Here is a 122,197-nt window from a genome sequence, read left to right as displayed (position 1 = left end):
GAAAAATATGGAGCGAACGATGCGAAGGCTAAATGCATCATAGTTCAATGCCTTACGGACAAGCATTTAAACATAATAAAAGAGTGCAACACGGCACAAGAAATGGTAAAAGTACTAGAAGACACATTTCAAAGAAAGAGTATAATGACTAAGATTCATTTACGAAGAAAATTGCTAAACGTGAAACATGAAAAATCCGAGAAACTAGAAGAGTATTTCGCAAGGTTTGATACCATCGTACGGGAACTAGAATGCACCGGAGAGAAGGTGGAAGAGAAAGACAAAGTCTGTTATATTCTGACAGTACTAGAAGAAAGGTATGACAGCTTAATAACAGCAATAGAAACAATAAATACAGATATTAAGTTAGAATATGTAAAAGCGAGACTATTAGATGAAGAACTAAAGATGAAGAACAAAAATCCGGAACATACAAGTGAAGAAACAGCTTTCCCCAACATAGTGACATGCTACAGATGCAACAAACCCGGACACATAGCAACAGAGTGCCGAGGAAGAGGACAGAGAAGAGGAACACAATTTCAAGGACGAGGAAACAGAGGTCATGGTCGAGGAAGAGGACATATAGCAAGAGGACAAGGATATCCTCGATGACGGTCGAATGGCGTAGTGGTTAGTGGCCCTGACTGCTATGCCGAAGGTCCCGGGTTCGATTCCCGGCTGGGGCAGATATTTGTTTAAAGACAGATATTTGTACTCGGGTCTTGGGTGTTGATATTTATATTTAGTATCTATCTATCTATGTATTTGTGTAGATATATCAGCTGTCCGACACCCATAACACAGGTTCTGCCTAGCTTGGGGTCGGATGGCCGTGTGTGAGATGTCCCCACATATTATTATTATTATATTATTATATTATATTATTATATCAATATGGACACTATAGTCAAGAAGGTCAAAGACATGCGAGCCAACAGGGGTCATCGTGGCAGCACACGGCTGCAACTGCATCAGTAGAAAATAAAGAATTTTCATTCATAGCAGGTACACAAAATGATAATTTTAAGAACAACAGAGTAGAGAATTGTAAATTAGAGTTCATTGTAGATTCAGGTTGCACAGAACATCTAATTCAAAGTAAATACGAGAGATATATGTCAGAAATTCAATACTTAGATAAAGAAGTAAAAATATTCATAGCAAACGGAGATTACGTAACAGCAAACAAGAGAGGAAATATTTATGTCACAAGTGATAGCGCAAGTATAAAAATAGACGCACTAATAGTAGAAGACTTGTCGTTTAACTTACTTTCTGTAAGAAAAATAGTCCAGAATGATTGTGAAGTAAGGTTTAACTCTGAAACTGTAGAAATTCAGAAGAATAATAATAGCGGTAATAAAATAGTAGGATACTGTTCAGGGAAACTATATAAGTTACATACAGAGATAGCTGTAGATAGATGTAACTATGCTAATTTCAGCACTGGAGAAGTATGGCACAGAAGACTGGGACACCTCAACCGTAGGAGTTTACAAACTATGAACCTACCGGTAAGCAAAAATGTATGCGGTCCATGTATGGAAGGAAAAGGAAAGAGGAAACCATTCCAAAGGATATTGAAACCAAGGTCGCATAGTATAGGCGAATTGATACATACAGATATAGCAGGGCCAGCAAATATCGAAGGTTTAAACGAAGAGCGATATTATCAAACTATAATCGACGACTACTCACACTTTTGCGAAGTAAGACTACTAAAAATTAAAAGTGAAGCAACAGATAATATTATACACTACATAAATAGATTTGAAAATGAAAAAGGAATAAGAGTTAAGAAAATAAGATGTGACAATGGAGGAGAGTTTAAAAATAGAAAAATGGAATCATTTTGTCAGGAGCGTGGCATTATTATACAGTATACTACCCCATACTCACCACAAAGCAATGGAGTTGCCGAACGCATGAATCAGACGTTATACAATAAAGCCAGAACACAACTGAATGAGGCTAATCTGCCAAAACATCTATGGGGAGAAGCAATATTATGCTCAGCATATCAGCTAAATCGATGTCCATCATCTGCCATTAATTTTGAGACACCAGAATTCATTATGAGAGGAAAAACAGACCTGTCAAGGCTCAAAACTTTCGGAAGCAAAGCATGGGCTGTGATTTTACCAAGACAGAGCAAATTCGAGGGCAGAGCGAAAGAAGGAAGAATGGTAGGATACGCACCAACTGGATACAGGCTGTGGGATCCAGAGGCTAACAAAATAATCATCAGTCGAGATGTAAGATTTGATGAATCAGACATCATATATCAAGAAAAGAAACAGGACAATAATGTAAGATACTACCAAGAAGAAGAACATGGACAAGAAAATGAACAAGATGAGAATGTACAAAGAGAAGCTGAAGTGCAAGTTCATGAAGAGAGACATCAAGAACTAAGTAGAGAACAAAGAACTAGAAAGCTACCTACATATTTAAAGGATTACGAATTGGAAGAAGACGTTATAGAACAAGAAGCAAACATAGCATTCTGTCTACACATAGAACCTCAAACATATGATGAAGCTATAAAAGAAGGAGAAGGATGGAAAGAAGCAATAGATAATGAGTTAAAATCACACGAACAACTAAATACTTGGACAGAGACAGAACTACCAAATAAGAAAAGAGCTATAGACACCAAATGGGTTTTTAGAACAAAGCAAGATGGAAAAAAGAAAGCACAAGCAGTTTACTCACCAGTGGCAAGAATGTCAACTATAAGAATGATGCTAAGCTATGCACTACAGGAAGATCATCAGCTAAGACAATTCGATGTACCAACTGCATTTCTTAATGGCGAATTAAAAGAAGAAGTATATATAAAACCACCAGATGGAGTACAAGTCGGCCAAGGAAAGGTACTGAAGCTAAACAAAGCTTTATATGGTTTGCGAGAAGCACCAAAATGCTGGAATGACAGATTTCACGACTTTATTATTAAGCAAGGTTTTGAACAATCAAAGCATGATTTTTGCTTATACACGAAAAAAGATGAATGGTTACTGATCTGGGTGGATGACATCATAACTATGGGAAACTGTATGGATACTATAAAGAAATTAAAAGAAGAATTCAATGTAAGAGACCTGGGAGAAGTTAAAGAGTATATAGGCATGGAAATACATAGAGAGCAGAATATATTGAAAATAAAACAAGAAAAGATGATTAATAAAATAATAGAAAAATTTGGAATGGAATCGTGCAAAGGTGTAAATACGCCGATAGAGGCTACAAAATCTAAGAACAATGAAGAAGAAGAGATAATCACAAATGTACCATATAGAGAACTTATCGGATGTTTAACATACATCTCTACAACATCTAGACCAGATATAACTTATGCAACTTCATATCTTAGCAGGTACTTAGATAAACCAACGAAAGAAAGATGGATTGCAGCTAAGAGAATACTAAGATATTTGAAACAAACTGCAAGTAAATGTTTAACCTATATTAAGAATAAAGATTCGCAGAAGAGATTATTAGCCTACAGTGACGCGGATTGGGCAAGCGACAGTCAAGACAGGAAAAGCGTAAGTGGCTGCGCTATATTTTACTGCGAAAATTTAATTTCATGGTTTTCAAAGAAACAATGCACCGTCTCATTATCATCTGCAGAGGCAGAATATGTTGCGGCTGCAATGGTAACGTCGGAGCTAATATATTTAAAAGGTATATCAGCTAACTTCAATATGGATATTGATGCATACTTACTTGTTGATAATCAAAGTGCGATTAGAATGATTGAATGCAACGAAAATAGTAAGCGCACCAAACATATCGATATTAAGTTTCATTTTGTTAAAGATGCGGTATGTAATAAGAATATTGTTGTATCGTATGTGTCTACGCAACAAAATGTACCTGATATATTTACTAAACCGCTGAATACTGTAAAACACAATTACTTTGTAATGAGACTCTTTATTATATAAAATACGAAGTAAGTTAAGAATAATATATATAGTATAAGTAGTTTTAATGTTTGAACGCATAGGAAGAAAAGAAGTGTTATAAGTTTATTTCATTGCAATATTTAATTAGAAATTTAATATTGAGAGGGGGTGTCAGGAATTTGTCTATGTCACTTCCTTGTCTACTGGTAACAAACAACATGGCTGTACATATTATTTTCTCCAAATTACAATAAAAGTTAATTATACCCAATATGTGAGTATTTCTCCTAATTCTCTACAAATAACCACTGCGCAACGATATATAAATAACAGCCAGCATATCAGAGTAGTGGGCCGGAATGCTTTGGGCGTTGAGATGGACAACATTGAAATTTTTTGGAACATCAGAGAAGTTAGTGATGAGGGTGTCTGAGAGGGATGGGATACTAAGAAAACTACTGTCAGTGCTGTTCAGCTCATCCTCAGACGTACAGGAGAGGTAATTTTCACCATCTATGCTTCCATCTAATACAGACATTATAGTTAAGTACCTAACAATATTAAAATAATAATAATATGATATAAATATAAATAATAAATAACTATAATAATAAATAAACTAATACCTATTGGGGTACAATAACTGTACAACAAACTATTCGTAAGTCATACATACACCCGCCAGCTGCCCGTTACTAATCACAGATTAACAAAATAATTATTATTCGAAGTTTTAAAACACAGAATCAAAACATTTTACTTAATCTGTGAAAGCAAATGTCAAAGGTACGCACATGACACATGACAGCTAAAATTTGACGTTGGAACTAAAATCAAAACAATAAAATTTTTAAGTTCAGGTAGAAAAAGAAAATAATTAATATAAAATAAAAGCAGCAATAAGAATTTTAACTACCTATCATGATACTATGACCGAAGATCACGCAGACTTTTGGATCGTGGCTCGTTTCGGACGGGCTTTGGTTGATGGGGCTTTCTCGCTACCTTTTTTAGCAGCCCCCGGCAACGTACTGGCGACCGACGATGATCCCGCGAGCAGTGTCGGCGGACACACAGCATCCAGCTCGGCGACAGTGACTGCTCGGTGCCGCTTACCATCCGGGCTGAGCACGAACACGCACCCATCCCTCGTCCAGCATCGCGACACACCGACCCGTTGTCTAGCCGCCATAAAAGTGTCGTGACGCGGCTTGGTCAGAAACTCAGACAGAGTCACTCCAGAGCCCTTCAGTTTGGTTTTTGAAAACCAAATCCTGTCCCGTAGTGAGGCCTCCTTCAGCTTCAGTATGACAGGTCTTGGCTTCTCACCCACACTGCGCCCTAGCCTGTGACAATGCCTCACATCTACCTCTCTGCAAAGCTCAGGGTCTGCGAAGTGGCCGGCAAGCTCTTTGATGGTAGCTGCTGTGGTGTTCTCATCCTTGCTCTCTGGAACTCCATGCACCAGCAACATTTTGCGACGGCTCCTCATCTCAATAGCATCCATGCCTCGTGCCAGAAATTCTACCTGTTGCTGCAGAGTTCCCAGGGCAGACATAATGAAAGCCCGGAATGAGCTAAATTCTGCAGCAAGTCCAGTGGTGGTCGGGGGGCTTGGGGACTTTGAGTTGAGCTGCTCCTGAAAGCTGGCCATGCTACTGCTGAACATCTCCTTCATGTCCTCAAGTGATTTGGTTATGGATTCCATTTTGAGGTTAGTTATGTGTAATCCAAACAATAATCTTGTGCAAGTTCTTGAAGTGAATATTATTAGCTGGCAGGTATAATGGTGTCACTGACTCTAATAAACCATGAAGTACAGTTTTATTTATGTGAGTTTTATTTATTTATATTGGGAGCTAAATATGTATAGTGTTTACTTGTTGACACCTAACCTCCATGTATCTTGCTCTAGCTCAATTATAGATTGAGCTAGAGCAAGATACATGGTCCTGATTACATTTGGAGGGGCAGATTGTCGGATAGATTTAAATACATACATTAATTTCCTAAGTCTAGATGTAAGCAGATCAATGTGAGTTTAAAAGTTAAGATATTTATCTATAGTGATTCCTAGGTATTTAATTGTGTCAGTACGGTCTATGGAGGGGCATTGGCACAATAGAGGATCGTGACAGGAGTGAGCTTGGATAACGATAGGTGATTTTGGTTGATTTGCGGATGTGGGAGAGAAGGGTATAAATTTGGTTTTAGAGGTGTTCAAGGTAAGGAAGTGTGTGGACAGCCAGTTTGCGACCATATTGAAACCTGATTGAGCTGTCTTTTGGAGATTAGCCCAACTAACATCATTAAAAAGAAGGACTGTATCGTCGGCGTATGTAATAATAGTGCCATTTTTTAGTGGAATATTACACATATCATTAATAAAAACGAGGAATAGTGTGGGCCCTAATATACTTCCTTGCGGTACCCCGTAAGAGATTTGCAATTCGTCACTAGTGTGGTGGCCTATTTTAACCATTTGTGATCGTCCCGTAAGGTACGATTCGAAAAGGTTATGCTGAGTGCCTCTGACACCGATTATGTATAGTTTGGTTAGAAGAATAGGAATCGGTACGGTGTCAAAGGCTTTTGCTAAATCAAGGAACACCGCGACAGTTTTCTTGTTGCTGTTTATCTTTTTTACTGTATTATTTGTTAGCTTTAGAACTGCATCAACGGTGGAGATATTTTTACGAAAGCCAAAATGTTGGGGTGATATTATATTATTAGTTTCTAGGTAATTGATCAATCTATTATTAATGATGCGTTCCAAGAGCTTCGAGAATGTACTGAGCATAGCGATTGGACGATAGTTAGTAGCGCATGACCTATCTCCACTTTTAAATATAGGATGGATTATGGCCTTTTTGAATGCAGAGGGGAAGAAACCGTTTTGAAAGCAAATATTGAAAATGTGAGTAAGAATAGGGGCGAGAATCAAGGAGTATTTTTTAATAATTGTCGGGGAAATGCCATCCCAACCAGTAGCAGCAAGGGGTCTTAAAGAGTTGATGGCGCCAAGAACTTCGTTTTCGTCTGTGTTCAGCAGGACGAAAGAACCAGGAGTATTAGATAATTGAGGAGGGGGGTTACTGCAGCCCGTAGGGTGGGGTGAGCATCTAATATTATCGGCCAAAGATTTTCCGATATTAACAAAATTGTGTTTACACTGTTGCATGACTGTAGGAGAGTTAGTAGGGGAAAGAAGTTGGTTAGCTATGGATTTAGTTTTATTAGTGTTTGTAATTCTTTTTATTGTATCCCATAAGCATTTGCTATTAGTACCAGCCTTTTTTAATTAATTTGTATCATACTGTCTTTTTATTTTTTTCAAAAGTTTATTGCAAAGTTTCTATAGCGTATGTAAGTTAATCTTAAAATCTCATTATCCTTGTCCGCTTTCTGCTGTTTATGGAGATGATCGCGGTTACGCATGCATCGAAGGAGTCCGGGAGTGATCCATGGCTTAAGAATTTTATGTTTTTTGGAGATAATTTTAACTGTTGTATTTTTGTTAATTATAGTAGAGAGACTGGTTATTAAATTATTAGTAGCGGACTCAGGATCAGTCGAGGAGAAGACATGAAAAAATTAAGTAGGTACTTATTTATCATTGCTTTCTATACATAATGTTGCAATAGTGGTAGATGTACATTGTACATAGACGAAATAGAGTGACTCAGGTGATCACTCTAAACAACTTTTGTTTTACGTGTTTTTGAAACGCGCGTTTTTTTCTCATATAACTTCACCTGTCTAGCAAAGTTTGTGTGGAAAATATTTTTTTTTTTTAGAATTTCATGTTGTTCAAAATGATCTGCCCGAGTCACTCTTGTCTCTTTCGGCTTAATATTTTACTTCACTAAAAACTTTCAAATCAAACTTTTTTTTATTTTGATCTCTGGTCAGGGAAAATTTCTGAAATGGTCAGGGAAAAGTCAGGGAATTTTTTGGAGGATTCTGAGTGGACACCCTGATTTAGTAAAAGTTGTAACTTAATTTGTAAAACGAATGCTGGAATTTGTAAAGAATTTATTCAAAACTTACTTACTTACTTATTCCCAATCTCCGCTGGGGAGCAAAGGGCCGAAGTGAAGCGCCGCCATTCTTTACGATCTTGGGCCAGCTCAGAGACATCCTCCCAAGACATCCCCGCCTGGCCCATTTCTTTTTTCACAGAGCGCTGCCATGTCTCTCGCGGTCTGCCGAGTCTTCGTTTACCGCCCTCGGGGTGCCATGTCAGTGCTTCCTTTGGGACGTCTTCAGTACGCCTGAGAACGTGTCCTATCCATCTCCATTTGCGTTCTTTTACGGTTTCTGCTACAGGTTTTTGATGTGTTCTGCGCCAAAGTTCCTCGTTGGAGACAAAGTCAAACCAACGAATCCCTAGGATATTGCGTAAGCATCTGTTTACGAAAACCTGTAGCTTGTTCGTGGTTTGAACCGTTTTCTTCCAAGTTTCGCAACCGTAGAGGAGAACGGTCTTTACGCACGCGTTGAACAGGCGGATCTTGGTTTGGAGACGGAATGCGGAAGACCTCCACACTGGGCTTAACATGGCAAAAGCTCCACGGGCTTTGTTAATGCGGTTCCCGATATCCTCGTCAGTTCCACCATTTGGTGTGATTTTGCTTCCCAGGTAGGTGAAGGTGTCAACATCTTCAATTGGTTGGCCGTTGATTTTAAATGGAGTACGGTCCGCAGTCATTACTCGCATTGACTTTGTCTTTTCTCTGTTGACATGCATGCCCACTCGGTTACCCAAATGGACGAGGTCATTGAGTTTCCTTTGTATATCAGCGCTATTTTCGGAGAAAAGACAAAGATCGTCCGCAAAAGCGAGATACTCCAGAGATGTTCCATCGGACCAATCCAGACCTCCTTTGCCATTCTGCTCCATCATATCCAAAATTACCTCGGTAATCATGATGAAGAGTAGTGGGGATAACATGCAGCCCTGCTTGACGCCAATATTGGGGCTTATTGGTTCGCTCAGCTTCCCTTCGTGGATTACTTGGCAAGTGTAGCCATTGTAGGCTTCCTTAATAAGGTTTCGCATTTTATTCGGAACGTGAAAATATTTCAGCGTATCCCAAATAGCTGACTGGTGTACCCTATCAAAAGCCTTCTCAAAATCCACAAATGTCAGGAAAAGGGCCTTTTGCCACTCTGTTGATGCTTCCAGAATTATGCGGAGTGTGTTTATTTGGTCCGTGCAATTTCTTCCCCTTCGGAATCCTGCCTGTTCACTCCTAAGATGTGCATCTACCCGGTTTTGGATTCTGTAGAGGATGATGGCATTCAGTATCTTGGACACTATAGGCAGTAAAGTGATCCCTCGCCAGTTTTTGCAGTCACTTAGGTCACCCTTCTTTGGGAGTTTGACGATTGCCCCCTTTTTCCACTCCTCGGGTATCTTCTCTGTCTCCCAAATCTTTTCGAGGACTGGTTTCAGAATGCCTACTGTTGCAAGCGGATTGGCTTTGAGCATTTCCGCTGAAATATTATCGAGTCCTGGTGCCTTGTGACTCTTGAGCTTCTTGACCGCAGCTAATATTTCAGCTATGGAAGGTGGACTAGCGTCGAACTCTATATTCTGAGTGTGCCTCGCGCAGTTCAGCTCGGCTTCTACCCCATCGTGTTGGTCGACTCTGAGTAACTCCTGAAAGTACTCCTTCCATCTTCGCAATACTTCGCCAGGCTCACACAGTAGCTTTCCTGTCTTATCTTTAACAGGGCGAGAGGGTTTTCTTGGTTTCCGCGTGATTTCTTTTATGACTTGGTAGAGTGTACGGGTATCTCCCTTGTACGCTGCATCTTCGGCTTTTCTGGCCAAGTCATCTCCCCACTTTCTTTTATCACGTCGTACTCCCCGTTTCACTTTTCTCTCCATGTCCCTGTACTGCGCCGCAGACGTGTTCCCGTGCAGCAGAGATTTGGCTTCTTTTCGCGCATCTATTAGTTGCCATGTTTCAGCTGTGATCCAAGGTTTGGTAGTTTTCCTTGTAGTGCCAAGAATAGTGTGTCCGGCTTCGAGATATCCCTCCTTGACCTTGCCCCACATAACATCTAGAGAATCCTCTTCATCGAAGTTGAGGTTCCTCAGGTTTTCTCGCACCGCTTCGCCGTATCGTTCCCGGGTCTCATCATCCTGAAGTTTCGCTACGTCATATCTTCTGGGTTGAGTTTCAACTCTTCTATGAACAGCGGCAAGCTTCAGTCTGATTTTGCCCACTACTAGATGGTGGTCACTGCCAACGTCAGCCCCTCTCTTGTTCCGTACATCTAGTAGTGAGCTCCTCCAGGTCTTGCTGATCGTGATGTGGTCGATCTGGTTTTGTGTGCGTCCGTCTGGTGATACCCAAGTTACCTTGTGGCACTCCTTGTGAGGAAACAAGGTTCCACCGATGACTAGGCCATGCATCCCGCAAGTTTCAATGAAACGCTCGCCATTGTCATTCATGGTTCCAACACCGTGTTTCCCCATGATCATTTCTAAGCTGCTATTCTGGCTCCCTACTTTGGCATTTAAGTCTCCCATCAGTACTACAATGTCTTTCCTCTTTATTTCGCGAAGGATTTCGTCGAGTTGCAGGTAGAAGTGGTCTTTCTTTTCGCACTCAGTATCTTCTGTTGGGGCGTAGCATTGTATAATGGAGACATTCCTAGCTCTTGTTTTGAAACGCGCGGTAAGTATACGCTCTTTGATTGGTTTCCAGTTGAGAAGGCACTGCTTTGCAGACTTGTTTAGGAGAAGGGCTACTCCATATTCGTGCTTATCCTCTTCATTTGGTTTTCCAGAGTATAGCAGTGTATAGCCATCGCCCACAGTTTCTTCACCAAAACCATTCCAACGAGCTTCGCTGATGCCGAGAATGTCAAGACTGTACCGTCTGGCCTCCCGAAGAACTTCTTCAAGTTTTCCATCTCTGTGCATTGTCCTAACATTCCAGCATCCAATTCGGGTGTCCGTTTTCATGCCAAAGGTCGTCGTTTTTTTAGCGGTCCGGTTTTTTTCTTCGTCTTCGGTTTCTGTGATAATGGTGTTTCAGGTAGATGAGTTATCAGCCCGTCGTACCCTAGTATATTGGTGGGGCTGCCACCTCAAAGCCTTAAGACCGGCTCGGTTTAGTACGGGTAACCTTCCCTGTGAGTAGATCCTGTTTTAAGGCGCAGGATACTCGCCCTTTGCCCTTCTATCCTCGGCAACTACAGCACTAGGTGGCGGTCGCACCGAAGTGCGGCTGTAGCAGTATCCAGGGTGCACGGCGCGGACGTGGATAGAGCGGACTGGCCGGGTTCTGCTAGTTGGTAATTGTGTCCCGCCACTGACACAGCAGAAGGAATTCTGGTATTTTTTAGACAGTTCTGACCTCACAATCAGAGACTATCACCAGTCCATAACCCAGCTTCGCCATGCTGCGTGATCGGAATAAACACAGCATGTGGAAGAGTATATTGCAAAGAAACAAAAACTCAACCAACCCCATATTCAAAACTTATTCGACATTATTATGGTCCCTCAGATTTTTTTTTTTTTTAAATTCTCGAAAAATATTAAGTTTTGAGGAATCCTTTGTTACTTCATAATTAGTAAAAATCATTTAAAGCTGTTCCCGGCCAGGCCGTGCTTATCAAAATCGCAGTACGTTTTACAGGCCATTAAAGAAAGCCATCTCGTTCCGACCGCTATTGTGGGTGTAATCCACCACATTACAGCATAGGTACACGTCCATTAAGGTTACAGTGCAACAACTCAGCAAGGAACATATACTTCTCTATAGTGCAGTGTAGACGACGCCTTAAGCTGCGTACACACCGGGCCAACGAAGGCCAACGAACGGGTTTCGTTGGCCTTCGTTGGTTCAATCTGGACGGCTTAGCGAATGCCAACGATCGCTCGTTGGCCTGTGCCGGCGATCCGAAGCGTGGCGGCAACATCAAAGAAATCGAGCTATTTGAACAAACTCTGTTTGGACGGTCGCCGAAGGCCAACGAACGAACGCTCAGTTGAAGCACGTGGGCGTAGCGTGTAGACGTCCAATTTGATTATAACTTGGATATTTCCTCCCATTTAGATCATGCAGAAAAACAAAGAATGGAGTAACGGCGATAATAATGATGTTATCGTCGTCCATGATTAAATTGCGAATGAAAGAGAAAAAGAACTGGAATCCAGTGCCAACGAACGTTCGTTCGAGCACTAATTGTATTTGGACGTATTAACGAACTCCAACGAACATGCGGAGCCAACGCTAGCGAACGATAAATATCCTTCGTTGGCCCGGTGTGTACGCAGCTTAAGGCGTCGTCTACACTGCACTATAGAGAAGTATATGTTCCTTGCTGAGTTGTTGCACTGTAACCTTAATGGACGTGTACCTATGCTGTAATGTGGTGGATTACACCCACAATAGCGGTCGGAACGAGATGGCTTTCTTTAATGGCCTGTAAAACGTACTGCGATTTTGATAAGCACGGCCTGGCCGGGAACAGCTTTAAATGATTTTTACTAATTATGAAGTAACAAAGGATTCCTCAAAACTTAATATTTTTCGAGAATTTAAAAAAAAAAAAAATCTGAGGGACCATAATAATGTCGAATAAGTTTTGAATATGGGGTTGGTTGAGTTTTTGTTTCTTTGCAATATACTCTTCCACATGCTGTGTTTATTCCGATCACGCAGCATGGCGAAGCTGGGTTATGGACTGGTGATAGTCTCTGATTGTGAGGTCAGAACTGTCTAAAAAATACCAGAATTCCTTCTGCTGTGTCAGTGGCGGGACACAATTACCAACTAGCAGAACCCGGCCAGTCCGCTCTATCCACGTCCGCGCCGTGCACCCTGGATACTGCTACAGCCGCACTTCGGTGCGACCGCCACCTAGTGCTGTAGTTGCCGAGGATAGAAGGGCAAAGGGCGAGTATCCTGCGCCTTAAAACAGGATCTACTCACAGGGAAGGTTACCCGTACTAAACCGAGCCGGTCTTAAGGCTTTGAGGTGGCAGCCCCACCAATATACTAGGGTACGACGGGCTGATAACTCATCTACCTGAAACACCATTATCACAGAAACCGAAGACGAAGAAAAAAACCGGACCGCTAAAAAAACGACGACCTTTGGCATGAAAACGGACACCCGAATTGGATGCTGGAATGTTAGGACAATGCACAGAGATGGAAAACTTGAAGAAGTTCTTCGGGAGGCCAGACGGTACAGTCTTGACATTCTCGGCATCAGCGAAGCTCGTTGGAATGGTTTTGGTGAAGAAACTGTGGGCGATGGCTATACACTGCTATACTCTGGAAAACCAAATGAAGAGGATAAGCACGAATATGGAGTAGCCCTTCTCCTAAACAAGTCTGCAAAGCAGTGCCTTCTCAACTGGAAACCAATCAAAGAGCGTATACTTACCGCGCGTTTCAAAACAAGAGCTAGGAATGTCTCCATTATACAATGCTACGCCCCAACAGAAGATACTGAGTGCGAAAAGAAAGACCACTTCTACCTGCAACTCGACGAAATCCTTCGCGAAATAAAGAGGAAAGACATTGTAGTACTGATGGGAGACTTAAATGCCAAAGTAGGGAGCCAGAATAGCAGCTTAGAAATGATCATGGGGAAACACGGTGTTGGAACCATGAATGACAATGGCGAGCGTTTCATTGAAACTTGCGGGATGCATGGCCTAGTCATCGGTGGAACCTTGTTTCCTCACAAGGAGTGCCACAAGGTAACTTGGGTATCACCAGACGGACGCACACAAAACCAGATCGACCACATCACGATCAGCAAGACCTGGAGGAGCTCACTACTAGATGTACGGAACAAGAGAGGGGCTGACGTTGGCAGTGACCACCATCTAGTAGTGGGCAAAATCAGACTGAAGCTTGCCGCTGTTCATAGAAGAGTTGAAACTCAACCCAGAAGATATGACGTAGCGAAACTTCAGGATGATGAGACCCGGGAACGATACGGCGAAGCGGTGCGAGAAAACCTGAGGAACCTCAACTTCGATGAAGAGGATTCTCTAGATGTTATGTGGGGCAAGGTCAAGGAGGGATATCTCGAAGCCGGACACACTATTCTTGGCACTACAAGGAAAACTACCAAACCTTGGATCACAGCTGAAACATGGCAACTAATAGATGCGCGAAAAGAAGCCAAATCTCTGCTGCACGGGAACACGTCTGCGGCGCAGTACAGGGACATGGAGAGAAAAGTGAAACGGGGAGTACGACGTGATAAAAGAAAGTGGGGAGATGACTTGGCCAGAAAAGCCGAAGATGCAGCGTACAAGGGAGATACCCGTACACTCTACCAAGTCATAAAAGAAATCACGCGGAAACCAAGAAAACCCTCTCGCCCTGTTAAAGATAAGACAGGAAAGCTACTGTGTGAGCCTGGCGAAGTATTGCGAAGATGGAAGGAGTACTTTCAGGAGTTACTCAGAGTCGACCAACACGATGGGGTAGAAGCCGAGCTGAACTGCGCGAGGCACACTCAGAATATAGAGTTCGACGCTAGTCCACCTTCCATAGCTGAAATATTAGCTGCGGTCAAGAAGCTCAAGAGTCACAAGGCACCAGGACTCGATAATATTTCAGCGGAAATGCTCAAAGCCGATCCGCTTGCAACAGTAGGCATTCTGAAACCAGTCCTCGAAAAGATTTGGGAGACAGAAAAGATACCCGAGGAGTGGAAAAAGGGGGCAATCGTCAAACTCCCAAAGAAGGGTGACCTAAGTGACTGCAAAAACTGGCGAGGGATCACTTTACTGCCTATAGTGTCCAAGATACTGAATGCCATCATCCTCTACAGAATCCAAAACCGGGTAGATGCACATCTTAGGAGTGAACAGGCAGGATTCCGAAGGGGAAGAAATTGCACGGACCAAATAAACACACTCCGCATAATTCTGGAAGCATCAACAGAGTGGCAAAAGGCCCTTTTCCTGACATTTGTGGATTTTGAGAAGGCTTTTGATAGGGTACACCAGTCAGCTATTTGGGATACGCTGAAATATTTTCACGTTCCGAATAAAATGCGAAACCTTATTAAGGAAGCCTACAATGGCTACACTTGCCAAGTAATCCACGAAGGGAAGCTGAGCGAACCAATAAGCCCCAATATTGGCGTCAAGCAGGGCTGCATGTTATCCCCACTACTCTTCATCATGATTACCGAGGTAATTTTGGATATGATGGAGCAGAATGGCAAAGGAGGTCTGGATTGGTCCGATGGAACATCTCTGGAGTATCTCGCTTTTGCGGACGATCTTTGTCTTTTCTCCGAAAATAGCGCTGATATACAAAGGAAACTCAATGACCTCGTCCATTTGGGTAACCGAGTGGGCATGCATGTCAACAGAGAAAAGACAAAGTCAATGCGAGTAATGACTGCGGACCGTACTCCATTTAAAATCAACGGCCAACCAATTGAAGATGTTGACACCTTCACCTACCTGGGAAGCAAAATCACACCAAATGGTGGAACTGACGAGGATATCGGGAACCGCATTAACAAAGCCCGTGGAGCTTTTGCCATGTTAAGCCCAGTGTGGAGGTCTTCCGCATTCCGTCTCCAAACCAAGATCCGCCTGTTCAACGCGTGCGTAAAGACCGTTCTCCTCTACGGTTGCGAAACTTGGAAGAAAACGGTTCAAACCACGAACAAGCTACAGGTTTTCGTAAACAGATGCTTACGCAATATCCTAGGGATTCGTTGGTTTGACTTTGTCTCCAACGAGGAACTTTGGCGCAGAACACATCAAAAACCTGTAGCAGAAACCGTAAAAGAACGCAAATGGAGATGGATAGGACACGTTCTCAGGCGTACTGAAGACGTCCCAAAGGAAGCACTGACATGGCACCCCGAGGGCGGTAAACGAAGACTCGGCAGACCGCGAGAGACATGGCAGCGCTCTGTGAAAAAAGAAATGGGCCAGGCGGGGATGTCTTGGGAGGATGTCTCTGAGCTGGCCCAAGATCGTAAAGAATGGCGGCGCTTCACTTCGGCCCTTTGCTCCCCAGCGGAGATTGGGAATAAGTAAGTAAGTAAGTTTTGAATAAATTCTTTACAAATTCCAGCATTCGTTTTACAAATTAAGTTACAACTTTTACTAAATCAGGGTGTCCACTCAGAATCCTCCAAAAAATTCCCTGACTTTTCCCTGACCATTTCAGAAATTTTCCCTGACCAGAGATCAAAATAAAAAAAAGTTTGATTTGAAAGTTTTTAGTGAAGTAAAATATTAAGCCGAAAGAGACAAGAGTGACTCGGGCAGATCATTTTGAACAACATGAAATTCAGATTTTTTTTTTTTTAAATTCTCGAAAAATATTAAGTTTTGAGGAATCCTTTGTTACTTCATAATTAGTAAAAATCATTTAAAGCTGTTCCCGGCCAGGCCGTGCTTATCAAAATCGCAGTACGTTTTACAGGCCATTAAAGAAAGCCATCTCGTTCCGACCGCTATTGTGGGTGTAATCCACCACATTACAGCATAGGTACACGTCCATTAAGGTTACAGTGCAACAACTCAGCAAGGAACATATACTTCTCTATAGTGCAGTGTAGACGACGCCTTAAGCTGCGTACACACCGGGCCAACGAAGGATATTTATCGTTCGCTAGCGTTGGCTCCGCATGTTCGTTGGAGTTCGTTAATACGTCCAAATACAATTAGTGCTCGAACGAACGTTCGTTGGCACTGGATTCCAGTTCTTTTTCTCTTTCATTCGCAATTTAATCATGGACGACGATAACATCATTATTATCGCCGTTACTCCATTCTTTGTTTTTCTGCATGATCTAAATGGGAGGAAATATCCAAGTTATAATCAAATTGGACGTCTACACGCTACGCCCACGTGCTTCAACTGAGCGTTCGTTCGTTGGCCTTCGGCGACCGTCCAAACAGAGTTTGTTCAAATAGCTCGATTTCTTTGATGTTGCCGCCACGCTTCGGATCGCCGGCACAGGCCAACGAGCGATCGTTGGCATTCGCTAAGCCGTCCAGATTGAACCAACGAAGGCCAACGAAACCCGTTCGTTGGCCTTCGTTGGCCCGGTGTGTACGCAGCTTTATAGATATATATATACGCCTTGTGTCTATGGACCGCACTTTTTAATCTGTTAACTATCACTGTCACTTGACTCGTCAAATTTGTGTAATAAACTGTCAGTCAAATGTCAAGTAATCAAATCAATCGTTTTTCAATTTCATAGTTGCATACACCAATTTTCATTTAAATTTAATTTATGTTTCACTAAAGTTATTATAGTTTATTTACGACGAACGTGTATATAGGTCGCCTCATAGGCTAGGTACTTGTTGGTGGCTTATTATGAAATTACATTGATTTTCGCCCTTACACTGTGCAATAATTACGGGAAAATGGAAGGTACTGTTTTCTTTATTCATAAATTCATATAGTGCATAAGAAGACTTACAAAATGTTTACAATGTCTAATTGCTAACTCCTCAACTTACAGGGGCTACAGCGAAAAAATCGATATCATTAGAAACACTGGTCATACAAAACATAACCAATATGAAAGAGTTGAAAGCCAAGTTGAATGATATCATCAAGACAGGCAAGGACTATGACTACGACGTCTCTTCATGCATCAAATCCCTCGTAAACAGCAGCGACCCAGAGATTGTTCTTCTGTCTGTGCAAGCCATAGCTGAGCTCTCCAAGTGTGAAGAGAAACGGGAAAGCTATGCACACAAAGAAACTATTGTACCTATACTTAATCTTTTAAAGAAGGACATAACGAGTGAGAGACTTGAACTAGTCAAGCAGAGCTGCAGAGCTCTGGGGAACCTGTGTTTTGATTGTGACAACGGCAGACAAACTATCATTGAATGCAATGGGGTGCCAATTCTAGTGGCACTGTTGCAGAAAACTATAGAAAACTCTATGGAAGGTTCTGAAGACATAAAACTGTTAGTCAGTAAAATTCTACTTAATTTTACTATTGGGGGGAAAGAAATGTGTGAGTTGGTTTTGGAGAATGGTGTTGTAGAGCTGATCCACAGAATTCTAGTTTCTGAGTTGAGTAAAGATGACATGAGTGACAGCCTGGTGACCACAGTTGTGATGCTGCTCAGTGTTATCAATGACAATCTCCATGAGCATCAGTTCAGTGATGACATAAACTCGGCAGTGCTGAGTATATTGAAGGAGTCTACTAATATTGAAATCACTGAGCTCTGTTTGGATCACTTGCACATGCAAGCTGAGCATGGTAAGATCAGTAAATATGTTTTAAATAAGACAACATATGAAAATTCTATTAGCATATTAAAAGAGTGATCCTTGAGTGACATATTTACTATACTTTATAGATCTGGTGACAACTAATCTGACTGACTATTCCTTTCTCCATGGTGAGGGGTGACAAACCCAACCCAGCATTTGTCACCTGCAGGGTGATCACGAAAAACAGAGCTAACATATAGAATCAAATGCGAGTGCGACAACTGTCAATTCTATAGGTAAAAAGTGTGCGAAAGTACTTTCAAGTTGACAATAGTCGCACTCGCATTCAATTCTATATTGTTCGTGATCGCCCTGCAGGATGCTAAAAATAAGAAGAGACCATATTCTATGTAGTGTATGATGAAAATTTTCCTGTATTATTCTGTACTGTCAAAATTATGTGTATAAGTATAAGTACTGAAAGTTTCACTATACTAACACATTCCAGATGCAGTAAAGACACTAATAGCGGAGCAAGGCGGGGTGGAGCTGGTGTGTTCACGGCTGGAGGTGCTGGTGGGGCGGCGCGCGGTCGGGGACCTCACCACCGAGGATGCGGAGGTGGAGGCCATCATGAAGCAGGCCTGCGATCTGATCATCATTGTGTTGACTGGAGGTGAGACCTGTAATGTTTGAGAGTATAATGTCATTATTGAGACCAATGTAATGTTTTCACCAATTTGCAATATGGCACAGATTCTACAAGTTTTTTATAGGCATTCACCACAAATCTGAACCAAATGTGTTTGAGTTCAAGTTGATGTGTACTTCTGCATAATAAATACTTTATAGTTCCTTTCGTAACCCATTATTGTTTAACACACATTTTCCTCCTCCCACTACTATTTCACCCCATAACCCCCACAGACGAAGCCATGGACCGCCTCTACGCGTCAGGCCGGGGCCCCGTGTACCGCACCGCCGTGAAATGGCTTTCGTCCACCGACAGCCGGCTGCTCGCCGCCGCAGTGTTGGCCGTCGGGAACTTCGCACGGAAGGACCAGTACTGCATACAGATGATGGAGGAGGGCATCGCGGATAAATTGCTTGGTGAGGGTTCGGTTAAGAGGTTTTGGGTGTTTGATAGATCATACCTATTCTATAGGAATTATGTGCAACAATTCATTTGAAGATGAGATTTGAGTGCTATAGACTATTTTTTATCCCAAAATTCCTACAAGGAAACCTTAGACATTGCAAAGCTCTCTTGGAAAAGCTAGTTCGTAATAACTAGTGCACGAAGTCAATTCTTTTTAGTTACGCAGTAAAGAAGATGTTAAAATACTGTCGTAAAATCCAAAATTAAGTTACACAAATTATTATCATCCCTATACATTTCGCACAATAGGGTTTAAAACTGTAAAATGTTAATTTCCAGACATATTCTCCACACATCACAACTACAGCGTGCAACAAGAGTCGTGCGCCGTGGAGCTCGGCACGGCGGTGAGGATCCAGCACGCGGCCGCCTCCGCCATACGGAACCTGGCCGTGCCGGAGCAGAACAAGAGGGCCGCCGCGCTACATGGTAATATAAATAAATAAATATGTGGGCACATCTCACAAACGGCCATCCGACCCCAAGCTAGGCAGAACCTGGGTTATGGGTGACGGACAGCTGATATATCTACACAAATACATAGATAGATAGATACTAAATATAAATATCAACACCCAAGACCCGAGTACAAATATCTGTCTTTAAACAAATATCTGCCCCAGCCGGGAATCGAACCCGGGACCTTCGGCTCAGTAGTCAGGGTCACTAACCACTGCGCCATTCGGTCGTCAACTACATCACAACTACAGCGTGCAACAAGAGGACCGCCGCGATACATGGTAATATAACTACATCACAACTACAGCGTGCAACAAGAGGACCGCCGCGCTACATGGTAATATAACTACATCACAACTACAGCGTGCAACAAGAGGACCGCCGCGCTACATGGTAATATAACTACATCACAACTACAGCGTGCAACAAGAGGACCGCCGCGCTACATGGTAATATAACTACATCACAACTACAGCGTGCAACAAGAGGACCGCCGCGCTACATGGTAATATAACTACATCACAACTACAGCGTGCAACAAGAGGACCGCCGCGCTACATGGTAATATAACTACATCACAACTACAGCGTGCAACAAGAGGACCGCCGCGCTACATGGTAATATAACTACATCACAACTACAGCGTGCAACAAGAGGACCGCCGCGCTACATGGTAATATAACTACATCACAACTACAGCGTGCAACAAGAGGACCGCCGCGCTACATGGTAATATAACTACATCACAACTACAGCGTGCAACAAGAGGACCGCCGCGCTACATGGTAACTTTAGTCAATAATAGGGTGGCTTTTATGAATGATGTTCCTGTTGTCAGGTACCGATATTCAAAGTAAATTTCACTATCACACCAATTCGGAAACGGTAAAAAAAGAACAGGGGTGTAAGATACATTGCTAATAAACCAAAATTAAAAGTACATTTCCGAAAAAGAAATGTGGTTTATGAGAGTCTGTTTCTTTGGGAAACATGGGATCAACGAGTCGAATCAAAGAGCTCATGTGGTTTTATTTGTCGGGAATATGTAATCTATCCCATTTTAAATCCTTCCTACATTGGAAGGACACCCGTACCCCAGTAGGGACGTGATGGATTGTGCCGATATTCAAAGTAAATTTCACTATCACACCAATTCGGAAACGGTAAAAAAAGAACAGGGGTGTAAGATACATTGCTAATAAACCAAAATTAAAAGTACATTTCCGAAAAAGAAATGTGGTTTATGAGAGTCTGTTTCTTTGGGAAACATGGGATCAACGAGTCGAATCAAAGAGTGTTTTTATTTGTCGGGAATATGTAATCTATCCCATTTTAAATCCTTCCTACATTGGAAGGACACCCGTACCCCAGTAGGAACGTGATGGATTGTGATTGTGATGATGTCATTTCGTTTTCTTCTTAGCGATAAAGATAGGTAGGTCCTTCAGTCTATGCTAATCCTTACAATTTTGGACTATCTCTATCCATTTGCTACCACATGTTATTGACATCCAGTGTAATGTTCTCAGGACGGGCGGCGCCGCTCCTCATATCTGCGTTGCCGAGCATTCGCCCGCAACACGTGGCCTACAAGGTGCTGGCTGCCGTCAGGCTGCTCGTTGCAGGACAAGGTCAGTCATACTGAATGTTTTAATGCTTCACACAGCAGAGGTTTCAAGAGCGAATAGAGGACGTATGATAGCGAAGTGAAGTGAATGTGGTGTATGTGTGTGTTTTCTTCGACTATTAGGTACCACAGACAAAAAATGTAAGCCAAATTAAATAAAGATAAATTGTTATAAAAGTCGTAAACTAAGCAGAAAGGGGGTTGTTTCAGGGAGTCATGCTGAACATCATTGGAAATTCGCGAAATATCCTAACTATATTATATTATAATATTATATTATTATAAATTCGAAAGTAACTGTGTCTGTCTGTCTGTCTAGACCCTGGGAAAGAACATAGGCTACTTTTTATCCCGGAATTCCCACGGGAAAACTTTTTAAGGCGCGGGAACAGCTAGTGCTGTATATTTTTGAAATCGTTACCTTGCGCCATTTAACAAAATTCATTCATAAATTTCCAGACTCAGTGGCCCGCCTCGTAGCTAGCGACCCGGCAGCCCTCTCAGCCATCAGCGGGTGGGGCGCGGCGGAGTACGCGGGCGCGGCGGGCGAGGCGCCCCGCCTGCTCGCCGCCTGCGTCAAGCAACTGCGCGCCGGCCGCCAGCTCGGGAACTTCGTGCAGGTAATGGACCAATGAGAGAGGATGGCAGGCTGCTATAGACGAATATCGAGCGACAGACGTAACGCGCACCAATGGCAGCTCATTTTACTTACGTCAAACAACTGCGCGCTGGAAGTTCGTACAGCGGTGTGTTTGCCATGGTCTTCACTAGATGGCGGTGTCGTTACTGATCAACATCACACCGTTGTACCTATGGTTTGGTTTATCTATTGGTCCTTCGAGCCGGATAATTGGCTTGACTTCTAGATTTAGGGCTGCTAAAAACATAAAGCTAGCTCATAGCAGTATGGCCACGTTCAGATGACAAGCGCTCAACGCGCGTTTTGGTAACGCGCGTTTACAACTACATACATTTTATTCAGGCTGTACACATGCTAACGTGCGTCGCGCGGAATAAAATGTATGTAGTTGTAAACGCGCGTTACCAAAACGCGCGTTGAGCGCTTGTCATCTGAACGTGGCCTATGTATATGAGCATCAGACGGGGCGGCCCTGGCGGCCGTCAGCGGGTGGGGCGCGGCGGAGTGCGCGGGCGCGGCGGGCGAGGCGCCCCGCCTGCTCGCCGCCTGCGTCAAGCAACTGCGCGCCGGCCGCCAGCTCGGGAACATAGTGCAGGTAATGGACCAATGATAGAAGGTGAGGAGTGTCTTTAATGTGGTTGGCGAATAGCGGGCGAGAGACGTAAAGCGCACCAATGGGTGTGGGCGGTTTTGTCTCATTTTACTTACGTCAAGCAACTGCGCGCCGGGCGCCAGCTCGGGAACTTCGAGCAGGTAATGGACCAATGAGAGGGGATTGCAGGCTGCTATAGACGAATAGCGGGCGAGAGACGTAAAGCGCACCAATGGCAGCTCATTTTACTTACGTCAAACAACTGCGCGCTGGAAGTTCGTACAGCGGTGTGTATGCCATGGTCTTCACTAGATGGCGGTGTTGTTACTGATCAACATCACACCACTATACCTATGGTTTGGTTTATCCATTCAGCTTATTCGTAAGCGAACCGGTATTAGGTAGGTATCTATTGGTCCTTCGAGCCGGATAATTCGTTTGACTTCTAGATTTAGGGCTGCTAAAAACATAAAACTAGCTCACAGCAGTATGTATATGAGCGTCAGACGGGGCGGCCCTGGCGGCCATCAGCGGGTGGGGCGCGGCGGAGTGCGCGGGCGCGGCGGGCGAGGCGCCCCGCCTACTCGCCGCCTGCGTCAAGCAACTGCGCGCCGGCCGCCAGCTCGGGAACATGGTGCAGGTAATGGACCAATGAGAGAGAGGGTGAGGAGTGTCTTTAATGTGATTGGCGAATATTTAGAAAGCATTCAGAAGTAGTTGGTTCGACTGGCAGTATTATGTAAGAGCACTCAGATCACGCTGCAGACAGTCAGTAACTTTTTTAACTATCTTGAAGATTTTTGTATCATCTGCATATATAATAGATGATCTGAATGCACCAGAACCCCTCCAATATCATTGATATACAATGTAAACAGTAAAGGTCCTAAATGAAATCCTTGGGGGAAACCAGATGGAATAGTAAGAAAACTAGACTCAAAACCCTTGATCAATACAGCCTGACTACGATTACGGATGTAGGATTCAATCCATCGCAAGAATAGCGGGCGAGAGACGTAACGCGCACCAATGGCAGTGCGCGGTTTTGTCTCATTCTACTTACGCCAAGCAGCTGCGTGCCTGGCCAGACCTCGGGAGCTTCGTGCAGGTAATGGACCAATGAGAGGGGATTGCAGGCTGCTATAGTCAGCAGCCTGGCCAGACCTCGGGAGCTTCGTGCAGGTAATGGACCAATGAGAGGGGATTGCAGGCTGCTATAGTCAGCAGCCTGCAATCCCCTCTCATTGGTCCATTACCTGCACGAAGCTCCCGAGGTCTGGCCAGGCACGCAGCTGCTTGGCGTAAGTAGAATGAGACAAAACCGCGCACTGCCATTGGTGCGCGTTACGTCTCTCGCCCGCTATTCTTGCGATGGATTGAATCCTACATCCGTAATCGTAGTCAGGCTGTATTGATCAAGGGTTTTGAGTCTAGTTTTCTTACTATTCCATCTGGTTTCCCCCAAGGATTTCATTTAGGACCTTTACTGTTTACATTGTATATCAATGATATTGGAGGGGTTCTGGTGCATTCAGATCATCTATTATATATGCAGATGATACAAAAATCTTCAAGATAGTTAGTTAGTAATAGCGGGCGAGAGACGTAAAGCGCACCAATGGCAGGGGGTGGTTTTGTCTCATTTTACTTACGTCAAACAACTGCGCGCTGGAAGTTCGTACAGCGGTGTGTTTGCCATGGTCTTCACTAGATGGCGGTGTTGTTACTGATCAACATCACACCACTATACCTATGGTTTAGTTTATCTATTCAGCTTATTTGTATGCGAACCGGTATTAAGTAGGTATCTATTGCTCCTTCGAGCCGGATAAATGGCTTTAGCTTCTGGATATAAATTTAGTACTGCTAAAACATATGGCTAGCTCATCTTATCAATCCATTTTTACACAATGTATGAAAATGTGGAGATTATCCCAAACAGAAAGGACTGAGTGAGGAAATGAGACGTTTCTATATAATCAACTCACGCAATATTTTTCCTTTTCAGGTGGAAGGCTGCATAGCGTGCATAGTGAACATGCTAGTTGCGTCTCACTCACTCATGCAGAACGAGGCCATCGTCGCTCTCACTCTACTCGCCATCGAATCACTCAAGCCAAAAACACCAACCACGCCAGACTTCGACTACGAAACGAGCTTTATCTCCCAGCTAGTAAAGTCGGAAATCGGTAAGCACGTGTCCGTACTTATGGGTACTAACTGTGCGAAAATGCCAGTGGAAGTTGCAGAAAATTTGCTAGCGTTTCTAGATATAACTTCGAAGAAAGGCGATATAGCTTCGGATTATAAAGAAGCTAAAGTGGATGAGTCGCTAAAGAAGTTTCTGGATACACGAAACGATTTGAGTGATAACTTGAAGACAGTTATTGCGGATGTCATGTCAACGATAGCCAACTATGGTGCAGAATAGGGTTATATACCGTTCTAAATCAAAGCTCATAATCGTATAATCATGATTTGAATAAGATTACAAATCTTAAATTCATCAATGTTATTTTTATAGTATTTTCTGGTACAAAGAAAATGTTATTCCTGACTTCTATTCATGGGTCGAATGCCTAAAATGTATTATTTGATAAAGATATCTAATGGTTATGAAGTATAATGCAAGGGTTTATTTAACAGTGATCTATACTAATATTATAAGCTTCAATTGTATTTCTAGTTTAGGTTTTATTAATATACCTACTTCTAGTCATAGTTTCAGTAAGTAGTTCTTACTATTGGCAAAGTTTTTTCCCAGCTTTTTCTAGTATTTAATTAATACTAAATATAAACTTACATTCCGATCTCTGCTAAGAATATTCCTGTAATCATGCAAGTCACTCGACTTTCACTTATAAAAGCATATTTTTTATATAAGTATACTTATTTTTAACTGTAATTGCTATTTATAATTAATCTAAGCTTAACTAATAAAATTTCTTCTTCAGCAAAATTTATAAGCAGAGTAATCTAGGTGAAGAATGGAATTGCGCCTTGTGAAAGTCATGCTTCTAGACGTCACGTGACGCGAATCCTAATTAATTCGTTTTTTTATCTATCTTGATGATGGGTTGTGTGTGCTATCAATGATTAATAAAAGAGTCACAGCTAAAACTACTGTATCTTCTCTATATATACTTATTGTAGACATTTCAATACAAAAATACACAGCAATACGATAAATACTCAAAAGTACAACGTAAAGATAGCTTTGTTGTTAGTATTAAAGAATATAATCTAAGATCCTACTGCATTATTAAAACTACGAACTAATTCCACGACTAAGCTGATTCCAATAGTGCACTTATAAGAATTTACCATCGCTTTATTTAGCGTAAGTCAATTTTGTTGTAAGGTTATATGAGCTGTAAAAAATATACATAACATGTTTTATTTTTACATGATTTACGTGTCAAAGTTTTGGTGTAATTTAATTTAGTGATAATTTTGGTTGTAAACGGTATGCCAAAATGTTGGTTGACATACTGTGAAGCCATAATTTCCCCTCGTCAATTATTTTGGCATATCGTGGCATATTGTGCTATAATAGTTATCTAATAAGTGAGAACGAATCCCAAGAGTATTGTGGAGTCACATAATGTAAAGTTTATTACTGTTATTGCACTATTTTAATGTAGTTTTTATGGACCAAATTTACTCTAGTTATATTTAGTGCAAAGTTTGCGAGATGTTCAAGCACTAGTGCAATGGTTAGACCTTTAGGTTACTTAGAAGGCCTAAGATGATCACGTGATTTCACTGTTACATTTTACCTTACGTTATTAATACGATGCGTAGATTTATATAGACTTGCCATAATGACGACAAATTTTAGAAATAGATACCCAGGTAAATCAGTTTAAAGGCTGCCTTATTTATTATTCAGGATATCAAGTTGTTGCGGTACCGTTTAGATTGAGGAGGTGGTCAGTATATTAAATGAACTAGATAACTTAAAACACGGCACACGCTAACTCAGTCGGCAGCGAACAATTAGCTTACTAAGAACGCAGCATAAAATATTGCCTATTTGGAGATTGTTGAATATTTTATCTATAGATCGACTATAATACGAATAGAATTCTTTTGAACCATAAACATAAGGTAGCGTCTAATAAAGGAGCGTTGTTTTGGACAGTTGAGATGCTTTAGCGATGATATCGAAAGTTCATATTTTCTTTATACTTACAAGTATCAAATATAAAATTCGGAAAACGTACCTAGTTACAATTTATGGACTCACATCACATTTAGTATATGTACTTAAGTATTGAAATAATTAACATTTTCAACTGAACGTGACAGCCTTAATTCTTTACTTATGCATTGAATTAATAAAAAGCATTGTTAATAGTTTTATTGCTAAAATAAATCAATTTATTCTGAATCTTTGCTGTTTTTTTAACTTATGAAAATGTAAACACAGATTATTTTAAAACAATAGAAATCAACAGTGTATAGCTGAACACAAAAGAGTAGAGATTAATGTTTTTGGAACTAAACAGATTTAAACCTGGCAATAAAATAAAACTTGTGATTTGTGGTCTGTTTCTATGGTTTGAATGTCAAATCTGCCCTGTTCCTGTATAAACAAATCGAATTTGCTTAATTTTGGAGTTTTGTGGATTGTTGAGTTTGTTCATGAGGTGAAAATGAATAAAACCATTCGCAGCGAAGCTAGACACATGATTTACAGCGTTTACCTACGATGTTTGGCGGAGAATGAGGCTGGAGAAGTAGGTATTAGTCAATATATACGATGTTTATTAAAGAGCAGCGTTTTATACTGGTGAGTAGGTACTTAATTTCTAACCATTAACATACATTGCTTATATTTCTAGTAAAAAAAGTACTATTTTGATGTAATAGAATGCCTTTCAATGTGTATTTGTTATTCTTATAGAGGTTAGAAAATACTAGTGTCAAACGTTACATGACATCAGGGTCTGGATGCTAATGTTGTTAAAACATCAGGTCTAGATACTTTTTTACTAACCCCCGACTCAAAAAGGGTATCGATAAGTTTTACAGCTGTAGGTGTCTATGTGTGTCGGTCTCTCCGTGTTAGAGTACCTATTGTAAAAATATATGTAAGAATATGTAATGCCGAGTTGCAGAAAGGGACTTTAAGCTAATGTCGACATTAAATCTATGTCTGTCTCTTTCTGTCCGTATACTGTCAAAGCAAGGCAACAATACATTTAATGCCGACATTAACTTAAAGATCCTTTCTGCAACTCAGTGTAAGAGTCGGTATAAATTCCCCAAATAATTTGCAAGTCACTGCTTTTCTGACCAATTGAATAATTTGTTGCAGGAAAATCGGTAAACACAGTTTTAGAAGAATTGCCGGGGCACATTTGAACTTTTTCCTGAGCAAGAAAAAACTTTAATAAAATATCGATGTGTGATACTATCACTTTTCTCCTATAGTAATTACATAATGGGATAACCAACACGTGTTTCAGTGCAAAAAAAAACATTATGAAATACACAATGAAATAAAAGTTACAGTTGATTTGATTTAATGAAATTCATTCAAGACTGCCCCCCTCTTCTCTACTAATTTCTTCTCTTAACATAAACCTCCCCAAAAAGTGGCATTTTATAATTAGTAAATATTTGAAACATTTCTCGTTTTGATTTTTTCTGCTAAAGTATCGTGATACTTTTGTCCGTTTTCTATACTATAATAGTGTGGCCACTTTCTTAGATTGCCACGCCCTCAATTATTCTCTACTCTTTTATGTTCAGCTATAAATTCTCGCCCGTTATTCAGTTAGAATTAGAAATTTAGAATGTGATCAGACTTAGGTATGTGTAAGTTATCTATAATTGAATAATATTTATTACTCTTATCGATCACACTGCCCATTTTATGCGAAAGCGTAGGTGTAACGGCATTTTTAATGATGCATAGAAAACCGCAATTTAAACCGCACAGTAAAAATTTGAACAAAATCACAATCTTACCTAATTTTAATTTAAAAATGTGTATCAAGGTTGTCTTTAAAATATAAAATGAGATTTCATAAACTGAGGTGTTTAGACTGTTTAGTGGTAGCATTTGCAATTGGTGGTATTTTTTGTGACACTTTCTATTTTGAGAATTTGCGTAGAGGATTAGGAAATAAGATAATGTAAGTAAAATTAGTAGAAGTTGAAATGTGTGAAATATGCAGAAGTGTTTTTACAATATGTACCTAAACTAAATCAATGGTTAGATTGATGCTCCTTCAGTAGCCAACATACCTACTTCTATCTATGTTTCACACTTAGACCACTATTTACTATCTTCAACTTCACCAAGTAAAGCGTCAAACAAGTCCTACCTTCAGATACACACAGTAGCTTACTCGTCCATCATAAATTTACATCTCGATGTCTCATTGGGTGACGACTATGTTAGGTATGGTCAGCTGCATAAGTTGCTATACACTTCTGTACCTTGTCAAATTGACGAACCGTCAATGCTTATTTATTTATTTGAAGACCAACAAATGATACACTTGTTACATACAACAAGGCTACATAAATAAAATACTTAATAAAGTGTTCACTTAATTATAGGTACTTACAGCTATCTTTATAATGAAGAAACATTTTACTAAGTTAAGTGATAACTACTAACTAATTATAATAACATCAGTAAACTTTAAGCATAAACAATGAAATTAACAATTTATGTATTAATAAACAATTTAAGCAACTTAGAAATGGAAATTAAGTGGTGTTAATGTGCTTTTTAAAGTTAACTTTGAAGGACCTTAACGCATCGTGAAATATGTCAAATTCTCTTTTAGGTAATGCATTATAGATTTGTTTCATTCTAAACAGAGGTGAGTTACTGCCCAGGTTCGACTTGCAAGGGCGCTGCCTAAATAACTTGTACACGTTGGATCTGGGCAACCTATTGGGGACAGTTATTTCAACTCTACTTAATAGCTGAGGGCAGTTGATTCTGTTCCTAAGGAGACCATGCAAGAACGTAAGATCTAATAGTTTTCTCCTGTTCGTGAGTGACATGATCCCGTAATGTTTTAATCGGGCCTCATATGAACTCAAATAACGAGCCCGTCCGTCGCCAAACGCAAGGTGATAAAGATTTTTTTTCTGCACTCTTTCGATGCGATCTTTGTGGACCTGATAGAAAGGGTTCCAAACTTGAGAGCAATATTCAAGGTTGCTTCTTACCAGGGCGTTAAAAAGAGCAATTTTGCTATGTGCATGTCTAAAGGGCTTTGAGTTTCTGAGCATGAATCCTAACATTTTAGAGGCTTTAGAAATAATAAAGTCTACGTGTCTAACAAAAGTTAGTTTGCTGTCAATATAAACTCCTAGATCCCGTATCAAATCCACTATCTTTAAATCAGTATCACCGACTCTATACTGCGCTGGAATTATATTTTTATTGCGAGTGAAAGATATCTGATAGCACTTGTCTGCATTCAATTTCATTCTATTATGAACACACCATTCGTTCAGTCTATCAACATCGTCTTGCAATTGCTGGACCTCCTGGGTATTTGAAACTGTTTTGATAATCTTAAGATCGTCCGCGAACATAAAAGGTTCGGAATTAGCAAAACAATCGACAATGTTATTAATGAAAAGCACGAAAAATAGTGGCCCAAGATGGGATCCCTGAGGAACTCCTGATGTGCACTCGAATGTTGCGGATTGATCTCCATTCACCACTACGCGAGAGTATCGACCGTGTAAATATGACGAAGCCCATTTAAGAACAGATCCTGATATGCCAAATAGAGCCATTTTTCCCACGAGTATACCTACTATGGTCGACTTTGTCAAACGCCTTGCTGAAGTACGTGTAGACTACGTCTACCTGAGGTCGCGCATCCACAGACTCAGCCAGGCGGTCAACAAAGGAAACTAGATTTGTATTAGTGGAACGTCCGCGCAGAAAGCCATGCTGTTTTTCAGATAGCTGGTGGTGAACAATATTGTTAAACTCTGGGTACACAAGAACCTCGAACAGCTTAGCAAAGACTGAAAGCAGTGTGATCGGTCTGAATTTTGTGATATCCTTGCTGATACCTTCTTTAGGTATCGGAATGATCTTTCCTATTTTCCAGTATGTTGGAAAAATACCAGATTGTAGTGATTTGTTAAAAATCAAGGTTAGTTAGTGGCTTTGACAGAGGTTCGGCACATAGTTTAATGAAGATAGGGGGAAGATCATCAGCACCCGCACCCTTATGCACATCAAGTCTTTTTAGTCTATGATAAACCATTGGCTCGCTTATATCTAATCTACTAAGAGACCAGGAACAACTTGACCGTGATTCCATTTCGGCCAGTACATCATCAGCTACCCGGCCATCTGATCCAGTTCCAGGCCCATATGTTGATGAAAAATGTTTCGCAAAGAGATCACAGATCTCCTGACTGCCGCATCCGATTTCAGAATGCAAGTGCATCGAGGACGGTAAATGACTTCTGTTCTGGCGCTTTTGCTTTAAGTATGCCCAAAAGTATTTGGGATCCTTACATAAACTAGACTCGACCCTTTCAATGTATTTTGAATAACTCATTAGTAAAATTTTTACACCTTTTACTCAACATATCTAAAACTAATTTGTCCATAGGGTTTTTGTACTTGTTTATACCTTTATTCGTACTTTGTACTTTTCCTTGAGAAGTCTAATTAGACCGCACGAGAACCAATGTGGGTGACTTGATTTACGTTTACTAGTCAGGGGTACGTTCTTTTTAATAGTAATCCTAATCCTAATCCGCTTCAAAGAATGGGCGGGAAAAGGCGGTTTGTTAGATTGACAAGGTACAAAAGTGTATAGCTACTTATGCAGCTGACTGTACCAATAACATAGCGTAGTCCATTGTGTAGAAATAAAAAAGCCCAGTTCATCCACACAATGCAACATCTACCACTCATTAAAACCACCCATTGGCATCCAGACCGGACTTCAAGTACCCATCGGACACGTACGCGCACCCCGCGCCGCTGCCCACCGACGACCCCCGAGGCGCGGCGCTGGCGGCGGTCGACACTCCCTACAAGGCCATCGTACAGGGGACCAAGTGGAAAGGAGACGTCAAAGTGTATGATGAGAAGTTTAATTTTGGGCGGACAAGGACCGGCCATTCCGTTACACTGAGGGCTGAGGTGGAGTGTAAGGTGAGTTAGTACCTTAATAAAGATAATTTGGGTTTGATGCCAGGACGCCGAACTAAAGCGGGAATAGGAAGTTGGAAAAAGACTCTTCAGAGAATGGTGGCATAGAGACGGTTACTGAGTTCTTGTTAGACCAAAGGAGTGAAAAATTGAGGAGACCTATGCCCAGAAGTGGGCGATGGAGAGCTGACGATGATGGTAGTAATGGTAAACGTAACCTTATTGTTAACAGCTCAAGTCAAATGATGTGTGTAAGTTCAACTAATAGCCGTTTGCTGTCGAATTCAATACATTCCTACCAAAGACCACAACAGACATAAAATAAACGCCTGAGGACAACACACACCTCAAACGTACACATAAAACTGCATTTCAGGTGGCATACCTCACAGCGGAGAGTACAGAGGCGATCCCGATCCTCCTGAAGGGCGGCGTGGGCCACGACCACTTCACGGTGGTGGTGAAGGCCAAGCCGGAGCGGAGGCTGAAGGGCAGAGTGCGGGCGTACTGTCGCAAGGGACAGGGGAAGAGGTACCGTGGCGTTATAGTTATAAAGGCTGTTCCAAAAAGGAACAAGAAACTTGATATGATAATGATGATACATGAGAGCTCCGTGTTACATAGCCTGTAAACGTCCTAAGCAGTTATTAGCAGTATATACCTATGTCGCAGGCATCTGGTCGAATCTCCTTTTTGGTTGAATCACTAGCGCGTTCATTGGATGGCGCTACTCAATGCCTGCGACATATATACGGTATATAGTTGGATCCGATATTTTTATTCCGGTTTCCGACGTTGGATCTGAGTAGTGGAGAAAAGCTTACGATGTACAGCTACTGAATCTTTACTGAGAATTAAACCAGCTTTTATTGCACCTAGATACTTTTTTCAGGGTGCCAGAAATATACATCATACCAACGACGCGTCGTACCACGACTGCTTCAGATTATTCAGATACGAGTGGCAGTACCGACTGACATCAGTAGTTACATACGTCTCTAACGGAAGCTGAGTGAGCATAATTAAAAAAAATATGAAGTAGAAAGGAGTTTTATTAAAATGTTTGTATTAGTTACCTACTAGTATTTTGGAAAATTAATGCAAAATACACAGGATTGCATCTCCGTGTAAAGTGGCTTAGGCCCAGTGATTTCTGTGTGGGTTATTTTCGATAGAGTTAAATTTCAGTTTTATCTACCTACTGATACACCACGGTCTAGGTCGGTAGTTGGTAGGATCCTGTTAGTAGGTGATACATATTGACGTTCTAAGCATTTCTAGGGAAAATTCCATAATTCACGTTTTTTTGGGGTTGGCTTTCAAAAACTTGCTGTTTGTTGTGTTACTTTTAGTCAGGGGAGTTCATTTTTAAAAGTTGCTTACATCGATGATTTGTACAGTCAGCTGCATAAGTAGCTGTTCACTTTTGTACCTTGTCAAACTCACAAACTGCCTATTAAAACATTGACAAATTGTTATGTAGCTAGTTTGACAAGGAACAAAAGTGTATAGCTACTTATGCAGCTGACCGTACTTATCACCTTCTAACGGGATTAGGTACATGAACTTATAGGGATATGCATGGAAGTAAAAAAAAAGATTTACTTCCATGGGGATATGTTCTATTAAGCCTGAAGCTTAGCTAAAGTCAAAACCCTCAAAAGATAAGTCACCGTTGATTCATCGATTACATAATAAATTATAATACGACTACGAAACGAGCTTTATCTCCCAGCTAGTAAAGTCGGAAATCGGTAAGCACGCGTCCGTACTTATGGGTACTAACTGTGCCAAAATGCTAGTGGAAGTTGCAGAAAATTTGCTAGCGTTTCTAGATATAACTTCGAAGAAAGGCGATATAGCTTCGGATTATAAAGAAGCTAAAGTGAATGAGTCGCTAAAGAAGTTTCTGGACACACGAAACGATTTGAGTGATAAATTGAAGACAGTTATTGCGGATGTCATGTCAACGATAGCCAACTATGGTGCAGAATAGGGTTATATACCGTTCTTTAAATCAAAGCTCATAATCATAATTATAATCATGATTTGAATAAGATTATAAATCTTAAATTAATCAATGTTATTTTTATAGTGTTTTCTGATACAAAGAAAATGTTATTCCTGACTTCTATTCATGGTCCAATGCCTAAAATGTATTATTTTATAAAGATATCAAATGGTTATGAAGCTGTATAATGCAAGGGTTTATTTAACAGTGATCTATCTATACCAGCTATACTCAAACTGCGGCCCGCGGGCCGCATGTGGCCCGCCGGGCCTTTATCAGTGGCCCGCGTGCCACGAGAGATAGTAGAGAATATACATTATGTGTAAAAAGTATCGGGATTATATCCATAAAAAAATGTTTGTTATTAATCCAAATTTATTTTATCACCTTCAAAGTTTGCGCCTTCAGAAACTATACACATACGCCAACGAATTAACTAATCATACAACATTTTTTTAAACGCTGTTTTCAATTAGAAAGAAAGAAAGAAACATTTATTTGACGCACTGAACAATAAAAACAGAAACAAAAAGAACAAAAGAATACTACAAAAAATATATATGAAAAAAACAGAAAATAATACAATATAAACAAACAAAGTTGCTGTCCAGAGCGTCAAAAAGGCACCAGCTCAGCGTGTGCTGTGGCCAGAGAGGCCACAGCGCTGGTTTTCAGCTGGCCCTTTGTGTTGTGACCTCAGTCACGAACGCGAGGTATATAATTAGGATGGGTTGTGTTGTGTTGTGTGTATGTGTGTATGTGTGTATGTGTGGAATGTGTGTATATTTGAGTAAGGTAGGTAGGTGTATAAGTAGATATAAGTAAGTAGGTACATTAAGTAAAATATATATATTTATAAATAATAAGACGCATAATACTAAGTTTATTAATAAACGATAAATAATACAATAGGTACAATATAAATGCATAACATAATATGATAAGAGTTTAAATAAAAGTACGTCAGTATAGTAAGTAGGTAGCCGGTCAGAATAGTAAGTAATTAGCACTTCGAGACACTGTTTTCCATCGATAGAAGACAAAAAGGAAAATTCACCGCGAGTACTAAAAACAACTCTGGAAACAGATCCTACCTTGAAGGTGATAAAATAAATTTGGATAAATTAAAATATATTTTTGTTTTATTGATCTAATCCCGATACTTTTTACACAGATTAGTATATGCATGTGTTTTTTATATTATAATTCGATAGTTTACATCGCTTTATAATAGTAAAAAAAAATGCTTGTGGCCCGCGACACCATGACTTAAACGTGTTTGTGGCCCTTATATAAAAAAGGTTGAGTACCAATGATCTATACCAGTGTTTTTCAACCTGTGGGTCGCGACCCCCTGGGGGGTCGCGAAGCTTCTGTAGGGGGGTCGCCAAAACCGGGACCGCCAAATAAAAACTGGGAACTATAGTAAAAAAAGCAATAAAGACAATTAGTATTAATTTATTAAGAAATACTCTTACTTAAAATTTTCTTAAATGTAAAGGCTGAGCTTGTATTGGTACAATAGACCACATCCGTGCACAGTAATGCAGATTACACAGAAGAACGAAGAGCATAATCAGCCGAGCAGATTATGAAAACGCATTCAACTCCTGCGAGACATGGGCAATTTTGGAAGCGTTGCAGAGATTTCAAATCGACTGGCGCTATATCGAGGAGTTGAGGAGTCTTTATGATGCCGCTGGACAATGGACATGGCATATGTATAAATGGCAAGTATATGTCACACCTCTCTGCTTCGCGGACGACATCGTTATTATGGCAGAATCTCTGCAGGATGATGAAAGTGGCCTAAATGCTGCTTCCCAACGTGTAGGCTTCGGGGTATAAATTTGGACAAGACGAAAGTCATGTACAATGCTCACATCGAACCGGAGCCCGTGATCGTTGGTGAGGCAACAATCGAAGTTGTGCAAGAATATGTCTACCTCGGGCAGACTATTCGGCCAGGCAGAAGCAACTTCGTCAAGGAGGCTGCAAGGCGCATCCAACTGGGTTGGGCTGCATTCGGAAAACTTCGTCAGCATATATTCTCCTTGGCCATCCCTCAGAGCCTGAATACTAAATATTTCAACCAGTGCGTCCTGCCAGTGATGACGTATGGTGCAGAGACGTGGGTACTGACTGACGGCAGGACTAGTCCACCGATTTAAAGTCGCTCAGCGTGCTATAGAGAGAGCTATGCTTGGGGTTTCTCTGATAAATCGTATCAGAAATTAGGTTTTCCGTCAGTCAGAGGATTAAGATTACTGACATAGCTGTCAAAATATGCAAGCTAAAGTGGTAGTGTTCTGGTCATATCTGCTGAAAAACCGATAACCATTGGGGTAAACGAGTTCTCGAGTAGAGACCACGAATAGGCAAACGTAGCGTGGCAGGCCTTCCTCCTGGTTCAAAGACGACGACCACAAGTATTAATTTTTTTGTAAAGCTAGGTAGGTATTTTGTCTTTTTATTTTCAATTGACTCTTGAAAACTTTTGGTAATACTGTAACATACACATACATACATGATAAAAAACCAAAAGGGGTCAAGGGGGTCGCGAAATATTTTTTTATACCAGGGGGGTCGCGTCATGAAAAAGGTTGAAAAACACTGATCTATACTAATATTATAAGCTTCAATTGTATTTCTAGTTTAGGTTTTATTGATATAGTAACTTCTAGTCATAGATTCAGTAAGTATAGTTCTTACTGTTGGCAAAGCTGTTTGTCACAGCTTTTTCTAGTATTTAATTAATTTAATTAATACGATAAATACTCAAAAGTACAACGTAAAGATAGCTTTGTTGTTAGTATTAAAGAATATAATCTAAGATCCCACTGCATTATTAAAACTACGAACTAATTCCACGACTAAACTGATTCCAATAGTGCACTTAAAAGAATTTACCATCGCCTTATTTAGCATAAGTCAATTTTGTTGTAAGGTTATATGAGCTGTAAAAAAATATACATAACATGTTTTATTTTTACATGATTTACTGATGAATTAGAAATTTAGAATGTGATCAGACTTAGGTAGGTATGTGTAAGTTATCTATAATTGAATAATATTTACTACTCTTATCGATCACATTATTATGCGAAAGCGTAGGTGTAACGGCATTTTTAATGATGCATAGAAAACCGCAATTTAAACCGCAGAGTAAAATTTTAAAAAAAGTCACAATATTACCTAATTTTAATTTAAAAATGTGTATCAAGTTTGTCTTTAAAATATAAAATGAGATTTCATAAACTGAGGTGTTTAGACTGTTTAGTGGTAGCATTTGCAATTGGTGGTATTTTTTGTGACACTTTCTATTTTGAGAATTTGCGTAGAGGATTAGGAAATAAGATAATGTAAGTAAAATTAGTAGAAGTTGAAATGTGTGAAATATGCAGAAGTGTTTGTACAATATACCTAAACTAAATCAATGGTTAGATTGATGCTCCTTCAGTAACCAACATACTTTTATCTATGTTTCACACTTTGACCACTATTTACGATCTTCAACTTCACCAAGTAAAGCGTCAAGCATGTCCTACCTTCAGATACACACAGTAGCTTACTCGTCCATCATAAATTTACATCTCAATGTCTCATTGGGTTACGACTATGTTAGGTACCAATATCATAGCGTAGTCCATTGTGAAGAAATAAAAAAGGCCAGGTCATCCACACAATGCAACTTCTACCACTCATTAAAACCACCCATTGGCATCCAGACCGGACTTCAAGTACCCATCGGACACGTACGCGCACCCCGCGCCGCTGCCCACCGACGACCCCCGAGGCGCGGCGCTGGCGGCGGTCGACACTCCCTACAAGGCCATCGTACAGGGGACCAAGTGGAAAGGAGACGTCAAAGTGTTTGATAAGAAGTTTAATTTTGGGCGGACAAGGACCGGCCATTCCGTTACACTGAGGGCTGAGGTGGGGTGTGAGGTGAGTTAGTACCTTAATAAAGATAATTTGGGTTTGATGCCACGACGCCGAACTAAAGCGGGAATACGAAGTTGGAAAAAGACTCTTCAGAGAATTGTGGCATAGAGACGGTCACTGAGTTCTTGTTAGACCAAAGGAGTGAAAAATTGAGGAGACCTATGCCCAGTAGTGGGCGATGGAGAGCTGACGATGATGGTAGTAATGGTAAACGTAACCTTATTGTTAACATCTCAAGTCAAATGATGTGTGTAAGTTCAACTAATACCCGTTTGCTGTCGGATTCAATACAGTCCTACCAAAGACCACAACAGACATAAAATAAACGCCTGAGGACAACACACACCTCAAACGTACACATAAAACTGCATTTCAGGTGGCATACCTCACAGCGGAGAGTACAGAGGCGATCCCGATCCTCCTGAAGGGCGGCGTGGGCCACGACCACTTCACGGTGGTGGTGAAGGCCAAGCCGGAGCGGAGGCTGAAGGGCAGAGTGCGGGCGTACTGTCGCAAGGGACAGGGGAAGAGGTACCGTGGTGTTATAGTTATACAGGCTGTTCCAAAAAGGGTATACCTACCAAGCCGAAAGGACTCAGGTGGTCATTCAAATCAGCTTCTGTTCTACAAGTTTTGAAAATTTACAAAAAAATACCATAGAAACTTGATATGATAATGATGATACATCAGAGCTCCGTGTTACATAGCCTGTAAACGTCCTAAACAGTCATTAGCAGTATACAGGGTTATTGGCAAGTGTAGACCTGATCCTTTCAAGAGGTGATAGAGGAAGGCATTTCCAGTCGATTGAACCCTATAATGCATTATCCGAAACTTAACCGAAATTATAGCAAAAAAAATAAAAAAAACTTAAATATTAAATATCTTAGAAATGGTTAAGTTTCGGATAACACATTATAGGGTTCAATCGACTGGAAATGCCTTCCTCTATCACCTCCTGAAAGGATCAGGTCTACTTACCAATAACCCAGTATATGTCGCAGGCATCTGGTTGAATCTCCTTTTTGGTTGAATCACTAGCGCGTTCATTGGATGGCGCTACTCAATTGTATGACTAAAGAACAAATCGTCAAGTGGTTGACTGTAACGTCCAACGTTTTGACTGAACGTTATTTCAGCGAAGTCGTTGAATGGGATATAGTATAGCAACTTATTAATGTCTGGTTAGGATGAACATAACTAATTAACTAATTATTGAATAATGCCTACGACGTTGTTTTCAAGTGTCTACAATGTTACTATTAGTGGAAACTTTAATTGACTTCCTGTTACTTTAAGATATAGCTACATACATTGTTATAAGTCTCTAGTTTTCCGAATAAAATAAAATAAAATATATAAGTACGGTATATAGTTGGATCCGATATTTTTATTCCGGTTTCCGACGTTGGATCTGAGTAGTGGAGAAAGGCTTACGATGTACAGCTACTGAATCTTTACTGAGAATTAAACCAGCTTTTATTACCTAGATACTTTTTTTCAGGGTGCCAGAAATATTCATCATACCAACGACAGCACCGACTGACACGAGTACCTACCTACGTCTCTAACGGAAGATGAGTGAGCATAATTAAAAAAATTATGAAGTAGAAAGGAGTTTTATTAAAATGTTTGTATTAGTTACCTACTAGTATTTTGGAAAATCGATGCAAAATACACAGGATTGCATCTCCGTAAGTGGCTTAGGCCCAGTCTAGGTCGGTAGTTAGAAGGATCTCGTTAGTAGGTGATACATATCAAGGTTCTAAGCATTTCTAGGGAAAATTCCATAATTCACGTTTTCTTGGGGTTTGCTTTCAAAAACTTACTGTTTGTTGTGTTACTTTTAGTGAGGGGAGTTCATTTTAAAAGTTGCTTACATTGACGATTTCTACTTATCACCTCCTAACGGGATTACATGAACTTAGCTTTAGCTCATTTAATAGGAAATCGTTAGACAAAGGAGGATCATTAATATTTGTAAAGAAAAATTTAAAATGTAAGGATAGGAAAGATATTGTAAAATTATCGGTCGAAAGAATAGCTGAACTAGCTTGTGTTGAGATGGACAAGTATATAATTTTAAGCGTGTACAGGCCCCCCTCTTCTGACTATAAAGTATTTGAGAAAGTGATGGAGGATAGTCTTACCATCTTATCTAAGAGCTCAAAACAAGTGGTCGTGGTGGGAGATTTTAATATTGATTTATTAGTTGAGACTTCTATGAAATGTTGTATAATTAATTTGTTCAAGTCATATAATTTAAGTAATGTCTTCCTGGAACCTCCCAGAATTACTCCCACCTCAGCCACTTGTATTGACTTGTATTGACAATATTTACTGTAATTGTGATTTTACTAATCATTCTGTAATCAATTGTTTACCATCCGACCACAGTGGGCAAATTATTACGTTTCCTTGTACTTTTGAACGTAAATCAGCCACTTTCAAGTTCAGACCAGTAACATCATACAGAATTGATAAGTTTAAATCTCGATTGAACAGTAAACTTGGCTACTGTAGAAGCTCTGAAAGAAATCCCAATGATGCCTTTAAGGCTGTCACTAAAGCTGGAAGAAAATCAGAATCTGTCAAATCTAGTGAGGGGGGGTTGAGGTATGCGGGGCGTTCTACGGACAATGACATGAAATTTTAACATAGTACTCGAAAACATAAAAGTGAAGACATGCCACTTTGTTAAAAATATACTAGGTAAGTAATATTGTTTTGTGATACGAAAATATTTATTTTTATTTGAAAGTATTTTTAATATTTAATAATTAATTATATATAAAGTCGTACCCGTGCCGATATTTATACAGGTTGTTGCAAAAAGGGTTTAATACTATGCCGAAACCTACGTGTGCAGCATGTTATTGATGTTATTTCTAAGCCAGGAAATGAAATCAGAATGTAAAAAAATCGCGAAAATATTATCAGAGTTTAATAGTTCAGGGTGTTGTATTAAACTCTGCCCCCGTGTAATAAAAAAAGTATAGTTAGCCGAAAGGGCGTTACTCAGGCGTCACTCTGAAAAACTTTTATCCTACGCAATTTTTTATATTCATGAAAAAAACGCTTCTTCATATAATTTTTTTTTGGTCACGTGACCTTTTAGTTAGACGACCTGTTTTTTTTTGGTGTTTCAAAAGCAGAACAGTAGTTTGCAGAACTCTGCATATACAGGGTGTCACAAAAGGTTACGTAGCTGGCAAAGGGATATGGGGAGGTCACCAGAAAAATAATAACATGTAAGTACCCCCGCAAGGGAGTACATTAGTACAAGGCGAGAGTGTGTATTTTTTTTTTTAAAGTACTTATGTGTATTTGGGATATGATAGAAATAATATTTTTGTTTCTTAAAAACCAAAAAATTTACACCTTGCTGCGCTCTTTTGCTCACTGTAAGTACACCTACAAATATTGCTGTATTAAAAAAAACGGTTTTGTTATAACGATTATAAAAAAAAAGTTATTTTCATGTCAAGGAGTCATTTACCTAATTACGATTTCACTCAACAGCAGGTGAACTGAAAAATAAGTTCTAGTTCTATCATCACTTTAGATCGCAAACATTGTAACTCCACTTTTCTCGGCGAAAAGTACTCTTTGGTGTCAATAGAAACGTTTTTTGAATTCACATGTTTTCCTCTTTATTCGAAAAAAAAAACTGTATTCCGCATTTTACCATTTGTTTTCCTCTAAACCCCAAACCGTGATTTTTAAACAAGAAAACTTAGTAATTATACCCTTTATTCTCATATACAACGTGCGATGTAGGCGAACGTGAACGAAAACTATGCAATAAGCCTTTGTTTTTATTACTACTTTAGTAAATTACAATAACATACTCAACAATGTTAATTTTTTTTTGCAATGTTATGTTGTTAAATTAAGATCTAATATTTTATTAACATGAAGTTACTTTCAACTTTTTTTTGCATCTATGCGTCGAATCACAGCATGACGGCTGCTGCAGCTTCCTGCTGTCCTGTCCTCCAACCAATCCCACCAGTACTGCAGGTTGCGTCGAATACGAGCCATTCTCTTCGACTTGACAAGACAGGTGCTCCCGGAAGGATCATAGATCGCACGGAACCCGTACCGTATAGAGGCAACGGACTCCTTTGCAACAGCCCCCCAGATTCGGAAGTAGCCCATGCACTGCATGGCGAGCACAGCTGCAGCAATTTTTTCGTAATGAATCATTGGGATGTCATCCCCGAAGGAGGCTCTCAGCCTACCTCACGACCTGTGTGACATTAGAAAAATGCACTGTGCTAACGCCGTTTGCGAGCTTGATTTGCAGGACCGCGTTGTATGCCAAGTTCCACAGCAGAGGGGTCCAAGACCTACCGCTGTGGAACTCCGCAACTGAACTTCTTCAGTGAAAACAAACCCTCTCTTTTCGCATCCTTAATGTACTTGTTAGACACGTATGACCTCTGTCAATTTTCTGCAGATAAGAAGACAAGTGATGGTATACAAGAGCCGCCCTAAAGGTTCGCCCTCTAGGGGATAGAGTTGAACGCGGTTACTATTTTTAAGCAAACAACCAGCGCAACAACTCGCCCGTGGTTCTTATCCTGCTCCGACAGTGAACGAACGCAAAGTATTGTACCCACTATTCGAATCCGCATTTCGGATGCCAAACTGACTGTCCGAAAGGTCGAAACCGTACCACCACAGAGGTACGACTCGTTCGAAGAGCTTATCAGGCTCTTACAGCAATCAGATGTGTCGGTACACTGAAAGATAATCTACAGGCCTGCTTTATTTATTTAGGAGCACTAATGGCCTCCTTTCAGTCATTGAGTCACTGGCACTCAGGCTGCGGTTGAACAGGAAGATAGACTGTCTAAACAATCTAAACAAATCATTTTTAGGCTAGTTAAAAAAAACTTTAGGTGGGTAGTATGCCAACTAGAACTACAAATAAAACAGTATTTTTGTCTCCTCTAAAATTTGGTCACGAGGAGTTACGATGATTACGATCTAAGGTGACGCTGACGATATTTTATACAAGGTATTGAAAAAAGGGTATAAAGCTTAGCCAAAAGTGGATTTAGGTGCCATTCTGATCCACTTTTCTTCTACAATTTTGAAAATTCACGTAACAAAACCTTTTACATAGGAACTTATTCGATCACGTGACTTTTTACTATAGAGACCGAATTTATTTTTCGAGAATTTCCAAAACTTGGAGAACAAAAGTTGTTCAGAATAACCCCTGAGTCAAACCCTTTCGGCACAGTATACCCTTTTTGCAACATCCTGTATAGGTAATATCAGGTTTATAAAAGACCTGGGCCTGTAGAGTGAGACTCGGCATGGGGAGTCATAATTTATAGATCTTTTAGGTTGCAGTGGCGAATGGGCACTGGTAGCCCTGCCCTTTTCTATAACTATACGAGTAACTATAGGTAATTTTATGGCAATTTAAAAATGGTATAACATTTATCTATTTGAAAAAATCATTAAAAATATACATTACCTATCACCCTAATGTAAAAAAAAAATTCAGCCCTTACTTTAAACTTATAACACCCCTCTATTTCCTTCAGGGGTTAAAAAACCTGTGTATTTAATATTTTCTTATGAGTTTTTTTTTTAAAACTAGGCTCTTACATAGTTGTACATAATATTATGCGGTATTTTATTCCACTTGTAACGCATAAAATTCATAGCTACAGTAAACATTTCATTTTTTTCATGGCGAGATACAGTCGCACATAACCGCTTTTTTGCAAAGCTTGTTAAATAGATTTAAAAAATTATGTAAATTTTAGATCTTCAATTTTTAAAAATACTTACTTATTTTTAACAACCTGTAGTGTACAGACTACCACATCTTAAAATATATATATTTTTAATTAACTACGGTTTTTGGTTTCAAATAAAACAAATTATGAACTTACTTTTCAACACCCTGTATATTGTGTAGCTTACCTACCATACACAACCGTTAAAATAAAATAAATTACCCCTCAGAATATAAACAGGCTCGCGCTTTGGCATACTGCATTGACCGTATAGTTCTTATTCGGAGAATCTAATAAGTGTCATTATGTGCAATGTTTACCTTTATCTATGCATCTGTAACTCTATAGTAAAAAATGTAAACAAATCGAAAAGGCGAAATGTTTTCTAAGAATTTTCGGCTTTTCTGCATCTAAAATGATTAGAAAATTAACTTTCCATAGCAAATGCATATGTATTATAATACTTGTAGTCATAATTTGTTGATTTAATCAGTTTTTGTGAAATATTTGATAAAAAATAAAATGGCGTGGGTATCGCTCCTAACAGGCCGCCACCAGGGCGACGACTGAAGAAATCTGAAATCTGTCACGGTGTCATCATTTTTAAACCGGAATTTATTAGTTTTTTGCAAAAAAAGTTGACTTCTGGTCCATTAAATCCAACTCTTTAAGGTAACTTTGTTAAGAATTTAATTACCTACACATACATATAAGATTCCATGAAAATGGGCCCTCTGATTTCGAGGGTTTTTTCATAATAAGTCAAAAAATGGCAAAAGACATGGTGTGTTTGCAATTTTTTTTAACATACTTATTATAATCCTGCACCAATTTATAAGCAACTAACATGTTCAGTATACCCTCTGCTACAAAATATATTTTTATCAATGTGATAGAAGCCACCGTTTTTCCAATCTAATCAAGTATATCAAGCCGACTTTAGCATTTTAGCTTTAGGGATCCCCTTAAGGGGAACATGTTAGTTGCTTATAAATTGGTGCAGGATTATAATAAGTATGTTAAAAAAAATTGCAAACACACCATGTCTTTTGCCATTTTTTGACTTATTATGAAAAAACCCTCGAAATCAGAGGGCCCATTTTCATGGAATCTTATATGTAAGTGTAGGTAATTAAATTCTTAACAAAGTTACCTTAAAGAGTTGGATTTAATGGACCAGAAGTCAACTTTTTTTGCAAAAAACTAATAAATTCCGGTTTAAAAATGATGACACCGTGACAGATTTCAGATTTCTTCAGTCGTCGCCCTGGTGGCGGCCTGTTAGGAGCGATACCCACGCCATTTTATTTTTTATCAAATATTTCACAAAAACTGATTAAATCAACAAATTATGACTACAAGTATTATAATACATATGCATTTGCTATGGAAAGTTAATTTTCTAATCATTTTAGATGCAGAAAAGCCGAAAATTCTTAGAAAACATTTCGCCTTTTCGATTTGTTTACATTTTTTACTATAGAGTTACAGATGCATAGATAAAGGTAAACATTGCACATAATGACACTTATTAGATTCTCCGAATAAGAACTATACGGTCAATGCAGTATGCCAAAGCGCGAGCCTGTTTATATTCTGAGGGGTAATTTATTTTATTTTAACGGTTGTGTATGGTAGGTAAGCTACACAATATACAGGGTGTTGAAAAGTAAGTTCATAATTTGTTTTATTTGAAACCAAAAACCGTAGTTAATTAAAAATATATATATTTTAAGATGTGGTAGTCTGTACACTACAGGTTGTTAAAAATAAGTAAGTATTTTTAAAAATTGAAGATCTAAAATTTACATAATTTTTTAAATCTATTTAACAAGCTTTGCAAAAAAGCGGTTATGTGCGACTGTATCTCGCCATGAAAAAAATGAAATGTTTACTGTAGCTATGAATTTTATGCGTTACAAGTGGAATAAAATACCGCATAATATTATGTACAACTATGTAAGAGCCTAGTTTTAAAAAAAAAACTCATAAGAAAATATTAAATACACAGGTTTTTTAACCCCTGAAGGAAATAGAGGGGTGTTATAAGTTTAAAGTAAGGGCTGAATTTTTTTTTTACATTAGGGTGATAGGTAATGTATATTTTTAATGATTTTTTCAAATAGATAAATGTTATACCATTTTTAAATTGCCATAAAATTACCTATAGTTACTCGTATAGTTATAGAAAAGGGCAGGGCTACCAGTGCCCATTCGCCACTGCAACCTAAAAGATCTATAAATTATGACTCCCCATGCCGAGTCTCACTCTACAGGCCCAGGTCTTTTATAAACCTGATATTACCTATACAGGATGTTGCAAAAAGGGTATACTGTGCCGAAAGGGTTTGACTCAGGGGTTATTCTGAACAACTTTTGTTCTCCAAGTTTTGGAAATTCTCGAAAAATAAATTCGGTCTCTATAGTAAAAAGTCACGTGATCGAATAAGTTCCTATGTAAAAGGTTTTGTTACGTGAATTTTCAAAATTGTAGAAGAAAAGTGGATCAGAATGGCACCTAAATCCACTTTTGGCTAAGCTTTATACCCTTTTTTCAATACCTTGTATAAAATATCGTCAGCGTCACCTTAGATCGTAATCATCGTAACTCCTCGTGACCAAATTTTAGAGGAGACAAAAATACTGTTTTATTTGTAGTTCTAGTTGGCATACTACCCACCTAAAGTTTTTTTTAACTAGCCTAAAAATGATTTGTTTAGATTGTTTAGACAGTCTATCTTCCTGTTCAACCGCAGCCTGAGTGCCAGTGACTCAATGACTGAAAGGAGGCCATTAGTGCTCCTAAATAAATAAAGCAGGCCTGTAGATTATCTTTCAGTGTACCGACACATCTGATTGCTGTAAGAGCCTGATAAGCTCTTCGAACGAGTCATACCTCTGTGGTGGTACGGTTTCGACCTTTCGGACAGTCAGTTTGGCATCCGAAATGCGGATTCGAATAGTGGGTACAATACTTTGCGTTCGTTCTCTGTCGGAGCAGGATAAGAACCACGGGCGAGTTGTTGCGCTGGCTGTTTGCTTAAAAATAGTAACCGCGTTCAACTCTATCCCCTAGAGGGCGAATCTTTAGGGCGGCTCTTGTATACCATCACTTGTCTTCTCTATCTCGTCATCTGCAGAAAATTGACAGAGGTCATACGTGTCTAACAAGTACATTAAGGATGCGAAAAGAGAGGGTTTGTTTTCACTGAAGAAGTTCAGTTGCGGAGTTCCACAGCGGTAGGTCTTGGACCCCTCTGCTGTGGAACTTGGCATACAACGCGGTCCTGCAAATCAAGCTCGCAAACGGCGTTAGCACAGTGCATTTTTCTAATGTCACACAGGTCGTGAGGTAGGCTGAGAGCCTCCTTCGGGGATGACATCCCAATGATTCATTACGAAAAAATTGCTGCAGCTGTGCTCGCCATGCAGTGCATGGGCTACTTCCGAATCTGGGGGGCTGTTGCAAAGGAGTCCGTTGCCTCTATACGGTACGGGTTCCGTGCGATCTATGCTCCTTCCGGGAGCACCTGTCTTGTCAAGTCGAAGAGAATGGCTCGTATTCGACGCAACCTGCAGTACTGGTGGGATTGGTTGGAGGACAGGACAGCAGAAAGCTGCAGCAGACGTCATGCTGTGATTCGACGCATAGATGCAAAAAAAAGTTGAAAGTTACTTCATGTTAATAAAATATTAGATCTTTATTTAACAACATAACATTGCAAAAGAAAAATTAACATTGTTGAGTATGTTATTGTAATTTACTAAAGTAGTAATAAAAACAAAGGCTTATTGCATAGTTTTCGTTCACGTTCGCCTACATCGCACGTTGTATATGAGAATAAAGGGTATAATTACTAAGTTTTCTTGTTTAAAAATCACGGTTTGGGGTTTAGAGGAAAACAAATGGTAAAATGCGGAATACAGTTTTTTTTTTCGAATAAAGAGGAAAACATGTGAATTCAAAAAACGTTTCTATTGACACCAAAGAGTACTTTTCGCCGAGAAAAGTGGAGTTACAATGTTTGCGATCTAAAGTGATGATAGAACTAGAACTTATTTTTTCAGTTCACCTGCTGTTGAGTGAAATCGTAATTAGGTAAATGACTCCTTGACATGAAAATAACTTTTTTTTTATAATCGTTATAACAAAACCGTTTTTTTTTATACAGCAATATTTGTAGGTGTACTTACAGTGAGCAAAAGAGCGCAGCAAGGTGTAAATTTTTTGGTTTTTAAGAAACAAAAATATTATTTCTATCATATCCCAAACACACATAAGTACTTAAAAAAAAAATACACACTCTCGCCTTGTACTAATGTACCCCCTTGCGGGGGTACTTACATGTTATTATTTTTCTGGTGACCTCCCCATATCCCTTTGCCAGCTACGTAACCTTTTGTGACACCCTGTATATGCAGAGTTCTGCAAACTACTGTTCTGCTTTTGAAACACCAAAAAAAAACAGGTCGTCTAACTAAAAGGTCACGTGACCAAAAAAAAATTATATGAAGAAGCGTTTTTTTCATGAATATAAAAAATTACGTAGGATAAAAGTTTTTCAGAGTGACGCCTGAGTAACGCCCTTTCGGCTAACTATACTTTTTTTATTACACAGGGGCAGAGTTTAATACAACACTCTGAACTATTATACTCTGATAATATTTTCGCGATTTTTTTAAATTCTGATTTCATTTCCTGGCTTAGAAATAACATCAATAACATGCTGCACACGTAGGTTTCGGCATAGTATTAAACCCTTTTTGCAACAACCTGTATAAATATCGGCACGGGTACGACTTTATATATAATTAATTATTAAATATTAAAAATACTTTCAAATAAAAATAAATATTTTCGTATCACAAAACAATATTACTTACTTAGTATATTTTTAACAAAGTGGCATGTCTTCACTTTTATGTTTTCGAGTACTATGTTAAAATTTCATGTCATTGTCCGTAGAACGCCCCGCATACCTCAACCCCCCCTCACTAGATTTGACAGATTCTGATTTTCTTCCAGCTTTAGTGACAGCCTTAAGGAAATATTTCAAGGTTTGTCTCAAGAATTTGAAAAAGTGTTCACTAAGAAAGAAGTAGATGTTAATTGTAAACTAAGTCTTAATGACTGGGCAACATCGGGAATTTATAAGAGCAGACGTAAATTATATGATTAAATTATATGATCTCTATGAACAGCGTACATTTACTCATGACGATAACTTTAGAGATTATGTAAAGAAATATACAAAGATATTCAAAGCCGTTTGCCACCAAGCTAAATCAGATTATATAAATAGAAAGATTAAAAACTCTAATAACAAGATTAAAACCGTATGGAATATCATTAATACTGAAACCGGGAAGAATAAACCACGTGATTTAAATTTTGAACTTAAAATTAATGATAAAATTGTTTCATCTAGTGAAGAAGTGGCTTCCGTCTTTGAAGATTTTTTCCGTAGTATACCGATAGCTACAACTGAGAATCTTGATTCATCTTGCGCTGAAGCTGAACGTTTGCTAAGAGGGAATGCACCGCCTTGCGATCTCGACTTTCAATTTCATGGTATAAATACACAGACCATAATTACCACTTATAAAGAATTAAATTTAAAAATGACAGAAGATTTATGGGGCATGTCCGTTAAAGTTATTAGTCATGTTATTGATATCCTAGCACCCCACTTGGCTAATCTTTTTAACAGATGCATTGAGGTCGGTGTATTCCCCGATTTGATGAAACTTAGTAAACTAATACCGCTTTTTAAATCTGGTGAGAAAAATGATCCCAATAATTTTAGGCCTGTATCAGTTTTGCCAGTACTGAGTAAAATATTTGAAAAAATTATGCTGCATCAAATGCTTTCGCACTTTAGTATTCACGGCCTTCTTCATAACCAACAGTTCGGTTTCACCAAAGGTCGATCTACAACTGACGCTGGTGTCGCGTTGGTCAAACACATATTTAGTGCTTGGGAGGAACGTCTTGATGCTGTGGGTGTATTTTGCGATCTATCGAAAGCATTTGATTGTGTGGATCATGCCACTCTACTTATGAAACTTAAATATTATGGGCTAACTGGCAAAGCTCTTACATTATTGGAATCATACTTGAGCAACAGAACTCAACTAGTTGACATAAATGGAGTGCGTTCGGCTGGCTGTCCTGTCAGTATGGGTGTTCCCCAAGGCTCGATTTTAGGACCATTCTTGTTTCTTGTATATGTTAACGATTTACCGTTTTTGGTAGATAAATTATGTGAGATAGTACTGTTTGCTGATGATACTTCACTTATATTTAAGTTGAAGCGACAAGAAGTCAATTTTGACAATGCAAACAGTACTCTTTCCATAGTTGCTAATTGGTTCACTGTAAATAATTTAGCTCTTAACTCCAAGAAAACGAAATGTATTAAATTCACTTTGCCTAATGTAAGACAAGTAGAGACATATTTGACATTGAATAACGATAAGCTAGAGTTAGTAAATGAAACGGTATTCCTGGGTATTACAATTGACTCAAAGTTGCAATGGGGACCCCATATTGAGAGGATAGCCGGTAGATTGAGTTCTGCAGCTTATGCGGTTAGAACCATTAGACAGTTAACAGATGTAGATACAGCCAGGCTTGTGTATTTTAGTTATTTTCATAGTGTTATGTCTTACGGAATTCTATTGTGGGGACGAGCGGCTGACATTAATCAAATCTTTGTTCTGCAAAAACGAGCAATTCGAGCCATATATGTATTAGGATCTAGAATTTCATTAAGAGATACGTTTAAGGAAATAGGTATACTAACTGTTCCATGCCAATATATCTATGAAAATATTATGTATGTTCGTAAAAACTTAAATTCATTTAGTAAAGTAGGAGCCACTCACGGTATTGAGACTAGAAACAAAAATAAGTTGCTTTTCCCCACACTCAGACTTTCGAAAACAAACACATCATTCATGGGGAACTGTATACGTTTTTATAATAAATTATCAAATGAAGCAATAAACCTTACTGAGCAAAAATTTAAGAATTATGTTAAAGTTACATTATGTAGTAAAGCTTACTATAGTATAAATGATTATTTAAACGACAAAAACGCGTGGTCTTGTCCACCTCAGCTAAGGCTATTGAAAAAATTAAATGGATATAGGTACTTAAGTAAAATTGCATAGGTACTAGATATAAGTAAAAATTGTAATAGATTATAAGGAAAAAGTTGAAAAGATGCTCGAGGAGTTTCTTTCGCCATTTCTTTCCTTCTCAATGACGGGGCCTTTGTGAAATGGTGGTAGATGACTATCGACAAATAATTGTAAAATTTTACGTCGATTAAACCATTTGAATTTGAATTTATAGGAATATGCATGGAAGTAAAAAAAAGATTGACTTCCATGGGGTTATGTTCTATTAAGCCTGAAGCTTAGCTAAAGTCAAAACCCACGTAGTACATCACTGAATCACATACATTTAGCAGAACAAATGTTCCGTTCGTCAGAGCGTGTAAACAATTAATGAGGGCTCGGATAGCACAGGCCCAAAGCAGTTTCAACTAGACGTATCTGAATGTACAGACACTACAGAGTGATGTTTCTAAGACTTGAGATTCGTAGGGACTTCCGAAGTGTACTGGACTAATTGTAAGGACCAAAACACATTGGCATGCTGCGTTCTCACCTGACAATCAGAAGATTCAGAAGTATTTTACTCTTAGGGAAAAGATAAGTCACCGTTGATTCATCGATTAGGTACTTACATAATAAATTATAATACCTACCTAAGGAAAAATACAAAACACTAGACACCTACTATTGGATATGGATAGTGACATCGGCCTTTCCCAAGAGTGCTAATTCCGTAACAAACATCCGTGCTTGGAAAATTAATTAGGTATTAACTACATCCTGTATAACCCGGCTATGTACTCTTATTAAGAAACCAATAAAACAGTGGGAGTCAATATTAAAATGCCCCCAAGTGTCTTCAGTTTGTTCGGTTACCCGCATCATCCGAACATGTCTACGTTATTTTCACCTTTCAAGTTTACAAAGATAGCAAGTATTTATCATTTGTTTACTATTATAATCTTGTTTATGTTTAAGCATAATCATTAACTCATTGCTCAATACTTTGACTAGTATTATCGATTATTCAATGTGCATGATCCATTAGGTGTGGAACTTTGGAACATTGTGTGTTTATTTGGAATAATTGTGTGCCGTAAAATGTATCTTTGTGGTGTGTCTCAGTTTTTTAAACGACGCAGGCCGTCCATTGAAAGGGTGAGTTGTAATGATAAGACTTTAGTGTTAATTTAAGTATACTTACCTATTTTCCTTCCATATACGTACTTGGCCGGATTTAGGATTAGCAGGAGGAAAACGATGTGCAATGTATAAAGACGTAAGTAACTTAAGACACAGGTCGTGAAAGAATTTTTCTTCTTGACGAAATGAATGCACTTAATTCAATGCTCGCTTCGTAACGTTGATGGGTTGGTTAGGGTAAATTATCAGGAGGGTGATTAAGTACCCAGTACTATGTTGAGATAGCCAAGGATAAAATTATTCTCAGCATAGCTAGTTAAATGATTGAGAAATTGAATATTAATGTATTATGTATTATGATTTTCCTTATTGTTCTGTTTTACGTACACTTATAGTGAGTTTAATATACTTAAGTGAGTAAATTTTTAGGTGCCTTTTTTGTAGTAAATGAAGACACCTGAGTCGACATAAAGAGTGTCGCCGGCGACCATTAATAAAAGTAAATGACTCCCGAATTAGAGGACCGAATATTAATACCGTGTACAAATCGGTGTCAACAAACTTCTTTAGTCCGGGAGCTTACAGTCTTATTACGTCGTGAAGCTTTCAGTGTCGGTAAATTCGGTAAGTAAATATTTTTTCCTACTAAAAACGTAGTAAACCTACTCAATATTATAAAAATGTTGACTATGTACGAGTATATGTGTAACTTTTTACACACACATGTGATGGTGTAATATAAGGACATATTTTACCAACATGCCTGGTCAATCTTAGATAAGCGTAAGAAATAGAGATTTCCGGATTTAAAATTAAAAATAAGTACCTAATTTAATTAGGAAGTACTAAGTATATTTATATTTACTTAAGGAAGTACTTAAGTGTTTAAATAAGTAGTTGGTATTTGCTATCAACAAGAGACATCGTAAATACTTCCGTACCTACAGTAAATTTCGAAGTAAATGTAAAACTTTATTTTATACGTTGTTCAGTTTTATTACTTGCCGTAATAAAGCAGGCCACAAAAAAAACTTTCACTCATATTTCCCCGTCCGTCTCCCGACTCCGGCGCTGTCCTACGCATAGTCTGATCCTATTTTAAATGTCAGATAGATAATTGTGCAATGCGCTGGCGACCAGTCAAGAGCTCAGTAGATTCGGGACCTGTCTCCCAAAACCAAGCCGAAATACTCGAGTGCGCGGCGCCGAAACAATAGCGTATGTTTCCGCGCTTTCCCGCGACAACGCGACAATTGATTGACAGATAAATACGCGGGAAAAAAAAATACTGGCTTGATGCGTTCGGAAAACGTAACGGTTGTTTTGTGTTCAAAGTGTTGAGTTAAAATTTTTGATTTGTGTGTGAAATGTTCGTTCTTAAATGACATAATTGAAACATTTGGTATAAAATAAATTTACTTACTTGAATCAGTGCGTTAGGTAATTGGCTATAGATATGGAGAGGAGAAGGTGATTTCTTCATTCTAAATTATTTTTACAAAATTGCTTTAAACCTAAACCAAACGAATAATACTGCTTGCTAAACTTTTTCATTCACAACAATGTTATAGCTATTTCATTATTAATTTCTTGTTATAAATATAGATAAGTAGGTACGTCGTAAAATAACTGAACTAAGTATTAGAACTAATAACTAACTAAATGGGCGGCTAAATAATTTACCAATTTAATTATTATATTTCATTTTAATTTAATTTAATTTAATACCATTACTAACATAATTTTTAAGTTCATTGTTACTAACAAAATATGGATCAATCCGAAATAAATGATTTATTATTATTATTATTATTAACCAATATTTATCTAAGTACTTAACTAAGCACAGCTGTGCATATCTATTAGGCTTAATGCCTATAAATTTTTCAAAACTCAAACAATATCGACAATATTTACCTACTATACTAGGTTCTAGGTCGGCAGGTTAACACTTTAACATAAAAGAAAACATAATAATTAATAGGTAAGTACCTACTTAACACATAAAAAATTGGGAGATAAAACTAAAATAGGGGTGACTGATGATAAAAGCAGGTTGATGAACGAAATCTGAATTAAATTTGTTATGTTGGTTGACTGAAATTAAGATCAGACACGTATCAAACGTAATCAAAGAACTACTCGTAATTAGGTACTTACTCAGTTAGTGCACCTAATCTTTATTTCATCATTAGTAGTTGTAACATACCTAATCATTGGCATCAAAATTTAAGTTCGAGATTCAGACTTCATTCTTCAAGCTTACGTAGGTTCCCACGGATAAGGTAACCTATAGTAGTAAACAGCTATCTATTTTGTAAAAAATAAATTGACACAAAGGTATCTGAATAGATCGAGAAATATCAAAATACTTAAGTACTTAATGGTTCTACCTTTTTTAGCCTAAGATTTATTTGTCCAATCTCATATGGCATAGTAACGTTTGGTCAAAGTCTCGTTTCGCCGAAAATCGTATGGCATACATCTCGTTTAGTAAAATGTTATTTCGCATAATCTTGTTAAGCCTAGTAATGGTATGGCCAAATCTTGAATAGCCTAATAATGCTATAGCATAGGTTATACAAACTAATATAATTTGTTTGGCTTTAACTTTGATGGAGCGTCTTCCTACATAGCGCAAACTGGCGCCTTGGATTGTGGCCGCTATGTAGGAAACGCTCCGCTCCGCTTCGCTGCGCTCCGCTTTGCTTTTGACGAAAATGTGCACCTAACACGCTCCTCCTCGCTTTGCTCGTCGTCGCACCTATCTTTAGATTTCGATCCCATGGAGTTTAATGGCGTTTGTAATAATTATAATGGTTTTTATTCAATATCGTGATTTTCGGGATGAAGGAGAAAAATACCACAATTTGTTCATTTACAACATACTTTTACTTATTATAGTATTTATTAAAATATTATTAGGAGAAACAAGATTATACCAGTATGAACAATTTGAGCAAACGAGACTTAGGTGTTTCAAGTTTGTGCCAAAAAAGTTTTATGCGAAACGAGACTTATGCCACATAATTCTTGGCGAAGTGATGATTCTACTAAAAAAGTTTAGACCTTACGAGTTATGCGAAATGAGTTTAGGGCAATAAAGATTAGGCTAGATGAGCGGAACCCGTACTTAATAGGTAATTACCCTAAGATTCTACAAAGGTAAGTATATATCACTACATACAGGCTAGGTTAGGTATACAAACCTAGATATATATACTTTTTTTCATGTCATTACGTTTACTCACAGTAAATTCCACCGGATATAACTAATGGTTGGAGGAACATAAATAATTTATATTCATATTTTACGATTGTTAGTATTATTCTATTAAGACATAAAATTCAATTTTATTCCAAGACCTAAACTGTTAATACGACTAGTAGATAATGTATAATCTATTATTTAATACGTATTAGGAATTTAAGATCAAGAATGCTTTTCATAATTTCGATGATACGAAATAGATCTAGTCCAAATAACTACTGCTTAAAATATAATGCCGTGAAGTAGATTTATGTAAAAGTAGGTGTTATGTTAAAACACTCATAATGTATAACAACAATAACCAACTTAATACAGTCATCCACATTCACGACAAACTAAACTTAGCCCTATTACAGCCGCGTAATAAACTAAAACTACCACTTACTCGCCTCACAAACAATAACCCAGCGAACAGTGCTTACAAGTGGTAGCAACGACTATAAATACCCAATGTATCGGCCGACAATCATCCACGGCTTAAGCCTGGACTCCGGGTCTATCGACCCTGTGAAGTTACCCTCCTATGCTGTGAACAGGAGTCGCCGGGCGTCGCTGACCACAGAGCAGCGGCGGAAGTTGACCCTACTGAGAAGCAACACGGTCGCCGCGCCGCCCACTCCGGTGAGCCACATTTACCATTTGGTTCCCTGTCCACGGCAATGCTGTCACCAGGTATAGAGTTAGACTGGCTTACGTCCTTGTTGCTTGGCTGCCTGGGTTGTGGTCTCCTGGTTTCTGGTTTGGCGTGATCATGACACAGTCTTTCTTGAGATTGGGCGTTTTTCCCTTCGATAGCTCTTAGGGCGCTTGAAAATGTTTAAGCATCTGTGATAGCCTGGTCTGTGACTGTTAAAGGCACAAAACAGAAGTATAGTGCCACAAACTTATCTGTTCCGGTGAGAGCGAACTAAATTGGTCCATATAATCTATGTCAATATGAAATTCATTAGTACAGTAAGTAATGAGGTATGGACCAATTTACTTCGCTCTCACCGGAACAGATAAGTTTGTGGCACTATAGTACTAGGTGCTGTCTAAATAAGATTGTTGCAAATCAGAAGCTGGGAGATAAAGAACGAAAGTCCTGCTTAGCCGTTTTTAAAAAATCTCCTTCTTCATAATTAAAGTGACTAATGTAGTTTCGTTTTGTTACTTACTAAGAGTTAATTTAAGTAGTCAAACTTTCGGATATTTCAATTGAATGCGTAATTCAAGAATATCTCCTGTTTGCTAGTAAATAATGGCACTTATGTACAAGAGTACGTAAGTTAGTACGAGTATACAGGGTGGCCCAAAGAGTGACGTCCAAAGGAAAATGTTTGATTCCTTAGGTCAAGGGGTAGCCAAATCACCCCCATGTATGTTCAGCAATTTTTAGTATTTTAGGAGTAATGATTTTTTTTCCAATTTTTCTACGAAAATCGACCTCAGTGGATTAATTATGTTTTATTATTTTTTGAATAACTTTTTTAAAGCATTTTTTATTTTTGTGTCATCCTCTTAAGTTGTTCTTTTAACCATAAAAGTTTCAGCTTCCTAGCTGTAATGTAAGTTAGTTATTTTTTTATCGAAAGTTCGAATTATATCATCTAGCTAGACTGCTCTGAATTTTCTACTTGAAATTAAAAATTGAAAAAGATATTCTCATGGTGCCTTATTAATTTTAAAAACTCCGCAAGGTTTCAAAATTACATAAAAATAAAAATAAACTATTGCTTAATAGGGTATTATTTGCAGAAAAAAGCCTTCAAAGGTACCTGGGTGGAAATTATCTAATTAGTAAATTGTTTTAGAAAGTTGAAATATTCCTGTTATGTCATTACTAAGGACTAATTAAGTTAGAAAATGTATCAAATTAAAGGGAAAATTAAATTATTTTCTTTTTTTTTATTTACATTACATTTTTGAATGTAAATTCTTAGAAAAATGTTTAAGTCTGAGTAGTAAGATTTATGAGATAATTTTATTATTAATAATAAGTAATTAAACTCTAATAATTATTTTACACATTTACTCACAATAAATTTTCAAAATGGCGACCTCCCATAGCAATACACAACCTACATCTACGCCAGAAATTTTCTTTAAGTCGCCTATACGCTTTTCTGTTTCATTCAGATGTAACTTTTTGACAGATGTCACATTTTTGAGAAAAGATACTTTTTTTACATGTTTAACCTTTTGACAAATGTCATATTTTTTACATTTGTCACTTTTTTGACTTAAAGAAAATTTCTTGCGTAGATGTAGGTTGTGTATTGCTATGGGAGGTCGCCATTTTGAAAATTTATTGTGAGTAAATGTGTAAAATAATTATTAGAGTTTATTTACTTATTATTGGAGCGGTGGTAGCTCAGTCGGGTGAGCGCCCGCTTCTCAATCAAGAGATGCGGGTTCGAATCCCGGCGCTGACATACACCCATGAGTTCTTTTAACTTAAGTACAATGTATACCATCGCTCTTACGGTGAAGGAAAACATCGTGAGGAAACCTGCATATCTAGATTTAGCACATCAATCTAGATATGTGAACCCACCAACCCGCATTGGACCAGCGTGGTGGGAAATGGTCCAAGCTTAGGAAGGCAGTTTAGACCTTGGGGATATGCACAAAGGTTCCATTCGAGAGAGCCAGGTGCAGGTACTTACACCCCCACAGAGAACAGAATAGAATAGAATTACTTATTATTAATAATAAAATTATCTCATAAATCTTACTACTCTAGACTTAAACATTTTTCTAAGAATTTACATTCAAAAATGTAATGTAAATTAAAAAAAAAGTAAATAATTTAATTTTCCCTTTAATTTGATACATTTTCTAACTTAATTAGTCCTTAGTAATGACATAACAGGAATATTTCAACTTTCTGAAACAATTTACTAATTAGGTAATTTCCACCCAGGTACCTTTGAAGGCTTTTTTTTTGCAAATAATACCCTATTAAGCAATAGTTTATTTTTATTTTTATGTAATTTTGAAACCTTGCGGAGTTTTTAAAATTAATAAGGGACCATGAGAATATCTTTTTCAATTTTTAATTTCAAGTAGAAAATTCAGAGCAGTCTAGCTAGATGATATAATTCGAACTTTCGATAAAAAAATAACTAACTTACATTACAGCTAGGAAGCTGAAACTTTTATGGTTAAAAGAACAACTTAAGAGGATGACACAAAAATAAAAAATGCTTTAAAAAAGTTATCCAAAAAATAATAAAAAATAATTAATCCACTGAGGTCCATTTTCGTAGAAAAATTGGAAAAAAAATCATAACTCCTAAACTACTAAAAATTGCTGAACATACATGGGGGTGATTTGGCTACCCCTTGACCTAAGGAATCAAACGTTTTCCTTTGGACGTCACTCTTTGGGCCACCCTGTATACCTAATGGGTAGAGGTATTTATTTTTGTTTGTTTGTTACTAATTTCCTGATGGTTGCCAAATAGGTCATACGTTTGTATATGTTTATTTGACAACCTTTAATGGTATGTACTATGTACAATTGTACAGTATGCTGGGAAGCAGTCTGAAAGAGTCTCTGCTCAATAACTCAATATTACCGTAGTTTTTTGACTTCTTAGTTCTTACATAGGTACTTAGAAAATTAACTATACAAGTGTATATTACAGGAACCAATTAAAATCAGTGAAGAGCGTTTTTCAATAATAATGATTAAGAAGCCTTTATTAGGTACATAAGAAATATTTTCAGTTTCAGGTAAATTCGCGGGCACTGAAACGTGTATTGTGAGTTGGCATAACCTGATCAATTCATCATCATCATCATGATCATCAGCCAACATTCATTCATTATTGCGCATAGTTCTCTGTTATGAACTCCCACAGAACTGTTTCGTCGCCCTTCCTTATCCGACTAATACCGATTATCAAAGTCCAGATGATACAAAATCATATAATTATACATAAAATAGCATGTCATTCATAAATGTAAGCCATTTTACACCTGCTACAAATTTTAAGACAAGAAACCGCAGATTACTGATTAAGTACTTATGGCGCAACTTAGAACCCCAAACTTCATTTTACTAACGCAATCGTAAGCTAAAAGCGAAATAATAAAATAATGTAAGTATGTTTATCAATGGTGGCTGTTACAATTATGATGGTGTGTCAGACGGCGCCCCACGCCACGGCAGCAGCTAACCCAAATATCGGTCTATAGACTAAACATTTTATCGACCATTAGTGTTTGAGGGCCGTGTCAGGAATAGAACCCTAAACACCTGCCCTCGTAACATTTCAGTTATGTTTGTTAAGAACGTGAACTGAAAATTATAGTTTTTTTGTTAATGTGAATAAATAAAAATAGAGAAAATTTGGTTCACCACTCGGATGTCGCAAACAAGTTCGTATCAGTAAAAAATCACTGGATATAAATTATAGCTATTTAGGGATCTAAAGAATGCTTCTAGTATAATGAAAAAAAACCTTAAATTACTTATATTAAATTTTATTACCAAACGTCAGATACGAATCTAGTAATATATGAAACATAGGTATTTATATCATAAGCAGGTGGTAGTATAAGGATTACTATATGCTACATAACACCAACTACTTCTCAATAAAATTATGACGTAGGGTTTCACTACACTACACTAGGTATACTTTTCCTAAAAGCATATTATTATGAAACCAAACTCAGACAACAGACGAGCCAGGAGCCATCATCACGGGCTCATTAACCGGTCTATTGTAGTCCAGGGACTGTTGTGACGTTTGTACGCTGTGTTTATTGAAGTTGAAATTATCAGAGAGCAAATTGGTTTGTTTCTGCACAGAAATTGCGCCGGTCCGGACTAAATACAAATACTAGTTGAATGCTACGCATACTTACACGGGTCTCATGGACCTCATAATCAACTCCCTTTGCTTGAATAAAAAGCTCATATCGGTATACCTAGGTACCTTCACACACTTTTCCATATAAACACTTAATAACTTGATGACTCAAAATGTCACAAATCACTGTGTAAGGGTGCTATGCTATGTGGACCAATGAATATGATTGGTGGATATCAAACGCATATATCATCGTTCCATAAAATATTTCTTGTGGTAAAGCACCCTACCTATAATAGGTACCTATTACCTCGCCATTTATGCCAGTGATTTATGATTTTTTAAGACATCAAGTATGTTATGTTTATTACGTGAAAGTGTATCTCTGTCTACTGATATTAAGTTTTTTATTTATTATAATGCAAAGGGATTGTCTATATTGAAATATTTGCTATAAACAATGAGTGAATATAGGTACAAGTATTGAGGTATTTTGCTGTAGTCGTTTGAGTTATGTGCGGGTATGAATGTAGTGTGCTGGCTAAAACTGAAATAAGATTAAACACAGTTAACAGCTTTTTATTAGCCGTAAATTTTCGCAACTATGTATAAACGCAGTGAGATAATTCCCAGTTTTCTGTGACGTAGGTCATAATGCTAAACGAGAGTTAAAATTACTGTTAATGTCTTCCGAATGGTTCGATTGTGGTGGATGCGGGCACGTGGGATGCGAAAAAAAAACTGGGTTTGCATACAGTGACCAGCCTTAGGTGGCCTGTCTATAGATTGCCCAGCTCAGCAATTTCTCGTATCGACTTACTAACTAATAATGGGATATATGAAATTACTTTAACATAATTTTAATTTTCTGCGATATCCTACTTAGTTTTTGTTTAATTATGTAGGTACCTATTGGCACTATTGGGTCTTTCAAAACAAAGCCCGTAAAAAAAATTAACCTTTTTTTCATTTCCTTACGTTGAATGTAACAAAATCCACTGTAAAATGCCGCATACACCACGCAGTATCTCAAAAACACTTCTATACTGATAAATTCTAATATACGTGTGATTTTCCTATGATTTAATTTTCGACTGTGCTTTTTCGACATTACCTACCAAGTGGTCAATATAAAACCGAATTTTACGACATTGTCCGCCTTCCGAAACCGCTAACGACCAGAGCGTCATAAAATAATGACGCGAATCCAAACGAATCAGTAAATTATCAACTAATACACTCACGGGCAATAAAAAGGTTCCATTGAGAAAAACACCAAATTACTTGTAAACGAAAAAGGCTAGATAAATGGCGCTTCCTGCAACATTGAAGTACATTTAACAGAGCATCAGGATATAACCAACTAAAATCGGTAATATTTTGATCCAATTTTAAATTTAATCTTTGAAAAAATTGGGGTCGTTAGATGTCGGCATTTTGTGAGTGGAACCTTTTCATTGCCCGGCAGTGTATTAGCTATCGTGAATAGATTGTCATCGAGATAGAGGTCATACAAAAGTAAAATAAATACAAATTCTTAGCAATGGTTTTGGAAATTCGTGAACCAATCATTTAGAAGGTAAAACACGCATATTCTGCTAATTCTTCTGATCCTATGAGTTGAGAACACAACATTAAAAAAATAACGCTGGCAATAATTGGTACAGACAGGTATACGTGCGTTAAGGCTGTCACTAAAGCTGGAAGAAAATCAGAATCTGTCAAATCTAGTGAGGGGGGGTTGAGGTATGCGGGGCGTTCTACGGACAATGACATGAAATTTTAACATAGTACTCGAAAACATAAAAGTGAAGACATGCCACTTTGTTAAAAATATACTAAGTAAGTAATATTGTTTTGTGATACGAAAATATTTATTTTTATTTGAAAGTATTTTTAATATTTAATAATTAATTATATATAAAGTCGTACCCGTGCCGATATTTATACAGGTTGTTGCAAAAAGGGTTTAATACTATGCCGAAACCTACGTGTGCAGCATGTTATTGATGTTATTTCTAAGCCAGGAAATGAAATCAGAATGTAAAAAAATCGCGAAAATATTATCAGAGTTTAATAGTTCAGGGTGTTGTATTAAACTCTGCCCCCGTGTAATAAAAAAAGTATAGTTAGCCGAAAGGGCGTTACTCAGGCGTCACTCTGAAAAACTTTTATCCTACGTAATTTTAATATTCATGAAAAAAACGCTTCTTCATATAATTTTTTTTTGGTCACGTGACCTTTTAGTTAGACGACCTGTTTTTTTTTGGTGTTTCAAAAGCAGAACAGTAGTTTGCAGAACTCTGCATATACAGGGTGTCACAAAAGGTTACGTAGCTGGCAAAGGGATATGGGGAGGTCACCAGAAAAATAATAACATGTAAGTACCCCCGCAAGGGAGTACATTAGTACAAGGCGAGAGTGTGTATTTTTTTTTTAAGTACTTATGTGTATTTGGGATATGATAGAAATAATATTTTTGTTTCTTAAAAACCAAAAAATTTACACCTTGCTGCGCTCTTTTGCTCACTGTAAGTACACCTACAAATATTGCTGTATTAAAAAAAACGGTTTTGTTATAACGATTATAAAAAAAAAGTTATTTTCATGTCAAGGAGTCATTTACCTAATTACGATTTCACTCAACAGCAGGTGAACTGAAAAAATAAGTTCTAGTTCTATCATCACTTTAGATCGCAAACATTGTAACTCCACTTTTCTCGGCGAAAAGTACTCTTTGGTGTCAATAGAAACGTTTTTTGAATTCACATGTTTTCCTCTTTATTCGAAAAAAAAAAACTGTATTCCGCATTTTACCATTTGTTTTCCTCTAAACCCCAAACCGTGATTTTTAAACAAGAAAACTTAGTAATTATACCCTTTATTCTCATATACAACGTGCGATGTAGGCGAACGTCAACGAAAACTATGCAATAAGCCTTTGTTTTTATTACTACTTTAGTAAATTACAATAACATACTCAACAATGTTAATTTTTTTTTGCAATGTTATGTTGTTAAATTAAGATCTAATATTTTATTAACATGAAGTTACTTTCAACTTTTTTTTGCATCTATGCGTCGAATCACAGCATGACGGCTGCTGCAGCTTCCTGCTGTCCTGTCCTCCAACCAATCCCACCAGTACTGCAGGTTGCGTCGAATACGAGCCATTCTCTTCGACTTGACAAGACAGGTGCTCCCGGAAGGATCATAGATCGCACGGAACCCGTACCGTATAGAGGCAACGGACTCCTTTGCAACAGCCCCCCAGATTCGGAAGTAGCCCATGCACTGCATGGCGAGCACAGCTGCAGCAATTTTTTCGTAATGAATCATTGGGATGTCATCCCCGAAGGAGGCTCTCAGCCTACCTCACGACCTGTGTGACATTAGAAAAATGCACTGTGCTAACGCCGTTTGCGAGCTTGATTTGCAGGACCGCGTTGTATGCCAAGTTCCACAGCTGAGGGGTCCAAGACCTACCGCTGTGGAACTCCGCAACTGAACTTCTTCAGTGAAAACAAACCCTCTCTTTTCGCATCCTTAATGTACTTGTTAGACACGTATGACCTCTGTCAATTTTCTGCAGATAAGAAGACAAGTGATGGTATACAAGAGCCGCCCTAAAGGTTCGCCCTCTAGGGGATAGAGTTGAACGCGGTTACTATTTTTAAGCAAACAGCCAGCGCAACAACTCGCCCGTGGTTCTTATCCTGCTCCGACAGTGAACGAACGCAAAGTATTGTACCCACTATTCGAATCCGCATTTCGGATGCCAAACTGACTGTCCGAAAGGTCGAAACCGTACCACCACAGAGGTATGACTCGTTCGAAGAGCTTATCAGGCTCTTACAGCAATCAGATGTGTCGGTACACTGAAAGATAATCTACAGGCCTGCTTTATTTATTTAGGAGCACTAATGGCCTCCTTTCAGTCATTGAGTCACTGGCACTCAGGCTGCGGTTGAACAGGAAGATAGACTGTCTAAACAAATCATTTTTAGGCTAGTTAAAAAAAACTTTAGGTGGGTAGTATGCCAACTAGAACTACAAATAAAACAGTATTTTTGTCTCCTCTAAAATTTGGTCACGAGGAGTTACGATGATTACGATCTAAGGTGACGCTGACGATATTTTATACAAGGTATTGAAAAAAGGGTATAAAGCTTAGCCAAAAGTGGATTTAGGTGCCATTCTGATCCACATGATTTCTTCTACAATTTTGAAAATTCACGTAACAAAACCTTTTACATAGAAACTTATTCGATCACGTGACTTTTTACTATAGAGACCGAATTTATTTTTTGAGAATTTCCAAAACTTGGAGAACAAAAGTTGTTCAGAATAACCCCTGAGTCAAACCCTTTCGGCACAGTATACCCTTTTTGCAACATCCTGTATAGGTAATATCAGGTTTATAAAAGACCTGGGCCTGTAGAGTGAGACTCGGCATGGGGAGTCATAATTTATAGATCTTTTAGGTTGCAGTGGCGAATGGGCACTGGTAGCCCTGCCCTTTTCTATAACTATAACTATAGGTAATTTTATGGCAATTTAAAAATGGTATAACATTAATCTATTTGAAAAAATCATTAAAAATATACATTACCTATCACCCTAATTTAAAAAAAAAATTCAGCCCTTACTTTAAACTTATAACACCCCTCTATTTCCTTCAGGGGTTAAAAAACCTGTGTATTTAATATTTTCTTATGAGTTTTTTTTTAAAAACTAGGCTCTTACATAGTTGTACATAATATTATTCACCAAAAATATAAAAAGACATTGCTTTTGTATAATATGAAAACTTTCATATCTTAAAAACCTAACTAGTAAAATCCACATACATCAAATTCTATATAGGTATTTATGTTTATAACCTTGTGACACTCTAATATAACACACATACACACACACACACACACACACACCACACACACACATACACTTCAATTAGTTATCTTTCAAAAATAGTTTTTTTTTTTTCCCTACTGTTAATGTTAATCTAACCTAACCGCGTTAGCATATATATATAAAGTATGTCATAATTATAAAAGAGCAGGGCCGCCTGGCACAGGTATCTTTGTATACCTAATAGGTAGGACCTAGCCTTAGTTCAGAAACTGTTATTTTCTTTACTGTAATAAACTATATTTTCTTTCTTTCTTTCTTTCTTATGCGGTATTTTATTCCACTTGTAACGCATAAAATTCATAGCTACAGTAAACATTTCATTTTTTTCATGGCGAGATACAGTCGCACTTAACCGCTTTTTTGCAAAGCTTGTTAAATAGATTTAAAAAATTATGTAAATTTTAGATCTTCAATTTTTCAAAATACTTACTTATTTTTAACAACCTGTAGTGTACAGACTACCACATCTTAAAATATATATATTTTTAATTAACTACGGTTTTTGGTTTCAAATAAAACAAATTATGAACTTACTTTTCAACACCCTGTATATTGTGTAGCTTACCTAGCATACACAACCGTTAAAATAAAATAAATTACCCCTCAGAATATAAACAGGCTCGCGCTTTGGCATACTGCATTGACCGTATAGTTCTTATTCGGAGAATCTAATAAGTGTCATTATGTGCAATGTTTACCTTTATCTATGCATCTGTAACTCTATAGTAAAAAATGTAAACAAATCGAAAAGGCGAAATGTTTTCAAAGAATTTTCGGCTTTTCTGCATCTAAAATGATTAGAAAATTAACTTTCCATAGCAAATGCATATGTATTATAATACTTGTAGTCATAATTTGTTGATTTAATCAGTTTTTGTGAAATATTTGATAAAAAATAAAATGGCGTGGGTATCGCTCCTAACAGGCCGCCACCAGGGCGACGACTGAAGAAATCTGAAATCTGTCACGGTGTCATCATTTTTAAACCGGAATTTATTAGTTTTTTGCAAAAAAAGTTGACTTCTGGTCCATTAAATCCAACTCTTTAAGGTAACTTTGTTAAGAATTTAATTACCTACACATACATATAAGATTCCATGAAAATGGGCCCTCTGATTTCGAGGGTTTTTTCATAATAAGTCAAAAAATGGCAAAAGACATGGTGTGTTTGCAATTTTTTTTAACATACTTATTATAATCCTGCACCAATTTATAAGCAACTAACATGTTCAGTATACCCTCTGCTACAAAATATATTTTTATCAATGTGATAGAAGCCACCGTTTTTCCAATCTAATCAAGTATATCAAGCCGACTTTAGCATTTTAGCTTTAGGGATCCCCTTAATGCTAGCTATCGTCCTCATCAGACATAATCAGCACGTGTTTAAATATATGTCTAGACTCTCAGAAAATAGGTATCTATGCGGGTTTATACTAGGTACGTATGTAAGTACATAGACGTAATCTTCTTCTTTATTACACCGTCTCATCTCTAAATATTCTATAAATACTGTTCATTCATGGGCGTAGGCGCTTAAGTGGAGTAGATGCGGTACTGTCGACGAATTACTCGATAGTTACTCGGCTACGTATTTTAAATCGACAAGGGTTGGTATCTAACGATATTGCCAGCTTTTTACAAAATACGGTTATCAGAAATGGGTTGAATCCGAATAATAAAATAAAAATACACAGAAATACAGAAAGGTGTCTTATGGACGTGTAGTTACAGACATAAAATATTCTGACTGTTGTGTAGTAATACTTAACTAAACTTAAACCATATCATAAATATAATAATGATTAGTTACTCAGCCATAATAATATATGTAATACCTACGGTCACCTATTCAGAAGATATCGTATGAATTCACATGACATCGTGTTTCGTTGCAAAGGGATCCATGATACCCATCCGTGTAATGTGCAGGAGACGACTATTATAAGCTATAAATAGTTCTCTTCTGGCGCAGTATTGTGGTTGAAGTGACAATGACACAATATCTCTATCATCTTGTCTCCGCCGAAAGTTGATGGGCGTGGACCATTATATCAGGCGTTTACTGATCCTTGAACTTGAAATCAGCTGACGACATCTGTGTTTAGGGCGGTATATCGTATATGTATAGTGGCAATGCTGATTGAAAATTGCCCCGTAATTCATTTTGGGTTAACGAGGACAGAGGGTTATTCCATGAACGTAGTGTTTCACGGAAAAAGCCGGTTACTAGCAGCTGATGATGTCTGATCTTCATCACGATTCATTCTAATGGCTACAATGGTACTGAGAACTACTTAGATCTTGTTGTTATTATTTATTGTCCACAAATTTATGGCACGTGCACGTGTTAGACTTAAAATTCTAAGCTAACACACAACACAACACACTTTGTATTTCTGTCTATTTGATCTTGAATAAGAATGTGTCTCGTTGTCTCAGGGTTTTGAATTGTATTTCAGTGCCAAGATATTGTAATTTCATCGCGATAATTTATGTAATGTATTCCCGCCTACCTGAGTCTCAGAATACAGCATGAATCTAGACGTTCAGTGAAAAAAGATTTAGAGATTGTGTAGAAAACTGCGTCTAAAAGTTTTGAACCGTCCGTTTTCATAGCCACGCCGATGAAAATATGGAATAGTCTGCTTTATGTATTATAACTACATTTTATATAATAGGTGGCTTAATTATATAGCTCCGCAACTTACGTATACATATATAAAACTACGTATCCTGTACCATTCGGGATCTTTAAATTACGCACAATATGTGCTATAAATGCAAGAGGAAAGATCTGCCCACTGAATGTAGACATGACGAGACTTCCTATTTAGCTGCCTGCCTACGTCCTAGGTAGTCTAGGTACCTACATAATGTGCATGTGCAATGTGCGCAGGGGGTCTCAAAGAGTAGTTGGACTCAGAAATGTTATCCCGATACCTCGTATCTGCAGGTAGGTATACTAACGTTTAATTATAATTCCTTGATTGAAAAGCTAGGCTAAGTTACATGGTCGAATTAATTGAATTGATAAGCTACACACATTGCAATACATATAAAATAATTTTGCATTCCGTAATATAGGTAGGTAGTGCTTAAATTTCATGTATATATAAGCAGAGAGTGGTGGTGGCGTAATGGATAAGACCTCGTCCTCTCAATCGAGAGGCTGTGGGTTCAAATCCTGGCCTGTACCAATGAATTCTTTCAATTGTGTTTTCAATTAAGGAGTTTAAGTACAATAATACCACGTGCTCTTACGGTGATGGAAAACATCGTGAGGAAACCTGCACATCTAGATTCTAGATGTGTATCCTAAATGCATTGTATACGTATCCCAAAACGGCGATATGGTTCGCAACCTAGATCACGTGAGTACAAATGTGCTGCGAAAAGTGGGTGGCTCGCTTTGTGAGCCACCTTTCGGGGATTACAGTCGTGAGTGCATATGTATGTATATGTATATAAGCAGTTTTTCAGTTGTGAAGCGAGTAGATAGGTACTTTTATTGAACTCTGCGGTTTTCCTACTTTTTCCGTCGTTGTTCTTAAAATACATATAAAGTAAAGTCTCATCTAAATGTTATGAATCTGTGGCAGGATACAATATAACAGCTGAGCAATTGGGGGCTCGTCTGGCCTGTCTGGCTATTGGCTGAGGATGCAACGTGCTATTCTTAGACGGACAATTTTTATATTGTGCTGCTGTATGGAATAGTGCATCGTGCTATACAGGTTGGAAAATTATCAGTGTACCGCCTACTGAGCAACTTTTACTGTTGGATCAACTCTGGAATCGCGAAAATAAAACAGCAGTTCCATAATACTAAAGATGAGAAGGTAACTCGTACTGAACTAATTTTAAGGGGCTGATTTTTTTTCTCTCTCTGATTCTGACATTGAAAGTTTCTTAGTACGTATGTCGGGTATTATAAAGTCACTGATAAAAATCCGACCTGTATTTGCTGCTGCATGTGGCGAGTGGCGACTGAGCTCGAGAGGTTGATGTTTCCGCGTGTCCGAGTAGGGTTACCACTTATATTGTCTATAGAGAATAAGAGTCACTGTAAGATTTATAATTTTATAACGTTTTAGCATGGAAACAAGGTTTTTTCTATCGAATTGTTGAAAATACACTTGTACGAGGGTCAAACCAGTTATAGGTAAATAAATAAATAAAATAATAATAAATAAATAAATATGTGGGGACATCTCACACACGGCCATCCGACCCCAAGCTAGGCAGAACCTGTGTTTTGGGTGTCGGACAGCTGATATATCTACACAAATACATAGATAGATAGATACTAAATATAAATATCAACACCCAAGACCCGAGTACAAATATCTGTATTTAAACAAATATCTGCCCCAGCCGGGAATCGAACCCGGGACCTTCGGCTCAGTAGTCAGGGTCACTAACCACTACGCCATTCGGTCGTCTTAGGTATTTGTATTATGTAGGTGCTACAGGTATTTTATGACTAAAGTATAGGTACCCTTTACCCATCCTTTACACAGTACCCACCGTAAGTACCTAGGTAGGTATGTCCCGGTAAAATAACCGCCTCCTAGGGTGTTTAAAAAAAGATTAATAAATAAGAGAAGTTAGAAGGTATAATAATGTATAATATCTCTATAGTCTTAACTCACCCCAAATGCCGGTTTGCACAGTTCTTCCACATAGCGGCCTATGCGGGATCGTTAGTTTATTTCATAAATGCGTATTTTCAATGTCCGTACTATTGACCAATCACAAAATAATACAATTACTCGACGCATGCGTTTTCGCTCCGCACTTTATGGTATTTTATTATTGCGTATTTTGTACAATAAACAAAACAATTATAATTTGAAAACATTTTCCGACGCCGCCAAAATCTCACAGCCCGATTCTTTTGTTTTTTTCTTTCGTTATTTTTTTTCCGCTCGACGACGTGGCAAAGGTTTGTGGCTCAAACAGCCCATATAGCTTAATTAATATAGAAAATAAATAAATACTTTTTATAATGTGAAGTGAGATTTTGTAACCAATGAGAGTTAATAATAATCAATCTAAGCTTAGTTAGTTTTATTTTCTTTTGCTGTTATTTAATATTATATCTGTAAATATAGTTATACTGAAGAGATTGACTTTAATTTAATGATCAATGTGAAGAGTTTCTTACGGAGGTGTGTACGGTCGCATATAAAAACAAAAAAAATTAAAAGTGTTTGAAATAATTGCCGGTTTTACAACTGAAAACGTAATTTTCAGTAGGATGGAAATTATGGAATGCAACGCTATCATTGCTATTTTTTCATTGAGCAGTACCTTACCTACCCAAGTCCATGCTTCCATAGGTACTGAAATGGCCTACATGACTTCTATATTTCAAAAACAGAAGGAACCCTCGCTAGAATGTCGTCGCCAGATGAAAATTGGCTCAAACAACGACTTGTCATGTATATTGTTTGAAGACATGATTGTCGGTAAACAACGTCGTAAATTGATCTCAAGGTCAGCAGTGTAAATGTTAGTGTAACAATATCACAAGTACATGTAATACCTCCTATAAACTGGTAATTAGCATTCTCACAAAATTGCATCCAATATGTTAGAGGTACGTTTATACAGTCATTCACTTTTATGAATTTCATAATCTGTTTTTTAAGTGTATTTTCTAACTAAATGCATTGAACATGTTGAATGTCAGCACATATAAAATAGTTACCTATATATCAAAATATACATGAGTATCAATTTATTACCTACAAATAAAATAAATGTAATAATAAAAAAAAGTTTAAACGTAGGTATTTAGCAGACGAAACTAATAAAAACGAAGTTCCTCTTTATTATTTCAAAATATGCAATGCACATTCACTTCATATACAAATACATGTCGCATCGTACATTCACTTCATATGTATTTATATATGAAGTGGCATCTTACATTCACTTCATATACAAATACATAAACAAGAGTTTGAAAATAGATCCCAATGCTTCAGTGGAAATGTGGTGGCGTCTAGTGGTAATACACGGAATTATGTTCATAGTTCACACGCACTGAAACATTTATAACTGAAAGATTCAGCCTGAAAACTGTAGGTGGCGTTACATACCAATTATTAATAGGTATTTTGTTAGTATCTATCAATGGAAATTTGCTATTTGAAAATGCTCACATCAAATTAAAGTGGCAGTAATGATTAGTCAAGCAATGGCAATTTTAATTCCGACTTAAGAATAGAGATGTAAGGCTATTGGTATGTATAAAACAACCATTTAGAACACAAACTTAAACTAAAAAATATATTGGCAATTTTGTTTTGGGTACAATTTAAATCATCACCAAAAAAAATAATTGTACGCTAATACATTGCACCAAAAAAAAAATTAAAACCAAATTAATTAAAACAACTCCAAAATCGAAACCCCAAAAAAAAACGTTTACGTTCCAAAATAAATAAACACGCCTCCAAATAATTGCAAGTTTACAATAGAAAATCTTTTTCGTCGCCAAAACGGATAAATCATCACCAAATTATGCTATACTAAAATATAAACATTGACACCAAAACTAAGTGTTAATTTTTTTTTTATATCACCAAATTATCCTACCCAAAAACAATATAAAATATAGTATAAAGGTAATCGATTTACCTGTTAATTTTAATATGTAGGCATTTACGACTTTAAGAGTGGTGCGGCATGAATTTTGAATTTGCGCGATGCTTGTGGACGCAATGTATTGATGTCTAGTACATCGACATCAATACATCGCGGCAAATTCACCCCTTCTGGACAAGGTCAAATTTGAGCGGCGCCATCCCCCCGCGCCCGCATACTCATATACATACATTTACCTATCATCATCATGATCATCAGCCAATAATCATCCACTGCTGGACATAGGCCTCTCCCAAGGAGCGCCACAACACTCGGTCCTCGGCCTTCCTCGTCCAACCACAACCCGCCTAAGGTCGTTAGTCCAGCGGGCAGGAGGGCGTCCCACGCTGCGTTTGCCTGTTCGAGGTCTCTACTCGAGAACTCGTCTACCCCAACAGTTATCGGTTCTTCGGCAGATATGACCAGCCCACTGCAATTTCAGCGTGCATATTTTGACAGCTATGTCAATAACCTTAGTCCTCTGACAGATATCCTCATTTCTGATACGATCCATCAGAGAAACCCCAAGCACCAAGCACTTAACTATAATAAATTGTATTTCAATTCCTTATTTCTATAGAATTTATTGGTACATGGCAAAATTCAAACCCTCGGCCACACGAATGGGAGTCGAGATGGCGTAACGGATAGATTTTACTAGGCACATACTAATGATTTAATTAATTCATAAAGCAATTTAAAAAGTGACTTTGTTTTGGGTAAGCTATTTATTATTTGGTATAAACTTAATTTTTAATATTTACTTTTACTTTTTTTGGTTAGAAAGGATTATTAAAATGATACTGATAAAAGAATATATTGGTTACATCTATATAGCGATGATATACTTTATTTGGTTTGAAATAAATTTTAATGGTGTCAATATAGTTTTACAGTATTCAGTAAAAAATAATTTGGTTCATTTCAAAAATATTTTGGGAAGCATGATTTGGTGATGATTTATCCGTTTTGGCGGAGATTTCGAATTTATTGGCGGCAGTATCATATAATTTCTGGTGGAGGTTTAAATACAAGCCTTTTGTTTTTCTTAGCGGCCAGTAAGAATTTAACAGTCCTGAAATGATATTGGCAAATTGTTTTTCTTAGTGGCCAATTTTGCAAATGGAATGCCAATAAACAGTAAAACCTCGTTGCAGCGTCGTCGCGCACAATTTGTGAGACGTGGATCCTATTTGCGCTGCACCTCATTCAATTGAACCGGCAATTGGGTCACCGCGCCGCTAATTACACCGCCTTCCTGCTGGAACTCCTTGCTGTATTTAAGTAATACCTTCTTCGGTATATCTTTCAGAAAAAAATAGCGACACAAACGACGACAAAAACTTCGACTTTGTAAGTTTATAACACAGCATATAGTTTGAAATAGTTATCTTACGAGTAAACTATGTTAAGATTTTAACTTCCGAAAAGCTGAACAAGTGCCGGAAAATATCATAAACTTCTAATTTATTTATTAAATTTTGAATCCACAATTTAAAGTTTCATAATAGTGAAAATTTACCTATGCATTGTACTTGAAATAACACTACGCGCTGTACAAAACATGTAGCCGTGCAAGATTTGAAGAATATTCTATCTCAGTGCAAGTTCTAAGAGATAGAATAGAAAAGACGTCTCGTTTCACGTCAATTTAGTATCTCTCAATCCAATGAGCTCAAGAAAATATTGGAAAACAAATAAACTTACCTGAAGTCTGAGTTACTTTACAATAAATGTAACCTACTTTTATTTTTAGCTATGATATTTACAAAATGCATATACAATGTTACATGACAAGTAATACATAGGTTTCATCGCCATTATGATGCCATATTTAAAGATTACATAGATCCCGAATTCCCGAAGGAACAACATTCCATACACAGTAATATAGGTACCTTTCCTATATTTACATATGAAAGAATGTCGGTCGGTTTCTAAACGTTTTCCGCTTCTAATACGCGCACACCCTCTCATCAGTACGGCTTCCCGCTCCAGGGCCCTCACTGCTCTCCAGGCCTCTACAGCAGGCACACGTTGCTCCAGACCTATTAAAAAAAATAACAAGAAAAAAGTAAAAAAGTTTCGCGCGCTCCTAATTCAAAAGTGGAGCCGAAATGCCTGATACAGAAGAAAAGGGCGTTCAGGTTAGTGGCTTTTTGAAATTGGAATTTATGTTTTTTAATAGTTTCGAATAATTTTACGGTTATTTTTCTTAAACTTGTTCATATTCCGAATGTTTACTAAGTACCTACCTCTATGTAGGTACTTTTGGTAGGTATGTCATAGGATATTTACGTTATAGCATGTTGTTTTTGTTCTGAGGTTATTTTTAGCGCTGTTTCTGAGAAGATTAACAATAGGACCGAATTAGGTCAAATGTTAATTAGTAAACCTGGTACGTAGCTAAAAGTGTATAAAATATGGATTTATAGTTTTTGTATGCAGTTTTGAAAATATAGGGCAGCTTCAATAGGATTTAGTCGAAATATTTTAATCTACAAAGCCGCAATAAAACTATTTCAGCGAGTTTAATGTTGTTGAACATCCAATAAAGTATCAAGTTTTTGTTTGAACTGCTACCACATCTATTTGTATTGATTCTAATGATTAAGTAGTTACATATTTGCCCTTTTTGTTTTAATTTTCCGTAGGTAATGAATAATTTACGTCTCCATCATATCTCAATATTCAATCTAGACCTGTGTAGGACCATGGTGCAATAACAATGTTATTGTTTAAATAAAAAAATGGTTTCCCATTTACCTACCTAAAGAAATGCAAACTGAAGTAGGTAATTCATTCAATATTAGTATAGTTAACTAAGAATGCTTCAGTACTAAAACTTGATAAGAGTAATTCTATAGAAATTCATTTTACAGTTTTATTCTTAAATCCGTTTAGCAGTTCGGTTTTTTTAACATGAGCTCATGTCGCTGTCAATATGCAATTTGGGACATCCCGAATCTGTCCGATACGGAGGATAATTTGATTTCTGTTGCGAAATTTCCCAAAGGAGCTTTGCGATCGTAACCGAGTTATTGAGTGTCACCGAGATGGCTGGTGCTAGGTATTGGGGACTTTGTTCTGGAGCTTTCGTGTGAAGGACATGATAACTGAATTACTTGTACTCTTTCAGGACATACATTATTATTGGGTTAGTTCGTGACTTAGGTAATAGAGAGAACTAGAAAAAGTTCCATTCCATACCATTCTACAATTTTAAGTAGTTGTTCTTGCCCAAGTTTCTCTGGTATCTTTATACCTAGCTCTTTTAGAACTTTATATGAAACTAGCTTATTCGAGTGAGATTCGCATCACCTGTAAAGGGGTTTCTCGTGCGAAGCACACATATAACACTCAGGGAGAATGTAGGTATATCATTATACATATACAAATGTTTCCCTTTTTAAACTATATGTAGCTACTTACCTTACTTACTTATTGTATGTAAGGTCAACAAGCGTGGATCTTAAAGATAATAATAATAAATTATGAAGTGAAAGACTACTAAGGACAAAGGTCATTTACCCACTAAAGTTTAAAAAAACTCCGAAATAAACGAGCAGCAATCTGTTTGTAAACACCTGAAATTGCCTTCGCAAAGGTTATCGTTCCGAATTCAAACAACTCGGGGCCAAGTCTGCTAATAAAGGTTCAACCAATGCCATGCCCATACACAGTCATGTTGTCTGAATGTTTCAGACACCTGCGTTCCACATCTTTCAATTTGAGAAACTGCCATTGGAGTACTAAGTACTTAAGTACATAATGATTTTTGTTATTGATTGATAGAAGATGCATACGTTTTTAAATAATATCTTACGCTAAAATTGGATTAATGCAATGAAAATTCAAATTATTATTATGAATGTCCTCCACAGTTCATTCCTTAGCAGAATCGAGCCCGGGCTCAGATCCTTACAATGAGTAATGTCCTATTTATAAGACTGCTCAATTCACTGCCTGTTTATAAACTCTGTTGAATTAATCGGTCAAGCATGAAAATTCTAGTTGATAAATCGCAGATGTTATGTTCTGAAACTTTGTTTCAAATTCACATACAGAGTGTGATGTGTATGGCCGTTCATTGAATTTCCACGGCATATGGCAGTTGGCAGGTAGTCAGAAAAAGTTGACGTTTGTTTGTGTTTTTTTTGTATACCTTATAAATATTTCTGAAAACGACATGATGCCTATATCTACATAAATTCTAAGTAGGTACCTGCGTAAATAATTAAGGGACGTTTTATTAAAATGTAAACCTACGTCTGTTCAGTACGAATTATGGTTCAGCCGTACATTAGGCAAGGCTCAGGGGTTGCATCAGCAACGACAATTCTAAATGTTGTTTTAACAAAAATGATGAAGACAACATTAGAACAATGAGACCTTTGCAGCTGCATCGACCGGCATCTGTCTGACCTGCAGCCAGTAGCCAGAATAGCTGGTTTATTTCCAGCGCGGTCGATACGCCGCCCAGCCCGGAACTTGAACATGTTACATGTTACATCAGCATCCATTGACCATTTATACAATTATGTTACTTGTTACCTAAATCATGATTACCCATTTATACAGCCATGTTACATCATCATTCATCACCCATTTAGATAAACCACCTTGTATAAAGGTCTTGTATAAGAAAGAGGTTGGAAAACGAAAGGGGCGACTCGACTCGTCATTCTCAACCACTTTTGCTGTTAAATTATATGAAATCATAAAAAAATTACACCCTATATAGTTAAAAATCACGTGACGAACAGATTGTTGCTCAAAAGCTGTAGTTTACAAAAGATGTTCATCATGACCCCCTGAGTTACCGCCATTCAGCTCACTTTACCCATTTTTGAACACCTGTATAATAATAATTGGTATTAGGCCAAAATACCTAATACCAATTATTTACCACGGCTGTTTGTCGAAGAACAGAACCGCTAGACAGGTTGCCGGTAGTGTCTGGACGAGGAAGGCCGAAGACAGAGTATTGTGGTGCTCCGCTCCATTTAGGTACTACCTAATTGGTACAGCTATTAATTAAATTAAAATTAAATTAAAAATCTTTATTCATTCAAACATTTTACAAAGAAAACTTAGCGCCGGGGTCCTGTGCTAAGTCGAGACCTGTATTACAGAGACCCCGTCCCTCCTCTCGGGATCACATTACTATTTTAATGATATTAAGAGTGAATTCGTCCAAACATCACGTTACACGAGAATAACTATACCGGGATTAAAATTATACGCGAGTAAATATCTAGGATAAGTACATTTGCATTCTACCAAGTTATACCATGATTAAATTGAATGAACGAGGAACGAAACTGTAATGCAACTAAAATAAAAATAGCTGCGTTTCAAAGCATGCAATAGAAATGACATGCCAACTTAGTTTGAATGGATTATAAAAGTATGAAATTGTTTATGTTTTAAAATTTTATTCGCTGTTGTTATTCTGAGACTTTGCCTTTTAACGTACTTTTGTTTATGTTTTGACAGATGTGTTTATATGTCATTATGACGGTTTTCTAATCAGCTGATGTGCTGCCGCCATTACAAAATTACTCTCGGATAAGCTCGTTACACGGTCAATTTTGGCGGTATAACATTTTATTCTTGGGATAAGCTAGTTATCTTGGTTTCAGGTTTGGTAGAATGCAAAATCCTGCTTACTCGCGAGTAACTGGTACTTTACTCGAGAGTAAAATTTACTCGACGTTGGCCGAATCCGCCCTAAGTGCTATATAATAATATTACAATGGTATATATGTAGGAGTAGGAATATTCACTATGGTCAGCTTCCTTTTATGAATGTCTTGGGCTCTTGCAAATATGGCGCTTAGGACGAAAGATTGTTTTTCATTTCATGGGTTTTAATAAATAAAATAAAGATTGTTTAAGTGCATCGGCGGCTTTTATTTTCATCCCACAACTTTTGGGGGCTCGTCCGGGATGAGAATAAGCCAAAGGTGCTGAAGATGGTGTAAATAAGGTGTAAATAGTGTAAATAAGGGGGCGTGTTCGTGAAGCGATTCACAAACGGAAAAGATGGCGGCGGACTAAAATGGTGAAAATTCTAAATTATTAAAGGAGAAACAATGTAAAGGTGAACAAATATAAGGTGGTATATTTTAAGACGGTGAAGGTGAAAAAATTATTTTAAAGACGAAATGATGATGACGGCGGCGACAATCCCGACGTTTTCGGGAGCGGACCCGGCGTACCCGGCGACAAGGTGGGTGGAGGACTTCAGCGACAATGCGGAAGTGTGCGGCTGGTCACCTCCACAAAAACTGCTGATAGCGCGACGTGTTCTGACTGGTGTGGCAGGTCTGTGGCTCCGCACTGAGAATAAATTCATGAGCTTTGAGGAACTGCAGCGGGCACTGCTGGAGGAATTTCCTGACAAGGTTGATACGAAGCACATTCACGAGCTGATGACGGACCGTAAAAAGAAGATGACAGCATCAGCTAAGGAGACGAGAGAGACTCATGTGTCGGTAAAGCAGGTACCTGATCAGCGACAGAGCAGCGGATACAGATGTCAGTCGAAGATGTCGGTAAAGCAGCACTCGGTAATGTTCGAAGTCAGGACGGACGAGGCGAACGATTATTCAAAGGAAAAGGAAGTGACATCCATAAAGACGAAGGAGAATGAACAGAACAAATGTCACAGTCAATGTCAAACGGAAACGGATGTAAATAAACAAGTTTTGGAAAATAAAAAGGAGGAAATTTGCAAAGAGGAGCCATTCAAGCAAAATTGTATTAAGGAGATTATTGAACATAAAGTTGAAGAGGTATGTGAGACAAGAATTGCGGAAGAACAAGTTGAAAAGGTGGAAGAAAAAGTTGAAAAGGTGGTTAAAAAAGAGTATTTTTCAGGCGAGTTTCCTAGTTTGGTGAAGGAGAACAATGGCTCGACAAGGAGATATACCCATAATAGGATAATTAATAAGAAGGTGTTTTCTGAAATAAACGGTATAAGACAGCCAATCGAGAAGAAAGTCATGGTGAGAGGAGCTATGGAGGTAGAAAGAGCAAGGAGAGTGGGCGAGAATTGTAACTTCTCTGCAAGAATAATGAAAGACGCATTAACTAAAGATTACCATGTACTACGCTGAGTACATGAAGCCATTGCCTAGATATGACACTGAGGAAGGTCTAGGTGATTTTTATAAGGTTTTATTTGTATGATAATGATGATGATGAATGTGTGACGAAGGATGAGTGTGTTTTAATTACGGTGGCATTTTTATTTCAATAGAAGTTAAGTTGTTTATGTAGGTATATTTGTTTGTTATATGAAGTGTATATTGTAGTTTTAATGTGTTAAGAAGTCACTAAAAGTTTCAGGATTACGTTTTTTTGTTGTTTTCTAAATGATGTTTTAAGGTAGAGTCAGTAAGATTTATGTTATTTGTTTTTCATAGTCTGAGGCCAGACTATCTGCAGGATGGCCGGGTTGTAGGAGTAGGAATATTCACTATGGTCAGCTTCCTTTTATGAATGTCTTGGGCTCTTGCAAATATGGCGCTTAGGACGAAAGATTGTTTTTCATTTCATGGGTTTTAATAAATAAAATAAAGATTGTTTAAGTGCATCGGCGGCTTTTATTTTCATCCCACATATAATACAAATGGTATATAATAATATTACAAAAAAGTGCAATATGACATAAAATATTTAAGCTATTATAGTCTCGCATGTACATTGTACAGGTATATGAAGTGAATCTGAACTGGCTTTATATCACACACGGTATGTCAACAGAAGCCCTAGGAACACAATCGATGACCTATTTCACTAATTACGAAATACCCAGCTCGTTCTTTAATTTTTAGTACTTAACCTATATCCTATGTGCAGGTACATATATATGGGTGACTGGGTAGTTGATAATCCACTTATAACGTATTGTAATGGCTTGGCTTTGTGTGGTTTGTTAGGAAATTTAACTGCTAATGAAAATATGGGGTGTTATAAGTTCTGTGGGTTATAAACTGACAACCGATTGCCTGTTTATTTGTGCTTTTAGAGGTTTTCGGTCTTAGGGCCACTTGCACCAACATATTAAATCTAGATTTAGTGTTAAATCTCGATTTAATATGTTGGTGCAAGTGGCCCTATAAGCAAGTATGTACTATACATGAGTATATAAAGTATAAGTAAATATCGATGCGTATGTTTCTTTAATTTAGTAAAGCTGGCACGACGCGTCGTTGAAATTATTTCCCCCACTTACCCCAAACCCTTATCCATTAGCTAGACAAAGTAATTAACCTCCAATTAAAAATAGATAATATATAGTATGAATAACTGCAGAATTATTCACAAGAATAATATGCATTAGGCCACTTGCACCAACATATTAAATCTAGATTTAGTGTTAAATTTAGAGAATCATAAGCATCGATATTTACTTATACTTATTTTTTTTTTATTTTTATTTATTTATTTACAGTAATCCACAGCTCAACATTATTACTTATAAACCAACATAATTTAACTTAACATAGGCCATTTAAGGATTATTATTACGTTTTTTTAACATTTAACGACAACATATTATATTACTAAGCAAGTATTACATAATAACATGTTATAAAGTAAGTTGTAAGTAAGTATATAAGCAAAGAAACATATACTCGGGTAATTACTGAGTTCAAAAAATTACAATTTTAATAAAATAATAGCAATTAAACTTTATACTGGAACATTATAAAAATGGAGTGGAAAATGGAAAAGGCTTATGTATCTATTTTTATGTATGTTGTGTGGTGTATTAGTATGTAAGTGGTACGTGTGTGTTTGGGTGTGTCTGTGTGTGTGTCTGTATGTGTGTGTGTGTTTGAGCGTGTCTTTGGGAGTTTTATTTATTTAGGAACGAAGACAGGACATTATAGATTTCTTAAACGATGGCTTAGATGAATGAAATATGTCGAGTTCACGGAAGTTATTATTAAACATTCTGGGCAAACGACAGCTGATAGAATTTTGTGCATAATTTGTGTGAACTGACGCAGTGTAAAACAGGGGAGTATGGCGAGTGCGAGTGGTAGGAGTACGCAAGGCTAGAGTTTTGGTTATAAGAGTCGGACAGTCTATACTCCCATGACAAATATCGTAGAGCAGAAGCATGTCCAACAGCTGACGGCGTTTCTCCAGGGTCATCATTTCTAAAGGAGTGAAGAGGCTTGCCCGGAATCTATAATTCATATGGTGGAGGAACTTACGCTGAAGGCGTTCTAGCATGTTTTTATATATGAGGTAAGAGGGATTCCATATTGAACTGCAGTATTCCAAAATACTCCTAACATAAGCGCAATAAAGACTGATAACACACTTACGGCTTTGAAATGGTTTGCTCACTCTCAACACAAACCCTAGGTTTTTAAAAGCTTTGGATGTTATTGTTTCAATATGATTGCTGAAAGTAAGTTTATGGTCTAGGATAACGCCTAAATCCCTTACTACATCAGTATTTACAATTTGGTAGTTATTTATGCTGTATGTGTGTAAAATTCTATTGTTACTTCTAGAAAAACTTATCTTGTTACATTTTGGCACATTAACGTTTATTCTATTTCTAACGTAGTAATCGGCAAGGCGATCCAGATCTTCCTGCAAGAGAAAACAATCATTCAGGGACCTTATTTTCATGTAAATCTTTTTATCGTCGGCATACAGGAGAAACTGCGCATGTTGAAAACAAGACCCAATGTCGTAAAGGTATGCCACATAAAGTAAAGGGCCCAAAATAGAGCCCTGTGGGACGCCTGAAGGAATTGTTACAAAGTCCGACTTATGCCCACCAATAACCACGGCTTGACTCCTCATAGAAATATATGAACGCACCCAACGCAGTAAGTCACCACGTATTCCTAGTTTTTCCAATTTAAGCATTAAGATTAAATGATCTACCCTGTCAAATGCCTTTTCAAAATCGGTGTATATTACATCCACTTGAATTCGATCATCCATTGCCCTAAGAATGTCATCAATGAAAATGGCCAAGTTAGTCGTAGTAGATTTACCCTTGATGAATCCGTGCTGCTCACTGGGGATGTTTGAGGATATATTGTGATAAATGTGATTGTGGCATATTTTTTCTATAACTTTACCAAATACGTTAAGCATTGATATAGGCCTATAATATTCTACTACGGCTTTTGAGCCTTTTTTGTGCACTGGGACAATATGTGCTACTTTCCATGCAGTAGGAAACACTCCTTCACGAAAAGATTTGTTAAAAATTATAAGAAGAGGCTTTACTAGTTCGTGTGCACAATTCACGATAAACACGGGTGGTATGCCATCACTACCTGCTCCTTTATTTTTATCTAAGTTAAGTAAGATTTTAAGTATTTCGTCCTCGGTTACCAATATTCCTTTGGTTATAATGTTTATGTTAGGATCGGGAAAATTCATTGCAGGGTAACTTTGTGGAGGAACACTGAACATGTTATGAAAGAAAGAGCTGAATGCTTGACAAATGTCTTTTTCACTGTTCAACTGTGTAGCGTTATATGTCATTACGTTAGGGTAGCCGGTTTTACCTTTCCGTTTAGATTTGATATAAGTCCAAATAAGTTTAGGATTAGCTATAATGTTATCTTCAGAGTTTTTAATGTAGTTTTTGAAACATTCTCTTTGAATTCTCTTATGTCTAGATCGTAATAATGAAAAAGTGTTGTAGTCGATTGGATTTTTATATTTCTTCCACCTAGCGTGATATTTTGACTTTTCAGCTATAATTTTTACTAAAGCACGACTGTACCAAATCGGATATTGGTGTGAACCACCCACCATCACTTTAGGAACGTGTTTTTCAATGCTTTCGTTAATCTGAGTGTATAGTTGATTAACGCCGTCGTCTACCGTGCCGCTATTTAAAATACTATTCCAATCTGTTTTATTTAAAAAGGATTTAATAGACGCATAATCAGCTTTACGAAATTGATATTTCCATTGCTTAGTTATTGGAATATTTTCCATGTCAAAGGCAGTGGAAGAACCCTCGATGGCAGGGTGAAAACGGTCCTCTGCGACAACAGGCAGACATGCATTGTGACAGTCCATTGTGAAGTTACTTAAGATAAGATCTAAAACATTATTACAGCAGTTCTTTAGTGTATTTGATTGTTCAAGTCCAATGAAGTTAATTATATTAAGGAATTCAGTTGCCGAATTTTGTAGTTCTAGGGAACCTTTTTTTAACACAATAGCCGAGTCTGAATCCCAGCAAATACACGGCAAGTTGAAATCACCAGTGACAAGGAAAAAGTCTTCGGCATTATTAGACAACACCTCTTCTAGGAGTTCCATAAAATATTGTAGACGAGTTGATAGTTTACGATCTGGGGGTATGTATACAACAGCTACATGAAGGTTTTTAGGCGAGCAAATAGCCTTGGCAGGAACAGTAAACCATATACATTCTAAGTCGGGGCGCTCCCAGTTTAGACGCGGGATAATGTTAAGGCGCCCAGCACAGAGCGCCAGCACTCCTCCACCGGTGGTGTCTGTGGAGCGGTCGCGTCTTACAACGTCATAGCGGTCCAGGTTTACGAGTTCGGAGTTCAAAATGCCTTCACAAAGAGAGGTTTCCGTTATGAGTATCAGATCGTGTTTAAACTCGATAGTGTTGTTGTAGAATGTAGTTGTTTTAGTGCGTAGTCCATTAACATTTTGGTAAAATATTGATAGTTTTTTAGGATCGAATTATAAGACGGTGTGAGTTAAACTTATCTAATATGTTTATACAGCTAACTATTTTTAAAGTATTAAAGAACAGTGTTTTTAATAATGTAATTAGAATGGAATAAGTATTACTTATATTAATTGATTGCACATTGTAGCAGGTAAGTAGGTATTTAGTGTCTTGTATTGTATAATCAGTGAGCGTGTTAGGGGATGTGAGGATGTGTGAGTGTGACAGTGAGTGTGTATGCGAGTTTGTGTAAAAATATTTAATTAAACTTAATAATAGAGATGAAAATAAGCCTTTTACATTTAGAAAAATAATAAAAGATTTGTTTTTAACTCGGAGCAAAATAAATATCAGGACGCCATTTTCTTTATGTCGGCTTCTGATGAAATCAACAAATGCGGTGACTTTTCGTTCTTCCGAACATAAATTCTGCAGTTTTTTGTCCAGACGAAGTCATAAGAAGTTTCTTTAGCCTTTTCTTTACATTTCATCAGTAGCTGTTTAGAATGCAGCGTTAAATGCTCATTTACGTATATTTTTTGCTTTTCTCCACCTGTTCCAATGCACTCTGATGTCAGGGTTTTACGTGATTTACGCGCAGCAGCTATGAGCGTGTCTTTGACAATGCGACGACGCAGACGAACCACTATGGTGCGTGGACGGCGCGCCGGCGCAGTGCGCTTCGGCTGCACGCGATGCGCAAACTCAACGTCATCGGCCTGAAGTTCTACATTGAGATGGGTCGCTAGCTTTTTTATTACGTCTGGTAAGCATTCATTTTTGTTTTCCGGCACACCGACAATTTCTATGTTCTGCAGCCTTGCCCACTGTTGTTGTTGTAGTGTTTCACGTTCAAGGCCGGTAATTCTTGAGTTAAGATCTTTACAGGTCTGCGATAGAAATGTGTTTTCGTGTTTTAATTTCTTGAGATCTTCTTCACTCTTGTTAATTTGTTTTTTGAGATCGGCACGTTCGAGGTCCGCAAAATTCATCGCCTCTTCAAGACTGTGAACTTTATCCTGAAGTAGTTTTAGTTCAGTCGATAGTACTTCTCGCACTAATTTTGAAATATCGGATCGTATGCCGTTCAGTATGCCATCTCGCATCTTCGTGTCGAGAGTAAAACTGCTAGGTTCGCGAGTAATTGCTTCAGGGCGCAGAACGTTTGCTTTAGAGGACGCTGATACTTGATCATCGCCTGCTACCATCTTCGAGTCTGATTGTGTATCGATAAATGAGATCGATGCACCAGTTAAAGATTCGTCGCAGGACATGTGGGTCTCATCCAGCAGTGTGTCGAGCCGAGCCCGGACCGGAGTGCTGTCTCTCTCCTTGTAGGTGCGTCGGGTTATATTGGAACACGGCGGGCAGCGCCACCCATTCTTAAGCTCGTCGATGCGGCTTGTATATTCCGCATCAGTTATGTTAAGACACCTGTAGTGGAATGCCTTTCTGCACGCATAGCATTTTAGCAGCTCCTTTATGCTTACGCTAGTCCTACATGCTTCGCAGTTCATGTTGATGTTCGCAGTTCAGGTATTAACGACGTGTTACCAACAGAGTTGTAGGTCTGATGCGGAATGTCTGACGTCACAAAGCCGCGTCCCGAAGCATTCGTCGGTGTATTTGGTGTGATATCGGCGCGCGGGCGATGACTCAAATCTACCCGCAGTGCGCGTCCCGCAGCATTCGGTACAATACCGGCCGGTCAGTAGCGAGCGGCAGGTCTCGGAGGGGCGAGTGCGGGTGGCGGGGCGTATGAAGAACTAGTTTCTGTTCAGTTTTCTCGATATTGTAGTTAAAATAAGTGACTTACAGGAATCACCGAGGCACAATTAAGTGGCTCTAAGTTGTTTCTTCAAATTTACCACCAACACAACTGATAAGGATAACTTTAAACTGTATTAAATTAATTATCAATGGACAGTGAAATAATACGTGTCGCAGCGAGAGCGTAATTGATTGACTTTATATACTCATGTATAGTAAATACTTCACGCAGTGGAGTTCATGCTCTGTTCGGAAGTTAAAGAAAGGTAATCCGAATGTACGTAGGTCACGCAAGTTGTTATCCTTTTCAAGTTTGTCCAATTCAATGAATGAGTGTTTAAAAACATTCCAAAATTTTCCAGAATGTCGTAAGATGCGGTGTTTTTAACAGTATTGTGCAGTTGTCGATTGAAGGTAAATGCGACCTGTATTTAAAAATCCTGTTTTAGCAACAACCTGTATACCTACTTACATGCGTTGTTCAGAATGATCAGCCTTCGCCTGTCGTTGATGACGTCACATCCTAGTTACGGAGCGACGATGCATCGCATCCGGAATAAATAATACGTGTGTTCTGTAACTGATGCAGGCGGGTTACTCTATACTGACGAAAAACAAACCGAGAGCTGTCGTGCAATCGGCACGTTTAATACAACGAGAGAGAGTCTTGACGTGTGAAGTAGCGCTCCGTAACTTAGATTTTCGTTATTATAGAGTGACCCCTTAGGCTCCCCTAGCCTCACGTAGGCACATAATGTATTATGAACTACGAACATAACAGTATCTACATTACACGTGCAGTTTGATCCAGGTTGATGATTCCTTATCTTCTTAGCTAGTTTTGTCACATACATTGATAGTATTGACTATTGTGAAATCTAAGTGAATTAAAATACATTTCAATGGATGCAACTCATAAAATAAGCAGATAGACAAAATCTATTCTATAAGTATATATGTATCTACTAGTTATTAGGAGTTTCTTGCCTCCGCTCTCTCCAAAGACAAAGAGCCCCTTCTTCAAACGGTTGGTGTTTGTTAAAAAAATACGTTCATAATTTGTATTTCTACGATGAATTAAATCATTTACTTGTCATGTGAGCCAAAGCATACCATTTCACACATTATTTGACGTTATACTCTCAGCTACGTACCAACATTTTATATACAAAAAAACTATTAGTTGTGAGGTGGGGCATTTAACATTTTCAGTCGCGCTGTAATGTGTTTACAGTGCGCCCGGTGCGTTTTCAGTGCGTCCGGAAATAGACGAACAACGCTCTTGGCGTGGGCTACCTACTACATCTTAACAGCACTTTTGTTTTATACTCTTAGATAAACGATATACTAACAAGATGATATGTCACATATAAAAACAAAGCATACAACTGTTCCTATTTTATTTACTGTCAAACAGTTTTGAGTTTACCATTGTATCAATGGCACAAATATTCTCACCAAAATAATATTAATAGAACTAGGTAATTCAAAATAATAAAATAGGTCAATGGTAGAATTGAGGTGTTATTTGTCGAAACGTTACTTATGCACTTACACTCCATCTATTTCATATTAAAATATCTACAACGAAGTGTTTTTTTGCCATGTTCATTTTTTGACAAAAGCCCAGTCACTCCTTTTCGGCATACTTATACCATTTTTGCAAAACCCTATCATCCTAAATATTCCTCTTGACCTCCGTTTATTGTAAATGTAATATTGTTCTGAACGTGTTTTCTTTTGTTTCAGAAATATGTGGTCAGCACGGACCGCAGCGGCGACATCCACGTCCATGTTCAGGTGAGAACCTTACAGCTTCAGTGTCAAGAGGAATTCTTCAAAATAAAATAATCGGTGTACAGAGTGTTGCAAAAAGGGTATACTAAAGTTTCCATGGAAAAGGTATATTTTTTTTCGTGAATTTTCAAAACTCCTAAAACAAAAGTTGTTCAGAATGACCACCTGAGTCACCCCCTTTCGGGGTTTAGTTTACCCTTTTTGCAACACCCTGAATCGGTATACTTTCCCAGAATTGGATAAACGATACTGAAACAAGTCACCTACAACGTGAAAAACCCCCAAGATTCAAAAATAAAACGCATAACTTTTGAACGGTTGAACCAATTTTCATGAAACATGGCTAAGTACATTCGGGGTATCATTACCTATGATGACCCTTAAAAACGAAAATCGATTCAGCCATTTGGGAGCTACTCTACCACAGACAGATACATACACAGAGATACACAGAAAAGCAAGCCATTTTTCCGTTGAGGATTAAAAAGAATCTCGAAAACGATTCACTTTCATTACCTACCCGGGAAAATATAGAGAGAAAAAAATATTAGCATTTCAAAAGTAGCTATTTCTAGCCCCAACTTTCGCATTTCCCTGATATCTTTTCGGATTCAATGTTTCGTGAAAATTTGTGTATTTGTAAAGGTCTTTGAGGCTGTGAGGGTGGAAATGTTACCGTAATGGTAAACTGCGTCGTTGCCGATTGATGGAGCATGGAAAATATGGGTTGGTGGACGATAATAATAATTGTTACTTATAAAGTACTTACGAATTATTTCCTCAAGGCGGGGTTCAATAGGTATTCGTTAATGGAGATGCCGCGGGATCCAGTGATATCATTGATTAAAAACGAGTATAACCAATACAAGTAAAGTAAAACTGATAATTTTTTTATTCCTTGGATTAACCTGAAAATACTTACATAATTCTATTCAAGTTCAAAATTCAATCTCCAATCACATTAGAATTTCTTTATTAACCATCTAGTAAGAAAGAGAGCGGCTAGAATCCAGTATTCCATGACATAACATTGTTTTCTCCGGAACGCCAGGAAATTGCGTCTCGATAGCGGCGACTGCCTTCAGCTGTAATGGAATGTAAAGGTTCTATTAAAATAATAGAATATGCCTTCATATAGATGTATGCATTATTGTTGATGGGAACGAACGGTATGGAAGCTCTATTATACTTATGTTCTTGTGTTACAACATACCTACAAACATGTATATTCATTCCATATAGTATCGTCAGTCAGGTTAAAAGTGACGCTTTTTTAAAGAAACTGATAGCTGATAACTAAACTATATTGAAATAACTTTTCCATGCTGCTTGAACAGGGGCATCTGCCGCGTCCGCAGGTAAGTTCATACATATATAGGGTGTCCCTTTCAGAAAAATGCCTTAGATTAAATATTTTAAATTTTTTACAGCACTTGTGTGGATATTATTATTTGTACTTACTCACATTGTAGAAGGCACATACGTGATAGATCAATCCAGTTCTTTAATATTTTTTTCAATATGTACTTCCAGGGTGACCTGAGCCAACAGGACAAGAGATGTGTGTTCGTGACGGTCCACGACCTCGGCACCAACCGTGAGTATTAGGGCGCCTTCAAATTAGTCGCTAATTGTTATCTCTTTGAATTAATTGTACCTTGAATGAGGAAACTTCGTTTTTGGTCAAGCAGAGTCATCCTGTTTTATAATTTCATCCTGATTCAGTATAGGTACCTACCTACTACTCCGCAGGCTGACATTCTTTAACCTTTTAATATACAAAGACAATGAGAAAATACAGTAGGTAAATAAAGAACTGAAGCAATTTTTTCAGTAATAATAAAACTAGGTAATTAAAGTTGTTGAAAATGAAAGGCGACATCACAAATAAAATAACACCCTGCATCTCGCTCGTATAAAATTGGAGGTTCTTTCTCTCCACAGACTCGTCGATGGTGGACTACGTGAACTGCCCGGCCATGTCTGAGATCAAGGAGCGCTCCTGCTTCATCCACATCGACGTGCCGGGCCACGAGGAGAACTCTCCCGATCTGCCCGACTCGTGAGTTGCTCTTATAACTTTTTTGACTAGTATCTTTGCGGTTTTATGTAAGTAATGAAAATGTCCCTTACCACCAGAAATGTGGAACACTGTCTGAAGTGGAAGAAGGCAGAGACCTTATGACTTTATGACCTTAAAATATATAAACAGATGCCATATCGGATTCCCAAAAAAACTGTGTGCTACCAATTCATTGGTCTATCGACTGTTCAAAACATAGCAACAATTACTAAACGACCAACTCTCTCTTTCTCCACAGCTACCAATTCCCGTCCCTCCAAACCCTGGGCGAGGACTTGATCACCGTCTTGGACTTCCTTCACATCCGCTACGCCGTGGGGCTCGGCGAAGGCGCCGGGGCCAACGTGCTGGCGCGCTGCGGACTGGCCCACCCTCGCCGCCTGCTGGGCCTGATTCTCGTCAACTGCACCGCCTCCACCTCCTCCGTCGCAGACGCCTTCCGCACCCGCTTCTCGAGGTGGAAAGGGACAGACATATCCCAGTCAGAGGAGGATTTTTTGATCTACCACAAGTTCGGACATGTGAGTTTAGAGACAGAGCCCGCGTTCTTTAGATATCAGGTTTGTTGGTTTTCTGTTGTTGCGAATGATACTAATGGGGGCCTGGATTGTTTTATAAAGTACGTACATGGTTCAAATATAACTGTAGGTATTTACGGCTTGATACTAACATACTAACCACCTTTAACTTGTTTATAGCTTTATTTACCTAGTTTCTTAAAATACCCCTTATGCTAATATTGATTGATGCTTTCCTGTAACTTTAGTTTATGTATTTTTCACAATTAGTTTTTGATGATGTGTTTATTGCAAAGTAAAAAGTCTGTAACTACTATTATTTTATTATTGTTCATCTGTCTTAATAATAATTATATTGATGAGCTGAAATTACAGGAAAACATATCTTAATATACTTATCTCTAAAAGCAAAATTTATAATACAGTGTTTACACTCCTTAGTAAAGTAGATGCATGATATTTAACGAATGTTCATCTTCATTTTATTGCATTGATAACTGTTCTGACTTTTTCTTCCCCTACTGTGCTTCGTTAATTATGCTTTATTACTTCTATAGAATAGTTTTTTGCACCCTCCCGGCGCTTGTTCATGCATTAAATCATAATTGTTATTGTCAATTAAGAGCAATCACTGGTTATAACTTTAACCTTTTTATGCTGGAATTTAATAGCTTTCTTAATCCGTGTCCTGTCGTGTAATCTAGATTCTAACAAACAGTATAACATGGATTAATATTCCACCGCTGCCAAAGTGCAGCAGTTTTCCTAATAGAAAAATGCTGCTTATGTCAGATACCCGATCAACGGGATGAATTTTCACCCAGTTAACACAATACATAACCACACAGTGCACATACCGGATTAATGATTAACTTCCACCCTCGATCCTACATTATAATACCACATACAACACAAAAGCAGTTCAAAACATACAGTAACAATTTCCACATTACAGCAAATCGATGAAAAGAGTTCCACCCTCATAAAACCTAACACAAAATGAACTTGAAACCTTCTTTAAACCTACAATAATAACACGGTGCATAATGCAGCAAATCTGATGCCTCCATCCATTTCCACCTCATAAAACCTAACACAAAATGAACTTTAAACCTTCTTTAAACCTGCCATAACAAGTTCCACCTTGCAGCAAATCTCGATGGAAGGCGGCGACGCCATGGAGCGGGAGCGCATGCTCAGCGAGTACCGCTCGCGTCTGCGCGGGAACCTCAACACGCACAACATCAAGCTCTACGTCAAGGCCTTCATCAAGTGAGTCCTTAATGTACCCTTTATGTCAAGGTCAAGCGAGTCCTGTATATCCTTCAGCTAACCTACGAGGGGTGCAAGAAGCGCAAAACAGTACGTGGCTAAAGTTTTGCGTCGCGCTAGCTTTAGGCCCGGGTCTCCTATTTACGCCGTAGATCGCGTCCAGCGTCACGCCGTAGGCCGCGTCATGATGCTCACTATAGAAATGTACTGATGCGGTCTCCCTCACACGCCGACGTTGGCGCGTAGACATAATAAGGCCTTGGTCTCCTATTTACGCCGTAGTTCGCGTCCAGCGTCACGCCGTAGGCCGCGTCACAATGCTCACTATAGAAATGTACTGATGCGGTCTCCCTCACACGCCGACGTTGGCGCGTAGATGTTATGAGTATCGTGACGCGGCCTACGGCGGTGACACTTGACGCGACCTACGGAGTAAATAGGAGACCCGGGCCTAAGCATTGTGACGCGGCCTACGGCGAGACGCTGGACGCGATCTACGGCGTAAATAGGAGACCCAGGCCTTAGCCGCTGATGTGACGCGACGTCTTGTCATGCGCAACTCTTTTTCTTTGCAAGGCAGGCGTCTTAAAAAGAGTTACTTAATTTTAATCAAGGTACCCTGTAACATGCTATGTTGAAATAAAGTGGCAATGCTATTGTGACGCATCACTCTGGGAAGACTTTTATTAGACTCAAACCTCCCTATCTCCGCAGCCGCAAAGACCTGGTGCTGAAGGGGTGCCAGCCCGACATCCTGCTGATCACGGGCACGCTCAGCCCCTACTCCGCCGTCGTCGAGAAGATGTACAAGGAGATGGAGCACAAGGAGCGGGTCACCATACTGAAGGTGGAGCGAGTGGGCGACGTACTGGCTGAGGCGGTCAGTATATTTATATATCTACTTATTGTTATGAATTCCTGGTAGTTTTTCTGCCGCTTGACTGTTTATAACGATTTAGGAAAGTTACTCTATATACGAATTTAGAATGCCACCTTTGCTTTGTGTACTTACATGTCAGATAATCGGAGAGTCTTCCGAGGTGCCGTTATTGTGTTAGTTAGGTGGCATATAGTCAAAGTCAAATGGTTTAATCGACGTAAAATTTTACAATTATTAAAATTTTGTCGATAGTCATCTACCTCCATTTCACAATCCCCGTCATTGAGGAGGAAAGAAATGGCGAAAGAAACTCCTCGAGCATTTCAACTTTTTGCTTAAATCTATTACAATTTTTACTTATATCTAGTTAGTACAATTTTACTTAAGTACCTATATCCGTTTCATTTTTTCAATAGCCTTAGCTGAGGTGGACAACGTTATTCGCATAGCATACGTTATTTAATTAATTCAACTTTGATTTATAATAACTTAGTTCTGTGATAAATAATCACAGTCATGTTTATGTCCCGCTGGCCACGGTTCAACTTAAACAGGCTCGCAGAATCGGGTTTTTTCCAAGTTCATTCGCATAACATTGACCTACAGATTTGGAAGCAAAACTTCTTTTAACACACAGGATTCTAGATAAACATAATACCATCGATAGGCGAGCATAAGTGTTATTTTTCCAGTCACTAAAGTCAAGTAAATTTTAGGTAAGTATATCACGGATTACTAAACCACACCCACAATATTGCCGGCACGTGTATAAGGTAATTCAGTCTTCAGATGAAGTTTAGATATAATTTTGTCTTGATAGGTATATATTAGTATGAAATAATTTGATTGCTTAATATGCAGGTTCTTCCTGAAATAAGTGGTATGTATTAACATACGCTCGGTCGTGTGTATAAACTGAAATTATGTTGTTAGTTTACTTAGTTGAAAATTGCAGCTTTTGAATATAGTCATTGTATTGACTACAAAATATTATTCTAATGAACTGCTGATCTTACTTTGATAATAATTATTAATACATAAAAACTTTATGTAATGCACAAGGTGTAATGAATTTCTTTTTGATCGGTAAAGACATAAAAATGCGAAGCAGAATTTTTTTTGACCTATTTTGGCTTCGATCACCTCGGTGTAAAAAAAATCTTGTCTTCTTGGACTGCTAAGGCTCCGTTTTGTAAATAACTAACATCGTGTTAGAACTTTAATAAAATCACGTCACAGTCACTAAATTGTTCATAAGTGCAGTATACAATGAATATAATCGAGCAAATTTATTTGTACTGTTACTTACCTACATCTACTTACTGATACTAAGTGTTACATAGTCACTTACACGGGTAGATTAATTATAGGAATCCTAATTACATCTGATACTGAATACCTCTAACATAATGTTCAGGTAATAACTATTAATAGCTCTCTGAACCCCTAAATTATGAGACCTCACGATCCGTTCATTTAATCGGATTCGCTTGAGAGCGCTCGCCAGTCCGACTTGAAGCCTCGGCCCGCCAAGCCGCCACCGGGGCGTTTCTTACATCTCCATCGATCGTTGCCACCGCCGCTTCCTCAACCATGCTGCTTGCCGTAGTATTTGTTGTGGCAACCCTACTGCTGCTGGTCGCCCGCCACCAGAAGCGGACCAACGCGATGTGCACGTCCACTGCTCGCCTCGACGGGAAGACAGCCCTCGTGACCGGGGGCACCGCAGGCATGGGCCTCGAAATTGCCAAAGACTTCGCCAAGCGCGGAGCTAGAGTCATCGTCGTTTGCCCTTTCGAGAAAGAGGGCGTCAACGGAAGAAAGGAAATCGTAGCTGCTTCAGGCAACGAGAATGTGGTGTACCAGCATCTGGATCTGGCGTCTCTGAAGTCTGTGAGGAACTTCGCGCAGCATATCCTGGCTACTGAAGAGCGCCTGGATATCCTTGTCAACAATGCGGGCGTGGGAATCCCCGCCACTAACGATACAGAGGATGGACTAAACTTCATCATGCAGGTCAACTATTTCGGCCATTTCCTGCTGACGATTTTACTCCTACCGCTTTTGAAGAAATCCAAAGCTGGTAGGATAGTGAATACGGCCTCAATTTTACACAACCTCGGGTTTAACCTTCGAGTCGATCATCTAAATTCAAATCATTGGTCGAAAATCTGGATTTACGGGAAGAGCAAGTTTTGCACTATACCGTTTTCTCGGGAACTCACGAGAAGAATTAAAGACTCTAGTGTGGTTGTCAACAGCGTGGATCCTGGTGCCGTGGGGACAGCTATATTCCACAGCGTGCCTATTCCTTTCGCTGGAGACATCGTGAGCTTCTTCTTCAAGCACTCGTTCAAGACTCCTCGCGAGGGCGCGCAGACCGCCATATACGTGGCGGTAGACGACACAGCTGGCAAGATCAGCGGAGAACTGTTCAAGAACTGTAAGCTGACTAGAGGAGTCAAATGGGCGTACAACGACGAGCTGGCTGCTAAGCTGTGGGAGGAATCTGTGAAGTGTGTAAAATTAACAAAAGAGGAACTCAAAGAATGTTTTCAATCTTTTGCATAGATCCATAAAATTAGATGTAGGCCTAGTAGCGAATTTAGTGATGGATTAAAATTTCTACGAATTTGTGTAGATGCAGAGTGAATAGAAAGTAATAGTCATCTACTGTGATAGTGCCATTAAGCGGTGACTAAACCGAGAAGCCAATGTTTCACTAGAACCTTCACCTTATTATAACAACCGTACGTAACGTAACGTTACTTATGTAACTGGCCTAAAAATATTATAATAACCGAGTTCGAACGTTGCGTGCGCGCAGCGACCTTGGTTCTGTTTAAATATTATGCATGCATCGGGGCAACGACCTATCTGTGATTAGCTGATTATGGTTATTTATTTATATGTGGGTTAAGAAACTTACCATGTATATGTATATTATGTAATTAAAACATACGGATGTAGAAATAAGTAATTAATTTAGTTTAAATTAGGAATTTAATTTAGTTTGAATTAGATACAATTGGCAGTTCCTTAGAAACTGTCTGAGAGTTTCTTGTAAATATAACTGGTATAGTTAGGTATACTTAAGTTATTATTTATAATTATAAATTAATATAGAAAATGTCTTTCATTTTATATTATTTAAGAAAATGGATTCTTGCTCTTTTGATCGGCCGGGGGTGCATTTGCAGTATGGATTGAAGATTTAAGAAATATACCTACCTTATTCCTGAAGTTCTTGAAATACTATCAGTTCGCCCTGAAAACCAAAAAAATATATCATAATAGATCATTTAGCAATAACAGCGACAATTATTATGAAGTGACGTTTACAATTATGTCGATTCTGAAGGAACAACGCATAACTTAACATAACGTATTTCAAAATAACTCATTGCTAAATGACAATGGGCGTTTTGGGACCTATGTCCAATAAAAATGAGTCATACATGGTTGGATAGCTCTTTTCAAATGAGCAAAAAAATATTATGACGACAAATCCGTATAAGTTGTCCATTTTGAAATATATTCGTCGGAAGGAAGTATTTTTCTATGGCATTTTACTCTCTCTCCTGTTGACATTTAAGGGGGTAATACACGTAAACACGTATTACTAAAATAGGAGAAATTACTTTCAACTGTTTTTATTTACTGAGATAATAAACAAATATAATATTATAATGAATGATGATCATTTAAAAAAAAACAAAATGAATGTGAAACAATAACAAAAACATTAAAATTACAGGAATAAAATATAATAACTTTCAAGGTACGATTATTCTAATTGGACAGTAAATCAGGAGATGCGCTTCCGTTATTCATATTCTGCAAAAAATACCTTTTCAACGACGTATCACTCATTTCTATTGGTGATGGTCCCAGCTTCCATATATTTGTGCCCATCATCATTTATACTCAGTTTAACACTTGTTGTAGATTTACTACTCGTAGTAATACTAATCTCCCGTAGGTGACCCCCAGCATCATATTTTATCAGCTGAAGACCCGATAACTGTTGGTATAGTCAAGTTCTAGAGGCTCTAACGACAAATAAACAAACGTAGTCTTCCATCCACTGGACCATAGTCTTAGACAAGTAGCCAGTAGTGGCTGGATGAGATAGGCAGATGACAGAATGTTTCAATCTGGTGCTCTTTGTGAGAGGCCCATGTTTAGCAGTGGTTGATAACAACTGGCTGATCGTGGCAGAAAGCAAACCTTCCTTCCACCATCCTTAAGTATTTATAGTATGTAGGACTTTTTATATGAGGTAGGTATAAAAGAATAGTGCTTGGAAGGTTAATGTGCATTATTGTCCTGTTCACATTACTTAACCAATTATAATTTTCTTCATAAAGTGCAACTGTCTCATAGAGATCAGCTCAGTTCTAGGCCACACCTGGTTTAGTCAAGAAGTCGACAATGATTTTCTTCTTAACAACTATATCTTTAATTATATTGGTATTAGTTAGTGTATATCAAAAGAAAACCAATGCGGTGTGCTCGTCCAAAGCAAAGCTCGATGGAAAGACAGCTATAATAACAGGAGGAACATCTGGCATGGGACTCGAAATAGCCAAAGATTTCGCACGACGTGGCGCAAAAGTTATAATTGTGTGTCCCTTTGACGAAGAAGGAAGACATGCTAAAAATCTGATAGAGAAAGAAACGGAAAACAAAAACGTGGTGTTTATGAACCTTGATCTTGGATCTTTAAAATCAGTTCGAAAGTTTGCAGGGAATTTATTATCGAATGAAAATCGACTAGACATTTTAGTGAACAATGCTGGTGTTGGAATACCTGGTGAATTCTTTACAGATGATGGACTCAATTTTATCATGCAAGTGAATTATTTTGGACATTTTCTGTTAACTGTGCTACTCTTGCCATTATTAATGAAATCAGCACATAGCAGGGTAGTGAACACATCGTCAGTACTGCACAGATTTGGAGAAGTGGACCTCAAGTGGCTGAATAGCTCGGGGTATTACTATCTGATTCAGTTGTACTGCAACAGCAAGTTTTGTATGATACCGTTCGCTCGAGCCCTAAAGAAAAGATTGCAAGGATCGGATGTCGTAGTAAACTGCGTGGATCCTGGTTTGGTGGGAACAAGAATTTGGTCCAGTGGTAGGGTACCGTTTGTGGGACGTATTTTGACTATTATTTGCAATGTGATGTTTAAAACCCCTATGGAGGGAGCACAGACAGCTATTCATGTAGCTGTGGATGAAAACGCTGGGTCAGTCAGCGGGGAACTGTTCAAAGACTGCAAGATAATAAAAGCTACATCGTCTGCTTACAGTGACAAGACTGCAGATGAACTGTGGGAAGAGTCCATCAAGTTGGTGAAATTAAGCAAAGAAGAACTGAGTTTTTTGTGAATAAATTGTATAAGTAATAATTATTGTAACGTGAATTTTTTGGTACTTCTACACTTCAATCATAATGAAAAAATACCAATTTGATCCCGCATCTCTTTTGTGAGAAGTAGGTGCGTTGCCTACTCGTAACTTTAATGCCATGGGCCTCCTGCAGAATGTAGGGTAATTATTTTATACATCGTATGCCGTACATTCATTTTCCTCAATATAAATTTTGCAGTCCATTGTGTTTTATTTATAGCTAATAAGGTGGTTAATGAATGCATTTTGATTTTACAACCTGACAATCAGTTAGGCTATCTATGTTTTATGGTGATTGCAAAGTTTTTAAACGAGATATGATAGGGCCATTTGCCAAAGCTATTAACCCACGTAGTACAAGACGTGACCTTATTTACAGCCATATCATTATAAATGACCTGTTATTGCCGTAAGTATTACCTACCTATAAATGAAGATATTATTACTCTAATTTACATTTGAACTCATCTGAAACATGAACAATGAAGTAAAAAGTTAACAATGTAGAAGCATGACTCTGAATAATCATCCTACCTTAGCAACTAAGTACATAATTATTGTATGTTTAATTTATTAATGGTATGTTCATTGATTGTCGGAAGAGTAGGCTTTTAGCGATAAGACCGTCATTTGTACAGTATGTTAAATTAAGTTTCATCTGCAATGTTTTTCGGTGTGAGTCAAATAGAGATTACATTATTATTATTCATTTATAAACACTTATAAAACTAGATGCATAGGCTTGACCCCTGCCCTGTTGCACGGGGCGCTATTAAGACGTGACAAAAGTTATCCGTCGCGCTCGCTCTTGAGGCTGCGCGCTGTGAGTGAGTGCGATTCAAAAACAAATATCCCGACGAATTGAGAACCTCCTCCTTTTTTTGAAGTCGGTTAAAAACTCTTGACACGTCTTAAATGCCCCGTACTAGCCCGGTTCTTGTCAGCGCCAAGTCAACTCACCAGTTTGTTTAGCCGTTATGTTTCCATTCCAGCCAGCGAAGGTGTCCCAGTCGCTGCTGCTGTTCTGCCAGGGCCAGGGTCTGCTGACGTCCCTGCCGCCGCCGGGCGTCGAGCGCCGCATGTCTCGAGCCATGTCCATGGAGGAGTACGACAAGCCCAACATCCGCCGCCTGTCGCTGACCCCCAGCGCCTCGGAGTCACCCCCGGCACGGAAGGTGTAGGGGCGAGCCTTCACCGTCGACGTTCTAACCGAATAGCGCGGCGGTGCAATGGGAATGCACGCAAACGTCAACAAAAGCTGGCTTGTCATTGGTTAGTTTAGACGCCATTTTGGATTTTAGATTCTCTGATTGGCTCACGGAATTACGATTATTGGTAGTTAAGAAGGATCGTCTGTGTGCATTCCCAAATATACCTAAATGAGGGTTTTGTAAAGTGGATGTATTTTTTTTATAGGTCACAGAAGTGGCACAAGTTTTAGAAGAGTATTTATTATTGATGTAAGATTGTAAAAGTATGTTGAGATTGATGAGCAAATACTACCTAGCTGTCGTTCGTAACACATGATTGTTGTAATAGCTCTATTTTTAACATAGGAAATAAAAAAGGTTAATATAATATCTGCAAAGTAAATAAATGAAGTGCAATACACAATACACCATTTTATCACTAAGTTGCTAACTACAATGTTCAGAATAGCACACGCATATAGTTTATCTTTAGTGCCTGATTCACTATGTCTGGATAATACCTGTGGGATAAAACGTGGATAAAACAGACAGTGACAGCATGTCTTTTATCCCACAGGTAGCCATTATTCAGATATTTTGAAACAGGCACTTAGTAACTGGGTACTCTGGTAAGTACCTAGAAGGTAAATGAACACGTTATAGTCCAGTCAATAAATGACTCAAAATTAGGTGTAGAGTGCGTGAGCAGGTAACTAAGCGATTCCTTCACAAACTTGTTCAGGAGGCTTAGGTTGTTAACATACCAAAAGTCCTGACTCCTAGGTGATGAGCGGGGGGGAGGAGGGGGGGATAAAGGTACGAATTTTTGGTTTTTAGCTTATATCTCGAAAACGGTGCATCGGAGAGAAATATTTTCAACTAATGAAATAAAGTTCTTAAAATTATCTAAAACTTTTATATCATATGTTTTTTTCTAATTCCTAACCGTTTTCGAGCTATTACCCTCGGAAAAAGTTGAAATTTACAAGAAAAATGTATTCATGTCACAACATTCATAAACATTGCATCATATTGTCTAAACCTATTGATAAATGAAAAAAATGAATAGAAAAGAAGTTGTAGATTTTTAAATTCCCTTTTAGAATATATATACATACGCTGGTTAATGTCCAACCCACCTAAAGGTACAGCTATTTTTACTCACACTAACCTTACTAATTCGGTGAGCTATGTCAGTGACTTTACCAAAATGCAAGTTTAAAATAGCTCTAACTTTAGGCGGGTTAGACATTGACCAGCATATGTAATATATTCTAAAAGAGAATAAAAAAATCTACAACTTTTTTCCTCTTCATTTTTTTCGTTTATGAATTGGTTAAGACAATATGATGCAATGTTTATGAATTTTATGACATGAATACTTTTTCTTGTAAATTTCAATTTTTCCCGAGGGTAATAGCTCGAAAACGGTTAGTAATTAGAAAAAAACATATGATATAAAAGTTTTAGATAATTTTAAGACCTCCATTTTAATAGTTTATAATTTTTGTCTCCGATCCACCGTTTTTGAGATATAAGCAAAAAACCAAAAATTCGTATCTTTATCCCCCCCTCCTCCCCCCCGCTCATCACCTAGGAGTCAGGACTTTTGGTATGTTAACAACCTAAGCCCCCTGAACAAGTTTCTGAAGGAATCGCTGAGTTACCTGCTCACGCACTCTACACCTCATTCCTTGACTGGACTATTATTATATTATAGATATCATAATAAATTAATAACTTAGTTCATTCAAACAGCCAAGTGTACCTATTCGGCTATTTGTCATTATTATACTTATAAAAGTTATAAAGATCTAGGCAACAGATACATTTAGAATATGCATAGAAATAACGAATAGAAATGTGGAATATTTATTGAATGTTGCATTGTATTCTTTTAAATTACTCTTTGTAATTTAATCATTAATATTTCTCTCAAAAAATATCAATTTAAAGATCTGAATGTAAGATAAACCTGTATATTTTTTGTTACTAAATAAATATACCTAATGGAATTGTAATGTTAATCCTAAATGATTTGTTTCATTTACTTAGATATAAGTAAGTACCTACCATGGAAGTAGAAAAAAAGACGGAAGGAATCTCACGAACTAAACATTGACGCACAGCAATGGCGGCGACATGAGAGTGTGTGGGTGCGTCTTTTTTTCTACTTCCATGGTACCTACAACAGTTAAGAAAATAAAAGAATTGAATAATGCTAGACAATTTATTAAAAACAAGACGTTACAGGCAATTAACGATCACGGTAAACTTTTTCATAATTTCACACGGGACGAACTAAGTAGACAAATATAACGTGACAATTACTCTTACACATAAATATTAACATCACTATCTCGCCTCTAAATTTATCCAAAGTAAAAGTAAAAATATAAAGTAAGATATAAAATATTTCCCCGAGTGTTTGCTAAATAAATATAATAAAAAAATACATGAAAAATCCATGAAGAAAGTGAAAAATGAGAGAGCACATTTGCAAGATTTCAATGTTCCTTAAATTGAGCAAATACAATTAATTAAATTCAGACCTATAGTTGAACTTAATTTCTTATCAGGTTTTGTCAATGACCCAGTTGTGAAGATCCAAGTTTCCAAGGTAGCTTTACCCGGACTTTTCTATCCTTTAACAGCATTTTAGCTAAACTGCCATATTCAATATTAAAAAAAAACTTGCAGCCGTGTCTTTGTGGTGTCCGCCGTATCAGCTACTCTGGTTCTCAAGCTCCGTATCCCTGGTGCATCAGCATTTCAATGTTTCGCTATTAGCGCCATCTATTGTCGGAGGATGGAACTTCGTGGCGGGATAGCTGATGTTAAAGTATTTAGTTTCTCGGGTAGGTATCATGTTGTGATTCGCTTGCTTGTAGATCTGCCGTCTCTATGGCCACCTCGTCGTAATCCCTCTCCAGCGCTGCGAGGTCCTCCCGTGCTTCCGAGAACTCACCCTCTTCCATACCCTCGCCGACATACCTGCGAGAGTGAAAGGTCACAGTCATTATAACCATTGGTTTTTCATCAATTACTTACAATCAAATGTAGCTAAAGGGAAAATCCTTCTATCTGAATGCGGTATGGATCTTGGTATCCATAGTTAAAACTGATCGGTATAATGAATGATACATTAATATTGTACTGAAAATATCTATAGCTACTCAATAGAAACAAAAACAAGGTACTTAACGAAAGCAACCACCCAAGCTAACTTTATCGTCTACAGCTAGCCTATAGCACAGTCCACTCCTGGACGTAGGTCTCTCCCAAAGCACACACGTAGGTTTCGGATTAGTTCACCCTTTTTGCAACATTTGTCTAGCTTTCCACCAAATAACTTACCAATGAACAAACGCCCGCTTAGAGTACATGAGGTCGAACTTGTGGTCGAGCTTGCCCCACGCCTCGGCGATGGCGGTGGTGTTGGACAGCATGGACGCGGCGCGCTTCACCTGTGCCAGGTCCCCGCCCACCACCACGGAGGGCGGCTGGTAGTTTATGCCCACCTGGGGAAAGTCAAGCGTTTGGTTTAAAGAATGTGACTGTGGAAATGTGGTATTTGGAGATTTTTTTGACGAAGAATTGGACTTTTAGAGATTTTTAGGAAAATAATGTTTAGGGAAATAGATCTAGTAGACGCATTGGAACTGAATCTCCGAGGGCCTGTTGTCATATAATATCGGACTAATGCATAGGCTTCTGACCGCATACCATAGACCATAACCAGACTGAAAGGGGAATAAAGTTGGTTAATTTATTTCGGGCCATTCAGGCTAAATACAGACAGCTACAACCAACGAGACCGTTGAGACTCTAATTTTAGGGCCATTAAAACACTAGTATAATAATAGGAGGCAAGGCAAACCTTAAAGCCCGTAGGACACCAGTCCACAAATCTGATGCCAGCGCGTCCCTTCATCGACGCGATAGCCGCGTTCACGTCCTTAGGCACCACATCTCCTCGGTACAGCAGGCAGCACGCCATGTACTTCCCGTCTCGCGGGTCGCACTTCACCATCTGGTTCTGGGGCTCGAACAGTTCCGCCGTGATCTCTGATACTGACATGCCTTCGTGGTATGCCTGTAAGTTGAGGAGGATGAAATTAAGCTAATGATGAAAACAAGGTCAAGAATTATATTTATTAGGGTACTGGACTTTGCATTTTCTATTACTGCGGCTTATGCTCGGGGAACACGAGGCTTGTGTAGGCAAAAATATCTTTATTTCTTAGACAGAAGCACTAGTAAGCTATCTTATCCTATACCAAGCATTAAATTAATGATAAATAATTAAGTGACATTACGGTGTCTTTCTAAACGTAGAGCGTTCGCAAACTATTGCATTATTATTGCAAGCCACAACCAAAATAATATCAAATTCAAAATCCCTCAGTGAAAACCCATGCTGAGTTGACCAACCTTATCAGCCGACACGACGGGCGCGTAGGCGGCGAGGGGGAAGTGTATGCGCGGGTACGGCACCAGGTTGGTCTGGAACTCCGTTAGGTCCACATTCAGGGCGCCGTCGAACCGCAGGGACGCCGTGATGGAAGATACCACCTGGAAATTGCACTCATGGTGATTATAATAAATAAAGGTGTGAACATTATTTGACGACCGAATGGCGAAGTGGTTAGTGACCCTGACTTCTGAGCCGAAGGTCCCGGGTTCGATTCCCGGCTGGGGCAGATATTTGTTTAAAGACAGATATTTGTACTCGGGTCTTGGGTGTTGATATTTATATTTAGTATCTATCTATCTATGTATTTGTGTAGATATATCAGCTGTCCGACACCGATAACACAGGTTCTGCCTAGCTTGGGGTCGGATGGCCGTGTGTGAGATGTCCCCACATATTTATATTTATATTTATATTATGCTCAAGTAGGTATCAAACAGAACGTAGATGCTCCATGTCAATGATGTATGATGTATGATGGTGTAGCAGTTTTCAATATTTCTGATATCTTCAATGCACCTGCAAAGCTCGTATATTTTAGTATAATTATCTAGGCCGAGTACCAGTTCTAATGGAATTTATATTGGTAGTGCTTATTCCATGTTTCCTTTATTGTTCCTTGCTGGCGATCTTTGTATTTCTCCTATAAAACTTTCCTCACCTGTGAGATTAGCCTGTTCAGGTTCACATAGGTAGGCCTCTCAATGGACAGCCGCCGCCGGCAGATGTCGTAGATGGCCTCGTTGTCGACCATGAACGCGCAGTCCGAGTGGTCGATGGTGGCGTGCGTCGTCAGCACCGCGTTGTAGGGTTCTACCACTGCTGTGGACACCTGGAGCATGGGGAGAGAGTGTGGTTAAATATGTAGAAGAGTTGTTTAGGGTTCTTGAGGAAGTGGTTAAAAGGAAGAGAAATCGTCAAGGACAACGGATGAGAAAGAAGAAGACGAATGATTATCAACAAGTCTGTGATGCGAAATTGGGGTTTATCATGACTATATCCGTATTTACCTAGGTATAATAAAAAAAAACTGAAACCTGGAGTGGCAGTGGGACGCCCATTTATGCTGAAGACCCTATTAGCGGTGGGGAAAACGAGTCCTCGAGTGGAAAGCACGAATAGGCAAGCGCAGCGTGGGATGCCCTCCGGCCCGCTGGACCGAGGGAGGCCAAGGAAGGAGTGTTGTGGAGCTGCTTGGGAGAGGCCTATGTCCAGTAGTGGACAAATACGGACAGCTGATGATGATGATGTGATGAGACGTTAAAACTGAAATACAAACCTGTGGCGCGGGATATATAGCAAACTCGAGCTTGCTCTTCTTGCCGAACGCGTCGGAGAGGTTCCTCATCAGCAGTGACGTGAACCCCGAGCCCGTGCCGCCACCGAACGAGTGGAACACGAAGAAGCCCTGAAAGAGGTAGGTAGGTGTTAAATGGTTGGCTGTGATTGAGTCTGCCGTGAAGCATGCAAGGTAAAGACTTGATTGTGGGTTCCCATAGACAATTAATAGACTAGATTTGTTGATTGAGGCTACCGTGAAGCTTGTCGCGTAAAGTAGACTTGATTGTGAGTTCCAATAGACAAAATAGACTAGATGTTTATGTTACTTTTACCATTACGTTACCAATAGACATACGCAGTAATGCACACACGATGTTTTTTCGTGACAAATATTCGTGAAAATTATAACTGTATCTTGGCAGACGAGAAGTGCATCTATAAGATTTTCGCTAAGCACTGCAGCTGTATTAAGATCATGACTACGAAAACGTTACTAAAACTGCCTTGGCTGTCGGGAAAAAGCAGCTGATAAGTGCTGCATGTACCTACCTACGAGTTTTACATCACATCCAGTTGCATTGTTTACCTAGAACCAGCGAACTGACTGTAAATGACAAAAACTACAGCATACAAAACAACTAACCTGCAGCCCAGTGCACTGGTCAGCCAGCTTCCTGATCCTCTCCATCACCGGCTCAAGGATCTCCTTGCCGGTGGAGTAGTGTCCGCGCGCGTAGTTGTTGGCCGCGTCCTCCTTGCCCGTGATCAGCTGTTCCGGGTGGTACAGCTGCCGGTATTCGCCTGTTCGGACTTCGTCTGTGAAGGATTGGGGTTTTGTTGGGTTATTGAGATAATAGTGACGACGTGACGTCAGGGTGCTGAACAAAATTCTTCATTCTGGGGTCACGTCGCGGTAATGCCCCGTCTAGCTGTCTATTTACGACAAGGTAAGAGGATGACGTTAGAAAAGTATTCTAGAAAAGTGTGGAATAAAACCTCGTTGAGGACCACTTAAGAGAATACAGTTGTTTCCTGACATATCTAATGCCTTAATTGTTCATAAACTTTATCATTTGAAATACATACAATCAAACGAAGTGAAACACTAAAATAAAAACAACTCTACAAAATAAGCAACCCTCACCAATAACCGTCTCCTCCAAATCCACCATCACAACCCTCGGCACCATCTTCCCTCGATCCGCTTCCGAGAAGAACGTGTTGAAACACGAGTCCACAACGCAGTGGTCGGTACTACCCTGGGGCAGGGTTCCATCAGGCCGAATGCCGTGCTCAAGGCAGTACAGCTGCCAGCACGCCACGCCCATCTGCACGCCGGCTTGCCCCACGTGGATGGATATGCACTCCCTCTGGTGGAGGATGGGGGTAAGGAGTATCAATGTTGTAAATGGGAGGTGATTTGGTAGCTGGATGTTAAGAAGCAGGTGAAAGGGTAATGGCCGGATTGTCTGCTGCTCCTGCTTGGGAGAGGCTTATGTCCAGCAGTGGATGACTACGGGCTGATGATGTTATTGTTTAAGGGTCAGGTTGTGTCTAACCCCATACTGTCAACTTTTTTATACAAGTTCACTAGTGCTACGGTTTCCACCTGTCACGGAAGCTTCCGAAGTAACTGCACAAATCTGAAGAGTCTAAAGGATCATCTCGTGAAGTACCTACATAGTTTGTAAAACTTACCATTTTGATAACTTGCAATTTTGAATGCTATTGAATATAAACGGTATAAATTAAAACAGTTTTACAAAAATTTCGAGTGAACAAACAATTTTGAAAAAAAATATACAAAAATTTATTATGTGATGGACGGCTGCGAGAAAACTGACATGATTTGTTTACATTTCGAATTTTGAATATGAAGCCGTCATTTTGACTGACAATCCCAATCGAAACCTTTTTCCGAAATAAAAGGAGGTCATATTTTTAAGGTTTTTACAAATAAGTATACACGAAAATGAGCGGCAGAAAATAAGAATTTTGCGTAAAATGAAAACCATTACCATTAGAGGAAAAAGGCTTTTATAATTTACGGAAAGTAGGCAAGAAAATATAAGTACATAGTTTCATAAAAAAAATGGATCTTACTTCTCCGTCGTGAAGAAAATAATATGTGTGCCCAAAATTTTATCAAACTTTAAAGGCAATAAACTTAAAAAATAAATAAACTCCTACCAAACATTCTACTCACGACCATAAATACTGGGGTGGCAAGTATGTTACATACTCATATAGTGGGGTTGCAGTTATGGGGGTGGACCCCGCAGTTAGAACTATTAGGGTACAATGGCCGATTGATGGGTGGCTATTGTTGGTACTTGGTATAGGAGAGAGACTGACTGATCGAACTGACTATACGGATCCCTCCGGGTTGGTGGCACTTTGCATTCTATGCGGTGACTTTTAGATAAGTGAGTTTTCTAAAGGCTCATAAGAAATCTAGATAGATAAAGCTACAGAGTTTGTGTTCCTACTTATGAAGTAGATAGATGGGAATGGTGGCGCTGCATGGTTATCATATATAGGCAGTCATATTAAGGTTCAATTATTTTATTTTGTCTACGCTAGTATAGGTTTGGTACTTCAAACTCCAAAAGGAACTTTAATTATGGTCCGCTGACATAGAACAACGCGGACTCGGGTGTTCATACTCAAGGTCCGCTGAAGGTAATTGAACTAGAGTGGCTCCTGGCAACTGAGCGTAGAACTAATGTGACCACAAAATTATGTAAATAATCTTTAAAATAAATCATGTCACTCTCTTATTAACAGTTAATAACATTCGCCACGGCCAGCCGTGCTGTTTAATCCATGTAAACATTTTATTGATATGCAAACTCTTTCCTTTTGAACCCTTTGCACTGAGCATAGAGTCGGTAGAGTATTTTGAATTTTTAATTGCGTGACATTGTTTGTGGCCGTGATGTCACAGGGATGGTGACAATTGATTTGCGACGCTTGTGCTTTGCTCTTGCGCATGTGTTTACTAAGAGGGCTTATTGGGACTTTAGTTGACTTTACCAGTATTTTTTCTGGCTATCTGAAGATAATTGTGGATGTTCAGATTTTGTAAGGTGTCTTCGGTCATCCGTTGCATTGAAAGAGTTGTCTGAAAAATAAAATACACATATTCCTATGCTTTATGTAATGTATATTTTTCAACATAATCAATTAAGTATCAGTTATATTAGACTCATTTATAAGTACTAACATATCTACCAGACAAGCTCAAATCGGGAGTTGACGAATCCTTGACAAATCTGTGGGTTATTTGATACTAACTTGATGGAGGGGAGATCACAGGGCAGATATTTTGTGATTATCTTCAAAATGAACGCTAATGCATCGAGATATAATCTTGTAAGAGATTTAGGGGACAGATGAGTTTTTTTCACGTTTGGATTAAATATTCCATGGCTTTTTGGAAAAGCTTGTTTATTGAAACCGTCTGCAATACAAGTACATTTAACAGCGTATCAGAATATTACCAAATAAAAATATTGTGCTCAAATTTTTTATTTAATGTTTAAAAAAATTGGTATGTACATTAAATGTCGGAATAGGGAATATGCAAGAGGTTCAAATAAAGGTAAAATATTATTTAAAATAAACTTTGCTATTTCATAACTACGCCTCCATCAATATTTTTGATTATAATTTATTTTTGAGCAAGTAAATGAAGTTGAAAAGTACAAAAAAACTTCGGTAAATTCTAACTTCAGAGAAACGTCACCCATTTTCTTAGGGCGGATGTGACGTCAAAATTCTTTATATTTCAATCTCAGAATAATAACTTCTTTGTGTTTACGGCGGAAGTTAAATAAATGTCCAACAAAGAAATGTTAATGTCACCGAGTGTTTGTGATGCTCGTTGTGATCAGATACGATGGATCACATAAAAATTCTTCCAATAGATCCTAGCCTCCTATAACCTCTCCACTTCTTGTTTGATATGCTTGTTTGTTTGCAAAGTTTAGGACTTTTTATATTTTTTGTTGGTAGTGTATGGGCTGCCACTAGTTGTTCTATTGTAATGAGGCGTAAACAGCCATTCGCTAGTCAACGAGCCACTCAAATATGCTCCATATAGCAACACAATAAAATTAAATTTGTATTGTAAGTATTATGACATGAACATGGCACAAGTTGCTCTTTCTACTTTTAGGTTATAATGGCAGTCGTTAGTATATTTCAAAAGTTGATTTTTTTTTCTAAATTAAGTTATGGAAGAATTCTCATAATCAGAAGAACTGGACACATTAAATTTATTACGCAGTATGAACGAGTAAACTGTGGCCAGCTGCGGAAAAGTTTTTATTATAAATAAAAGATAATATGTATGTTATACGTTATTATTTTTGTAGAATTAAATTCGGGGATAATCATGTAGCATGTGGAAGAAAACATCGTGAGGAAACCTCAATATTTAGATTAAGCACATTTCGATGGCAGATCCGCAGTGGACCAGCGTGGTGGGAAATGGTCCAAGCTTAGGAAGGGGTGTTTAGACCTTTGAGATATGCACAATGGTTCCATTCAAGAGAGCCAGGTGCAGGTTCTTACACCCCCACAGATAATAGAATAGAATGACCCACTAACCCTAGCCTCTCTTACTGAGAACCAAAGTTACAGTAAGTACTTACAATACAAATATTACTTTATATTCATATTGCCATAATAGCGTAATATTGTGTACAAAGGTCCTCTGGTTTGCGCGCTCCCATTTCAAAAGAGCTACTAGTAGCTATTTACGAGCTCCCATTACAAAACAGCCACTGGTCACGCTTTATTACCATTACAAAACAGCCACTGATCACACTTTATACACTTCCTTTTTCGTTTGTTACCATGACAACATTGGTTTGTTGAAAATACAAAAGTACTCTGTGATTACTTGATTAGTTAAAAAATCTATGCCGACTGACGGGACTCATTATTCTGAGCCGTGAAATTAAAAGATTATGACGTCACACCAGCCCGCCATCCTGACGAGAATTTCAAAGTGGTCGTGATGGTTGTAATTTTTTAACTTTCTTTAAAATACCTTAAATTACTTATTTTGGCGTTGAATTTTTTTTCACTATAATAAAGTGATGTAAAACTATCCAATAAAAGTATTAAAAAAAATTATGCATATTCCCTATTGTGAGTCGAATTTATTCATTGCTCGCGATTGTATTTTGTTTAAAATAAGCTGTAGTCTTACTAACGAGCTAAAATAAACATTTAACACCAAACCAACGGACCCATTCCAGGGTCATGTACGGTGGCCTGCGCCTAAAAGTATACAGGCGGAGTTTTTAAAATAGCGATCTCAAGCTCACATGCTGCTCAAGCACATCCACATAAACACCATTGCTACACACATCACACACAACACGTCCCCGGATTTATAACAGATGTAGCTGGTCCCTTCATCATCAGGGATCGCTATTTTAAAAAATCCGCCTGTATACTTTAAGGCGCAGGCCACCGTACCTATACCTAACTAACAAACGTCGTCTTTTCCAATTCCAAAATCGTTTTTTATCATTTTCTATCCAATCTGGATTGTGCAACCCAGTGGGTACACAGAGTACAAAGCCCGGAGGTGTGTGTGGAACACTAAATCCTCTTTTTGTCTCCGCGAGCGTAGAGGCGGAATAATAACCGCTTTTTACCGGTTTAATCCTGATCGTAATAAATACAGGTCGATCGCTGCTATGTTTGACCGTGTTGGTGGCGCTTGCTGCTGTCATTTCAATGGTTGAAAACGTTACTTTGTTAGTAGACTTTATTCATTATATATCTAGAACACCTAATATTGTGATTCAGATATAGTTACTCTGCTTATAGTTAAGTAGCCCTAATAAAGTATCTCCAGCGTAGAATACTTTCATATCGATTGTAAAAGTTGCAAATATTGGCACTTGCAGGGATGAGACGAGTTAGTTCTACTTGACCAACTTTACCCTAATGTGATGTGCGTTTGATATTCATGATAGGTCCGGTAATTCCCAATGGATTTAGATACGTTTGGGGATCAAATAGAAAAGCTAACTGCCTACATGGATGTAATTCAGTTATGTCGAAAGAAATTTGAGATTTTTATGCATTGGGAATAGGAAGAATTAGGTGCTTTTCTAAAGAGAAATCGATATTCGTTTCGTCCTGAATTGATGGAAATATGTGAAGTAATGTTATTAATTTTACTGCGCCTTTTCTAACTTTTCTTATTTAAGTAAGTAAGTATAGGTATGCAGTAAGAGTCTTGGTGGCGTAAACCTTTATTAACCTGTCCACTTTCCTTTCAAAGAAAAGCATCTCTAGATTTATCATCATTATCAAACACAGATACTTTAACTGCCTAAAATTCACCGTTCAATAAATAGGACAAAGCTAAATAAATAGGTTTCCCAATACAGTAAGTTTAACGAGCCGGCTTTGACATTAATTGTATCTTGCGAGTGCTGCGCAGGGGCTGGGGTCCAGAAGGGTGACTCTACCTTGACAAAAAACAAATGAACGAGAGCTGCCATGCAATCTTTATGTTTCATACGCGGTTACCGCAGCAACGCCCAAAAAAAATCCCTTTTCGTAAGTATAATAGAGTGACCCCACAGGGTGAACAAAGCGAGCCAGGTGCCGAATCTACAAAGGGGGAATAAATAAACGAATAAGTTTGGGTTTGGACTTTATAGGTTCTTAATTCCTGTGTCGTAAAAGCTAGTCTAGTTAGTCGTTAGGGCCGCTACTGTACAATGGGGAATTTGCGGAGTCAACGTATATTTCACTGTCCATGATATTCGGTCACTTTATAAAGACTATGGGCTATTCTTTGGGAGTTATAATCTGAAAAGACACAGATTTTTTTTGTCTGGTAGACGGAATCTGAATGGGCGGTCTGCTTCATAAGTAGCTCTACATTAGGGCGGCTAAAGGGTGGTTTACGTGTTTGACATGGTACAAGGAGTGAAAGTGTATTTAGGTAAAGTTAGTTTTTTTAAATAGTCTATTGAATATAATATAGATACTGCCTTATGAAGCTGACTCTACACGCGAGTCCACGTTGCACTTAAAGTTGTTAATCTGGTAGATGTTAGTAGTAAGGTTAGGAGCTATCAATATATTTAAGAATAATAAAAATCAAAAACACATGTTATCTACACAGTGATGTTAGTTATTTGAATAAACTTATAAGTATGCACGTTAACCATACATGTTTTACTGTGTTTTTACCAAAAAAACTACTATTTACTATTTCCAAACTCAATTAACCGTCAAATATGTAATCCATCGTTACCTCACTTGCGATAAAAAGCGTTCCCCGCCGCTATTCACTATTCTTTACTAAACGCGTGTTTTTGGCCGAAAATCCACTTTTACGATAAAAAATATCGTTGCATTCATGAATGCACCTCTTTGTTCTGGTGAAATGCGGCGGAGTGACAGATGGAAGCGATAGAGACCGCGATAAGGGTGAAAGTGTGAGGATCAATGATTCGGTGGTTATGAAATTTGGTGGAACGATCGATTTTTGGGTTATGCTTAGGGAGTTAGGAATCCCCAGGGTACCTGGGTTATTTACTGCTCTTTTTAGGTAATACTGTCAGGATATTTCCCCGGTGTCGGAAATAGGAATAAAATATCCGAAGCCAAAATAAAATTATGCTTCTCTTTTTGAAGTTCTAGAGATGTTTATTGTGATGCGTACCTAATCCTAACTACTGTGTCTGTCTGTCTGTCTGTTACTCTTTCACGCCAAAACTACTGAACGGATTTGAATGAAATTTGATATACATACTGTCTAGACCCAGAGAAAGAACATAGGCTACTTTTTATCCCGGAATTCCCACGGGAAAACTTTTTAAGGCGAAGCGAAGCGCGCGGGAACAGATAGTTACCTATAAATCAGATCGATAATTAACGTTTGTCGAGACTACTCGGGACTGGGTGGAAGAAGCTGCTTACATTACTTATAAAAAATACAGAAATAGGTACAATGTGATTATACCTACCTCCCATACTAACTTAAATAATATTGTTATTTGTATTCCAATTAACTTTATGGACAAGCATAAAATTGGTGATATTAGTGCATTCGTCACGCGTAGGAGTAGCAAGCAGGATCGAATGAGCATTTGAGGGCGTTCGATAAGTTCCCTCGCTCACTGTTATTTATGTTTATCTTCCTTATTTCACGCATAATTTTTACCTACGGGCTTTAGGGCATGGATATTATTGAATACAATTGTATGGCTTGTGGATATATTCTATTTGTAGTTAGGTACGACTAAGTCATTTTATTTAGGTTTACCTACCTAAATAAAATGACCTAGTCAGTAAGTATTTTACTTTCTGTGTGAACTTTATGTGGACAAGCTGCAAAACGAAAATAAAGTTGTTATGTTAACATAGCTGAAAAAACTAAATCCTAACATTTGCGTGTCCTCTAAACGAGCGCGTGCCACACACGTTTTCACACTTCACATACAAATTAATACTTACACTACACCTATTAGCCCCTAATTGCGATATCATAACACGACAATCTGCGCATCGTTTGGTAAAAACTGGTCACTAGCTTACAAAAACCGAAGTTTCGTTGCGTCGCTGCGCCAACCACTACTCTATATCATTGTATTAAACCTACCGATTGCATGATAGCTTTAGTTCATTTGTTTTTTGTCAAGATGGAGTGACCCTTGTGGTGTGGAGTGTGCAAGGCGCGTGGCGGCGACTGTGCGCACTTACACGCACGCGCACGGCGTATGGCCGGTATGGTGGCTGTAAACTACCCGGAAAATTGCCCGAGGAATGGCCTTTAATGTGTTAATGAAACAATCATAATTTTGGTAGTTTACATTTATACTTTACGGTGTAAAACCTTTTTACACCTTTTACTAGGATGCAAAATTCTGTTGACTAGCTTGTTCAATCGATTGAGGTTTCATTTTCGACTCATGTCAGGTGTGAGTAAGGGATTTATGTATTTTGGTAGCTATAAGTTTATTTATAAGTGTAACGCTTACACGAGTTACACTTAGGTAATTGCTGTGGGAAGCTCAACCACTCTCTACGTATAAAAAGATAGAAAAATAATTAATTTGTACAATGTATTGACAATCTATATATTCCATTGAAATAATAATTGATTGTTAAGTTCATACTTTTTATAAGTTCCGTGAGAAAAATCTCGAAGTAAATTAACAAAAAATGTGTGAACAAAAGAAATTGTTCCTATAGTAGCATCCTAAAACGACACTTCACACTCGTTAGCCAATCACAATGCAGGAAAGTATGTTGATGGGACTATTGCGTTGAAAAAGCCACACGCACCACCTCAAGTGGGATAATACCAACACTAATAGTGTCATAATGACATAATACAGTATTTAACAACTATCTGCGTATGATAGGGTTAATTTGTAAAGAACTGTGTGAAATGTATGCTTTGAAGTGCCAGGAATTGTCATTTGAAGTGAGTTTTTGGTGAGAACGTAGTGAGCACCGAATATTGATAAAAAGTTCCGTGGGAATCAACGCATGGTACTATACAATATACAATACAAACATAATTATTAAGTTATTTACATAACTATGGACTGGACTGCTGAAAATACTTAGCTCTCTGGAAAACAAGTCATCGGGGATAGGGTAAGAAAAACAAAACGAAAATCGGATCAGCCGTTTGGGACCTCTAAGCTACCACAGGCAGATACACATACACATTGAACTTACAACAACCTTCTTTTTTCATCGGGGACTAATGGGAGGAAAATCTGTACAGAACATAATTAATTATCTGGTTAACTTAATTTCTGAAGGGTGCAATATACAACTGTTTTTGCCTAGCTTGTAGTTCTTACATAATCCTGTAGTACAACTTTACACAATGACTTTCAAAGTAGCTAACCCAAGTAGGGTTAGCTTCAAATCTCTAACTTACATACTTAATTAATAACTAATTATGAATCCACTTTTTAGATGTCTGTGTTAATTTTGTGTTTCCGTAACGGTCAACCCTAAAATGTATGTTTATTTTACCTAAATAAGTGAGAACGCGTGCTGGTCGCGTGTCGAGACGCGGTTCGCACTTCACAGCTGCAGATTAGGGTTGATATTGATATACTTACTTAGTTTTTAAGCCGCGACACTAAAAAGGCGTTTTTTTAAGGACCATGTCCATGACCATGCCAAACGGATGAACTTAGTGTTAACGCCACAACTTTGCTCGCATGGTCAAATGACGTCACGATGCCCAGACGCCGCCTCCTCCCGCACCGCGGCCCCGCCGCCCCACCGCCCCTCCGCGCGCCGGCCAGCAGACGCTAACCGACTGTACAGCGAAGCGCACGCATTTTCTCAGAATTACCAAATATTGTAAAGTTACGTGATTAAAAGACTGTATATATTCAAAAGTTCTTGCATTATCATTCAACAACCATAAGAAACATAAACTCTTAATCACTTAGTTTCATTTAGTCATCGTAGACTATTCCGAAATATAGCACCACCCTTTGTACACCTAATTTTATATATGTATAGGTACTTACTTATCTAAATATTAAACATTAGCAAGTCAAAGACATCGGTCAGCGATTGATACATACATACACGCTCACGCCTGTCTCCCAGAGGGGTAGGCAGAGATTACAGATTTCCACTGGGCACGATCAGCGATTGAATATTAAAATATTTCCATTTAAACTTAAATATTAAGAAAACTCCAGATGGACAAAGCGTGTCACCGAATGGATACCACGAAAAAGAAGTAAAGGACGCCAAAGAAAGAGGTGGGCAGACATTTTCCTACAAACATGTGGACCGAACTGGATGACAAAAGCTAGAGACAGAAGCTTGTGGAGATCATTGGGGGAGGCCTACGCCGTGGAGGCGACTACTACATAAGAATGTTCTTAAATAAAATTAAACATAGTTGTAATTATAATAAATTCTAAATTAATTTATTTATATGAAATCAATCAATTATTTAGTTATGTTTTTATTTAGAATTTTATTAATATTATGAACGCTTATATTTAAATTTGATTTCATTTAGGTAATTACAAATGTTTTATTTAGAATTAGGTATAATAATAATAAATTAAAATGAAATTATTTTAAATGAATTCAATACATTAATTAGCAATGTTTTTATTTAGAATTTTATTTATATTATGAATTATGCATGCAAAATTTTACGTGAATTAATTAGAATGTACATTATTATAAATATTTCATGTGATTATTGTGAAAACGTTTTACTTAATTCATTTTAAGTACTTACATTATAATATTCTATGCATGTACACCTTTAAAGTTTTAAATAGTAGAAATAAAGGCTTTTTTATTTTATTTTATTTTATTTTATTTATTAAGAAAACATAAAGGTGGTTCTAAAATCTAGGATTGATTACCTATCTATCTATGTTATATCATGTGGTTTCCAACTTCCCATCGCATTAGCTTGCTAAACTACAAACTACTTACCATCCCTTACAACTCTTGGCTTAGAAACAACATTCGTCACTTGTTTCATTTGCAGCAAGTGGCCACCAAACCTAATCCATCTGGGCCCTTCAATTAAATAATACGTCATCGGTATTATCTGCACAAACAGACGGACAAAGATACCGCCAGTTTTCAATCAATCTCAAGTAGCAACCCGAGGTAAGGGTCCAAATGTTACTAAAAGTTTTAATAACAAAACTGTGCAGTCCTTGTGTAGATGGGGCAAGGGAGAGATTGCAATAGCGTCCGTTGTTGCATGTTAGACAAATGTTAAGTTTGAAGTGTTTTCGGTTGGAAGGTAGAGGCTAATTTTAACAGTTGCATGTTCTAGCTAGTTGAATATAAGTAAACGTTAGGCACCTGCAACCTAGGTACCTACATATAAATAGAGTAGGTAGATACTAGATATGCAATTGTGGGTAAGACACCAGTGGATTAGAAATATTTATGAGTGTAAATTGTACTTACTATTGAATTTCTATGAATGCGCCACGCGTCAAACTATAACGTATAAGATTGAATCTAAATTTAATTGTAGAGATTCCATGATTTTCTAAAAATCTGTGTTGGAAATATCTAAAAACCAAAATGCCAAAATCACCATCAGATAAATTCAATCAAACCAATATTTACTCGGCTCCCCGCGGATTTATTAATATTTATAACTAACAGTCCCGACACATACTTTATCCTGCCTGTATTACGCGCACACACTATAAAGCTCCCTATTTTGCGTAACCAGTATAACATGACCTACCACCTATACTATAGGTGCCCCATTTAGTCAGTACTCATTTTCAAAAAATAAGTGTGCTTGAGAGACCCAGAAGCATTGGTCAATAATAGAAATAGAATATTTATTGATTTCAATCTTGTTGCCAGGGCGTAGAGGTGATTTTACTATGTAAAATAATTAAGCAAATATTCATGTCAGATGTAAGGCCAATTTGTGGTGCTGTCAATTCATCTTTGAGCATTAAGCATGAAGAATTATTGAATCGATTTTATTAGCGTCATTTCGATTAGTTCTAAATTTATCGGGCCGTACCAGGGATAGTGGTTTAGGTACACTTGTCCAAAATTAATAATGCACATGCAGATCTTCACACCCGAATCATTAAATCGTAAGAGCCTTAAAAAAACACTTGCACTTTGCGCCTTGTTCGAAAGAAATAGGAGTCAATATCATGTGTCACATAATCGAAATCAACCGATCTGTCAAAGATTTCTATGCGCATTATCAATTTTGGAGCACTGTACATGTCTTGGCCGTACCATCAGAACATGATCAGAACTCATGCTAAACGCTGTCATAAGCATTATAAATGTCAAATTACGTATAGCCTATATTGGAGTGGTTGCTCAGCAGGAACTGACTGCAAAATTACTTACAAAGTTATCATAAATTATAATATTAAGTACTATGTAGGTAAGTAAGTGCTTACAGCAAACGAAAATCATCTCAATAAAAATGCAATCCAATTTAACAAAACAACATCATCATCGGAATGACCCTTTTCTACTACACAATGGGACTTGAAAAATCAAACAAAACGCATATTAGCTTAGCGGCCTAAGCAAACAGGGCTACCTACTGATAAAAAGCTCCACAACTATATGAATTTAAAGCAGTAGTAGACAAATACAAGTGGGACAAACAGACAGCGGGCAATTAGCCTGAGGTCAGAATCCTGGACATTTGATATGAACATGGAGCAGCCATGTGGGCAATGTTTGCTTATTTTAATTAATAGGGGAAAGTCCTAATATTGAAAATATAAAAGGAATTTGTTAAAGAGCTTCTGGAAATAAAACTAGCTAAAAAATACGAAGACTACAATACTTCACTATGATTTGCTGAGGTATTTGTAAAGCACTCATAGGTTTTAAGACTACTACAACACGAAAATATAAAATATAGATTTTCAAAGAACTAACCCATTCCGAATACCAAAATGCACCGGCTGGTACAGTCAGCTACTTTAGCAGCTAACCGTCACTGTTTGGATTAATGCAAAGGTGTTTGTAAGTAAAAGAACAAGGTACAAAACGAAGTAAAGAATCGAGTCTGACTGTACCAGCCCCCTGGCAGGGGTGTCGCACGCACATTCGCCGCGGGCTTAAGCCGCGATAATCCATTCACTCCGGTCGCATTGTCGGCGGTCGCGGCTGTTACTGCCATTAAATTGTGACATTGTCCGCTACCGGCGATGGGGGGTCACTCTATATGACGAAAATCTAAGTTTCACGACTCTATTTCGTTGTATTAAACGTGCTAATTGCACGATAGCTCTCGTTTGTAATTTTTTTAGTCAGTATAGAGTAACCCCCTGTTTAGACTTGTTCTGTCGTTACATGGACATATTTATAAGTAAAGGTTTTAGCACCTTATCACTACATATTTAGTTATACCTAGATGAAAGTCCTATTAATAGATGCCGAAACATTCACATCGATCTTCAAGAAGCCCGAAGTTAACTCAAATATAATAGGGGAAAAGGGGTAGTAACTGGCCACTTAAGCACCTTGGCCACTTTACGTGTGTGCTTTATCTAAATGCATGATCTGATTTAGGTGATTTATATATCTAATGATTCACTAGATCCTGTTGATTGTTTTTTTGATCAATTTAATAATCAATAAGAACTATTTATTTAAATATCTTTATTTAAAGGAAAACTATCACTTTTGTGTAGTAACTGGCCACAAATTTTAGTAACTGGCACCCTTATTTTGCAGTAACTGGCCACCTAATATAATTAACTAAAATGACAAGTTTAAACCTTATAACTACTGCAAACATTATAAAAAACCTATTATAATTAATGTGTTATGACGTAGTATATATTTGTTATCACTTAATAATGAGAAATACCTTATATTTCTTAACAAATAAACAGTTCATCGTCATCATCACGTCCCCAGCCCCACCTGCCGGGGCACGGGTTTCCTTCCAATGAAGGAAGGATTTTCTAACAAAATTTAATATAAAAACAAAAATACTTCTACAATTCAATACTCCTTCAATGTAATTAGTGTAATAACGTCACAATTCACATATTATTAGGACAAAAATAAGTTTCTTATCTATAAATCATCGCAAATCTTTATTAACAATCATATTGTATTATTTCAAGTTTATATTAAGTCAAATCCTTATATCTTAGCTTCTTCTTGAACTAATTTTAAGATTGTATAAAATACAACTTGCTACATACAACACACGGACACTGAGAGAGGACGAGAAGATGGTGTAACACGAGGTAGAGCTGGGCTGACATGTACCAATTAGTTCTTTTGACTTAAGTACAATGTATACCATCACTCTTACGGTGAAGGAAAACATCGTGAGGAAACCTGCATGTCTAGATTTTGCACATCTAGATATGTGAACCCACCAACCCGCAGTGGAATGCCAGCATGGTGGGAAATGGTCCAAGCTTAGAAAGGCAGTTTAGACCTTGGGGATATGCACAAAGGTTCCATTCGAGGGAGCCAGGTGCAGGCACTGACACCCCCACACAGAATAGAATAGAATAGGGCTATCGGAAATCCTTAGAGAGGGACACGATAGCCCTGAAGTCTGGCCACATGCTCTACCGTCGGGAGGGTAACCAACTGTCCCAAGGTGGCGTAGGATTTCTTGTCAACAAGACCCTTGTCAACAACGTAGTGGAGATCAGTAGTGTGTCGAATCTGGTAGCGTACCTTGTACTTAAACTAACCGAGAGGGATTCCTTGAAGGTCGTACAGGTATATGCACCAACCTCGACACACTCTGACACAGAAGTCGTAGCAGTATCGTTACGAAGATATCTCTAGGGTTATCAAGTGTACTGCTAAGACCCAATACACCATTGTGATGGGGACTTCAACGCCAAAGTGGGAGTGCAAGAATGCAAAGAATTGAGGGTAGGACCCCATGGCTTTAATAGCAGAAATCGGAGAGGGAAATTTTTTGTGGACTTCCTCGAATGAGACAGACCAGAATGGGCTGTACTTGATGAATTCTTTCTATGAGAAACATCCCCAGAGAAAGTGAACATGGTCAAGCCCCGATGGTGTAGGACGAAAAATGAAATCGACTTAATTATGACTGACAAGCGGCACATATTCAGAGATGCCACAGTGATCAATAGATTTTAAACTGGGAGTGATCACCGACTTCGTGGAGGCACTCTGAATATCAACTTCAAGCTGGAGAGAAGACGACTGATGAAGCAGGCCCTTCGTCCCACGCTGCACCAAATTGAAGTTGGCATGGCAACACCAGCTTCCAAAGAGAACAACAGAGCCGATTCGAATCGCTGCTAACCTCTACGGATATTGACGAGGATACAGTCCAAATAGTGAAGACTGTTTGTGGGCTGGGCCACCATTATCTTGAAGAGATTTTAGCATATATCCTGAAACATAAAATAGTTCTCAGTAACTGGCCATGTAGTAACTGGCCACTAGAATACCTATGCCAGTTACTACTAAATATTGAACGATTTTTACAAAATTTATACCACAGAAAATGCTATTTAAAACCAAGGTAATAAGCTGTATTTTAAGTTAATTTACTTGCAAGTAGCAAATTGGGGTAACTGGCATAGGGGGGCCAGTAACTAAAAATACTATAAAACTGGAACCAGTAACTGGCCAAGTCGAAAAATGCAATAAAAAAACAAATTAAGGATTAAATCAGTACAAATTATGATTGCTTACCTCAAAATCTATCGTTGTCACTATTTAAAGTCACTCACAGAAGCTGGGGACAAAAAATATCGCCTCTGGAAATAATGTCTTCGCTTAACGTTTTCTTAGCGCACAACCATTTTATCAGACGCACTGTCGCCGACTGTCAGAAAATTGCGGGTATTTTGAAGACCAAACCTTCAAGCGGAATGAGTGTGAACTAAAATGAACGACAACTTACTAATGGTTAGTGTCAAGCTGTAACAGATGGCGTGCTGTCATCGTGTTTCTTATTTTAGGCGAATAAAAAGCTGTGTGGCCAGTTATTGGGGGTGGCCAATTTCACCAATGTTTACCCTACTTACTGGATATTTTGGTTTCATTTCCAACTACTATTACTGATGAAGTTAAAACCGTTCTTCCCGAATATTTTTAAACTAATTCCATCGAAGTATACATTTAGTTACCTAAAATACATCTTAGGTACATTAGTTGCGAATTTGATGAAGAACTGAAAAGTGTATATATTTTCAATTAGGTATACCTAAGGTGTTTTGAGTTTGAAATGCTAACAAATCTGCTGTATGTGCCAATCCCAAACCTCGGTATATTACAAACCCCACATAAAATCCGTTGATTTGTATTCGGAAGTCAATTTCCTGTCAAGCTGCTGTATTATTTCAAGCAATAATGCGTGACGAAAGCTCAGATTTACTAACCACCATCGTAATTAGTGGACGAAAACGCGACAGTTGGTATTGTTGGCAGGTGTCGGTCTGTTCAGCTTATCGATACCAAATCTAATCTTGATAGTGAGGTTTATGAAGCGAGGTTTGTGGTAACTTAATTTATTAACTTAAGATTTTATTTCTCTTTCAAATGAAGTGGTGTTAATTAAGGCCTGTTTTTTACTGTGGGTGGTTGGTCGGTCAGAGGCCTGCATCCAGCCGTGAGCGATGATACTATAGAGAATAAATAAAAATCAGCTAGAGCAGACATCTATACTATATCCAAGCAAGGTAAACTTAAATACTTTCTTCCGATTTCTAGAAAACTGCATTTACCGCTTGCAATTTACAGACAATATAGCTTCTTCTTCTTCAATCGTGTAAATGCACTAAGCTAACTTCCTCCAGTGTTTTGCTACTCTTATTGCGAGATCATTGGCCTTCATCAGGTCTGCTTGACTGCACTTTGGGGCATTAGGACACTCTATAAGATGTGACGTAGTCTGGAGGCTTCCGAAACTGCATAGAGTGCTGGCATTGGCTGGGAGCATATCCCATATACATATATAGCTAAGTATTACGTTATTAAGTATCATGGAAATCATATAACACATCATAAATGATTTAGTACGTACCTAGGTTAAATTTTTTAAAAAAAAAACAGGGTCAAGAACTACATTAATCAATCAGACTCCAGGCAAAAATGATCCAGTTGCAACACAAAAAAACTACAAAACGATTTGACACCGAATCATTGGAGCGCGCGCGCGGACTCAACAATATAGGCCGTAACGAATTTCCAAAGCAAACATTAGTTTTCGCAACTCGATCCCTAAACGGGTGCCCCTATTCTGAAAACAAGCCCAGTACACAACTTACCATGACTCTTCAAGGCAATGGATAAGGGGTGAAATTTGCTTGTTTTTGGTGAATACTACAGTTGGTTTTTGGACAAAAGTACCAAACAATGCGTACACGCAGGGGTGCGTAGGACCATTCACAACTTTTCGCTCTTTAGACGGCATTGTTCCAATTTGATTTATATTCATGATTTTTATTCCTATTATTATTATGAAACGGTAAATCAAGTGTAAATGCTTTCTCTTTCTCTACTTAATTGTTGGTAGCAGTTAGAATTAATGCGGGTTGATGTTAATGAAGAGGAAATAAAAATTTATGAGTTCTCCTTCAAAAATATATTTATTCATATTACACTTACATAAGTAGTACATAGGTATACATTATACACGTTATAAATGACTAGAGTAAAGCTTTGGTAAAAAAATTGTTTTCTATCCTACAATATTTATAAATTTATTGTCATGGAAAAGGCATGTTCCTGAGGTCCATTACTTTTTGTCTTACACCTTCAATAGATTAGCTTACTTAAAAATAATTATTTTTACATTATATTCTCTCACATTATTTAAATACATCTATTTACAGGGTGTTGCAAAATTGGTATACTAAGCCGAAT

At 38.2% G+C, this 122,197-nt stretch overlaps 6 protein-coding genes and 1 long non-coding RNA gene across 14 annotated transcripts; 6 read left to right on the top strand and 1 right to left on the bottom strand.

Moving 5' to 3' along the window:
* Positions 1–17,099: 17,099 nt before the first annotated feature.
* LOC105382100 (rap1 GTPase-GDP dissociation stimulator 1-B) lies at positions 17,100–27,003 on the top strand. Its single transcript, XM_048629029.1, has 8 exons — positions 17,100–17,329; positions 17,421–18,179; positions 18,642–18,809; positions 19,061–19,243; positions 19,572–19,721; positions 21,281–21,382; positions 21,838–21,998; positions 24,619–27,003. Exons 1-8 carry the CDS (start codon positions 17,323–17,325, stop codon positions 25,039–25,041), a joined length of 1,953 nt encoding a protein of 650 aa, XP_048484986.1. The 5' UTR covers positions 17,100–17,322; the 3' UTR covers positions 25,042–27,003.
* Positions 27,004–31,193: 4,190 nt separating this feature from the next.
* On the top strand, positions 31,194–33,424 carry LOC125490274. Its single transcript, XR_007267587.1, has 3 exons — positions 31,194–31,776; positions 32,150–32,304; positions 32,666–33,424. It is a non-coding gene; the product is annotated as an uncharacterized LOC125490274 (long non-coding RNA).
* A 144-nt stretch (positions 33,425–33,568) lies between these two features.
* LOC105382101 lies at positions 33,569–39,368 on the top strand. Its single transcript, XM_048629069.1, has 4 exons — positions 33,569–33,758; positions 37,491–37,732; positions 38,106–38,260; positions 39,234–39,368. Exons 1-4 carry the CDS (start codon positions 33,569–33,571, stop codon positions 39,298–39,300), a joined length of 654 nt encoding a protein of 217 aa, XP_048485026.1. The 3' UTR covers positions 39,301–39,368.
* A 12,117-nt stretch (positions 39,369–51,485) lies between these two features.
* On the top strand, positions 51,486–98,686 carry LOC105382104 (uncharacterized protein ZK1073.1). 8 transcript variants are annotated; one of them, XM_048628972.1, is made up of 9 exons: positions 52,893–53,229; positions 55,567–55,651; positions 86,641–86,691; positions 88,222–88,285; positions 88,633–88,750; positions 89,010–89,331; positions 90,440–90,561; positions 91,276–91,441; positions 97,852–98,683. In XM_048628972.1, the coding sequence occupies exons 1-9, from the start codon at positions 53,216–53,218 to the stop codon at positions 98,038–98,040; spliced, it is 1,131 nt and encodes a 376-aa protein (XP_048484929.1). In that variant the 5' UTR covers positions 52,893–53,215; the 3' UTR covers positions 98,041–98,683. The 8 variants fall into 8 exon arrangements, with proteins under 8 accessions (XP_048484930.1, XP_048484929.1, XP_048484925.1 ...); XM_048628973.1 differs by lacking the exons at positions 52,893–53,229; positions 55,567–55,651 and adding an exon at positions 51,486–51,774; XM_048628968.1 differs by lacking the exon at positions 52,893–53,229 and having other exon boundaries at positions 55,411–55,702; positions 97,852–98,686.
* LOC105382103 (retinol dehydrogenase 11-like) lies at positions 92,758–94,062 on the top strand. The gene has a single exon (XM_011551928.3). It carries the CDS (start codon positions 93,035–93,037, stop codon positions 94,010–94,012), a length of 978 nt encoding a protein of 325 aa, XP_011550230.3. The 5' UTR covers positions 92,758–93,034; the 3' UTR covers positions 94,013–94,062.
* Positions 95,373–97,396, top strand: LOC105382102 (retinol dehydrogenase 12). Its single transcript, XM_038105693.2, has one exon. The coding sequence runs from the start codon at positions 95,876–95,878 to the stop codon at positions 96,836–96,838; it is 963 nt and encodes a 320-aa protein (XP_037961621.2). The 5' UTR covers positions 95,373–95,875; the 3' UTR covers positions 96,839–97,396.
* A 1,579-nt stretch (positions 98,687–100,265) lies between the features above and the next one.
* Positions 100,266–105,664, bottom strand: LOC105382105 (tubulin alpha-1 chain). The gene is made up of 9 exons (XM_048629262.1): positions 105,503–105,664; positions 104,949–105,174; positions 104,448–104,620; positions 103,803–103,931; positions 103,185–103,355; positions 102,484–102,624; positions 101,930–102,145; positions 101,407–101,570; positions 100,266–101,043 (listed from the first exon to the last, which is right to left on the bottom strand). Exons 1-9 carry the CDS (start codon positions 105,503–105,505, stop codon positions 100,896–100,898), a joined length of 1,371 nt encoding a protein of 456 aa, XP_048485219.1. The 5' UTR covers positions 105,506–105,664; the 3' UTR covers positions 100,266–100,895.
* Between the last annotated feature and the right edge of the window lie 16,533 nt (positions 105,665–122,197).

The sequence above is a fragment of the Plutella xylostella genome, chromosome 22 (assembly GCF_932276165.1).
Source record: "Plutella xylostella chromosome 22, ilPluXylo3.1, whole genome shotgun sequence".
NCBI classification, from domain to species: domain Eukaryota; kingdom Metazoa; phylum Arthropoda; class Insecta; order Lepidoptera; family Plutellidae; genus Plutella; species Plutella xylostella.
The sequence above is the reverse complement of the archived record's forward strand: the minus strand, read 5'-3'. Positions and strand labels throughout refer to the sequence as shown.

Coding starts and splice junctions, on each gene's coding strand:
- LOC105382100 (XM_048629029.1), top strand. Junction 18,180..18,641: donor GCACATGCAAGCTGAGCATG/GTAAGATCAGTA, acceptor AACACATTCCAG/ATGCAGTAAAGACACTAATA. Junction 19,722..21,280: donor GAGGGCCGCCGCGCTACATG/GTAATATAAATA, acceptor TAATGTTCTCAG/GACGGGCGGCGCCGCTCCTC.
- LOC105382101 (XM_048629069.1), top strand. CDS start 33,569: ATGCTAGTGGAAGTTGCAGAAAATTTGCTAGCGTTTCTAGATATAACT. Junction 37,733..38,105: donor GGGCTGAGGTGGGGTGTGAG/GTGAGTTAGTAC, acceptor ACTGCATTTCAG/GTGGCATACCTCACAGCGGA. Junction 38,261..39,233: donor CGCAAGGGACAGGGGAAGAG/GTACCGTGGTGT, acceptor ACTTTTTTTCAG/GGTGCCAGAAATATTCATCA.
- LOC105382104 (XM_048628968.1), top strand. CDS start 55,481: ATGTATCGGCCGACAATCATCCACGGCTTAAGCCTGGACTCCGGGTCT. Junction 55,703..86,640: donor CACGGCAATGCTGTCACCAG/GTATAGAGTTAG, acceptor CTTTTGTTTCAG/AAATATGTGGTCAGCACGGA. Junction 86,692..88,221: donor ACATCCACGTCCATGTTCAG/GTGAGAACCTTA, acceptor ATGTACTTCCAG/GGTGACCTGAGCCAACAGGA.
- LOC105382103 (XM_011551928.3), top strand. CDS start 93,035: ATGCTGCTTGCCGTAGTATTTGTTGTGGCAACCCTACTGCTGCTGGTC.
- LOC105382102 (XM_038105693.2), top strand. CDS start 95,876: ATGATTTTCTTCTTAACAACTATATCTTTAATTATATTGGTATTAGTT.
- LOC105382105 (XM_048629262.1), bottom strand. Junction 103,356..103,802: donor CTATATATCCCGCGCCACAG/GTTTGTATTTCA, acceptor CCCATGCTCCAG/GTGTCCACAGCAGTGGTAGA. Junction 102,146..102,483: donor CCGTCGTGTCGGCTGATAAG/GTTGGTCAACTC, acceptor CTCAACTTACAG/GCATACCACGAAGGCATGTC.